At 33.4% G+C, this 133,395-nt stretch overlaps 12 protein-coding genes and 3 long non-coding RNA genes across 19 annotated transcripts; 7 read left to right on the top strand and 8 right to left on the bottom strand.

Moving 5' to 3' along the window:
* The first annotated feature begins 15,743 nt into the window (after positions 1-15,743).
* LOC125193356 (transcription factor MYB108-like) lies at positions 15,744-17,427 on the top strand. Its single transcript, XM_048091130.2, has 3 exons — positions 15,744-16,017; positions 16,285-16,414; positions 16,630-17,427. The coding sequence occupies exons 1-3, from the start codon at positions 15,852-15,854 to the stop codon at positions 17,234-17,236; spliced, it is 903 nt and encodes a 300-aa protein (XP_047947087.1). The 5' UTR covers positions 15,744-15,851; the 3' UTR covers positions 17,237-17,427.
* Positions 17,428-27,344: 9,917 nt separating this feature from the next.
* GA2OX4 (gibberellin 2-oxidase 4) lies at positions 27,345-31,299 on the bottom strand. The gene is made up of 3 exons (XM_048097004.2): positions 30,855-31,299; positions 28,601-28,958; positions 27,345-27,694 (listed from the first exon to the last, which is right to left on the bottom strand). The coding sequence occupies exons 1-3, from the start codon at positions 31,211-31,213 to the stop codon at positions 27,461-27,463; spliced, it is 951 nt and encodes a 316-aa protein (XP_047952961.1). The 5' UTR covers positions 31,214-31,299; the 3' UTR covers positions 27,345-27,460.
* An 8,420-nt stretch (positions 31,300-39,719) lies between these two features.
* On the bottom strand, positions 39,720-40,868 carry LOC125196713 (uncharacterized). The gene is made up of 2 exons (XR_007171932.2): positions 40,372-40,868; positions 39,720-40,171 (listed from the first exon to the last, which is right to left on the bottom strand). It is a non-coding gene; the product is annotated as an uncharacterized LOC125196713 (long non-coding RNA).
* Positions 40,869-51,762: 10,894 nt separating this feature from the next.
* On the top strand, positions 51,763-55,635 carry SFR2 (Glycosyl hydrolase superfamily protein). Its single transcript, XM_048089481.2, has 10 exons — positions 51,763-52,069; positions 52,594-52,951; positions 53,100-53,238; positions 53,424-53,590; positions 53,837-54,058; positions 54,130-54,298; positions 54,400-54,633; positions 54,705-54,854; positions 54,929-55,058; positions 55,195-55,635. The coding sequence occupies exons 1-10, from the start codon at positions 51,889-51,891 to the stop codon at positions 55,389-55,391; spliced, it is 1,947 nt and encodes a 648-aa protein (XP_047945438.1). The 5' UTR covers positions 51,763-51,888; the 3' UTR covers positions 55,392-55,635.
* A 693-nt stretch (positions 55,636-56,328) lies between these two features.
* Positions 56,329-60,795, bottom strand: LOC125195887 (Chaperone DnaJ-domain superfamily protein). The gene is made up of 10 exons (XM_048094162.2): positions 60,565-60,795; positions 58,933-59,839; positions 58,553-58,682; positions 58,009-58,454; positions 57,854-57,934; positions 57,656-57,754; positions 57,298-57,453; positions 57,088-57,174; positions 56,925-56,996; positions 56,329-56,841 (listed from the first exon to the last, which is right to left on the bottom strand). The coding sequence occupies exons 2-10, from the start codon at positions 59,746-59,748 to the stop codon at positions 56,533-56,535; spliced, it is 2,196 nt and encodes a 731-aa protein (XP_047950119.1). The 5' UTR covers positions 59,749-59,839; positions 60,565-60,795; the 3' UTR covers positions 56,329-56,532.
* Positions 60,796-62,063: 1,268 nt separating this feature from the next.
* Positions 62,064-64,274, bottom strand: LOC125192816 (beta-mannosyltransferase-like protein). The gene is made up of 3 exons (XM_048090473.2): positions 64,085-64,274; positions 63,620-63,859; positions 62,064-62,475 (listed from the first exon to the last, which is right to left on the bottom strand). The coding sequence occupies exons 2-3, from the start codon at positions 63,797-63,799 to the stop codon at positions 62,302-62,304; spliced, it is 354 nt and encodes a 117-aa protein (XP_047946430.1). The 5' UTR covers positions 63,800-63,859; positions 64,085-64,274; the 3' UTR covers positions 62,064-62,301.
* A 1,745-nt stretch (positions 64,275-66,019) lies between these two features.
* On the bottom strand, positions 66,020-69,148 carry LOC125197216 (agenet domain-containing protein). Of its 3 annotated transcripts, XM_048095930.2 has the most exons (6): positions 68,511-69,148; positions 67,443-67,925; positions 66,886-67,365; positions 66,338-66,817; positions 66,223-66,242; positions 66,020-66,134 (listed from the first exon to the last, which is right to left on the bottom strand). In XM_048095930.2, exons 1-5 carry the CDS (start codon positions 68,979-68,981, stop codon positions 66,234-66,236), a joined length of 1,923 nt encoding a protein of 640 aa, XP_047951887.1. In that variant the 5' UTR covers positions 68,982-69,148; the 3' UTR covers positions 66,020-66,134; positions 66,223-66,233. The 3 variants fall into 3 exon arrangements, with proteins under 3 accessions (XP_047951887.1, XP_088912162.1, XP_088912161.1); XM_089056036.1 differs by having other exon boundaries at positions 66,020-66,242; positions 68,511-69,147; XM_089056035.1 differs by lacking the exons at positions 66,020-66,134; positions 66,223-66,242 and having other exon boundaries at positions 66,266-66,817.
* A 3,298-nt stretch (positions 69,149-72,446) lies between these two features.
* LOC125196099 (dicarboxylate transporter 1, chloroplastic-like) lies at positions 72,447-75,862 on the top strand. Its single transcript, XM_048094472.2, has 3 exons — positions 72,447-73,676; positions 74,365-74,586; positions 75,216-75,862. The coding sequence occupies exons 1-3, from the start codon at positions 72,573-72,575 to the stop codon at positions 75,576-75,578; spliced, it is 1,689 nt and encodes a 562-aa protein (XP_047950429.1). The 5' UTR covers positions 72,447-72,572; the 3' UTR covers positions 75,579-75,862.
* Positions 75,863-76,384: 522 nt separating this feature from the next.
* Positions 76,385-81,781, top strand: RWA2 (O-acetyltransferase family protein). Its single transcript, XM_048092241.2, has 16 exons — positions 76,385-76,575; positions 77,117-77,214; positions 77,531-77,671; positions 77,753-77,809; positions 77,913-77,985; positions 78,989-79,147; positions 79,327-79,476; positions 79,555-79,810; positions 79,895-80,013; positions 80,143-80,229; positions 80,305-80,393; positions 80,497-80,559; positions 80,662-80,718; positions 80,954-81,050; positions 81,152-81,310; positions 81,474-81,781. Exons 1-16 carry the CDS (start codon positions 76,543-76,545, stop codon positions 81,477-81,479), a joined length of 1,644 nt encoding a protein of 547 aa, XP_047948198.1. The 5' UTR covers positions 76,385-76,542; the 3' UTR covers positions 81,480-81,781.
* A 220-nt stretch (positions 81,782-82,001) lies between these two features.
* Positions 82,002-84,012, bottom strand: LOC125194173 (Rab5-interacting family protein). 2 transcript variants are annotated; one of them, XM_048092242.2, is made up of 5 exons: positions 83,939-84,012; positions 83,239-83,389; positions 82,944-83,139; positions 82,562-82,581; positions 82,002-82,230 (listed from the first exon to the last, which is right to left on the bottom strand). In XM_048092242.2, exons 2-5 carry the CDS (start codon positions 83,352-83,354, stop codon positions 82,200-82,202), a joined length of 363 nt encoding a protein of 120 aa, XP_047948199.1. In that variant the 5' UTR covers positions 83,355-83,389; positions 83,939-84,012; the 3' UTR covers positions 82,002-82,199. The 2 variants fall into 2 exon arrangements, with proteins under 2 accessions (XP_047948199.1, XP_047948200.1); XM_048092243.2 differs by lacking the exon at positions 83,939-84,012 and adding an exon at positions 83,802-83,922.
* A 12,152-nt stretch (positions 84,013-96,164) lies between these two features.
* Positions 96,165-96,857, top strand: LOC125193920 (uncharacterized). Its single transcript, XR_007171662.1, has 2 exons — positions 96,165-96,247; positions 96,583-96,857. It is a non-coding gene; the product is annotated as an uncharacterized LOC125193920 (long non-coding RNA).
* Positions 96,858-107,636: 10,779 nt separating this feature from the next.
* LOC125193141 (uncharacterized) lies at positions 107,637-109,860 on the bottom strand. Its single transcript, XM_048090884.2, has 4 exons — positions 109,440-109,860; positions 108,400-108,901; positions 108,179-108,290; positions 107,637-108,088 (listed from the first exon to the last, which is right to left on the bottom strand). The coding sequence occupies exons 2-4, from the start codon at positions 108,854-108,856 to the stop codon at positions 108,022-108,024; spliced, it is 636 nt and encodes a 211-aa protein (XP_047946841.1). The 5' UTR covers positions 108,857-108,901; positions 109,440-109,860; the 3' UTR covers positions 107,637-108,021.
* Positions 109,861-116,202: 6,342 nt separating this feature from the next.
* On the top strand, positions 116,203-125,058 carry LOC125194094 (flowering time control protein FCA-like). 2 transcript variants are annotated; one of them, XM_048092119.2, is made up of 19 exons: positions 116,203-117,016; positions 117,517-117,584; positions 117,743-117,821; positions 121,293-121,375; positions 121,455-121,506; positions 121,663-121,730; positions 121,917-121,983; positions 122,224-122,303; positions 122,405-122,469; positions 122,562-122,615; positions 122,712-122,865; positions 122,967-123,047; positions 123,126-123,626; positions 123,718-123,918; positions 123,996-124,166; positions 124,251-124,289; positions 124,386-124,436; positions 124,512-124,548; positions 124,645-125,058. In XM_048092119.2, the coding sequence occupies exons 1-19, from the start codon at positions 116,302-116,304 to the stop codon at positions 124,650-124,652; spliced, it is 2,574 nt and encodes an 857-aa protein (XP_047948076.1). In that variant the 5' UTR covers positions 116,203-116,301; the 3' UTR covers positions 124,653-125,058. The 2 variants fall into 2 exon arrangements, with proteins under 2 accessions (XP_047948076.1, XP_088912561.1); XM_089056435.1 differs by lacking the exon at positions 124,251-124,289.
* A 3,300-nt stretch (positions 125,059-128,358) lies between these two features.
* WRKY48 (WRKY DNA-binding protein 48) lies at positions 128,359-130,147 on the bottom strand. Its single transcript, XM_048091023.2, has 3 exons — positions 129,780-130,147; positions 129,272-129,415; positions 128,359-129,054 (listed from the first exon to the last, which is right to left on the bottom strand). Exons 1-3 carry the CDS (start codon positions 130,145-130,147, stop codon positions 128,604-128,606), a joined length of 963 nt encoding a protein of 320 aa, XP_047946980.1. The 3' UTR covers positions 128,359-128,603.
* Positions 129,436-129,940, top strand: LOC148927133 (uncharacterized). Its single transcript, XR_016137795.1, has 2 exons — positions 129,436-129,690; positions 129,832-129,940. It is a non-coding gene; the product is annotated as an uncharacterized LOC148927133 (long non-coding RNA).
* Positions 130,148-133,395: the final 3,248 nt, after the last annotated feature.

Raw genomic sequence — 133,395 nt, 5'->3', positions numbered from 1 at the left:
TCGAAATTCGCATATCGATCTCAATGGCGCATTTAGTATAAAAAAAGGTTATTACTCTCTCTGTATTCAAAAAATAAAAATATTTAAAACGACACAGGTTTTAATGCACAATTACTAAAGTAAGTGAGAAGAATTAGTCAAGTAAGAAAGATGAAAAGAAAAGTGAGTAAAGTAAGAGAGGAAGAGAAAAAATAGTGAAATTAGAGTTAGTGGATTGTGGGATCCATGTCCTGAAATAGAAAAATTCTAAGATTTCTATGTTGTAAATTTCTTATTCGATTGTAATTCAATCCAATTAGCCTGCAATCTGAGTAGGACTTATCCAACACTCTAATTTAAAATAATTAAATTAATAAACGACTATGTATCACAGATATTTAAATTTACTCTATCAAACATGTTACGAAAGTATCACAATAAAATTATTTGCCACACATTATCACATCCTATGAGTTGTAGAGTGATATACACTCTCATCTCTTTTTGAAAAATCAAAACAAGAAAAAAAAAGGTTGTCAATTGGAGAAATCTTTTAGTTATTTTATTTTTAATCTTTTAGTGTGGATGAACAAAATTCAAAACTAAATAAATACATATTGTTGATAACAAAGCAAAGGATGGAAAGCAACCATGATACAAAGTGGAGTTAAGCCCACCGTTGAATGTCAAATTGTAATTAGGTTTTCTTGCAAAAGAAAATTGTAGTATTTCTATAACATGCTGCGCCATAAATAAATTTTCAATATTCATAGAAAAATACATGCATATACATAATATGATGTCAAAATATATGACTATATTATTAGCTTTCCACAACAAACTCCTAGGTTTCGTTGTGTGTTGTTGACCATAACCAAAATTGGCAAAATGGAAAGCCAATGAGATTTGGTTTGACATTGCAACTGACCCTTTGAATTTTGTTATAATAATGGGGTTGTAGAGGAATTGAGAGTGACCATCTTAGCATGCATTATGCCTCAACTTGCACATAACTTTTTGAATATAAATATTTCATTCAAACTAAATCTAATTCCACGTTCTTCTTATTTAGTACTCCATTTATCAAATGAAAATTTATTTTCATAAATTTATTGGTTTTTATTTAGACGTACTTAGATAAATATTGTACAAAACTATTCGTTGTGTACGAGTTATGAGTGCGTATAATATATGTATGACATCCTAATTATGCTATTTGACCTAAACTACACGATTTTTTTATAAATCAAAAGCCTTATAATAACATACGAATAATGTGATACATACCACCTCCAGTTGATCATATATCTAATACAAACCATAATGTAGCAAATCTATCGATTAATCTGATTTTAATATATCCTAGCGACAAACTATGATAATTATATGTTATTTAATAGTAAAATATATTAAAGTTTAATATATCACACTTTATCTAATACTAATGTTTTCCAAACAAGTCCTCCATTCTACACAATCTTGTGGTCAATCTGGAATATCAGGAATAAAATGACTTTTCACGATCGTGAGAACTTAGTGACAGCTTCAATCATGAATTAGAAAGTGGCGCACGAAATTTCCCCTCTCAACATAACCATTAATGGAGATGATTGGAGGGAAATAAGAGAGTCGAAAAGAAGTTGACGTCGGATCTCACGATATGACCAGATTCTTGGTTGCTCCAATCCCCTTTTTCTAACTCAACTGTTTTTCTTTTTTTTTGTTTGTAGTGTCTTGATGTTAACTATCAATTTAAGGTGTTGCATAGGAGCTTTAATGTTTGATAATTATTTGGGACTTGTTCTCTCTTGGTTTTATTCACCGTTGCGAATTTTTACTACTCTTTTTAAAAGAAAGAGAGTCATTTGTACATAATTTGTAAAGAATAAAACAAGTAAATAAAATTTGAGAATCCAAAAGAAAATGTATGTATTTATAAAATTTGAATAGTCATTGAATCGTCCACTCTACTGGTTTATAAAAATGTGAGGATTCAAAAGAAAATGTATGTATTTATGAAATTTGAATAGTCATCAAACCGTCCACTCTACTATTCAAATCACCTCAAGAAAACAACTAATTATGCAAGCTGATTATAATACTAAAGCACTAATTGATACTTTGGTTATAGCCCATTTGAGAAAACTATTCATTATTAAGTTGAATTATCTCTTGTCAAAGAAGGAAATGCTTAAGGAATTTTATTTCAGTCTCCATACACGTTTGGTCAATTACATGGTGTCGTTGACCTGCATGCTTAATTGATTCATAATTAAACACAAACTTATTAAAATGTAATTAATAGTGATAAAGAACATTTATGTTACAAACTTTCGAATTAGTTAAACCTTAATGGTCGGGCAACTTGGCTTAAGCTGCCAATATAATAAAATTAAAGTAAAATTAGACCCGCAATGTTAAATGATTAAGAAAGTAAACTAATCCAAACATTCTAGAACTGTAACACTACATCTTAAGTAGTTTAATATTAGTGACATAGATATTAATTAAAAATAGTACAACACTAATTAGTTTTATATTATCCAAAATGCAACTGTGAATCAGCTTACATTTTTGTGTACCAACTTTTTGCCTACAGTTTGTCTCACTTGTGAAGAACGCCGATTTTTGGTTGTTGAGTTCATACATAGGATTTTTTTGCTTTTTGGCAACTTTTCCACCATTTATTTTCTTGACAATTATTTCTAATCCAATTATAGGAACTTTTTGAACATAAGTGGGACAAGCTTTAACAAACAACAGGCACATAAAATTCATACACGATTGCTTTTTCTTTTTTGTAAATCGTCATCTTAATTTGATAAATCGCATTCATGTACAAGTTCAACATTTTGCAATTTTTATGCCAATGCATTTCTATATGTTGTTTAAGTTTTAAATTTCTCAAAAAACACAATATTGCTATATTACCTACCGATTTAAATGTGCAAAAATTTATAGCCATTTTCTTTGAGGTGCCAAAAGTTTGACTTGTATATATTGGCGCTCTCATCAACTCCTTCATGTGTGTAAAATCTTCTTAGGTAGCATATTATACGTGTATTTAATTTTATATTGATGATGTGATCATTGTATTTTTATTTGTTGTTGGAGTATCATATTTACATGGACGTGTTAGTTAGTATGGATGTCAATCGGGTTAGTTCAGCGGTTGTAGGTTAATCGGGTTGTGATTTTTTCTGGGTTATAAAAGTTTAACCATAACCCTATAAATTTGACGGGTATTCGAGCCAGCCCACAAATTACGGGCTGCATTGACATCCCTAGTTGTTACTGACGATATATTGGTAGATATTGGTGATCTTTAGTTATTCAATTTGTACTAATACTTTCTGTTTGGTTATTCGAGATTTTTTGGATAATTAAAAAGTACTTTCTCAGTCCCATTTTAGTAGTCCTGTTGACTTTTTTCACACGTTTTATAAAAATGATAATAAATAGTTAAAATGGAGAAATGGTAAAGTAAGATAACTCAATACAAACCATCTTAGGATGCGAGCAAAGAGTGCAAGTAGTTTAGACATCAATTTCTAGTCTAATTACAAAAGTGTGAAAACAAACATTTCTCTCTTTCTCCTTGTTGGGTTGTAGCTCTTGGGATATTGTTTTATTACGAATATCTCAAATGGACCACGCTAGGACATATACTCATTCTGTTCTCTAAAAATAGACTAATTTGTTTGGCCGATCCTTAAAATCAGATGAGTCTCATTCTTCACTAGCAAACTTTTTCTTTCTATATTTCTTACTTTACCAAATACTCCATCATTCCCACTAAAAATGAGATGTTTCCTATATTCTGCCTATTTAATTGACTAATTTGATCAAATTGAGTTAAAATTGAGTTGATGGTAAAAATTTGATGATACCATCATTTTGAATTAAAATAGATCCAATTTGTGAACTATTTAAAACGAAAAAATATCATACTATAGTACTATAGATATTGCGAAATAAACTTAATTAACTCTGGATTAATTATCCAAATAGCGGAGCAATTTCATTCGTAGATTAGCAAAAGGGAAAGCTCTTTTTAAACTCCAACTAAATAAATTGTGAGTATTACTAGTTTAATTAATTTTTGCCTTTTGAAAAACTGTAACTTTGGATAAAATTAAACAGCCAACTATGAAACGTGTCGGTGCCCGGTTAGTCTCTCATCGTTATAAAATAATCCATATATGGAGCCCACATGGAATGTGCAATTTGATCAAGTTACAGTAATTTTGATAATTTTATCATGATTTTATTTGTGGCTAATTATAATTTCTATATTAATGCGAAGTACACTATGCCAATTTGACGAGCCACCTCAACTTTTCAAAGCTAAAAACACGTGGATTACGCATAATAATATAATTTGAACATATATACCAAAATAGTTTAGAATTTTAAATGATAATCTTTTTTATAGTAGTACTAGTAGTAATATTTATACATACATGTGTGACAAATATTTTTTTGTAACCCGTAATGTACTTCTGAGTTCTGTGCTCTATATTACATTTTATAAGTAAATCAATCGAATAAAATCTTAATTTGGAGTATAATAAAGACATGTTTGCATGATTTGATAAGTCATTTATAATTATTTATATTTAAAGCTTTGCAAATCTTAATGAGACGTCGTTTCAAAGCGTGGACTTGGAAAAACATCAATCAAAACATGTAGCACTGAATCTGGATAGTTTGCATCTAATCTGAATGTTGAATTCTAGTCCATCAACATCAAAAAATCTGTTTGTCTTATCATCAAATATTGCCAAGCTGTATGATCTGAATTAGGTAAATCTTAAATGAAAAATGTATGTGTCACGTGTTTATTGATTTAGGTCTAGTAAATTTGATGCTGTAACGAGTGAAATCTTGACATTGGCATATTCTATTTGCCTTTGAAGATCCAAATTTTCATTAGGACAATCTTGGACTAGATTTATTGGTTGAGGTTACCTCTAGTTCTACCTTGACTAGCTTTGGTCTATAAGATTTGCTATATATAGTCTACGTGTGCATGTGCAATTTATTAAGACGAGTAATGGATTCTTTAGAAAAGAATCCATTATCGCGCTAACTAGAATAAAGAGAGTATTATTTTAAACGTCGTTGATTCTTTATATATTTTTATAATCATCGATTGGTGAGATTTTCACGGAATAAAATTTGATACGTAAAGAGAAATGGTCGATGTTAAATTGAGAATTTTATAGAATATGATTTGCTATGTGAAAAAAAAAACAATTTAATTTGGAAGAAAATGGAAATAATTGAGTAGGAAGCCTTTGTTATTTTATTGGTCATATATTTTCTATTGGGAGAGAAGAGCGAAAAGAAAAATACTCCCTCCGGAAGAATGTAAGACCTATTTACCATATATGGTAAAAATGAAATGTGACTCTTATTGTGGGACGGAGGGAATATCTCCTTAGCCCAAACTCACGAGTCGGCAATGACCTTCTTTAGATGACGAGTTTTGGCCCTATTAATTTTGTTTTCTAGATCTATCACTGCAATAAAGTAATTCGTCAGATATTTGAAATAGTGTAGTCAAACTAAATCTCAAACCCGACCCTATTCGATCTGACTCGACGATGTCCACGCGTAACTCAAATCCAAACAACACGTCAGCAAGGACATCATCGTGCTTGATGTAAAATGTAAGTATCCGATCAAATAGTGTGGTTGCTGTTGGCAACCCTTACTCATCATTGTTACATGTTTGACTATGATTATGAAATAAAACATCTACATTTACCACATCCTTTTCATTATCACTAGCAAAAAAATGACACGATTTCATAATTAAATGTGATTATGTGAATATAAATATTAGTTGGCTTTTGGTCCCCTCTGTAGACTCTCTGTTTGCATTCCAAATGTCACAAAATTGGGGGTTTGGACAATGTAAATCAACTTAATAGTCCAGATTTAGTGGATTGTCAGATAGATTTTCTTATCACCTACTCGGATATCTTCCTTGCTGACTTAGAGTTTTACAGAAACTAAACCAAATTCGAATGATTTATGTATGTGTGTGTGTATAATTATGCGTTCCAGAAAAAAAATAAAAACAGAGCAGGTAAAATGCATAAAAATAACACCTACAATAATATAATCATGATTCATGACTTCTCAATTACATGAGATGAGACAAATCTAAACATAAAATATTACTCCATTAAATGGATCGTATTATATACCAAACAGGTTATAAACGTTAAACGCCAAACACATCATTATAAAATAACGTGGAGTTCATTACAACTTTATTTGTAGTTCATTATAGGGAATTCCGAGATTTTAAAACAATGGCATCATCATGCATAATTTTAAAATCTGAAATTCATTATAAGTTTTTTATTAGTTCATTATAATGAACTACATGTTATCATATAATGATGTTGTTCGGCGTTTAAGGTTTAAGAATGGTTTTGTATTGATCACAGTCCTTACTCCACAGGTATATTGCCAATTGGGTCGTGATAAGTTGAGAACTATAAGGAACTTATCAATTTGTTGATTCATTAATATCAGTTGTCATTAAAACATATTAATTCCTGAATCAATATCAGTTTGCTGATTCTCGAATATCAGTCGGATTTTGTACTGAGAACTGATATAAATTAATCAGCAATTAAACTAATAAATTATCATGTTCTTAATTGAATTTAGTTATCAATTGATAACGACTCTATCATGAATAGATATAAGTATAATCATCGTACAATGCACATATTATTTGGTATTGTATAGAAAACACCTAGTGAATCAAGAACAAGTGCAGATGATGCAAGATTAACGATGGATTGAGGAATAAAATAAAATAAAGTTAAAACTAAAACTATGGTCAATGTCCTTTGAGTAATTGGGACCCAAATTGCTCTGTTTGTCAATAATTCATTGATGTGATATATATATTATATATACGAACTTCTTAGATGAGGACGTCTAGTTACATATGTTGATTCACATACAGTATATTAGTATAATAAACTAAATATGAATTAAGCACCTAAATATAAGGTCGATAGTAAAACTTTTGTCTTAATTAAAATCTCGTGTTTGAAAAGCCTTTTGAAGCATGCATGATTGCATTTTTAAAGACATGTTAAATAATATAAGAAAATATTTGAAACTCGATTGTAGTGAGGACAAATTGTGTATGAAAACACCAATAATTTATAAATAAAAAAGATAAAAAGGGGAAAATTTAATAAGAAAACTAATTAAGACAGCTACATGGCTACGCGCATAGTTGAAAAATGTAGAAGATTTTACAATGCAAAAGAAAGAAAAAACAGCCAATTAATATTGTTAATTAGATGAGACAATAATAATGTCGCCTTGGCCTTTTTTTTGATGGCTGTTCTTTTTTCATATTTAGCTGCGCCAACAATGCTTATAATTAAGGTAACTTCACACATTTAAAAATTTGGATGTAAACTAGTTCATACGTAAAATATTAATTTTCACTAAAAGCAGAGCTACTTCTAATTTACTTTATTATGATGAGATAGAGAAAGTCCATTCGTGCAACCACTTGAGCTCTTTTCTTTGTCATAATTTGGGGTGGGGTTGGGATAGGGGTGGGTGGAGTGGAGTGAACTCGTAGATGGGTGGAGTGAACTCGGATAGAATTGAAATCGAATCGAGTGTCTATGCTTTCGTTTCCCATTTTTGCATAATTATCTTCTCTTAGTTAATTATATTTGAGTTCAGTTAGATATTAAGATTTGTATTAAATTGTTTACGGAGTGTGCAATTGTCTCATGCTCCATCCCGGATTAGTTGTCACATTTGGAGATGACATAAGATTTTATAAGAAATTTGTATTATTTAGTATAGTTTCTTCGTCTGGTGTATGATCAATTGCTAACTTTTTAAGTTGCTAACTCCATTAATTCAACAACGCGGTATATTAAAAATGTCAACATGATGACATTAGAATGTCAATACATAATTTTGTTGACATTTCAATATACTGTGTTGACATTTTAATGTCATCAGGTTGACTTTTTTTTTAATACACTGTGTTGATGAGTTGACAGAGTTAATGTATTTCTTTTGAATGTGAGATTTAAGTACAATTGATTTATAAAATATGAAGTAGAAGAGAATAATTGAGGTGGAGAGGGAGAAAAAGATAGTAAAAGAATAAAAAAAATTTTAAAAAAATAGAAGTTGAGCAAATGGGTGGAGATGGAGGAAATGAAATGGTATGTTTAAAAGAACCGAATTAATGATAGAGAAAAATGTAACTGAAGTAATAATAATTAAGAAAGAGAAAGATATAGTTGAATGTGTTAATGATAGTTTATTTTAAAAAAAATATAAAAAATTTTGTGGAACAAGAACAAGGGAAGCGTGACATTAGTCCGTAACATATTAAATAAATTCTCTTTTTTAGGTAGACTAGTTTTCTTGAATGTATTTTTTTTGTTTGATTTAATATATTAAAATGACACGAAGTTAATTTATTGAACGACGCCTGCACTTTATTGCATTAAATGTAGAAATTATATAATTCTCATAATTCTAACAATATTTTCATTTGAACCACACCATGTATTCTTTGTGCGTATGTGATGGCTTTTGAATTTATTTTGTTGTCATAAGTTGAGATTTTTGACCATTTTATACTAATTAGTTCGCTATTTTTAAAAATACAGAGTTTGGTAAATATTCACAAGACGAAATTATTATACTACATGACATCAATTTGCCTATGTAATATGATAGGAAGTCAATAGTTTAGCCAATGTAGAAATTATAATAGAATTTAATTCATATGACTGAAACATAAAAGGTTCATGTATTCTTAGAATTTCATGTATGATTACGATGGATGTATACTCCATTCAGCCAATAGTCTTTTGTATTTTATGGTCGTGTACACACAATAAAAAATGGGCAAATTAAATTTGGCTATTAAAAAAGTTCTAAACCGTTAACCTTCCAACAAAATTGTCTTGGGATATGTGTTGAAATGTCTTGGATTAGGGTATTAATTGGATGCACGAACTATCTTTAAACTAATTTAAGTATAATTCAGTTAAAAAATAACGATAGTTAGTGCAGAAACCTATAATTACTGGTTATTAGACCATCACCCGTCATGGGTTACGTTAGTGTGCTAACTAATTTACAATAATAACTAATAACTTTCAATTCTGTGTATTAAAATTATCAACACAAAGACATAATTATATCAATGCAACATAATTTTATAATCAACACAAAGACGTAAGTTTATCAACACAAGAATATTGATAAATTGATGTCTTTGTGTTGATATTTTTAACACACCAAATTGATATTAGTTATTTGTTATTACTATAAATTAGTTAGTATTTGATCACACACCTCTCCAATCATACTCTAAAAAATGAGTTTTGGTGTAGAAATCTTCTCCAATCATACAACAAACTCAAACTCATTTTTGGTGTTTTTAGTGAAACAACATCAAATATGGTGTTGTTGCAAAAATTTTGTTAGACAAAAACTCAAAAATGGTGTAGGTTTTGAATTTGGAGTAAAACTACTTTTGTTATGACGCATATTCTAAAATGGGTTTGAGTTTGGCGTAAATGGTTGGAGATGGTCTTAGAGCATTGGCATTATTTTTTATTTTGTGGTTTAATTTGGATTCTAATGCTATTTTCTATTTAGATTTATGTGGCAAGACTTTTAACCACTTGTCACAAAACATACCCTATGCAAGTTCGAGCTTTTTTCTCTAAATCAAAACTAATTAACTTTATAACCAATAATTCAATTGAAATGTTTTATTTAGAAATTTCAATTGTAATTACCTTAAAAACAATTATCCAAATACGCATGCTTTTGAGGTCAAAAAGATTATAAAAGAAAATTAAAGTATATAGTTTAACACAATGTGACAGTCTGCATTTGGGTCAAAGACGCCTCTTGACAAGACAGTTTCACAAGCATAACTTTCACATAATTAAACCAATTAGAATCGTATCAACTATGGTATAATGAGTTTTAAATACTACTACTAGTATAATAAAGTGATTAATCTAGTCTTTAATCTAGATTAAAGGGAAAGAAATTAACACTTTACATGGAATAGAATTTTACTCAATATTTTGAATATGTTTATATATGGTAGTAATTGGTAACACTAGTGAAGTACTCCTTCCTTTCGTTCGCTTTCGTTCGTTGTTAATTGTCACAAGTTGATCCTTCTCTTTTAATAAATATAAAAAAAATTGAATGAGAAAGTAAAATATGGATCTTACTATCACTTTTATATATCACTTTAACAATAAAATGTATTAAGTGAAATGAATTAGGGGAATCTGAATTCATTATAAAAAATATAGTAAAGAAATAAGTGTGACAAATATTGGACGATAGACTGAAAAAAAAACTAGTAATAAGTAAGGACTAACGAGAAAATTTATTGAGAAAGAATTTCATTTAATTTCGGATATGTTCGACTGTCATATACTTCCAAAATATTTAAATACAAAAATTTTGAGGATAAGATGGAATTAGTATAGCTAACAGTCTACAGTAAAAGTCAAAAGCCCAAAATCAGGCTAATCTTTTGACCCTATTAAGAGATTCACTGCATGGTCTCATTTTTCATATTATATGCATAATTTATTTATTTATATAAAATACGAAGATTAAATAAAATGTGAGTGTTTACTATATGAGGAAAATTAGAGAATCTATAGTGTCTTATAATCTCGCTGTTTCTTTATTTTTCTAGTGCTATTACTGTATATTTGTGTAGTCGTCACTCGTTAGTAAATATAAATTTTGGTGAAAATAGTTCAATAGTTCAGCTATTAGACACTATTTCATTGTTCATATAAAATAGTCACATTTATGAAAAGTACGAGTTTTATTAAAAAATTTATAAAATAAGAGGAAAAAGAAAAAGAAAAATTAATAAAATATATAAAAAAAAGTTTCAACATTTCAAAATGATATTATTTTTTATCAGAATATAAAACAAAATAAAGTAAATAACTTAATTTTCAAGAATGCCATGAATTAGAAAACGACAAAATGAGAAAGAAATCTAGTGTTGTGATGGTGATTACAATATTATGATTGATTAAAATTTGCAAGAATCTGTTGAAATTAAGACAGCGAATCAAAACCCACAGAGATTAGACTAACTGACAAAATCAAGTCTGCTTGAAGTCTTAATCATATTTATTTTAATGGCTATACTGTTCAAGATATATTACTAATCTTTGGAAAAACCTATTCCTACTTTATGTTACTTACAATTAAATAGTTAATTATGCTGTTAGCTAATCGTTATTGTAGTTTTTGTCAATAATTAGCTTGTGTGTGGACGTCTGCAACTCTGAATTAGGGATAATTATGAGGTAATTAAAAATTAATGACTAAATATGTGAGTATTATAATTACTTTATTTGAGATTTACTATTAGTTCTTTAAAGTTTTTTGCTTTTGAAAAAATTGGAACTTATCATTAATTTAATTATATATTTTCTCTCAAATAAAATAGAGTCTCAACTCTCATGAGTCATGTAGAGAAAAATGTAAAAAAAGAAACAAACAAAATTTAAGCTACTTTTGTCCGAATTTGTGCAAGAATCAATCATATAAGCATTTCCGAGTAAAGAAATATTAAAATAAATTGACTAATTTATGATCCAACTTTGCAACAAAGTCAATATAATTAAAAGTATATTAGAAAATGATTGATGAAATGTGACAAAAATAAATTATTACTATAACTAGACTTATAGGTGACCAGATATGATTAAAAAAAAGGGCTAATTAAAAAAGAATTGGTGAATGTTTTCGGAGAGAGTTTGAGTCTTGTAAGTAAAGAATTTGTGTTGATGGGCCACGTGGACATTCATATAAACATATATTTATCATATTATATAATGTAAAAATATAAATATTCTTGATTTACTTTTCACCCTTTCCTTCTGGCAACTCCCCTTTAAGGAGAAGTCATAATTATTTGGAATCCCTCTAGAAAAAAAAAAACAACTGTGTATTTGTTGTTTATTTCTTCCTCCCCATTTCGGCCACAGTTATATACATATCCTTTCACACTCTCCTTTAATTTTGTTTTATGGTAATTTTAACATTTCGGATCAATATACAAAAATTAATTACACTATAAATTATTTTCATATGTTTTTAGTGAATAAAATTGTTCAAAAGTTAGAAATTGGTGAGCATAATTTATCTAAACAGTAGACAGTAATAAAATCAACACTAACGGATTGAGCTTTGAAAAATAGGTCGGATTGAATTTATGAGCACAACTACTTGAAATTTTTTAATTTCAACTTGTAGAGAAGTATCTAATGCATTGTGCCTCGACATAAAAAAGTGTAAAATTGATATGCCAAAATCAAATGAATCTAATTGAACGATTAGAGCTTTTAATCTGCAATAGTTGTGGAAGATACTAGCAAAAGAATATATGAATCCCAGTAGAATCACTTTAGAGCTAATAATCAATGCAGAGAATATAATTGACAACAATTTATAAAGTAGTATAGTTAACTATTCTTACGATGTGCCACACATTTTCCTAGACGATGCCTTTTTCTTTTACATGGTTTTGGATATTTATACAATTAATTATGCTTAGGCATCAATAATTAAGCTTACGTCGGTGAGCACGAATAACCATTTTCAGTCATTCGATTTTGAATTGAATGCATAAATGTAGAATCTATGTTCGAAATCTAATTAAGAGGGCAAAAGTTTCATTTTTGTCATGTGTAATTAATTTAATTGCGAATATAATAGTTTGTAATAAACATTTTGAAAAAGCACATCATCGGAAAGTCTAATCTTGATTGATATTTTTTCGTGTCTAGTGAAACACTATCATAGGAAATCATATGTGTGATTATATTATATGTGGCACAAAAAGAAAAGATGTCGCCTACTAGGTATAGGAGATACACACGTAGCTTTTTATATAATTAATACTACTAGCTTTTTGAAAGACAATTTTTACTACCTTTAATTTCTTTTTGTCGAGACAATAATAAAATAAATTTTGCACGCGCATGATCGACATAACCCTTAGTATTATTTTTTCACTCTTCTCGTGATTTAATGTCACCCTTACCTTGATTTAACATGAATTTTAAGATATACTATTGTATTATTTTAAATTTTGTAAAATTTGTATTTTTATATATTAATTTTATAATAAAATGTATATCTAGTGTAGCCATTTAGCTGGAGGGAAATCTTTTGCATGGGTGAAACTAAAATGAAGAATTATATGATTACTAATGGCAAGAATACATGCAAAAGAGTTCATTATTTATATATAACTTTATAGCCTACAAATTCAAGATACCAGTTGCAATAAGGAAGTTTAATGTCATGACATACAAATTTCCATAGCAAACTCATTACTGAAATTTTGTTTTTGAAATCAACAGATACTTTTAAATTAAGTCAAAATGTTATTTATTTACGCATTAATTAACTGTGATATTGCGAAATTCATGCAAAATGCCGTTTCATATAAATAATACTAGTATATAGAATGTCAACTAGTTGAATTTCCTTCTTTAAACTAGAAGGATCGATCAAGTTGATTTTTGTGAAAATCATCGAGGATTTTCAACAAATATTATAATTTACGTTAAAATAAAATTGAACGTCCGGCTGAGATGTTCTTCTCTTCGGAAAGCCAAAAATTAATTTAGAAAAGGTGCATCTATTTTTGTGTAAATAATAATTAAGGCGTTCTTGGATAAATATTTTAAAATTTAACTACGCAGGAACTAGAGTATCTTCTTACTTAGATATATATAGCAAATTATTAAATATATATTTTAAAACTCATATCAAATTAAATGTTCATACTTTAATTTTAGAAAAAAAAATAGATTGAAATTTTTTATATTATTTAAAATGCTCGAACCTTAAGAAAGATGAGTTGCTGAATGAAGAGAAACATAAACAACCAAGACCAAGCCAAAAATGAGAACATTTAAAATCAAGATAAACATGAATTTCTTATGCATTATGATACTAATAAACAAATTTTATATTATCCGTGTAGTCTAGCATTGAGACTTTCATATTATACAGTATGTATAATTAACACATTTAATACTTTCACCAAGGATTAAATGTAAAGTACAAAAGAGCATTTGACAATTGAACTTGCCTGGGGGGTGTGACACGATTTAAAAGAAATAGATATATATGAATAATTCCGTCTATGTTATATAGGCTCGAGATCCTAGTTTAAGAGTCCAGCTAGAATTAAAGTTCAATTAATCAGGGATAAATGTGCCTTCTATACATATTAATTCGTGAACACAGAGTAATAAATTCAATAAGCGAAAACTCGTGCAATCTTTTTGTAAATTTGATTTAATTCCCAAAATTTAACAGTACCAAAGACTTACACTCCATAACTATCAAACATTTAATAGGATTAATAGCTTTTATTGTGAATTTATAAGCTAGCTAAAAATTCATCAAATTTAATGAATAAATATAAATCACGTAAGTAATTTTTAGAAAATGTGTAAACAATTACTTTTTTTCTTATAGAAATACATGCTGAAAACACTACTTTCTTACCTAGTATGTTATATTATCACAACCTTATTAAACCTTTGCAACACAATAATTAATTAAACGGGGTTGGTTGAAGTATATAAATATATATATATATATATATATATATATATATATATATATATATATATAGCTGTGTGTTAACATTAAAATGCCGACGATTAATTTATTACGATATTTATTATTACTAATTCCTAATAAACTATACACCTCATTAATTAGGTCGATCTACTAAATATATGATGTATATATTATATATTAAATATATAAAATACTCTCTCCCATCCCATAAAAATAGAGACTTTTTTCATTTTAGTTGGTCCTATAAAAATAGCTCATTTTTATTTTTTTGATAATTTTTTCAACAGTGAATATTAATTACTCAAACTAATGAACAGAACATATAGTAAATGTTAATTAATTAACAATATTAGGCCGGTATAGTATTAAGCCCAAATAATTACATTTACAATATTTAATTTGTGATAGGAAATATCACTAATTAAATGTCGTTATTATTTCACCAAGGCCTCCACAATAATATTTTCTAATGCCCATGATTAAATCAACTTGTCAAATATATATTTTCTTTTTGTACTTTAAAGGTCAAGTTTACCTTTAAATGAGTATATAAATCACCACACTATTCCTTGTCCAAATGGAACCATCAAAAACCCAAATCCAAGACTCGAAAACAGTACTTTCACACATCAACAATTAACGATAATTGCATTATTTATAATCAATAACCATTCTACATGCCATAGCTCCTAAATAATTAAATCTAGCTATCGCACCAACACATTCTCCGTTGTGGAAATATACAAGACAAGTGACGCAGTCAAATTTCAATGCAACTTGATCCGAAAATACACACATATAAATATAAAAATAAATAAAATAACACACTAATTAAAAAAATAGCCATTTTCCACACAAGAGAAATAAGCCTAAGTCAAACAGTCAACTTTCAAAGCCCTCACTCGCTTAACTAAATACCAATTTTTTATTACTTCCGATGAGAAAGAGAGATTAAACTAATTAGCCAACAATTAGCAATTTAATTAACCATCCCTCTCTCTCTCTCACATGCCACCATTTTCAAACCCTCTTCTATTCCATCTATATAAAGCCCCTCCCTCTTTATCCTCATCCACATCAACACAACCCCACTTCAACTCCTCTCTCTCTCTTCTCTCTCTTTCAATATCCATCACCAGCTTTTCTTGATCAATTTCTAGAGAGAGAAAATAGCTAGCAACATGGATCAAGAAGGCACAAAATCATCATCAAGAAATTACAACCAAAGTGAAGAAGATTTGTTGGAGCTAAGAAGAGGGCCTTGGACAGTTGATGAAGATTTCACTCTCATCAACTACATAGCCCATCATGGCGAAGGCCGTTGGAATTCCCTAGCTCGCTCTGCAGGTAAATATATAAGTATTTATTTCTTTTTTTAAAAAAATCATTTAAATTGATTTGAATTTTGAGATATGCATATGTATAAAGATCTATGTCCGTACAAGCAAAGAATTCGAGTCTAAAATCCACTAAAAAAAGCATACAAAAGGTCCAAGAATTTACGTGTGAAACTTTACCAATTATAGCTTGTTTCCTATTTTTTCCCTTCTCTTCTTTAATTATATATCTAAAATTATAATTAACTAATTAAGTAATTTATTGATTTATTTTAAGGTTTGAAGAGAACCGGAAAGAGCTGCAGATTACGGTGGCTGAACTACCTACGCCCCGACGTCCGCCGCGGCAACATCACTCTCGAGGAGCAGCTCCTCATTCTCGAACTCCATTCTCGCTGGGGCAATAGGTACTTTTCATTCCATTTTCCCGTAAAATATACACATGATCAGTGACAGACCCAGAAAAAAAAAATCAATCACTGATCATGTTATATTCTCTAAATTTTATTCGAGAATATGAAAAATATATTCTCGAATAAAACTTAGAAAATATAACAAAATCCAAGAAAATACTTTAGAAAAAATTGTGAAACTAAATTTATTCAAAAATTTGAATTTCTAGGTGGTCGAAAATTGCACAACATCTGCCGGGGAGGACAGACAACGAGATCAAGAACTACTGGCGCACACGTGTGCAAAAGCATGCGAAGCAGCTGAAATGTGACGTGAACAGCAAGCAATTCAAGGACACCATGCGCTACCTTTGGATGCCGAGATTGGTCGAGCGCATCCAAGCCTCGGCCTCGGCCACGGCCCCCTCCGCCCCAGCCCCTTCTTACACCGCGAATCCCGACGCGGGCCCAGCCCAAATCGCGCCCACTTACCCAGCCATTGGCTGGGCCGGGGCCGGGTTCACTCGGGAGAACTCGAGCACGGCCGCCTCCTCGGACTCGTTTGGGACGCCGGCCTCGGACTTAACCGATTGCTACAATAATTATCCGGCGAGCCACGGCGGCAATCAGGACGGCTATGATCCGGCGAATTGCAATAATAATAATAATCAATTTAGCTATGGAGATCAATGTTTAACTAGCCCGAGTGGATACTTCAATCAAGGGCTGGATTTTGCCGGAGAGTGGCCGGCGATGAACGGCGGAGATGCGACGGAGAGTTTGTGGAGTGCGGATGATTTGTGGTTCTTGCAGCAGCAGTTCAATGGGAATGCTTGAGATTGATTATATATGGAAATACATATGTGTATGTAGTTAATTAATTAATCAACATTTTATCACAAAGGATACATAAACCCTAGAAATTAAAATAGGTTCATGTCTTCATAGTATTTGTGGAGTAGTTTTTATGCTTGTAATTCTTTTTTATTTTGTTTGTGGGGGATAACTGAAAGGAATTTGTAACTTCACTACAAGTGTCTAATTATTTATTTTCTTTTGTTTAATGATTTAGCTTTCATATCTTTCTTTCTATTTTTGTTTTCCAATATTTTCAATGCATTCTATTTCTGAATATGACTTTCTAGAAGGAAGTTGTATGAATACGCTTAACTTTGGAGTTCTGACGAGTATGACAAAACCAATCCAACATAAACTAAAATGATTATATATAGCTTTCCTATTTTCTTTTTTTAATGAATAAATGATAATTTTCATACATCACAGGTCTGAAATGGGAATACGCTTAACTTCAGAGTTCTGACGATGGGACACATAAGCAATCCAAGTGGAGCTAAAATGATATGTTGAGGGAAGGATGGATAAGAAAAAGGGGGGAAAGAAGAAGGTGAAGGGGTAAGGAGTTTGGAGATGAACATGTAGCATAAGATTTGGGATTAATTGAATAAAATAAAAAGATAGTTGTAGGTGTGCATAATTGATTCCACTATCTTTACAAACATAAATGTCTTTGTTGCTTGTTATTTTAATCAATTTATTCAGTTTGTGGAATTTTGGGAACATAGCCATTGGGGCCTGAACCAGATGAGAAGCCCCCCATGCTTTTTAAGTTGTCTAGATTAAGGAAAAAAGCAATTCAGTAATGATTTAAGGCTATAGAATATTCTGCAATTTTATATGCCAAATATCCCAATATTGTTATAAAATAAGACATCCAATTACTATGATCTTATCATGTCATTGAAAAATGCCACGTGAGTGGCTTACAAGTATACACATTTAAGCATTATAATAATCAAACCACATTATTAGTACGGACAAAGGTTCATTTTGGATGTTACAAATTTGCTTAATACTAGTGTCAATATGTGTTTTATCACATAGGATTGTGATACAACAAATATGTGATTAACTATGAGTTCTATTAGAAAGATTTGTTATGGTAGATCTTTTCAATTTTTAGAAACATAACCCCACACAAAGTAAACTCTATTCCCATATAGTCTTTTTTTTGGGGGGGGGGGGGGGCTTACTTTTATTCTATAGTGTCACACATGTCAACTTCGCACAAATTCAGAGCATTAAGGGATAAATAATAGGAAAAATATGCTAAATATAGATTTAACTAAAATAGTAAGTATAAATCTATATCATTATCAATCGAATCTGAAAATCTCTAAAAAAAGTGATTCAGCAACCCCTCTTTATTCTTGATTTTTCGTATCAAGTGATTCCAATAAAAAGGTTTTTTAATTAAACAAACTTTTGTTAAATTAATACTCTTATATTTCAAATGGATTTCTGAAAGGAGAATGGTTTCCTTGATTAGACGACTTTTTCCTATTTAATGTACAATAAATTTTGGATCTACAATTAAAGTGGAATATATTTGATAACTCGAATTCAACTGAGTTGTACTCACTTAATGATGCTAAATTAACTTAATTCAAAGCTTTCATTAATTGCATTAGTAGCTGATCAAGTAGCATTTTAAAAAAATGTCTAGTGGTTATAATATGTTTGTCTAGTAGCTATATATGACTTTCAATTAACTTATTAGCAATTAAAATTGTCGGTAACTTTTACTCTACACCGCGAGGTATTTATATGTAAGGCAACATAATTCTTAAGTGTATATATGTTTAGTTAATTGTCTCGTGTTTCAACCATTTATAAAAAATTATAATAATATATTCCAAATAAAACTCTCATTTCCAATTTTACGTGCATTTTAATTATATTTATTTATGTATAAAATAAATAAAAATAGTGTGTATTTATGTGCCTAGAGAGAGAGAGAAAGCGTTGGCGGCGGGAATGTTCATAGGCAGCGTGCCTTTTAGAGAGAGAGAGAAGCCACCGGAAGTGGTCCCAATGGAGGAGGTGTTAATGAGCTTCCACGTGTCCACCTCAACTTTCTAAATTTTAATTCATTCGAATTGAAAATAAGTAGATTGAAATATTATTTAATTGCCAAAATTGGGCTTCCTAGACGGAAGCACTATGTAGCCGCAACCCTTGAAATAAAAAGCCACCAAACTAGATGCCCATTTCCTTTTCCTAGCCACGTGTGGAATAGCCATCCTAATTATTTAAATTATCATCACAATTAAAAGATTATTTGATCTCAAAATTTAATTAGATTTTATGTGTACCTCATATTGATCGACAACTTCAAACATTTCGAATTGTATATTTTTTTAATAACTCCTACTCTTTGGTTTAAAGCTATATGTATGTAGTGTACCTTTTCTTTATCCATCACACGATACTATGTAGCATTCCCTAAAGTTACTTTTATTCATTTTCATTGTTAATAGATTGAAGACCATTAATTTTTTTATGCATATAATTAAAAGATATTACTAAATTTGAACGAAACTCGAATTTTTCATGTTAATTAGGTTTGACCACACAGAGTTGATATTTGGATGACTAATGAGTGCTCGAGAGTTTTTAGAATTCAATTTTTTTTATAATTGTGTAATAATAAAAAAGTTGCGTAAGAAGTCTTTAAGATCAAGATTCGTTGTGCATATCAAACAACATGATTCAAGATCATATTTATGATTCAAGATCATATTTAAGATTCATTTCATTTTTTCTTGGCTTTCCATAAAATTTGAATTCTTTTCATTACATATATGGACAAATTAGAACTTCTAAGACAAGAACAAAGACTACTCATATATAAAAAACTAAACACATATGATAGATTTGTATGCGTATATGACAAATGCATCAAATTTTAATGTACCTAGCGATGAATGTATGATCAAGTGGAGTCCACCACCACTGTTGTGGATCTTTGAATTTTCTTTTCAATATTTTGTTGATATTTCAACGACTTATAAACAAGCCATAAGACTTTGGAATAGTGCCACGTGAAGACTCGTGATTGGGCTGAAGTAGTTAACGGGCCCATTAGAATTCGTCTTGGGCCCACATAAAGATGGCTACATAGATGCAACTGAAAAGTGTTTGGTTACCATCAATCAAATCAACACACACACACACACAAACACATTTGATATCATTTCATACATAGTAACCAATCAAATCCTCAAATATGTGAACATACATAATCAACTTATGTGATGGAACTCATTTTCGAGTCACACTACCTAAGTAATTTGTCCCTATCAATTTAAAGAGGAAAAACAATTTATGGTGCTACTTGAAGATTTGTGATATGGTATATATATTATGTCATGACACATGTTATTGCCAAAGACGGCAATTTGAATCGACTTCAAATACACAGAGAATGAACTGTTTAAGGTTGCACTTATTGGACAAATATTGTGATCAAAGTTACCTAATTGCATCTTATGTCATGGCATATTCTATGATGGGGAGAAGATATACCTAATATCTAGCATAAGTTGTCGAATGTAGATACGATATAGTAAATCTTTATTTGACGTAGCTTTTTGATAGAATTGATCTTATCAATGAGAATTCAATGTGTTTTTTTTTCTTAATTGTTCTTGAGATTTAATCAATGCTGATCGCATGAAAAAATAATTGATCCCTTAGAAATCAATTTTGGCGAGCAATAAAATAGATTCAAAATTTGAGTAATTTTATATTTGTCACGTGAGTGGTCTTTGCTCTCCACTATGAAGAGTGAAGTATTTAAATATACTGTCTTTGAGTTCCTTTCTAGCTTCTGTTATTCTATATAAGTTGAATTATCACTATGTGGAAGTACGCTTTTGCTTGGAAAACAAAAATACTATAGTACTATCAAGTTTTCATTTAATAGAGTTTCATAAAAGGTAGACATGAAATTATATCTTTTCGAAAAATAAAAATAAAAAAAGAGATTTTAATTTTCTATAAATTTGACGTTGGATATGATAAAGAATTCATGCGTCACATGTCTACACAATTAGTAGTATATGGAAATATTCATACATTTCTTAATTTAACGGATAAGAAATCATCTAAAATACTACTCCCTCCATTTCCTAAAAATAGAAACTTTGGAAATGACATGAGTTTTAATTCAAAATTGGTAAAGTAAGAGAAACGAAAGAGAAAATTAGGTAAAATAAAATAGAAAAAGAGAAAAAGTAATAGAATTAGTGTTAGTGGGTTGTGGGGTTTATTTCCTAAAATGTATAATTAACATTTTAAGGAAACAGACTAAACGGGAAAAAAAATCTATTTTTAGAAAACGGACTGAGTTCCTTTCATTTGAGTAATATGGCATCTGGACCTTGTAATCATCGGGAGCTAAAAAAAAATCACATCTAACTGTTGTGGTTTGTATATAATCTAAATTGTAATTGAACACTACTATAAATCATAAAAATAAATTGCCGAATAAGATTAGCCAATTTTTAGTCAATTTTGAAGGATTTAAAAATAATCAATTAAAATTTTATAATTTTCTCAATTATCTCATGAAAAAAATCCAACAACTTACTTGTCTTTGTTTTTTAAAATATAGATGTGAATTGTAAACAGAAATTAAAAATGAAGGAGAGTTGAAAATTAAAAATGGAGACATTATTTCATCATAGAGTGAGTGCCACATAATAAAGACAAAAACTAAACTCTTAATCGTATTTATAAAAGGCGGTACTCGTGATTTGATTTTGAAACGTATAATAATGAAATGATAATTCAAGCATTATTTTCGATCATTTATCGATCAATTGATATATGTAAACCAGAATAATATGAATCTCGCGCGTTGCCAAATAAAACTTAGTAAACAAGAGTTTATATTCTGATATTTGCATGTGGTAATTACATTGAATTTTGTTTGGTTAAGTTGAATAACTTATTAAACTTTTATTCTTTTAAATCAATTACTTTGCGATCAATAAAATCTACACATTTGAGACTATATAAGTAAGTAGTTATCATACCAAATCAATCTTAAACATACGATACAACAAAAAAAATTATTTAAGGATATTTTTAATGCAATTAAGGTCACTAATTTATGTTTCTAAATATAACACTAATTGCTTCAAAAGACGTTTTTATTGTTGATGTCTGAACTAAAATTAGAGGACGTAAATGGAAGCGTCCTAAAAAAGAAAAAAGATTAAGTTAATTTGTCTTTCATTTATGAACATTTTTTTCGTCCTAAATTATTGTTAGTTTTTAAAAATTTTCCAACACAAGTAATTGTGTCTCAATTTTTTCGGCCCTAAAAAAACAAGTTTTTTCTTAGTGATAGATCAAAGTCAACATACAATTTAACCGACTAATATTTGCAAACCTAATCACATGCTTAGATACTTAGTAACCAATCAAAATCTCATTTAGAAATAATTAAGTTTTATGTCAAATTAATGCAAGTGATGTGCTCCCTTAATAATGACATCATTTCCCACATTACTCATTTTGCTTTACGTGATGGCATTGTAGTGAAAATGAGATTTCAAGTTATGCAATCATGGTATTGGAGCACTATTAGCCACAAATTCTTAGTTGATATCATTCATTCCAAAACTTTGGATGTCACCTATAATTGTAGAGAATTTTTTGCCTATGGGGAACTAATTCGAGATACTTATTTATGATATTCCATCAAATGTACTTGGGTAAGAAATATTGATCATGACTTAACATAGGAGACTCGGACAAGGATTCTTTTTATCAAAATGAATTTCAATCACATATTCATATATAAACATCATGAATCTAGAGCAATTTTATTTGAAATAGATACAGAATTAAGATTATCATTTTTAGGACTTAACTTAGACGTAATTGTAGACATAATATAAAATGCAATGATAATAACAAAAAAACTTGAAATACATATTAATTTGAAGTTTTAGAGAATTAATTAAACAAAAAAAGGAGAGTCAAAACAATTTTCATGTCTTTGCCTTTTTTTCCCCATCAATTACATATAAAAAGTGGATGTTTAGCAAAGTGATCGATTTAAGAAATAATAAAAATGATTGATACTATAAATGTGACCTATGTTTTTAAACCTGCATTTTATTTTTTGGCATTGCATGTGAAATATAAATTGTTTTGAAAGTGCATGCAAGGTTTATTAGAATTGACATTACGTATTTAAACAAAATAAAAATTCACAATATATTGTCGGCACTCTGCAGAGGCCAATATACTAAAAAAATAAAAAGAACATAACCTAATTATAATGTCGGCATAGGCAATCTAGTATACAGTGTAGTGATAAAATGCAAACTTATATATTGTACAAACTCAAAACTCCTCAACACAGCTTCAACACAGTTTCAATACTATATCAATATAGTTTAAAATTTCAAGATTTTAATGTTAACACAGTATCAACACAACATCAATCATTGACTACCGTTGAAATTTTGTTGACATTTTTTCGTTGATACTTTTTTGTGATCTGTTGACATTTTCAATGGTCTAGATCATAGTTTTGAGTTTGTACAATATTTAGAGTTTTCATTTGATTATATTCCTAGACAATCTAAGTATATATAGTATATATAGATTAAAAGTCTGTTTGGTGCATTTACAGATTAAATTAAATATTTTAATCACACAGTTAACCAACTAATAAAACATTGCACCAAAATTAAGGATTAGGTTAATCAAGTGGGCTTAAAATTTAGACATGTGACCGCGTGAAGCCAATAAGGTTGCACACTCGAACACTGTAAGAAATTCTTTTCCGACGCCACAACCAAGCCTTGTAATGATCACATAATATTAATGATTAGGTTAATCAATTGGACTTGAAATTTAAACATGTTACCGCGTGAAGCTACTATAAGAAATTCTTTTCCGACGCCATAGTAATTGAGCACATAATATTTTGAAAATTAATGCACGTTCTTAACGATATAGTTGGACACACTAGATGTCCTTGTTGGGTACAAACTCATCCCACATCGGATGAGTGAGGGAAGTTGGAAGGTGTATATAATTCTTGTCGAACCTTAATTAGTTTGAGGTCCTTTGAAAGTGACCCGAAAATAAATTTGTGCGGATTTCATTCAAAGCGAACAGTATCAACATTAAACTAATGTTGCAGTCGACAATCCTAACCACACAATTTTACTTTTTCAATCGAAACATATTAAATTTTTTATTTATAGTGGATCATAGTTAATTTTAGAATTAAGGCCACAACTTACTATTTATATTTGTTTTTTTAACGGTGTTCCGCCTTTGAGTTTTGTTCTGGTTTTGACTATTTTGTAGTAGTATTTTTTTTGTTTGCAAATTGATTGTTGTGTACAATTAATTATATGTTGGCATTAATCGTTAATAATGGCCAAGAGTAGTGGGGTAAGATTATGGAATTAAGCCTTTTGACTCTTCACTCTTGTAACTGTCTCCTTAATTAATGATTTCTTAATGCTAAGACCTTTTATGTGATTTCTTCAAGCCTACACTTCAAAAAACTTAATATATCTCTTGTTTGGTAAATAAAATATGAGGCATATTTATCATTTATGTTAAAATATGAAAGTGAATTCTTAATGGATGATAGATCAAAATAGCAAAAGTGGACACTTATTGAAAGACGGACGGAGTATTATTTTATTTAAGAAACTTTATGTCAGTATTATTCTTTAATCTCAACGTATATAATAATCCATCATCCATGCTATGCTCATAAGATTCGATTCATGAAAATATAAAATAAAGATCGAAATAATTATTTCCTGTTGTTGACTCTCTAAATTGACACTAGTAACCAAATCCAACACAAGGACAAGTAGCACCATTGTAATACTTGAGCGCTTTAATATGTTAGGAAAATAGTTTGAAAGTTGAAACCCATGTTTTGTAGCCTACTCTAATCTCTAGTCTTCAAAATATATATTGTGGATTTCATCTTGTATCAATTATGCATAAAGTTATTCTACATTAGAAATTAAAGGATATTTTTTCAAGAATCCACAGGACCCACTAAATATATGTTTGCATTTCCTCTGGAAATTCAAGTGAAAGATTAGCTGGTGATGATTATTATCATTTGTGGACTATCGAATTGCAAGAACATAGAAGTCTTCCAACTCTGATACAATTCTAAATTCCGATTTATGCAAACTAATACAACAAAGAAATAGTAATAATTAAATAATAAACATGATTTCGACATTAAGAAATATAATAATAAAATTTATTAGTAGGAAAATTTAGATGATTATATTAACACTTTAACAGCCATATCTCAGGAAATTAATAAGATTTTGTTAAATAGAACAAGTGGTCAATGATAAGAGAACAAGTACTTAATTACTGTAAATGACAATTGGGATTAGTGGAATATTGTCTCAGTAGTGGTATCACTGCTTACGTGATCTATTAACTGAATTAGACTATATTAGAGCATTAAATTTCTGCATCTATATTATTTTATTTCAATTTTCTAGTATAATTTTTTTAACCTCTGTTTGAGGACAACTGGACAAGAAAAATATCTTAGCTGCCAGGAGAATCTTCTTCACCCTGGAAATTCTCTTCTTTTCCACTTAATTAGCTGGTTTCGGTTATTTTATATACTGTAGTTAGTACTGTTTATTATGTGAAAATTTTGAAGAAATATTCGTCGTGGAGTATTTAAACAGCCTCGTTTGAACTATGAATATAGGACAATAAATCACATACTTTAAAATTTCCACATTAATCACTTTTTTTTTCGAATTACGCGCTGATCATATGGCAATGGTTTAAAATACGTGAACAAAACGTCCTTTCAAACTTAATTAGATATTGGTGTTTGGACGAACACTCCGTATTTTAAATCGGCTGGCACATCAGCACGTAAATCGTCAGGAAAAAAAAAAGAATGGAATAATTGTGAAAATCTCAAATTTCATGATTTATTTTTCAGATTTTGAAAAGTATAATGTAAGAATTTGATCATCATATAATTTATTTGGCAATTGCCCCCGAATAAAATATAAAAAAAATTGTGTAAATACAATCGACCCTTAAGCAAATTGCATGTGTTGTGATACTACTAAACTAAGATAACATCCCTTCAATAAATATAGGTAGGTAGGTAGGTAGGTGTATACGTAGTGCCTGTTCGGTTTATTGTATAAAATAATAGTGGATGCAATATAGGACAAGAGGAGGACGGGCTTTATCTAGGATTATTTTAATATTAGATTTTAGATTACTGTTCGGTTGATTTGATAAATTTAAGACAATTGAATAAGATTTGCATATAGTGGAAAAGGATTACTGCCTATACAAAATATAAAAGCATAATTATAGCACAAGCATTAGTATTTATTTAATTATTTAATTTTCACCACCTCCTCCATCACCATTCCCCAAACTTAAATATTTAATTTAATTTAATTAACATGACTACCCATTTTCCCAAATTTTGCAGAGCCCTTCTTTTCATACTAGGAAATAGTGCACATCGGCTGCCGATAACAATTCATACCCGACCACAGAATAAATCGATCAAAATAATTTGTTGTATAGTTGGCGGTGCACAGCGGGGTGAAGCAGAGGTGGGAGAGAAGAGAGATGCGACAATTTTAGTCGCAGGGGTTAGGCCCAGATGGATAGTCACGAGATTAGAGTAAAAAACAGTCGGTCAATGCGGGCCGTGATAAAAGAGACGCGGGCCGGCGGGCCGAGTGATAGGCTCTGTCATGGTAACCGAACGCTGGATAATCCAGTGACTGAGATTGAGTCCGGTGGAGTAGCGGCAACCGAACGGGCACGTATATGATTATAGAAGCCCAGTAATTTTTCCTCAATGATATCCAACAACCATGAGATGGGCTCATTTATGGATATGGGCTTTGATAAGCGTATCAGCCCAATATCTTCTTTGGGCCATAATTGATTCTTGTAACTTTATTCAACAATGGGCTAGACCAATACATATATGGCTTTATACTTGTCAATTACGATTCAATTTTCCCTAAGAGAGTGCTTCATATTTTTCAGTTTTAGAATATAGAATGAGACATGCTATTTATCTTCTATAATTTTATAAGAACCAAATAAGATTAAAATTCATGGCAGCAAGAACATAAAAGTACCAAAAAGCCCATCAGATAAAACCCTAATGAAGCAAGTCTTGTTTTACAAGGCGAAGAGATTGAGGCGAGTGTCGCCAAGCCTCTGCATATAAGCAGCTTGCTTGTATTCCCCCCAGCTGAAGCTTCTATACATCGGCGCCGTCGCCGCCACCCCCGGCAGGCAGCTCACGGTGGCATGCAGCGGCGGAGCGGCGAAGTATGCTATTGACATTCTCGATTCGCACGGCTGCACCGTCACTCTGTGCTTCACACTCACAAATCTCCCATTCGTCATTACCTAATTCAATACATTACAAAAAAAAAGATTAATTTGAATATAGTACTCCCTCTCCCTCTATCTCATAACAGATGACATATTTTCCTTTTAAATTTGTCCCATAAAAAATGTCACATTTTCTTTTTTTGGAAAAACTCATCTCTCACATCAGTATAAATATAGTACTATTTTTTTTCCTAAAATCCCGTGCCATTATCCAATTGTTATACGGAGGAGTGAGTAGTAAAGTTGAAAACTAAGTAAGTGACTGAACCCTAACTGTAAACCCTAGTACAGCAACCCCACTGATGAATTCAGCACTGAAAACTCTGAGTAAAAAAAGGCTTTCTACACCCCCATCACATGTACGGTGCTCAACATTCACTTCATCTTTTGCAATTTGCAATTAACTATTCATTCATATATTCCAACAGTGTAATCTATCATGCACAATTTTGTAGGTCGCCTAATATGTGCTGTCACAGTATTCATAAATGGAAAGAGCCCAGTTTTTTTATAGACCTACCAAAATAACAAAAATTAACAAACTCAAATCAAAATTCACTATTTTATTCCTTTTAGAGTTAATTTATTTTTGTAACTTATGGAGTAGTATTTTTTATTTAGCCGATTCTCGGCCGGGCATTACATTAGTTATAATCCCATTTAAAATTATTAGACGTTTGAAATTGAAATCACAATTTTTTTTTTATAGAAAGACATTTGAAATGTAGAAGATAAAAATTGAAAAAATGTTACTATAAATAGATAGATACTAATTGTGATAGACGGTTCAAAATAAAAAAATAAGCCTATTTTTCATGAAGTATAATTTTTATGAAAGAAAAGATCGTGTTTAATAACTAATGATAGCAAAGAGGAATAATTAATTTAAAATATAAAATGATAGTGTGCGCGATGAGTCACCTGCAACAGGTCACCCACATTGATGCAGAAGGACGACTCGGGGCGGGGGTTGACCGGAATCCACACCCCGTCCTCAATTGAAATTTGGAGGCCCTTGACTCCATTGGATCGGAGAAGGGTGATGATCTGAGGATCGGTATGCTCCCCAAATCCGATCCTTGGCGAGTCGGTGCTAACATCAACGGGCGGGTAATGATTGACCCTGAGTACCGAGTCACTCTCACTATCGTTGATTAGCCTACTCAGCATTGATGACGTGGTAGGGTTCGGGGTGGAACCGAGCAACCCTTCCATCAACAGATCCAATAGTTCACATGCCAGCTTCCTCACTGCTTCCACGTAGGCATTTATTGCTGAGCTGATGGTCAATGACCAAAATTTTGTGGTTTAAAATTAGTGATGACTAGGAAAAAATGATCATTCAGTTAAAGCATAGTCGTAGATATATAAAAATTTATGACATATATGATCATGTGCCATTAATTAGGGTTGGCCTAGAAACCATATGTACTTGTACATTAGTACATATATATAGTGCCACTTTGACTTTTTTTCACATGTATTAAGAAAATTCTTAAATTCGTACGTTAAATTAATATTTTTTTTTTCCTAATATAGTTGTCTCTCTGCTGACTCTGGGAATGTGAAGTAGATTCGTGAAGATTGGCATTTAAAAGAGAGGTTACTTGTTATGGTAAAAACGGTCAGATTTGTAGAATACAAATATAAATAAAATTATGATTTGCATTTCCCGACATATGGGAAGTTTCTCTAATTAATATAAAAATCTTTATGATTTGACTAGACGTTGTGTTTTGTCAATTTTACTCTACTTTGCTCGTGTTATAACAGTAGCTATTAGCACTGTATCATCATATCAATCCATTTATTGATCCTTACTCATTTTTCATTTTTTTATACTCATGGCTATAATTTGCTAATGCAATAGTATTTGTTTTATCATGCTTGAAATCTTTGTTATTTGGTCAAAGATATATATCAAAGCACAAGTAACTATTTGAATTATTGAATTAAATGGACGAGTAAAGAATAAAAAGGTGAAAGTGATCTTAATTGAATTATATGGATGTGAGATGTCAGGTGCTATTCTAATATTCTATAATCATATCAACAAACAACCGATATATTTAAATTAATAAGAATTTCCACTTTAAGACAATTATATCATTTTTAATTGATACGGGAGATTTAGCGTGACCACTAAATGCACATCACAATATGCCACTAATAGCAATTAGTATTTAAATAATGCCTACTTTTCAGTTTTGTTAGATAATCAATTAATTGTCATAATGACAAGCATAATTCAAAAGAAATCAATATTACTGGTTCTGATATCTAAATCCACGTGAAAAGGGCCCTCGTTGAAAAGAATTCTTCCTATGATTAATCCTCTTCCTTAAACAAACCAAAAATAATGTGTACTTGCTCAATTTCTTTTAATTCTAAAATATATTTAATCATACAAGTCAAAAAAATGTAGTTACTCATAATTTTAAATTTGTTTAAACATCATTTCATAATCTATAGTTTAATAATAATATCATAAAATTGAAATACATGTACCATGCATGTATTATGATAAAATATAAATAGTAGTTGACCTTTTTTAGACAGCAACTAGATAAGGTTGTCTACATAAAAAGGTCTGACGATGGCTGATCGTACAGTTTTCTTCCAAAAATCAGGATTGAATGATAGTACTAGATTCTTGAATTATTTCCAATTATTAAAACAATATTATTAGCGCACAAAATTGTGCAATTTTGCTACTCCTTAACACTCAAACATAGAAATACTAGACTATGACATATCAACAGTTAATAAGTGACAGAAACAAAAAGATGCACTTTTCACGATCAATCTTAACCCTAGAAACATGCATGGTTCCATATCTTCGTCCCCAAATTTTTTCCGATTGTCTCGTATTTTATTTCATCAAATTTATCACGATCATTCTAACTGAAAACATTTTCCGATCCATAAATTTTACACCAATCACGTGATATATACTAAAAACACTACTAAGTATTTATCATAATTCATAGATAATTCTCTAAAAATATTGGATCCTTAAATTAGTGTTTTAGTTTATGAATTTCATTCTATCGCCATAAGTCTAGCTAACATGACTTGGCATAAATTTTCTAATCAAGCACGTTGTGTCAATAACAAACATACAAACAAATAAAATAAAATAAAATAAAATCGAAAGACGAGATTAGAAAAGTACCTAAATTTATTGGATTCATCGCTTTGAATCAAGAAGGGGGAGGAGTTGGGTTGAAAAATGAGATATTCAACTTCTCCCACATCGCCCTTCACCCCTATGTTTTTGAATCCATAGGTTGGCCCGGCCCGCATCTTTTCCGGGCCGGGCATCGCGAAGAAGCCCGCGGCTTCTTCCTCCACTTGGGAAATTATCTCCTGCGGCACGCCATGGTTGATCACTTTGAAGAAACCATATTCCTCACAAGCTCTCACCATCTCTTTCATGGCTTCGGATTTGTTTAAGAGGTTTATGATTGGAAGATCAATGTCGTCTCTTATTTTTTCGATTTTCATGGTTGGATTTTGAGATATTACAACCATGTGTGTGTGTGTGTTTTGTTTGAGGAAATATGAATGAGAGTGGTGAATATTGAAGAGAGTTGGGAATTTCTCTATAATAAATAGAGGGAAAGGGAGGAGAGAGAGAGAGGTATAAATGTCAAAGGACTAAAGGAGATCTTGCATTTATAGTATAGTAGTTTTATTTTTATTTATTTTTTTATTTGGAGGTTGTTGACTTGTTGTCATTAAATAGATGTATGTAATATATCATATACTATACTAGTTTATAGAATATGTGACGATGAAGATATGACATAGTATCATGTTATGAGTGAGAATTTGGGTGATATAAAATGTATTTGAAATTTGAAAATGGTGTTTTAATGTACATAAAATAGGTTAGGTGGTGTGGGTGGGGGTTGGGGGTGGCGTGTGTAACGCTTTAGGATTAAAAGGGAGCTACAAAAAATTTATGCCATGAAGAAAGTTGACTTTTTTGGCTAAGTGCTTTTTATTAGAGGGTGTATAACATTTAATGTCATTTTCCTTACTAGAAGAGAAAGAAAAAAAGCATTAAATATGGATAAATATTTTTCAAAATAATACTAATAATTTGACATTTGGTGCATTTAAAGTTCAAAATATGGAATGGACAACTTTTCACACGATTGATCGATCCCTTCTCGCCTTTTCCAATATTTTAATTAGTTCCATCTTAATTTTGTAACACTACAATTAAAAAATCAGATAAGGACACTTTTTAATTAATCCTACTATTAAAAACGCTAATTTGTGCGTCTAATTATACCACAAATGCTCTATAAAATGTCATTATTGTTAGTGTCTCAATTAAAATTAGGAGACACAAATAAAGTAAAAAGTAAAATATTTAAGATAATTGCCCTCACATAAAGACATTTTCTTTTGTGTCCTAGCCTCATAATTTTTGTGTCCCTAAAATATAAGTTTTTTGTAGTGTAAAGTTACATAGTCGAAAATCGAATATATACGTAAAATAAATGAGTCTCTATAAAATTGAAAGGATGTACTACAAACTAAGTAAATGAAATGAATGACTATTTAAATGAATTAATTTTTTTTGTTTTATAAAATACTCCTAACAATGAGCATGAAAATTACCTCACGTTATCGCCATAAAATTTAGTCAAAAAGTGCAAAAAAGTCATGGTCTATCTATAGTAAAAGGGGAGCAAACTATATTTTTTTAGAGAGTGGTCGCAAACAATGGACTCCAATAATATATAGACATTTATGCAGGTCACACTTTATAAATCTTGAATTAGATCTTGTAAACCACTAGCAATTAATGTAATGAAGTTATATTTCCTAATCAATGTGTGAATATGGGAAAGAGTCATTTACTTTGAATTTTCAGACCTAGTTTTCTAGACTTCTACACTTCGATATCACCATATGATATTTCAATTATATTTACATAGCCTAAGATCATTATTTACATAATTAAGTGGAAATTTTGAACCGGCAAAATATCGCCTTGCACAAATATATAAATGACAGATCAGTCTAGAATATCCATTAGGGCATTTAATGTAGAAAAATTAAAAAATCTTGCACTTGCGTGCCATATAAGCAAGTAGCAACTACTTAATTTTGAAAATTCTCCAATTTTTTTCTACCATAGAAAAATCTCCAAACTTCATCTTGTCATAAAGAATGATAGAGAAAAATGATGAAATTATTATTGACTGAAAGCAAATAAATAGGATAAATAGAAAAAAAAATAAGGGGAGACAACTAGAAAAAAATTTACTAGTAGTACAATATATTACCAAAAATTGAAACAGACCCATATATGTGAATGGACAGAAAAAGGCTATTAGTTACTACCTCCGTCCCCCAAAATTTGCTACACTTTGACCCGACACGGGTTTTAAGAAATGTAATGGAAAGTGAGTTGAAAAAGTTGGTGGGATGTGGGTCCTACTTTTAAAGTATTAGTTTTATAATAAAATGTGAGTAGGAATGAGTTAGTGGAATATGGGGTCCACTACAAAAAATAGTAAAAGTGAAGTGTATCAAATTTTCAAAGACGGACCGAAATGATAATATGTATCAAATTTTCAGGGACAGAGGTAGTATAAAGGATGGAAGTAGTATATAATTAAAAATTAATTTAATTATCTTTAAAAAATACTACAATTAAATGATTGATAGTATAAAATTAAAATTACTACAACACGTAATAGTATTATTTTAATATAAGAAACGAAGACAGAAAATAAAATAAAGAAAATAAAACAAAAAACAAGGAAGTGTGAAAAACCTAGTAAAATAGAATAAATTGAAAATGATAAAAAAGGAAAATCAAGAAATATGAAAGAAAAATGGAAAATTAAATTAAATAATACAGCGTTGTGCGTAGCCGGCGTTCTCTAGCCATGTGGTGGGTGCTGTCACTGCATGCGCTCACGGTGTCTGCACCAAGTCGCGCGTCCACCACATCGCGAGCTGCATCCTTCGATCGGTGAGGCCCACTGACTACGAGAAACCTGGGTGCCAAATTTGCTATACATTCTAAAATTCCAACTTTAACGTTAGAGAAACTAGAATGTGACGGTTAATTGACTCATTTTATTTATTTAAATGTGCATACTAGTAGCCCTTTTTTCCAATATTCTTATCCTCTTGTTGCATTATTTACACGATTCCTTCTATAATTTTACTCACGCAATGCAATTTTGTAATCAATAATTGAATGTTTTGTAGTTCGTGTTCACATCAATATTCGATATTACTATTTGAGTAAGCTGTCATGATTGGCGTGGTTGAAAACTTGAATTATATGCATGTTCCCATTTTATATTTTTACTGGAAAATCACATCCATTTTATGTGATTCATGTATTGTCACTGAAATTATTAAATAGCAGAAAAACATCTATTTAGTAGTACTTCGTTCTTATAATATTATCACTAGCTAGGTTCTCTGAATATTTCTTTGTTCTACTTAGACGAAATTCGATTTACACCAACTTAATAAATAATACTACTATTATAACAGTATATGAAGTAAATTGGTGTTCATTTTTTAATATACACAACATTGTTAAAAGTGAAATAGCTAGCTAGGTATTAATGATAATAAGTGGCTAAAACTCAATTTTTTATTTATTTAACTTATTGATGACCATATGTACACAGACTAGAATGTTATCCTAGTAGAAATATCAAAATTTGTACAGGTAATAACAAATGATAAGTGTTAAGTCCTATACTTTTTAGAATAATGTGAAATTAATTTACTATATATGTACACATCCTCGACAATGTCTTGAAAATCATAACTTCTACTACCTCCGTCCCCCAAAATTTGTCCCACTTTGATTCGGCACGGATTCTAAGAAATGTAACGAAAAGTGAGTTGAAAAAGTTAGTGGATTGTGGGTCCTACTTTTATACGGAGTATTAGTTTTATAATAAAATGTGAGTAGAAATGAGTTAGTGAAATATGAGATCCACTGCAAAAAAATGGTAAGAGTGAAATGGGACAAAATTTGGAGGACGGACGGAAATGAAAAAAATGGGACAAATTTTCAGAGACGGAGGTAGTATATTATTTCAGTTACAGCTATAACAACTTTCCAATGTGGCCATAATATTTCAACCTTGTTTCAGTCACAATAAAATATGAATATGTAAATAAAATTTAATACGGAGTACTAAAAATATAAATAAAAATCTTCAATACCGGTCACAAATAAATGTAAAGCAAAAATCATTTAATCGGAAAAAAATAAATTGGGATGCAGCTACCATCGTTTTCTATTGTGGCGCCGGATGGGGCTGGTTTCCGACCAGCCGCGAAAAGAGCGCGATTGTGGATGGTCTAACAACCAAATCATATAGAGTATTTCCTCAAATTATTTTAGAAAAAGTGGTCAAGATCGATTCAAATAATTAGTCACATCCAAACATTTCATAGTACAACATATATATGGTGGAAAACAAAGGCCAGAGAGAGAGAAGAAGGGCCCAAAGGCAAATGCGCAAATGGCGTAATAATTGTAGACCATTGCGCTGTCATCATATGAATATTCATAAATCATAATCCATTAATTATTTTATTTTTCTATGTTTGACCTAATTCTTTCAACTGTCAATATCTCTCTAATCTATTCCACCCCTCCACCATTATAATATAATACAATTTTCACCACCACAAAATTTTATTTATAAATTATATTCCTGTAATTAACTACATGTCGCTATTTCATGCAAGTTTTATTGTGATATTTGGACTCCGAGTTGTCAAACATAGATGGTAGGACACTAAATTATACTCCCAATTGATAAAATGTATATTTATGTTCTCTATATATAAGAATGTGGTTATGGCCTTCTAGAAAAAGACATTGCGAGAAAAGGAGCTACTCTCTCTCAACATCACACACACATACATACATATTTATATATATGTAGATATAGTTATTAAGAAAGCTATATACATATATCTAGATATAGATATTATGATAGCTAGCTATATAAATGTAGAATATTGTTGTGGACGCGAGGATGTGACGGAAAAGGATTATATCTATCTTTTAATTTAGAAAATGACACTCACTTAATTATAGCAATTTTTTGTTCTTCAATTTCACATCCTTTGTTTATTTTTCTCTCGTGAACCAATAGGGCATTGAGCACCACTCATTTTTCATTGTTTTTAATTTGCCAAAATTTAAACATAATTAATTGGAGCGAATTATATGATAATAAATTTATTAAGGCTAATTCTTTTTAAAAAAAACCTATGCATATATCTTCTTAATCCCAACTTTCATACTCATTGAAAGTTGCTCCATAAATTATAGAGTTTTTTTTTTTTTTATCACTTTCCTTCTTCGAAGTTCTAGCTTGGTCTCTTATGATGTATATGTATAACCATAGTATAGAGCAATAAAGTCATAGTTACATAATTGTGAAAATTAATCTACATGTTATATAAGCAAAAAACTAATTGTCAAGGATTCCCTTTCATTTTAGAGATTTCATTTTCATTGGACCAAAAAGTATTACTTCAAATTCAGGCAAATAGAAAAGAATATATATGATCATAAAAGACGACAATGACGTGTACACTGATTTTTCGACAAACAAATATATGGAGTAGTACTTTTTTTTAAAAAAAAATTTGATGGAGTTCTCTTATATAGTTGTAGTATATTTTATTTAGTTAGATCTAGTCTATATGCGTAACGAATTTTAACTTGGCCCTCAAATTTTCATTTATGTAATGGGCTCTTCTCTGAACTTCATGCTAATTATGTAGGTAGTTATATAAGTTTCATCAACTACCTATTTAGATATACTTTTATTTTGACCTTATCAATTATCATAACAAGATTCAAAAATTAAATTGAACATAAGATTCGATTCGATCGAGCCAATTTCATCAAGAGTTGGATATTATAACCAGAACTCATCAATACAAACGCAGAACAAGATTTGAAAATTATAAGTAATTGTTCCCTTTTTATTATTTTACTAACATTTACCTATATAGTATATTGATACTATAGCTCATATTCACATGTATATATAAACTATAAAGTGTGTGAGAGTTGAATTATAATTTTCATAAAAATAACGATCCAGCTAGTGTATTGAATGTTTGAACTCTTGTGCACAATGGAATATCTCTATGTGTCTTTTCAGTCGACCAAAGACATGTCTTCTCTTTTGGCTCGATGCCCCCTTCAAAGATCTTAACAAGCAAGTTTAGACCTCTATGTTCTACATGATATTATGGTTCAGATTATTACTTTGTAATTTTCCTTTCTTTTCTTTTGGGTTGTATAATACCAGGTAATCTTTTTATCTTCTCAGTTTAACAACAAGACATGTGTAATAAGATTGTATTCTATCCCAATTGAGAGTTGAAGAAGAAATAACTTTTTTGGTGTCAAAATTTCGATGAAAGGTTGATGCTCCGAATTTTTCTTTTCTCGTGTAAACATATATATGATAAAGAATTTTAACAACATCAGGATTTGGGCGAGGTGACGAGGTCAATACTTGTGCAAAAGTCACTGTGGGTGCCACAAGGTTCTTTTCTTGTGGTTTTTTTGGTTTTTGGATTGTGAGCTTATTGTTGGGCTTATGGATTGTCAGTTTGTCGCTAATTTTACTTGTTTATTGTTGATACTTTGAGCTCTTCTTTTGCGTGATTCTTTCATATAAAAAACTGTCTGAACTTATAAAGTGGAGTACTAATACTTAGCTAACACAAATTTAACTGCATTGAAGGAAACTATGGCGAATTCCTTGCAATTACTTTGTGACTGTAAAGCTATTATAATATCAATGTTTTGGGGTGAGTAACTTTTTTTATTATAAAATGATTTTTGTATCTATATAGTAATCTTAGTAAGACTCATTATATGCACAAATATATACTAGTAATAATAACAATACTTTGAAACAAAACAAAAGCGCTTGAAGATGGATGGACAAAAAAAATCAGATAGCAAGCCCATTTATATCGGGCCGAAATCGAACTTGTGGGCTTATGAGTGAGGTTTTGCAAAAAATAACTCTTATAAACAAGAATGAACCTAACTATATAGGCCCACTAATTTTAATACCCCATTTCATAGTTGTTATTTTTCAAGAATATTTTTAGAAGATAGTACTATAAATTACAAGAATTTTTTTTCAACCTTAATAATTGATTCTTTTTGCTGAGTCGTATATTCTTGTGCATTGCCATGTCTCATCTTATGTATGATTTGGGCCATAAATATTGAGGCACTAGTGAGTTTTTCGGATATTAGCTTGTTCGAACTCATTTTATGAAAGCTCGTTAAGCGAATGTTATTGCGAATAAAATATATTTATTCAAAAATATAAAGATAAATATAAATTTAGAAAGTTTGTTGAGAGACTATAGATCTACAGTGAAAAAGATTGATGCTTGACTCGATTATATAGAACAATATAGGTATATGTTTTTGTTACATCCACATATGATGTAAAAACATAGGCATGGTGATTTATTTATTTATTTTTGTTATGTAGCAAGGCATTATTGAGAGTGTCCTTGACAAAATTATGTAGCTTTTTTGGAAAAGAGTCTTGTAAGGAATGATTTGGTGTGAAAAGTCCATGTTACTATGTTACTAAAAGATGGAATAATAGCCTGCCACAAATGGGCCCATTTACTTACAATATTGTAACCCTCATCACTCTAAATCATTGCAATTAAACACTTTATTCTGTTATTTAGTACTTATTCAAAAACACCCACTCACCAAACTTATAATAAGGCCAATTTGGTCACTTAACTAACTTGATGTTAGATTGAGAAACGTATTAAACTGGTAAATATTCACCTCAAATATATTAATTGACTAGTGAATTAATGTAACATGATTTTTCAAATGGGAAGAACTTTAATTAACAAATAACAATATATGTGTATATGGATTAGTGGACATTGTAGAAGATTGCTAGCTCAAAATCTAGTTCTAGTGTCCATTATTACTTTGACTAATTTGTCCAAATTTTCATAGAGTAATTTATGGAGAAAATCTTGTTCCAAGATACTCCCACATAGCCATAGATTTAGGGATATGAATTAAGGTGGTTGAACATGGAAAAAAGTTGTCTACTCTCATAGCCCAACTTGGAAACACCATAATTTTGTAGTTGGAATTTCTTGACAAAATCTTTTTTACATAATTAATGTCGCTAAATCCGAAATTGCAAATTATTGGTAAATCCAAGGCTGAAATTGTAACTTCCCCAACTAAAGTATTAGAAATAGTATTGGGCCAATCTCAATAAATACAAAAGCCATCATCACAAGAAGATCCAAATATCAAAGCTAAGCTGTATTTGCAGAATATGCTCAGAAAATGTTGAAACTGATATAAAAAGGGGCCCTATTTTCAGACGTTTCTTTTCACTCTTCAGAAAAAATATGAAGGAAAAAACTCAAACCTTTTTTATTACTATTACATAAAGAAACAATAACAATTATAACACTACTGCAATTTTTTTGACCCTGTTTTTCTGGAATTCGCTCCAAAAAGCTTTGTCTTTTGCACTTTTTTTATTAATTCCAGAAGTATTATACTTGCAGTTTTAGCATTTATATTTTTTATAGTAAGGGAAAAAACAAGTGCATGTGCAGCTCACTTTTTTCAATTCTTGATTACTTAATTTGTACACCATATACAGAGATAGAATGTAACAGAGAAATCGAATATAATTTCCCTAGCAAATATTAAGTAAATAGTGCATGCAAAAAATTAAACTGAAAAAGATTTCTTAGTGAGAATCCAATCATAATCATTTAATTAGTGACTTTACATGAAAACAGTCACGAGAGACAAATTAATTGAACCAGATTTCTTAGTGAGAGAATAATTCTACTTTTTGTGACCAACAACATAAATATAAAACAACCAAATTTTGAGGGCCTTAATTCCACAGCATGTCTATATTTGGATATTCTGCCCCTTCGTAACATAATTCAATTTCATGGTCCTACCACGAGAATATACACTGTTCAATCAATATATATTTTTTATTCGATAAACACATATATGTATCGAATTACATTAATTACAAGCAAAATCGAGTTAATTTTATTCTAAATTTATTAACTCTAGTAATGTGTGGACAGCTCAGGAGGGATAGACAAGGAAGGAGAAGATGAGTCGGGCCGGGAAGGGGGAAGAAGGCGGATACGTCCGTCATCAGACGAGTCTGACATAGCATCCGAAAAGAAACGGGGATTAGTAAGACCTGGCAACGGCCGGGGTCTTACAAGGTCAAGAAAAGGTCTTACAAGGTCAAGAAGACACAGAAAGGAAGAAAAATAAAAGGCAACAAGTCAAAAAAAATTTGACGAATAAAAAAAAAAGCTCAGGTAGGATAGCGCCTAGTCAGGACAAATTCGCGAGGTGTGGCCGCAGACTTTCATCTTCTTGATCTTGATCTTGATCAAAGCCTACACACATAGTGTGAATTGAATTAATATGTTATAATATAAGTAAGTGATAATAGTGAAATCAAGAAAATTGTGTAGATGTGAATTTTAGTAGTACAAGAAAAGGGTCATGCAAAAAACAAAAAAAAAAAGAAATTTAGTGACATTTTGTATGTGTGTGTGTGCGTGTGTGCGTGTGTGTCTGAGTGTTATTGCATTACCTGGTAGTAGTTGAGGAAGCTCCAGGCTTGCTTTCTGCTCTGCAGTCTTTTCCCTCTCTCCCATGGAAAAAAAAGTGAAGAGAGAGAGAGAGAGAGGCAATGATGGGAGGAATGTGAATGAAAAGGTGGAGGGGAAGAGAGTGGGGTTTTTATGGGCAGCCAGAGGGCTGACCGGTGACCCAGAAAGAAGGGGGAAAGGGATGAGGTGGACACGTGGCGGATGGATATGCTGCCCGGGGGCTGCCCGCCCGACCGCAGTGAAAAAAAGAGAAGAGAAGAGAAGAGTTGGAAACCTCGTCCAAAATGACTTCCTAGTAAAACTCATAATTCTGTGAGCTTGTTTCTTCAAAAGGTCCAACTGATTTAGTAAGAAAAAGAGAAGAAAAGAAATGGAAATAATTCAAGAGTTTTACTACTGCCTCGGTCGCGGTAAAAAATGGTCAACTAAGAAAGTGAGTATATTTGCAGTTTTTATGCTAGTAGTTACTCCCTTCGAAAATAGTCCACAAAATCCATGCCGTTCATAAATAGAGCTATTTTTTTGTGGAGGGAGGGAGTATTGTATTCAAAATCGAGGGTAATTTAGGAGAATTGACGAGAGTTGAATCAAATTTAAAATCTGTAAGAAAAATTATGAAGTTTATATTTGTTAGAAATTAGGCTACGGTGAAAAATTTTGTGTTAGATTATATCTAATATCACAGTCGAAAAAGCATATACCGACGTTTCCACCAATGAGTTAAATGATTAGTCTATTTATAAAGAAAACAATATCGATTGGTTGAAAACATCAACAATATACATAGATGATTAGATTTTTTTGTCCTGTGATATTGCAAAGAAATCGAATCATTATGGTTTTTCTGATTAGTTCCTAAGTTGTGGGACGAACCATACATTTAGTTTGTTTGCAATTTGGCCTAAAATTGAAGTTAGTTTTAGAATTGTTGCACGATGGGTATAGAAGTTATATAAATTTGAAACTTTGGTGAATTTTGAAACTCGTGTATATGACATATACGAGTTATATCGATTTGTAATCGATAACACGACAAATTCTTAAACTCGGTGTTATACGCTATTTCAATTTGATTTTTCAATAGAGGATGAGATTAAATTCAATGCCTTGTTGGATTGGGATATTTCACAGCTTGGATTATTTAATTTGGGGAAAAGAAACAAAAACAAGAATATAAAGAGACTATAACTTCAAGGTCTAGGTAAGAGTAAAATGGCCTAATTGTGGACAATGTTGGAGTTAATTAATGATTCACTTGTTTCTAGTGTTTATAAAATTTAGGGTTTGTGAGGGAATTAAGGGTTTGGGAAATGGCAACCCATGGCCAACCATTTTTTAATATCACACTTTCCTAAGACAGTCAAACTTTACAATTATGAAAATGAATTCGATAATTTCAATTGTAAAATAATGTTGTTAGTATACATAGATCATTTTATGGGATAAGTTTCATGTAATTTCAACTGTAAAATAATGTCGTTATTATACATAGATTATTTTATTGATTGTGTGGTTTTTTTTTTTTAATGCACCGTTGATAAAGTAAGCATAAAATAGAAATAAAGTAGAAAAAAAAAGTATTTAAAGTATTGTTGGTGGAGAATGGATCTCATCTCATTAGAGAGAAAATAGTTTCTAAATAGAGAAAATACATATTTTTGTGAGACGGACTAAAGAGAAACGAGTGTATATTCTTGTGGGACAGAAGGAGTAATATATTTCCATTGAAAAAATGTTTGAGTTCAAATTCCAAATAAAAAGTGTTAAAAGATTTCAAATCTAAACTATAATGAGAAATAGACATAGTACATTAATGTAATGGTTGTTAGGTATCTTAGATCTTAAGTTATTACAATCTAATTCATAATATTATTGAGTCAAAATGCAGTTATGAAGGATGCATGTGAATTTGTGTGGTTGCCATTTCATTCTGCCCTCTCTGACCCAATTTTATATGTGTGTCCCTCTCTATCTCAATATCTCTCTATCATAAAAGTATATGTTGTCATAACATTAAATTAATGTCAACTAGGGTGGAGATCTTTGAGTACGTTACTACAGTGTTAGAATAAAATTTGAAATTATTGCAGCCAATTTTTTTTTTTGAAGTTTTGGTATATAACAATTGTGCTATTACAGTGGACCAGTGTAATATGTATATCTAAATTTAAACAATGAAATGAGAGTTTTTCCTTTGTAGTAATGAACAAGATTTTGCAAGTAAAAAGTTAACATTTGATTATTTCAAATACCTCAAATTAAAGAAATTATAAATTCTTCCAAACACATTTCCTTGATTTACCAGCACATTGAAAAATCAAATGTTAACTTTTTCCTTTATAATTATGCGATCATAATCGCTTAATATCAATTTTTAATCGGGGTTAGAGTCACCAAAGAGATAGATAAGATATCATATATTATTGATTTTTTTCAATAAATAAAATAAAATAGAACTATAATTATTCTAGATCAATAGATTAGAAAATAGATATAGTAGATCATTTTTCTGGATATCAAGATATAAAAATATTACTACTATCAATTTGGGAGTAAAATGGAAAATACGCAAAATACGACTTGAAATTAATAACTACGTCCTCTCTAAAAAAATATTTTAAATTATAAATTTCACATAACTTTCTATTTAAATTATTTTCAACAAAAAAGTGTATCTTTTATAAGTAATGTAATGAGATCCTAATCATATATGTTTATATTAAAAGAAAATGGAAAATATTGTACTATTATGTTCATATATTTTTGTAAAGTACTACTAGTATATTTTAACTGATATTGATGATAATGTTTTACATTGCACACGAATATGTTTTGCATTATAACTTGATATATCAAATTATATAGTTATTGTATAAATACAATAAAATTGTTTCTAAAATATGTTATATTTTAATTAATATTTATTGAACAATAGGGGCATTTGAACAATGATTCTCATAAAATATTGAAAATCTGACAGTATTATACTCCTTTCATCCCATAAAAATATGTCAATTGATATGGCACGGGAATTAAGATAAAATTGATAAAGTAAGAGAGACGAACAAAAGAGTTTAAAGTAGTGTTAGTGAATAATGAGACCCACATTATTAGTAGTGTTTGATGGTGATATAAATTGTAAATAAGTTAATGTATAAAGGTAATAAATTGGAATAGTTTTCCAAAAATGGAATACACATATTTTTATGGGACGAGAAAAAACAAATAAAATTAACTTTGAGAGGGGCGCAGGTCCCCTCCCGCTTGTGTCAAATTATGTTGTTAGTGTAAAACTACAATAAAACCTTGCATGTTAATTAATCGGTATTGATATTAGAGAGAGCCAATGTTTTGCGTTGTAAACTGATATGCTCAACTGCACTGAATAATAGTATTATTTTTTAGGTGTAATAATTAAAGATGCTAATATTTAGCCAATAATATCCTTTTTTTAATAAAATTAAAGAAAAAACTGTTTATAATTAAATTGACTATTACATCTAATATATAATTTTATTTTTTACTATTTTTTTAAAGTTACAAATTGATCTTCGACTAAATTTGATGGTGTTTGAAGCAATTTATTATTTATCCAATTGCAAATGAATACACGCGGTAGATGTCATACTTCACAAATTCACGAATTATTTATGCCATATTAAACTTGATGTGCTTATTATGCATTCGTTATTTATTGTGTCATTTTTCATCATGTTAATTTATCATTTTTTTTCCTAGATTCTTCCTCTTTCCCATATATATATGCGTGTAGTTGTCGTATTTATAACGAATTAAATTCTTGCCGTCTCCACCCTCCACTCATTTATTTCATCTCATTTTTTTAATTGAATTTATTTTATCATATTGATGCTACAATTGCTATCCAAATTAGGTTGGAGCATCAAGGCTACAAATGGAATGTGAATGCTAATGATAATTTGTCACGAACCTTCTTGCTTTTAATGCGAAAGCAACCTTTCATAAGGATTTTTTGTCCCTAACACATGTCTATTTATTTATAATATATGATCAAGTAAGTCAAGTAATATTTGTTCCACACATATAATTTAAATTTCGATTCTTAGGATTCGGCAAGACCACAATTTGCACCATTATTTGTAGTAATTTTTTATATGTCAAAACGATACCACCCATGCCAGCCTTCAACAAAATTAATATAATTGGATTCAATCATTTCATTGTTGACTTGATAGAGTTCTAACTAGCCCCTTTTTTTAGATATTAAGTTTTAAAAAAGTACACTAATTTATCTGAGACCAAATATTTTTTCCATGAGGAATGATACAATAGTTGTTTATAGAAAAGGAAAACATTTCTTAATTATACCTATTGTTGGGTTGTTAATTAAATAACATGTACTATTAGTTTGATTTTATATATATAAAAAAAAAAAAAAATCAAATGGACCTCATCTTTAGCCCATTTTTGGTGTCCCACGCTCATTTTCATATTTTTTTTGTTTTTTATTTATTCAATCTCTTGTTATTAATATGAGGTTCATTAATTTCATCAGGGCTTATATCCATTTTTTTAATTCAATTTGTTATTTTTAATTAATAATTGATTATTAGGATTGATTATTCAGAAATATAATCTTTTAAAACCTTAATTTTGTATAGTAGTAATTAGCAAATGTTAAAATTAATCTTTTTACTGACTAGAAAAAAAGTAGTAGTATGTGGCAGTATAAAACTTGTGGGACAGAAGACCTAACCTCAAAATATCAAGCTCCAATTGTCTCCATGGATAATAAGAGTTTTATATAATCTCATTTTGCGTCTCTCTCAGCATTCATAAATAAAATAACTATAGGAAATTTAAAATTTAAATTTCAAGTACACAAAACAAAACTTAACAATGCTCATGAGTGAGAGAGATAGAGAGAGACAAGTGAGCAATACCTTCACCTTGAAATATTTATCTAGTAGGAAAGTGTGACTTTCAATCCAATGACCAAACAACATCAAAAACCTAAAAGCAAGTATATTTCATGAGTGTGAGACCTCAATTTAGTAATTGCGAAAGCATAACATTTTCCTATCATGCTTCACCCTCTCAATGATCAATTCATTTTTTTGGCATGGATTGTGACATTTTACTCATTTATGCATATTGAGAGGGCAAGAGCATCAAATTTTTGATTTCAATGTCTATGCTATAAGGACAATTGATCATAACAAACAAGATTGTGTGTATCATGACTTGTCTTTTTGTTCTTTTTGTTAGGTTTCAACATGATGATAGAAATTTCATTTCAAGACAAAACTTTGCCCCAAATAAATACTCCATAATTTCTTGTGACTAAGTAATGAGCTCAATTGGTAATTTCAACAAACAGCTTCCCAAGCTTTGAATTAGCCTATTAATGGTGTGTGTGTGGTCCTCTCTACATATTTAAGGTGGATATATAATTATTGTATATAAAATACGGTTCACTTATGTAGTTCACTAAATAATGGCAACTAGTGGCTCTGAAATAAAAAAATAAAAAAAAATCAATAGCAAGTGATATTTATACTATGTAAACATATTGCTTGCATTACAGCATAATACTCTTGTGGTTTTGTATTTGTTATAAAAATGAAAATTTGAGTGTTAAAATTAAACAAATTGAAAGGTTGTACCATAATTGTAGCATTTGAAGCAAATTACAAATTCAAACTAAGCCTTATCTATTTACAAATTGCTATTCTTAGAATGTTCTCATAACTTTATTTGAGAGAGATTACTCCCCCAATAAAAGTATCAACACAATGTTTGTGTCGACAAAATTATCAACACATCACCATGGTTCCATATTATACCACAAGGTTTACTATATAAGAATAAGTTTTGATTATTCAAAGTTAAAATTAGCACAAATTCGAATTTAAACATTTATGTAACTAAATTATCATTTTTGATTGCGCATAAGTGAACCCAACCATATCAATTATTGTGACACCCCTAACCCCTCAACATTTATATTTGTAATAATAGAATTGTGACACTCCCAACTGCGCTGCCCGCAGAGGCAACCCAGTTAGCAACAGAGGGGCAGATCTTGCTGCAATAATAATAGAAGTGTTTATGATTTGGCTATTGGCATATTTTGACAATATTCTACTAATCGATCATTTCGTATACAAATAACTGGATATATACATTATAACATGATACGAAATGTTTTACTCCCTTCATCCTATTTTAAGAGGTTCACATTTCTTTTTAAATTTCTTTTCATATTTAGAATAAAAACAATTTTCACACCCTTCTCCGTATTTCAAGATATTCACATTTCTTACTCCATATTAAAATACTTAACTAAGTTTTTCGTTATACTTTTATATCATCAACATTCCACTTAAAATCTTGCATCATTCAAAAAATGAATCATCTTAAACGGGATAAATAAAAGAGCATTTATTATATGACTACTTACTTTTATTCGTGTTTATTTATTATAAATATATACACGTAGAGAAACTCACATCGCCACCAATTATTAGCTCTTGATCCGCAAGTGTCGCTGGCCCCCTAAAACAACTTACAATTTTGTGTACAAAAAGCATATGCATTTAAAATGTTGCTAGTAGTATTAAATGTTTGAATCAAAAACAACACGAAAACCCAATAAATTAGTTGCCCAAAAAATTGAAATATTCTGTAATAGTAAATGCAAAAGAAAAGTGAAGGTTGGATTATCCTGAACTGTCAAAAAAGTTGGGAAGGGGGGCTGACATGAAATTTGTGAAAAATTGAATGGTTCCAAAAATGGTGATTGAGATATATTGATGAGAGAATTTAAAACATGAAATTTTGAAAGGAGAAGAGAGGGCCAGATGAGTCAGAAAAAATAATAAATGCCCAATTGATGGAATTTTGGATGAAAAGAATTTATTCTGAAAATGATGGATCAGTGCAGTTGACACTTATTGGATGAACAGTATCTTTCAACCACAGAATTTTCTGAGCCCAAGTAATCATTATAACTTATAACTCACTCTCTACTCTCTTCTTCATTTCACAGGACCACTCTACTACTATATAATTAATGAATTCTTGCTTACACATTTTACTAGGTTTTTGGTTTGACTATCATTTTTTGGGCTAATTGTTCAAATTTTTACCAACAATGCTTCAGTTTTATATTCAGTCAAGATTATTTATTACTCTATTGCATAGCAATGTAGATGTATGTTCAATTTTGCTATATAATTCAACAGTTTGTTTGTTTCTTTGAGATTTCTAGTGAGAGTAGTAAAAATCTTTGAAATTAGATCACTGTTGCTTAACTTTGTACAAATTTCTCAGTAGTAACACTTTTTGACAGCCTTTGGAATATATTTTCATGTCTTTCACAAAAGCACAGAGTCATACTACTATTTCAAATATTCTATGCATTGCTTTGATGAAAATGTCATACTACTAAGGAAAGTAATGTTCCAATCCATGCCTAATCAAGCCAGTTTTGATTTTATAGTACAGAGTGATAGTATAATGTTTAATTTATGAAATTAAATGATAAATGATTAGTTAATTATCTTATTAATTAATGAGTCTTCATAATCAAGTAAGTAGTACTATATGAGAGGCTTTGTTGTTAAATGTAGTAATTATATGCATAAGTGATGAGTTGTATAGACAAAGAAGGCTCACACATGCTCGTTGCCTCACCCAGGCCGAGGTCGTATCCGTGAGTTAGTGTCGTGCGTCTTGGGCCTAGATTTGGATCTTGATAATTTATCTTTGAGCTCTCAATTATACATGTCTGGCTCAATATATGTTTTGCGCGATCATACAAGGCCATCCAGGTACATCTCGAGTGACATTGACCTGAACACATGTCCAAGTGAGTCTTGCTTTCAGAAGTTAGTCGATATTGTTAGTAATCCCACGTAGTTACACCAATCTTGATGAAGCGACATGAATGAGCTGATTATTTAAACTAGTAACTCCTGCGACATTTAAATCTGCAAGAATATTCAACATTGATTCTAACAAGCTCCTCTTGCAGTGGGCTTACCTTATATATGCGGAGCATTAATCTTTGCATTAACACACCTTTTGCATCTAAAAGAGCTCTGCATCCACATTATTGTCGAAGATCTGTCATTGCATCTTCTATTTTGTCGGGACTCGTACTAAGTGCGATATTGCTATATATATACAAGACAAAATACTTTTATTTTTTAGTCGACTCGTCTAAACCGAGAGCCCTATTGGAACGTATCTCGACTCTATTGTTTAATTGAGTTTTATAATTATGTATTTTTTGAATTTCAAGAATTTTTTTTTTTTATCCCTTACTATTATGTTTTTGAGTTTTATTACTCCGAGTAAGTTTATGTATTCAGATTCCTACAAGTAATTTAGACATGTAGCTGATAATGAGGTCTTCAAACGCTTTGATCTTACATTTAATATTTTGGGGAGTTGTGAGTAATGGTTTGTTGACAAAAAAGAAGCATCACAACAGTAGAATGACTGTGTAAATCAGTTTTATTTAAAATGAAATAATTAAATAAATATTAAAAGATGGAGAGGAAAAAGAAAATTGACTTGGGCTATGCATAGTCACTAAAAATAATCGATGGCCTCATTTAAATAGAATATTTAGCCTGCCCAAATTGACCCATTACCTAGTTGGGCTTTAATTCAGCCAATATTTCAATCATTAGCCTAAGTAGAAGACGTACAACAGTTGGGACCTAACAATCTCATCAATAGCCTAATTATTGAGCTATTTCTGCATGTCAAGAGATAATTTATATAGAAAGTAAATATAAACAAATTTTTATTAAATAGAGATCAAATATGATATACTCCCTCCATCCCATTAAATATGTAATATTTGAGAATCGGCACAGGTTCTTATGTAGTGTTGTTTGGTAAGTTAAAGAAGAGAGAGTAAAATAAGAGAGATGAAAAAGTAGAGATAGAGATGTTTCCATTTTAGGAAACGTTTCATTTTTAAGGGGACAAACTAAAAAGGAAAACGTTTCATTTCTATGGGACGGAGGGAGTAGTTTTACCATAAATCTCTTCAATTCTTCACGTATAAATTCATCTCAATTTTATATTTTCAATTGTTATTATGTTTTTGTGTTTGCAGTTTGCCATTTCTTGTGTTTTTATAAATTTTGTGATAAGAAACTAATTACCTTCATTACTAATAATTGAGTATGGAATTGAGAGGGAAAAAAAATTAATAACATATAAAAAAAATTAGTTGTTGGATGATTTATTTGGTCTAATGTTAATTGTTAAACATAATCTTAAAACCTCAATTCTCAAACAAGTATTTATGTTTATAATCCCTTTTCCAAATTTTACTAGTAGTACTTTTTAGTCTTAAATTTTTTAATTATGGGTTCTTCAAATTCGGCAGGAAAAATAATGTTAATGTTGATACAGTTTCAATATCATTTGATTTATTTCTCATTTAAGTTGGTAAATTTATTTTTTGTTAGTATTTTACAATGAAATCAAGATAGATTCAAAGGCCATCCACAATGGGGCGAACGATGCGACGGACGATGCATCGTCCGCCCCTTAGTCCGCCATTGCAACACCTCGCCCTAAGCCCACTCCTTAGTCTGCGGACTATGCACACATTTTTGCATAGTCCGGCCTATAGGCCGCCCCATTGCAGGGGTGGCGGACTATAGGCCAGACTATGCACACATTTTTCATTTTTTTTTTGTATTTTCTTCTATATATATCACCAATTTTTTTTACTTCATTTCACACCTTTCACTCTACTCTCTTCCCCATCTCAATTTCTCTCTAAATTCAATAATGAATTGTGACGATTTCCATATTTGCAAGCATAAAATATAAAAAATAAATAATGACAATAGGATATGCCTTTAATTTGTGGTGTTTTTACATTTTTATTCTTGCTAATTGATATATTTGCAAACATAAAAAATAGGATTAATGAATTTTTGTAGTGTTTAAATATTCAAATAATAAATAAAATGCTTAGGGTGAGGCTTAGAGCGGGCTATAATCCGCCCCATTGCAGGTGGAAGGGGTGGAGGATAAAATGCTGATGTGACGATGTATAGGGCGGGGCTTAGGGGTCGTATAGTCTGCCCCATTGTGGATGCCCTGAAAACACAAAATTTCAGTGAACTAAGCTATGGAAAATCTCGATGATGTGGCAAACTATGAGAAGTCCTAATGATATGACAGGATATGTTTTTTGCTAGTCCTAGTGCTAGTCTATTGGCTAGTCCGAGCTATTGCATATAGACGGTGGCGTATCCACTAAGGAGCAAGGGGGTACAACTGTACCCCCAAAATGAAATATTAGCATTATATATTGAATAAATAACATGTTAGTTCTTTAGTCCAGTGGTAGAATCTTCCTCTGCCAAATTAGTAGCCCAGGTTCGTTCCCCATTCTGCTCGATTTTCAGTCCCTTTTTCTTGTTATTTAGTTTCTTCATTTTTTATGTACTTTTCTCTTTCAATTTTAAGTCTTTTTATGTATTTTAGCAATCTACTATAAGATTATGCATTTATTTTATTTCTTTTCAAATTAGTTAACTCTCTTGAAAGTAGTATTTTAATTATTTTTAGTGAATTTCATTATCTCTTCTAATGCGTCTTATTTTGTACATATATTTCTATTTTAAATTTATTTTATACATTTTACGCATTTATATTTAAAACAATTTCTTATCTTATAAAGCATTATGCATTTAGTTATTTTCTAATGAATTTTAATATTAACTTTTTGTTTTAATTTATTCTATTGTATTTTATTTTTTTATTTTCTATTTTTTTGTAAATAATTGAAACATTGCTCAAATAGCCAAATGATGATTTATTGGTAAAATAACCCACAAAAAAGATAAATTATTAAAAAGATAACACAATTTATATTATAGATAAAACAATTTATCTATATTTTAGCCAAATGATGATTTTTATATTATAGATAAAACAATTTATCTATAATATAAAAATCTAAGAACCTTTATTTTGAATAATGCATGTCATTTAAGTAGTAGTAACACTAATTTAAAAACAATTCACATCTATATACAAAGTATAATCTTAATTGAAAAGAAAAATAAAAATTTTGATTGAGAAAACAAATTAAAAAGAAGAAAAAGCATCGGATATTGAAGATTTAAATCGCTACAATTATTTATCGTACCCCAAACTGAAATTTCTGGATACGCCACTGCAGATAGATGCTCTGAATCAATAACAAAAGTCAAACAAAATCTATTTCTATGCTAAAACGCTTAGAAAGACTCTTAAAAACCATTAGTTTCCCTTTTCTTTTGCCATAAGTAAGAATCTAATTTGAATTTATAAACTTAAAAACGTAATAGTTTCACGAGTTATACCACAAGCATTGTTTCTTGTACCTTTGTCATATTCTAGAGTTCCACATCATCTGCGTGCCACGTGGCCGCTCTGGGCACCTCAAAATGTTGCCCAGCTAATCCGACCACGCACGACAACCATTCGATGAAATGACGCTGACGACATTCTTCTTCACGGCGACGAAACTCGCCGGAGTTTTGGTCTCCGTCACCGTCGCCGCCAACGCACTCTCCTTCTCGCGCTTTAAAAGGAAGAATTTAACGCCGTTCAAGTCGCCAATCGATGAGTCTGCCGATATTCTTGCTGAATTTAACATAAATCCTACTTCAGGTATGTATGTGGTTGTCTTCATCTTCTACGTTTTCGATTTTTTTCCCCTTTAAAAATAAATAAGTTCATTTATGCTTTAGTAAAAATGAGTGATGTTAACTTATATTATGGGGACAACGAGATAATGCAAGGATAAATGATCTTTATTAGGTGAATTGGTGATTTCTTGAGGGTTTTGTTAACATAGTAGTAAAAATTAAACTAATTTCATTTTAAACTTGGTTGATTGAGTGAGCTTATTTGTAATATATAGTAGTATTTGGAATTTGTAGGGATTGGAGTTGTGAAATTCATGTATTTGATGTGTGTGTGTGTGTGAGAGAGAGAGAGAGATAGAGAGAGAGAGAATTTGGCAAGAAAATCAAGTGTATTTACTTGTGTAAAATCATGAAAAGGGGCCAGAGTTTATGTAAAAATGTGTTTGTGTTGGTACTAATTAGAGAGGGAAATGCAATTGATCATTCTTGTAGTGTGAATTGATCAGCATTCATTTCATTTGAGAAAAAGCTGTTCTCTTTCTGCAGAAGGGGAAAAGGGGTTCTTTTTCGGATTAGCTACGGCACCTGCACATGTTGAGGACAGGCTCAACGATGCTTGGCTTCAGTTTGCAGAAGAAACTCCATGTGATCAACCAGAGTCGAAAAAGGGCAGTGAACCAGCTGATGCGATCATGGGATCGTCTGCGGGAGACGGTGGTGCTCAGCAGGCAACCCTTTCCAGAGAGGCAAGTAAGAGCATGAAGCGAAAAAAGCAACTCAGGATAGCAATGGAAGCAAAAATCCGAGGATTCGAGAAGTATGAAGAAGAAGAAGAAATTCAAGAACCTGCCTCGAGTGAAGAATGTCATCATACTGTTGCAGCTTGGCATAATGTTCCACACCCGTAAGAGCGATATACATTTCACCCAACGTTTAGGTGTATTATAAGAGTTCAATCCTTCTCCAATGATGTTTCATATGGATGAGAATCTTCTACATTTTATAATGATCGAGATTTTGTAAATTAATGTGTAATCTTAACAACATTTCAGGGAGGAGAGGTTGAGATTTTGGTCCGATCCTGATACGGAGCTAAAACTGGCTAAAGATACGGGAGTTCAAGTTTTCCGAATGGGAATAGATTGGACGAGGATCATGCCTGAGGAGCCGGTGAATGGCACTACATCGACTGTAAGTGTGCTTTCTTGAATTAGTGGATTACGAATGGTAACATTTAGGATAGCGTAAGGCGATAAAATGGATGTGTGATACTTTCATACATATTGCAAAATGTGTGTAAATATAGTGACTTGGTAAATTAAGATTTGATTACATTGTGGTACATATCAATGATTGATCCATCAATTTTTTGTTAGACCAACTTTGCAGCATTAGAGCGATATAAATGGATCATCAACAGAGTTCATTCATATGGGATGAAAGTCATGTTGACATTGTTCCATCATTCCTTGCCTCCGTGGGCAGCGGAGTACGGAGGGTGGAAGCTCGAGAAAACTGTGGATTATTTTTTAGAATTTACAAGGTGCTTCTGGTTGCATCTTCGTCCTTTTTGTTTAATTCTTCAACACATCTTTAAACCTAAGCAAACAAATATTGACGTTGCCTGTCAGAACCTTAGTTTAAGCATAATATTTTAGGCTTCTATTGCATAAATCTTCATTCTTGATTGAGATTCTTGTATTTCGATGAGTTTATTTGCTCGATAGAGTTAAGATCGTGCATTTACATCTTGTGTTAAGGACTCATCCGTGTCTCTTCTATTTTACAGGATTGTTGTTGATTCTTTGTCGGATCTGGTTGACTACTGGGTGACATTTAACGAACCACATGTGTTTTGTATGCTTACATACTGTGCTGGCTCTTGGCCTGGTGGTAATCCCGACATGCTCGAGGCTGCCACTTCTGCGCTGCCTACTGGCGTTTTCAACGTAGCCATGAATTGGATTGCAGTAGCGCACTCGAAGGCCTATGATTATATCCACGAGAAAAGGTTTAGATCTCAATGATCTTCTTAACTCTATTCATGGATTGGTTATTGATTATATTTGTTCTCTGCATCAGTGTTAGCTCGACTGCTATTGTTGGAGTAGCGCACCATGTCTCGTTTATGCGGCCTTATGGGCTATTTGACATTGCTGCTGTTTCGGTTGCCAATTCATTAACCATGTTTCCGTTTATGGATAGCATTTCCGACAAAATGGATTACATTGGGATAAACTACTATGGGCAGGTAGATATGATCAAAATACGGTTTAATATTGCTGTCATAATCCTAATTCTTTTGATAATAGGGTTAATTATTGTTTACGGCTTGATCTTTGGTTTGAGCAGGAAGTTGTTGCCAGTGCTGGACTAAAACTGGTGGAAACGGACGAATATAGTGAATCAGGACGCGGTGTGTACCCCGATGGGCTATTTCGCGTGCTACTGCATTTCCACGAGAGATACAAACATCTAGGCTTACCGTTCATCATATCAGAAAACGGTGTTTCCGATGGCACTGATCTGATCAGACGCCCGTACATGCTCGAGCATCTCTTGGCAACTTATGCCGCAATGCTAATGGTTCGTCCCGCAAATTCTTGATTCGTAGGTTGAAAAGCTTAACATGTGGGTAACGTGTGACATTCGTTTAGGGTGTGCCGGTTCTTGGCTACTTGTTCTGGACCATATCCGACAACTGGGAATGGGCTGACGGGTATGGCCCCAAGTTCGGATTGGTTGCTGTGGACCGGAAGAACAATCTTGCGCGGATTCCACGCCCGTCTTATCATCTGTTTTCGAAGGTAAGAAGCATTATTCGTTCGCTTGTAATTGTTAGGAAAGGAGTCGAGACTTTGCTTCATTTCTTCATTCGCAGGTTGTGAAGTCAGGCGTGGTAACACGACTGGATAGAGCACGAGCGTGGAACGAACTTCAAATGGCCGCTAGAGAGGGGAAAACGAGGCCGTTTTACCGGGCGGTCAACAAACATGGCCTCATGTATGCTGGTAATACTATACCTCTCTCTATAGGTGGCTCAAGCCCTAGACCTATTGGTTGGAGGGGAATTATCTTACCAACTGAGTTGTTTTTCATCGTTACTCTTTCTATAATCTCGAGTGCTTACTGTTCTCCTCTATGTAGGAGGTCTTGACAAACCAATATTCCGGCCGTTCATCAAAAGGGACTGGCGGTTCGGGCACTATGAGGTTGAAGGCTTACAGGATCCTCTAAGCCGTTTCTCACGCTACATGCTCCGGCCTTTCCCCCTTGTGAAGAAAGCAAGACGTCGTGCAGAGCTCGATGATTTGGTTGTCGAGCCACTCACCGTAGAGGCATAAGCCCAGCAGATAGGTCGATCTCATGATTGAAAGATAATCTCGTTGCTTGGCAATGGAGATCAATGTGGAAGCTTTAATGGAGCTCAAGTTATTGAAATATGATTGATGAACGCAGCTCAAGTCATATTGTGAGCCAATAAATTGAGTATTTATGTAAATATTTGACTGTGAAAATATAGTTTATATACAGTTAGGCATTAGTACCTGAATTATACTACTGATTTAGTGAATGTTTATAATTTAACATCAGACTTAATTTAGTCAAAAATTAAATAATTACTCACTTGAAAATTTAAATAAAGGTTTTCGTTATGATTTTCTTAGGAATATCTTAGCCTATGAAATTAAATTGTAGTATTTCATAGTAGTACATTATAATTTTGGCTAGAGAAATTATACCTTAATTGCTTAGGAGATATTCCAGGCACAAGAAAATAATATTTTCTATTATGTATACTTGATTATAAAATCACAATTCAACATCCATATTCTTTTAGTTTTAGTTAAATAAATTATAGAATGGTTTTATGAAGATTTTATCATCACAATCATTAACCCTTATTTTCTCCTTGGGAGGCATATAGTTGGTCCAAAATATAAGTCATGAATTTGAATATTGCTAAATATTTCAGATAACGTTACATAAATAACACTAATAAAAGATATCTGAACTGGTACTAAGGAAAAAAAGATTAACATCTGGTAAGTAATTTTTATCAAGACTTTTTTTTTTTTTTTTATCAAATTACTCATATAGTATGTAACAATTTTATCATTAAACTAAAAAAAAGGCAAATTTCTATTTTTAAATGAATTTACATCCAAAGATATTGGACTCTCGAAGTAAATGTAGATCAACCGTTTCATAATGGAGTATAGCAAAATTTTCTTAACATAAAACTACAAATTTTTTAGAAAAATTCTCAAGGCACAAGCAAAATTTTAAGCCACTGCCTATGGCTATAAAAGTTCATTTCAATGCCCATTTCTTTTTTCAAGAAATTTTGATGGGCATTCATGGAGAAATATGCTGTACAATCGATTGCACCGTATACACTCATCTCTCTCCAGTATATAATTAACACTACTTAACACAAGGAAAAAAAACAAGAAAAAGATAAGATAAACACCCATTGTTTGCTCACCATGCCTTCTTCCCCTTTTTCTTTTTCTTGCTGCTGCTATTGGTGCCGCCGCTGCCACTCTTGGAATTTGACCCGGAAGGGCTCTCCGATGTGGTGCCACCGAAATTCTCAAACATCCCACTCTGCATTGCGTTCTGCAACCACTCGAAGAATTCCTCCTCTGACATCGTCTCTTCCATGTTGGGCGCTGGCATCCCGCCCCGTTGCCCGGGGGCTGTCCCTTTTGCTGCTTGGGCGTTCTTGGAGACCACGCTGGTGTTCACATGGAAGCTCGGTTTGTGGGTGTTAACGGGACACCTCATTCCCTGCCAAAATTGATAGAAAGAGGTGTAAATCTCAGAGGCTTCAAATGGATCACCATTTTAGCAAGGGAAAACCGAGGCTCTACCTGACAAATGTACCATTCTGTTGCATCATATACCTTGCCACCAGCACAAACATACGCAGACGGGGTTTCGACCTAAACAAATTATTCAGGAAGGTCATCAGTACCAGTATTTGAACAAGGCCACGGTGGCTCGTTATCTTCCCATGGTTTTTAGTGCACTAACCTGCTGCAGCAAGCCAAAGAAGAAGGGTTGTGAGGATTGCTCGACCCACCCATCCCCATCTTTTGCCAGATGAAAATCTTTGCATTCCTTCAATATATCAGAAATAGCATCCAACTCAATATGAGCTCAATTCTTGGTAAATTCAAATAATAAGACAGATTTAGCTAAAAGCGGAATCCATTAGGTTTGGGTAGAGGGGAGGAGAGTTACCTGACACCATCTGGCTTTAACTTTAGGTTTGTTGGTAAAAACCCAATGATGGAAATGGCCACACTTTCTGCAAGCAATTTGTCGAGACTCTCTGAGTGGGTCATCTCCATTTTCTGGGCGACCAAACCTGGACTTAAACGAGCCATGACCTTGGTTCTGAGAAAAGGATAAATCAAGATTAAGCCAGGGATCAAATGAAGTGTCCCGGTTTGTGAAAATGAAAATCGCAAATGCATCCAGCACAGAAACAGAGCTGAGCTTATTATAAAGTAAAGCAGGGTAGGCCTTAAACTAAGCAGAGGCAGACTATTTTAACTTAGAAAGTTTAGTAGAAAAAAAAAGAGACATAGGTTTGAACCTGAGGAGACGTATTCTGGAATTTACGGAAATAATTCAATAGCTCTTCCCTTCTCAACTCATCATCATAGTCTTTTCTCTTGAAAGAGTCTAGTAAAACCTGTGGATCCCGTCTCAAGTTCCATCAATTGCGATTTAAACTTTCAAACATGTATAACGTTTAAATGAAAGAGAGAGAGAGAGGGAGGGGTGGAGGGACCTCATAAGCATTCTGAAGTTTCTTGAAAGCTTCGGCAGCTTTCTCGTCGCCCATATTTTTATCAGGGTGGACAAGCATTGCCTGAAAAAGAACAACAGTTATCGACTGGATAAGCGCTCTTTTAACCACCAATATAAAGTTATGAAGACATTGACCTTCTTCCTGTACTCCCTCTTAATAACTGATGCATCAATATTTTCAAATCGAGACAAGCCCAAGGCAGCATAATGATCTGCACAATTCAACAACCGGACAACTTCATCTTCGGACGTCATTTCAGAATCAGACCCACTAGTTGAAGGCATTCCCGGGGTACAATCAGCCCGGTGACCACCAGAACCGTTCTCAGTTGGTACAGATTCATTAGGATGAAAAGGCGTTTGGCCTTGAAATCCAGTTGTTTGTTCTGGATTGCTATGTGGCGTTCCTTGCTCAGTAATGATATTCCTCAGGAAAAACAGCAGAGCGTCACTTGATATAAATGATAAGTTCAACCCCAAAACTAAACCTAACCACCCAACGTAATTCCAGGCACAATACATGGAATACACACTAGTGATGAAGAGAGCAAGACGATCATGAGCTGTCATGAATGCCAGTCCTGAAATTCGGCAAGTCTCAGTATTAGTTTTACTCAAAATGAAAATTCGACACAAAGATAGCAACGCTCTTAATTTTTTTGTGTATTAAGAGACTCACCTCCAAGAAATATAATGAGCCCTGTAGTCCAAAAGCTGCCGTAAAACCATAGAAAGATTATTCCAATGAGGCCAGACATTACTATTGCAAGTGTGAAGCCAAGAAATAGTCCGACTGCAGCAGTTACTACCTACATTACCCGGGATGTGCAGAGAAAAAAATATATAAATAAAGCATAACACAATCACACAAAAATACAGCTTGGATATTATACTCTTGACACCAAATTGTCCTGCTAATGGTAAGTAGTATAAAATGAAACGAAGCTACATAGAAAGGATCTCACAAACACCGAGTGAAGATGGAACACATGCCATCAATAACATCACAAGGTATTATGATATGAACGAAACCCTTTACCGAAGATGTAAATGACATACCATGGTAAGTAGAAACTTGCCAATGCCAGCCATGGCAACCACTGAAAGAACACTACACCATAGTATCAAGAAAAACGACGTTGTTCCCATGCGCAGAAAAGAATCCATGCCCCTCACAGTGCAGTCCAACCAAACCATAAAGAGAAGAAGCATTATACTCCCTATATGCCTAATCCATCTGAATACAATAGGTTTTGCATGCTGAATCTTCGTCCTGACGTGATCACGGCCATTTAATATGTCGGACTTTAGAGTGGCAAAGGTAGGCTTGTACCTCTCTACCCAATTGGCAGATGACCGTGCCACTGAAAGTGCTGCAGTCCTTATGAATTTAAAAACTGCCGTTTCAGGGTACTCCACATTTCCCAGCCCTTCTTCTCTACCAAGGCCACTCACCGAATCATCAAAACCATTAACATTATTGAAATCATTATGGGGCATGTCACTTCCATCTCCTACATTTGAAGCTTCAGCTGTAAAAGTACCATTCTTTTCCACTTCAATATTAACATTAGACGATACTGCAGGTCCGGTAACAGTCTCATCTGAACTTTTTTTATCTTTACATTGAGACTTCCTAGATTTTTTCTTAGAATTCTTCCCATCTTGAGCACGATCCACATCATTAGTGTTCTTTGTGAAATGCTCGGAATGGGTACCATTAGGAAGTTCCTTGCCCAACTTCATCTCTTCTTTGTTTGTGCTCCCTCCATCCTTAGTGGCTAAAGGTGAAGTGGCAGGATCCAAAACTTCAGCTTTACGGTTTCTTGGACGCTGATCCAAACCATTCTTTTGTTGTTTTTCCTTTCTAGCCATCACCAATGTAATGGTTATAGGCTATAGCTTTTGTGTGATATGACACTCGAGTCAAATTAAGCTCATTGCAAAATGGAATTCGGATGAAAATCTGTGACAAGATAAATATGGAAAATTAAATTATAGCAGTACTAGCATTGATAGGTAAATATAATGGAAACAAAAGAAGCTGGAAAGGTAGGTAAACTGTTAATTTAAGGAAATATTAATTGTCCACAAAAAAATGGGGTCATAAATGGTCAACCAAAGGTGCACAACCGGATTCTTTCGAAAAAAGGTTGAGGCAGGAATTACAACAACATCAACATCACCTGATTCTTTTGATGAAGCCTCACATCTCAATTGACACGAAAAAGTGCTATCAACGGATTCAATTGTCCTAAACGAGAATCAATTGTCGCCTAATTATCTAAACTAACATCAAGAACAAGGTTCTAGTTACTTAAAACTGCAAGTGATAGACTTAAAAAACATAACAATAATAGCTAATGTGAGATATCTGGAAAATCAATCACAGCCATACATTAACCATCTTTAACTGAAAATATATCCCCAGCAATTTCAGAAAACCAATGTGTCAATAATGCTCAAAAAAATCACATACAGTAAATTTCACAAACAAATGAAACCTTTATCAAATTCACACATCTCAAAAGCCCCAATTTTATTCCTGGCATTTTCCCTAACCCTATATTCAAATTCCCCACCCCCGAAATCCCCAATCCTAAATTGTCAAAATTACAATTGAATAACGCCTAAATACCGAATTGAAAAGCTTAAAATCAACAGAAATATAAAAATTCAACAGAAACTTACCAGCAGAAGAGAGGTTCCGAAAACAAAAGCTGCAAAACAAGAGGGGAAAGCCTAATTGAAAAACGAAACAAAAACGCAGCGAGAGAAATGAAGAGGCGCAACGCAGTGTGTATATCTATTTCTCTCCTCTCTCTGTGATTCTCTTCTTCTCGCTCTAGGTGGAGCCCAGAGAAAACAAGAGCAGTCAGCAAATCAAAGAGCCAAACTCAGTTTGTTTCAAAGTAGTGAAACCAAACCCACTGTACATTTTCTTTATTGTCTTTATTTATGTTTTGCCCCACTCAACTTCCTCTAACTACGATCTCACCCCATTTTAAATTTACAAATTCACCTTTTTATCTTATACTAAAATTATTTAGTACTTACTACTAATATTTTCGACCTATGAAAAAATGTTTTACTAACTAAATTGAGATTAACACAAAAAAATGGATAAAAACTTGGGTGCCCGAACTTATGAACCCATTTGTTTGCCCGAACCCAACCCAAATTCGATCAAAATCGAACCTGAAACCATTTCATGACCTATTTTATAAAAGTAACATTTATTATAAATAAAAGTAAAATTTGTGATTAATATAAGTAATTCTTGTATAAGTTACCCATACATATCTTTTTATCTTTATATGAATAAAAGTTATTCTTATTATAAATAAAAGTAACTAGTTATATGATTTGAATAAAAAGTGGCACTTCTTGTGATTAAAAGTAAATTCTTGATAAAAAAAATACTATAAATTAAAGAAAAATTATAAGAAACATACTATAAAAGAAAAAAAATGTTAAAGTTGAATTGGACCTAGCTTGGATTGGATGAGAGACGTGGATTTAAGTCAGTGTGACTCGAACCACTAGCTCTTTAGCATGAGATTTCATGTCAATTCCGGTAAAACATTTCAATTGAAAGATCTCCCTTTTGATAAGAACAAAATTTGGGATGTCTAATATTTTGTCGCGTGGTGATTCTATAACTTTTACTATTGTTGAATGTTTCCTACTTAAGTTTGTTTCATCATTATATTCTTGAACTAAAAAGAACTCCACTAGTTATTTTTTTTAATAATGTTTAGGGAACTTTAATTTTTATCTAAGGACCGTTCGCAACAAAAACTTAGTGTAGGGACTCAAATTAGTACTAATCGAAAGATAAATCCTAGAAACTCTAGTCAACTAAAGTTATAGATCATCTAAAAAATTGAAAAAAAAAATCAAGAAAGCGTAGCATTTACCACTACTACTAATAGTGCATCCATATTTTTAATGAACCTGGATTTTAGGGTGCCACATTTTCAAAGCTCGATACTATCGAGATGTACGTGATGTTATAGGAGTAGTTAATACCCGAAGCCAAAAGTCTCGTATTCGAATTTACCTACATATGATCTTTTAGAATTATTTCATCATGCACTCTTGAATAAAAAGATACAATCTTTGAGATTCTTGATGAGATGATACCAAATTTTGATTTCTTTAGCAACCAGGAAAGAAAGAGCCCAAGATTGATCAACTGATATTTACACAGAATAATCAGAGAATTTTCACAAAGCAATCAATCATAATCTAAACTAGAAAGTCTAAGAGCCCAAGTCCCCATTTTTGTTCCCTTCATTGCCAAGAGAAATTCGATACTGCTCGCCGTTGGGATGGCTAAATGAACGCGCATCGTCAAAGATGCACAAACAAGAGCGTGGAGAACAGTTAAAGAAAAATATGCTTGCACTATGCGGAAGGAGAGGCTCATTTCTTCGCCTTTGCAAACCGGAGGCAGCGATATTTCTCACCACTGACGGTTATTTCAAGAGCCCCGTCTTGGTTGTCCTGATTTGATGCAGTCCCCATCAGCACGCTCTTCTCTTTCTCGAGGTTTTCCCTCTCCATCTTTAACCGGGCTTCTTGCCTAGCAATTTCTGCCTGAATACGAGCAAATGTCAAAATACGAGTGTAGGGGAGAGCTGTTAGGAAGCAACACCACACAAAAATCAGGAAAACAATAAAAAGACACGAGAATTGTTTAGTCAGCTTCTTGCGATATGTAACTACGTTAGTGGGCGATGCAAAGGCAGTTCCTTACGATATGTAACTATGCGAACGCAGGGTTTTTCACTATATTTCCATATACAGAGGGAAAACATCTATTAATATTACAAGCAAGGCCCTAACCCAAACCCATTAGGATTCCATCTACGCCAGAAATGTAGGCCATAAAAATCGGGATATAATATTCAGTATCTTCAGGCTCCACAGTCCAACAGAAATAAGACAAAAAATGCTGATATAGGTGCTAAGAGGAGTGTGTGTGTGTGTGTGTGTGTTGTTTCAACCAAGTTCTTTACATCGTCCTTTGATAACACGTGAAAGTTTATCTATGTTCAGGAGATTGTATATTCATGTAATCATGTTTTAGACGAATAAAAGGCATGGTTACAGATTTCAAAAGACATAAAACACTACAGTCTACAACAATAGGCTTTAATCACCCAGTGGAACTTTGATAGAAAAGAGAGAATGGAAAACTAGCCATGTCTACGACATCCAAGGAAGAAGCATCACTTTCACTTTCTACAGCCGCATATTGGATTACTAAGCTGCTCGAGTGCTATGCTAGAGAGGCAGATTAACATCCAAAAGGCCACTATCAAATCAGCCGTTTCCATTAAAAATTATCTCGTGTGCTTTTCTACATCGCCAACTAGTATATCATAAGCCTAACGAGGCACGGAAAGAAACTCCCATCCAAATCACAACTCAAGTTCTCTATTCACAAAGGAAACCCATTTACATATTTGATCTAAAGCTGCAAGATGTCATCAATTAGGACTAATTCCTCATATTTTCTACACAGCGCAGGAATGAATCAGTATACAACCATAAAACCACTCCCTAAACTCTAACTCTAGGATAAGCATATCTCCTACACATTCAAGAACTGCTACACAGTAGTTAGGAAACATCTCATTGCCATTTCAAGAAAAACAACAAATAGCCAACAATGCCATTTCAAGAAAACAGCAACTAGCCATCCTTATTTCACAAACAAGACGGTTGAATCAGGTACCTCACGGCGTGAGAGTTCCGCCTTCCAAGCAGCTTCTCGCTCGGCAACCTCACGCTCACGTTCCTCGATGTAACTCTGCATCTCCCTCTCCTTCATGATCCTATCTTGTATATCTGCATCTAGAGCCTCCTTCAACTCTTGCACAAACTTGTCTACAACTGTTTTTATCCTCAACGACATCAGAAATTAGGGCGTTTACACCACACTTCTTCACTCTATCTTCCAATAAACTACAAACTCCTGCAACATAAAACATCTCCTTCATTTACCATAAAGAATTCATCTGTACATGCTAGAACATTAATTATATAAGGGCTAAAGTCAAGAAATTAAAATTAAAATTTTCCCTTCTCAATTTCGTGAAGAAAAAGAAGACCCATATCATGAAAAACGTAAACAAGCAATCCCTAATCAGATCAGAAACAGCAACAATTTCATAGAGCCAATAATGAACTAAAAATCCACCTTTGAAGAAAATAGGAAAATCGAGTATCGAATTCGATTGCCGTAGCTGGTAGAAAAACGAGGCCGCGAGCTGTGCGTGTGCGTGTGAGCGGCAGAGGGAGAGAGAGGGAAAAGGAGAAACTCAATTTGAGAGGCAAGAGGGCCACAAAAATATGCTCTTGTTCTTTACTTGAACCAGGTTATTTCCAATTTCTTTTTCTTGATTTCTCCTCTTTTTGTTTTTGTGTGAATGCTGGCAAGTTGTTTTTAAATTGATTGTTTTTTTTGGCATCTTGTTTTGTTAAAGCATATATCAAATATTTAAATGAAACAATATAGATTGAATATAATGTTAAAAATACGAGACATGTATTTAATTCCGTATAGGATTTAAATTTGTGTGACTTATAAAATGAAAATGTGTGTTTTTATGTCGAATTCTTTGATGACAAAAACTTGTATTTGCAGTACATATAGCATATCTTTAGTAAAATTTGATAAATTTGAATAAGTTTGATTTTTATCATGAGATGAGATGACAATGCAAAACCAAGAACCAAAACACAACATATATTTGTGCCTAGAAATCAAGAAAGAAACATTAACAACATAAAAATAAAAAAAAGAACAAAAAAAAACGCATGCCCAGAAAGTAGAAAGTCAATAGTGAAAATTTACGGAAAATCTTACTCTTCTATATTAATAAAATCATTTTTTTATTTTGGTAAGTTCCAATATAAAATCATTTTTTTATTTTAGCAAAAAATTAATCTTGCATCTTCCTTTATCCTCTCTTACTTTATTCATCATCCCCTTAACACACTATTCTTAATCTTTGTGCTGAAAGAAATGTCTCAACTAAAATGCGACCCCATGCTTCCGAAGATTGTCTCAATCGCGCTCCCATGCCCAGGTGGGCTTCGTCATGTTGTACGCCTCAACAATTCTCTCCTGGAACATGCGCACCTTCTGACCAGAACCGACAACCGGGTCTTTGATGTAGCAACCGCCTTCGACTCCTCGATGGAATATTTCTTCATGCACGCCAAAGTCTCTTTCCCTTGCCTTTGCCTTTGCATTTTTGGCCTTTAGTTGGGAACATATGCAATCTCGGTCTCTTCATGGGATGTCTCGAACGATCCAATAGGCTCCATATCCGAAATCTCATAGTCATTTACATTCTACATTGATTCCAGATCCATGAGTACACGGGGTATCAAACGCCGGGAATCGTCATTTGCATCGATGGTTCCTAAGTCACTGGAACTTGTGCTGGCAGAACCTGCATCAACGTGACTTGTGGAAGAAAATCTCTATTCCAAGTATTCACATCATTTGGGTCCCGACCCATTGCGTATGCATAGGCCAAGAACGTTGCTTGAGAACATGGCTCCATTTTTTCGACTACTTTTAAGATTTGGAAGTAGGAAATCAGAGTGAGAGGTGTGAAAAATGAATTGAAAATATGTATATTTATAGAGAAATAAAATTAATTAAAAATATAAAAAATATTAAATCGTACGACTGAGGTTGAATTTGGGAGAATCGTACAACAGTCAGCAATTCAGCCGCGCAAGGGGAGGACAGCCGGTGGCTGTCGGAATTTGGGAGGATAATGCAGCCCCTCGAGCGACAGCCGTGAACGGGGCTGCATTGTGAACGCCCTTAAAGGTCTAGCATATAATTTTAATGATCAAACAAAAATAAAAATACACAAAAACTCCCAGGTTGAATTCCAGCTTCACTAAGTAAATGCCATCTTACCATATAAGCTCAACACTCACTATTCATCTCTGATGTTATATTCTTGACTTCGTTCAAGCAAACTACACGACCTAATCAAGCTTGTATACCTATAGAAAATAATGTACTACTATAGCAGTGATGATTTCATGCAAATGATTAATCAACACAAATTTACGACATCGAATTATAGCTCAGAAATGAGAATGCAAATTAATTAAATCCTTACTCCTTAGTATTTCAATTTGTGACACATTTCTCATAGATTGCGAATAACTGAATAAGTTAAACCCGTAGCTAGGACCACATTAACACGAGGCAATGTCACCTGAGACAAATTAGTCAGCTTCGATTAGTTTCAACGCACCACGAATCAAGTTGTTAGATTCACCATGGGACAAGTTAGCTATCTTCACCTTGAGTGCGACTAAGAGCCCTGGGATGGGGAAAAAAATGCTTTTAGGTGATCAAGTTTGGAAATATTAGAATGAAAATCATATTATAAAAAAGGTAGTGGAAAAGCATATATACCCTTATAGCCAAAACCCACTGCCCTTGTATCCAATCTTGATGAGGTCTCAACTCAAAATGCTGAAACTCCATCATCTCATTTGTCGCGTTGAAATAGACAGTGTAATTTCTGCTCGGAGAGGCTTTCTGGACTCGACCAACACGCCACCCATTGTTATGCCAAGCATCAACTCTGTCAAATGGCTTATAGGAATCTCTTCTTTGGATGACCGAAGGGGAAGGCCTTATGCACGGGCCGAAAGCTTTTTGGTGCAGTTGTGTTCCGTATTCGTTAATTAAGGTTTGGTATTGAACTAGATAGTTTCTTATGCCTAGTGATTTCAGAATAATAGCAGGGTACCAAATGCCCTCGTTTTTGTCGCCATGATCACCTTTTATCTCTGCCTTCATCCCATTCACAATGAATGGTTCTACTCCCATTCTGTCGTGCTCTCCAAATTTTATAACTTGTCTGTTGTTGACTCGCAACTCCGCTTTTTTCTGCATTCAAAGGATCGTACATAAGAAGATGGAAATGGAAATACAGAACAAGTATTTCAAAATCATACCATCATTGCAGCAGTCCATTTGCCACCAATCCAATCTTGATGAGACCTTAAATCAGAGTGATTAAAAAAGATTTCCTCGTTCGTTGTCCAGAAATACACACCATATCTTCGATCATCAAGAACTTTAGAGACGAGGCCAACCCACCACCCATCATTATACCACGCGTCAACTTCTTCCAGCAACATGTAACAGTCAATCCTCATGATTTCAGGGGCGCAAGGCCTGATATATGAAGCAAGCGCCTCTTCTCGAAGCAGTGCAGATTCATCGTCTGTTTTCAACGTCTGGTACTCAACCAAAAATTCACCGGAGGCTAACGAGCAAACTATCTCAGCAGTGAACCAAGAGCCGTGATAGCCTTCTTCATCACTTCTCACCTCCACCATCATCCCCTCCCTGAAGATTGGCTCTGCAGTTTGCCTATTTTTAATCTTCAACTTCTTGTTGTTGGGCTTAACGTTCAATTCAGTCTTCTCTACCTGCAACACTAATGATGATGAAGAAGAAAAACAAAACATTATCATCACCAGACTGCAAGAGAGCAAGATGTACTCACCTTAAGATCTGAAAACCATTTACCATCGATCCATTCTTGATGAGGCCTCAGTTTACGATGCTCCAATATCAGATCTTCATTTGTGCACAAGTGAACCATGTACGAACCGCCATTCAGGACTTCAACAATGTAACCCTCCCACCAGCCACTCTTAGACCAAGCATCAACACGTTCCAGAGACTCAAAAGGCTTAACACGCCTTATAACAGGTGGGGTGCACCTGATGCAAGAAGCATGCACTTCTTCTCTCAAATATTCAGTCTGGTCACCAGTTCTTAAAGTTCTATACTCCACCAAATACTTCTCGTCTTCCAATGGTTTAACAATAACAGCAATGAACCAAGAACCTTCGAAGCCTTTCTCATACCTCTTGACCTCCACTAGCATCCCCTCACTGAATCTCATTTGCTGTGGTTTCTTCTTGCACTTTATCTTGAGCTTCAAACCATTTGATTTTGCCTGTGATTCAGATGACGACTTGCTCTGCATACATACAACTTACAAAAATAAGCACTAACAGATTGCAATCAGCATCACAAGAAAAGTACATTTTGCTGTTAAACATCAGCAGCAGCTGTGATTGTGAACACTTTGATGAACCCAATTTTTAGATGATGAATAAATCTCCACCAGCTACGAATGATTAACCTAATCACAACTAATGTAATGCTTACAGTCTTACAGATTACTTCTTCTGCTCCTACATAATAAAAACGAAATAATGCAGCAAAGGAACGCGAAAATGGGGAAACCTGACACAAGAATTCACATGTTTATTGATCAACTCAAACAAAATTTTCCCTATTAGATCACTAGCAACTTTTACAAACTTTGATGAGCCTCATTCTTATATAACCACGCGATAGTTTAACATCTAATGATAACCTTTATTAAAGCTTACATCAATCCCTAGCAACCACAAATTCCTCTTTTTGCTTAAATTCAAACAATATGAAAAATTAAAATTGAAAATGAACAAGCGAATTGCTAACATGTGCTATGCAAAATCAAGCAGTAATCAGCCAGTTATATCCAATAGACACACAGACTATAAAAATTACACAATACCTTCACTTGCATAACTTGCTGAAGCAGCAATGGCGGATTCCACATGCCATCACTCCAGTCCCTAACCGTTCTCACCTCCCACTGCTCCACCGCAGAAGCGGAACCCCCTCGATCCGCGCCCTCAAACACCACCGAGTAGCGCGAATTCTCCAAAATCTCCGCGATTTCCCCTCTCCTCCACCCCTTCCTCTCTCCGCAAAACGCCTCCACACTTTCCCCAACCTTAAAGTACCTGTGGATCTCCACCGGCTGCGCCGGCCTGACCTCGGCGGCGGCGACGTACTCGCGCCGCAGCGGCGACGTGGGATCGTCGCTGTCCGCGCTCGTCTCGAGCTTGACGTAGGCTCTGTCGCCGCAGAAGCGGATGAAGGTGGCCGGATGCCATGTGACGGCGTCGTTAGGGCGCCGGACTTCGATTCTGTCACCTTTGACGACGAATTGCGAGGGTTTTTTGGGAGGTAGGTGCTGCATAGTGATAGTGCATGTGAGAGAGAGATGGAAACCTAGAGAGAGAAGGTTGATGAGTGATTGGTGCGAAATGGCAATGGCGGGAGGAAAATGACCTTTCTAGGCTTGCACTTCAAGTTTCAAATCTGCAATTTTGGTTTTTCGGCAAATAGAGGTTGGGACGATGAAGTAATTAATCTGAGAATTAAATGACAAATTAGGTTTTGTAGAGAAATTTGTATTATAATTTCTTTTTTGATTTGATTATTTTGGATTTTTAGGTGTCATTTCCTATATCGAGTAATAATAGATTATAGAGATATGTTCTTCATCTAGTTCCACAGACTTTGCCTTATGATCCTTAAAATAGCCTTAATGATTAATTGAAATGGGTGATTATAGAATTTGATTTATAGTTCCAATATTGCTTGACATGCAAGCTTGATAATTCTTTAATGCTCATAAGAAGAGTACTATAGTACTATTGCCCATGATTGGTAATGCTATGATTCTGTACATACCCATGTTTTTAATTCCATATTTAAATACTAAAAGAATCATTGGCTTTCAAGACTAACTTGATGTGATCACATTTTGAGGGGAAAAGTTTACTTCATTATAAATACTATTACTACTGTATAGTGTATAGTTCGTTCTTCAAAGTCCAAATTTTGTGAAATAAAAAGAGAATGGAGTGAAAAAAAAGGAAAATGGAGTTCAGGCATTGAACGATCCAGGGCGCCGGGGCAGAGACCCGGTGGTGGAGGATGGTCGCTGCAGGGGGTTTACCGAGATGGTGCATAGATGAGATCATTGAAAGATCTTCAGGCCGCTGGAGTAAGGAACGAACAAAAAGCATTGCTGCTCCAGCACGAACAAAACATCGCTGCTCCAGATTAGTAATGTGAAGATTGACAATATCAAGGACACGAACTTTACTCGGGATGTGCTCATGTTCTCTTGCAGGCTGCAGCTCAAGTAAGCCATGTCAAGATGTGTAGATTGGGAACGTTGTTATCCGGTTTTCCGAAGATCCTGCTCTCGGAGGAGCCACCACCAAGTGCCAGAACGTCAAGTACGTTGCAATCGGCAAACAGAATCCACCTCTGTGCCAAGACCAGCCCCCTAAACCTCTACCCAAGTAAATTCGGCATTTTCCCTATTCTATTGAATTTGTTTATGTCGATATTTTTATATAGCTAGATTTTAATTTTCACAATTGTGTGTTTTTAATTAATTCGTTACATTATTAGTATGTAATTTACATTATTAGTATGTAATGGAGCGATGAGAGAGCATGTGAGTATATTATTAATCTTCTCGCGCATTGATTATAACATTTCTTAACAATTGGAGTGGAGTGGAGTGTACATTTTTATTTCTTCATTCTTTCCCATCTGTATATATCTATCTGTATCAAACTAGTTCGAGTGTTTTATTTGTTTCGTGCTTACGTGTACCGTGCGAGTTCTTTTAGCAAGGTTCATCTAATTTATCACCTCTTTTCACATATAGTACAAATGATGTCATATCGCATTCTCTTGAATACAGGATGTGATACTGTACAACATGTATTAAAAATTTGACAAATAACGCCGAGTTTGTTTGTTGATTAAGAAACTTAAATAAACAATAAATGGGTCAAATTGAAAAAATAAGGCCAGGTGTGAGTGACTAAATAAAAATATCCTAGAATAGAGAGTATGACGATGTACAAATAACAATATCAAAATTACATGCAATGTGTCCTCGGTGTGACGTCGCATGACTAAATATCCTGGTTCTAATCTTTTCAAAAATGAAATCCTAATTATGCTTGGCAATAAGGTCTAAGCCATGAATTCTATACAAGGTATTTTAAGAATATATGGAGTATAAAAATATTTTAAGAATTTTAAAAGAGCATGCATAAAGGTATTCTAAAAAAATTCATAAAATAATAATCAAAATAGAATAAATGTTTTTGAGACAGGGCATTGCCTCTTGTGGAGCTGTCCCTGCTTGGCAACAATTACGTGGTGATGTAGTTTAACAACCATCTCCTCTTGATCACAACATACCATGTAATTGCTTCCAATATAGCAGCGCAAGCACCAAGATTACTAACACCCAAATATATGCATTTTCCCATTTTTTTGCAGGCTCGAGATTCGAGAATGTCTAATCCTTTGAAAACATTATTGATGATGCTAAAGAGCAAGGATGATCACCGTGTATCCCACACTTTGGTGGTATACATTCCAGTAAAATCGGTATTTGTGCTCAGCACTAGCGGACACACATAGGCATGAGGGAGGGCTTAAGCCCTTTCCAATATTTTTTTTGACTTTTCTAGTTGTCTAATATTATAATTTTGTTAGTAATTTGTGTGAATTAACGTACAAAAGCCCCTACCAAAATAAAAAGTATAAGGAAATTATTATCTCATACAAAATTTGAATATGTAGCCCATATCCTGACAAATTTCTGTGTCTGCCATTTGTGGTCAGGCTTCGGCTTCACAAGAAACACCAAAACCCACACAAAATATTGTAACTTGTAAGTATATCTTTTATGAAAATGACTAAATTTAGTACTCTTCTCTATTTTGTACTCCTAAAATTTTGAACTGTGAATATAAAGTCGCTGAAGTGTTCCAAGGACAAAGAGAGTGATGCCTATGTCTCTGTGAACAGTCTTCTCGACTCCGGGGGAGTCATTTCCGAGTTTGATTGTGGACATCTGGCAGCTGACGTGGATGTAGAACCACACCGGATTGGCTGATCTCAACACCTTCAAATATCTAGCAGCCATTGCTCCCATTGGCATCAAAACATCCCAACTCACATGATTCAACACCCAATAAACCTGCAAAACACATAATCATTCATTTACGCTGTGGTGGCGAAATCAACGTTTCCTACAGACCTAACGTTGTCTCGGCTGAGGGGAGACGGGAAGACTGTTGCAGTTTCCGTAGCGTCTGCTGTTGGAGAATGCGAAGGTGGAGCAGTTTTGAGCGTTGGATGCAGTGGCCAAGATGAAGAGGAAGACAGCGAAGAAGTTTTTGGGGACAACTGCCCATTATGAATTATGATGATGATGCTCAACTCCCCTTCTCTGTTTCTAGTAGTATATATTAAGACTGAGTGATGGTAATTATTTAGAAAGTGGAGATGCAAGGAATCTGAATGTGAGAAAAGTAGGGGGAAGGCCTTGGATTGTCTTCAGTTTTGACTGCTTCCACTGTTTGAATTCTGATTACTGATGAGAAGGAGAAATTTAAATACTACTAGTACTACTCGATTTCTCTTTAAGGCATTCACCACCCCTCTCTAGAAGCCCAATTCCAAAATAAAAAAAGTCAGGTGTATTAAAGTATCTATATGTTGTAATAAAAATTTGATAATTATTTTAAATAGGTATCTAATGTTTTGTTTTTTTTGGTAAAGAGTATCTATTGTTTTTAAAAGCGTTTAAAAGTAAAGTTCTGGAATAGGGCGGAGTTGGCAAAATGTAGTTGACGGAGATTCCAATGCTTCTAAAACCTGAAATCCCCCATCCTTCTCTCCCTCTTTCTCACTCGCAGTCGCAGTTGGAGGGACTCACTCACTCTCTCACCTCCCTCCCTCAACAATGGCGTCTCTACCCCTCTCCTCCTCCTTCAACCTCCGCCTCCGCCCCCGCCCCCTCTCCCTCTCCTCCCCCTCTTCCAAATCCCTCCGCCTCAATCCAACAATTCCATCTTCCATCAAATCCCGCATTTCCCCCAATTCTCTAGGTCAAAATCGAATCCAATCAGTCCACCATAGATCACCCCTCTCACTCTCTCTCCCCGCCCCAAAACGCCCGCTTCTAGCAGCCGCATCTGCTTCCGCCGCCCCTCCCGCCCCGCTCGCGCCCCAGCCATGGCAGGGGGCTTCCATCAAGCCGCTCGCCGCCTCCATCGCGACAGGCGTGATTCTGTGGTTCCTCCCGGCCCCCAACGGCGTCTCCCGCATCGCGTGGCAGCTGCTCTCCATTTTCCTCGCCACAATCGTCGGAATCATCACCCAGCCCCTGCCGCTGGGCGCCGTCGCACTCATGGGACTCGGCGCGTGCGTTCTCACTAAGACGCTGACCTTCGCCGCCGCGTTCTCGGCTTTCGGCGATCCGATCCCGTGGCTTATCGCGCTCGCGTTCTTCTTCGCGCGAGGGTTTATCAAAACTGGATTGGGGAACAGAATTGCGTACCAGTTTGTTTCCCTATTTGGAAGCTCGTCGCTAGGGTTAGGGTACAGCTTGGTATTCAGTGAAGCGCTTTTGGCGCCGGCGATTCCATCTGTCTCCGCCAGAGCGGGCGGCATTTTCTTGCCGTTGGTGAAATCGCTCTGTGTCGCGTGTGGTAGCAATGTAGGCGATGGAACGGAGAGGAAATTGGGGTCTTGGTTGATGCTCACATGCTTTCAGACATCTGTGATTTCGTCGTCTATGTTTCTGACAGCGATGGCTGCGAATCCGTTGGCTGCTAACCTTACTGCAACCACGATAAATATGCAGATTGGATGGATGGATTGGGCCAAGGCTGCAATCGTGCCGGGGTTGGTGTCGTTGATCGTTGTTCCGTTTCTGCTGTATTTAATCTATCCGCCCACGGTGAAGAGCAGCCCCGATGCTCCTAAACTTGCAAGGGAGAATCTGGCGAAGATGGGGCCGATGTCCAAGAACGAGATCATCATGGCTGGAACTCTGCTTCTCACGGTATAGACTTACAAAATTTGAGTTTTTTTGCTTCATTTAGCTCTGCAGATCATCGTGATTGTTCGATATGCTTCTATTTTCAGATGTGATTTTTATAATCAATACTAGGAGTTCTACGATCCTACCCTTTTAGCGGGATATGCATCGAACAAAATTAGATCAAGTGATGTAAATTATCTAGGGTCGTAGGATATCCCAAAGTTTGAATCCATTTTATTAAACAAGAAATTAGCCTATATTGTTTTTATCAATCTAGGTTGATCCTCAAAGTTAAACAGCCCCTCATAGAGTAATGATTGGGATTATTGGATGGCTTGTCGTACTAGTATATGTTTTAATTGCTTCCACATCGAGAGATTTTCAGTGGTATTCATTTGCACTGTTGATCTCTCACTATGCGTTAGATGTTGAGACAATGTTTTGATGCTGGAAAGTAGTAGTAGTAGTTATTCTTTGCAACTTGGGTGAAACACACAGGGTCGAACACTTGTACAACTTATATTTGGCTAAGGAGGGATTTTTTTGGGTAAACCAATGTTTAGCTGATTTGGTAACCAATTTGTTGGGATTAATTAATCCCTGCATTGTTGCCGTAGGTCTCATAATCATGAATTTAAATAATTTGTTGCTTATTCATTGTTCCTATGCAAAGTAATTTGTGCTGATAGTTGAAAATTTTAAATATCAGGTGGGACTCTGGATTTTTGGTAGTGTCCTGAATGTGGATGCAGTAACTGCTGCAATTCTTGGGTTATCTGTCCTCCTGATAACTGGGGTTGTCACATGGAAGGAATGCCTAGCTGAATCAGTTGCATGGGATACACTGACATGGTTTGCTGCGCTTATTGCAATGGCTGGGTACCTAAACAAATACGGTCTTATCTCCTGGTTCAGCCAAACTGTTGTCAAGGTTCGTTTACCTCTATATTCCAAGCCTACTGACAGGAAATGAGTACATATAAAATTTGTTTGATTTGGTCATGTACAATCCGTGTTCATAATTTTGGCCCCACTCCCCAGCCCCGTGCATCATACTAATTCATTGTTGGCCATCAATATGGAAGACTTATTCTCATCTGGTAGTATGCTCTCAATTTGGCAGTGTAGATGCAACTTATTTTGTTCATCAATCGCAGTTATGTTGGTTAACAGTAAAATAGTCCGGGAAGAAAAGAGTTTTCTAGATTCGTTCACTGGCTAGTTGGAATTACTTTACCATCATTTTCTTCTCTTATCTATTTGAGATGTCTCCTTTATGACAATAATACTGGTTCTTCACTCTCTAATGGAATGGCATTGGTATAACATAAGCCTTACAAAATTGTCCAAACAAGGATTTTGGTCTATTCATTGTTCAATACTTCAGAAGCTTTAACGCCTTAGAACAAGATATCATTGGTTATCACATCTGTATCTGCTTATTATAATTCAAAATCTCAGCTCTATTTGTGTGTGTATTTGGTCTTTTGTTCCTCTTCATTTCCATTACTTACTTAAATAGCTGAAGCACTGAATAATTCTATTTTCTTGTCTATGCAGTTTGTTGGTGGATTGGGTCTTTCCTGGCAGCTATCTTTTGGCATTCTTGTCCTACTATACTTCTATTCCCATTATTTCTTTGCGAGCGGGGCTGCTCATATTGGTGCCATGTTTACAGCATTCTTGTCAGTAGCCAGTGCACTGGGTACTCCACCCTATCTCGGTGCTGTCGTGCTCTCCTTTCTTTCCAATCTTATGGGAGGCATTACTCACTATGGGATAGGATCAGCACCTGTGTTTTATGGTGCTGGTTACGTCCCACTCGCCAAATGGTGGGGCTACGGCTTCTTTATCTCGATCGTCAATCTTGTGATTTGGCTCGGAGTTGGAGGGATATGGTGGAAGGCCATCGGCTTGTGGTAGAAGCATGGACGAGTTCCTATCTGTTTTTGTGCATCATATTCACATAAATAACTCTTTGAGTTTTGAGATTTCGATACTCTTTTTAACGGAATGAGGATTTTACAAGTTTTGGTGGGGGAGAAGGCATAATTAGCCTTACAATTGTGTATTATCATTATCTTTTTCATAAGAGCTCAAGGGTTTGAGACAGCATTTGTTGATTAGTTAGGTTTAGAATCATGAGCAAGAAAGCAAGTTATGTACTATTATTGATGGTGAAATTGAACCGATTTTAGCTTTTCTTACTTATGAACCCATGGAAATAAATTTCACCACTCTTCCACATGTGGACAAGGAGATGCAAAAATTTCACAATTCAACAAAAATAAAATAGGTGAAAAAAAGTAATGTAATATAAGTTCTATTTTTATTTAGTTTTATTTAGAATAAAATGTGAGGAAAATAAAATAATAATAATGCGGGGTTTATCATTTATAATAAAAATGAATTGAGATTTTTGACGGTGGACAAATCAAAATAAAAAAAATGAGACTCCTTCCTAACCGTGATGTTCCAAATAAAAATTGCGATATTATCTGATTAAGTAGTAGTATAATAAAATGGTGATCTTTATTTCAAAGAAATCGTTCTCGGCCCAAATCAAGTCCTCTAACCCAATAAAATATTCGGATCAGTTTGACCCGGCCCAAAATCAACTCGGGTTGGCCGACCATAACCGCTCAAACAATGATTCTTCTCCTCCACCTAATTAAATAGGCTAGGCATATTATAACTACTTTTGAATAAATTACTGTGCTTATATTATTCTTAAGTTTTACCATAGTAACCCATTTTTCACTCTAAAATCAGATCTAATCTTTTTCACCTGCAATTTCTGTCGGTTCTCATTTCCCGCGTCTATACATACACCAATTCTTCACCGCGTTGAGGTTTTTTGTAATGCTGCTGGATTCCAACTGAAAAAATGGTGATGTACGGACCACTGGCGCCTGGTCAGGTGAGTTGATCGGTTGATTTTGTTTATAAGTAAGCAAATGCGATGGATCTAAGCAGATTGCAGCTTATTTTAGATGCGATTGTTGTTTGAAGTTAGTTGCTGGAGTAGATTAGCACTGTTTGAGTAGCATTTTAGGAGTAATTGATGTGTTTTTGCTCATTTTTTGATGAAGATGTGTGGCGAGCTGGAAAATTGAGTGCGATTGTGAACTTGTTTTTGTTTGATTGTGTGTTTTGTTTCTGGTATTTTGTAGCTCGATCTTCGATGATTGGATGAGTTAGCGATTGTTGTTTGAAGTTAGTTTTGGAGTAGAGTAGTAGTGTTTGAGCAGCATTTTAGGAGTAATTGATGTGTTTTTGCTCATTTTTTGATGAAGATGTGTGGCAGCGAGCTGGAAAATTGTGTGCGAATGCGAACTTATTTTTTCGGTTGATTTATGTGTTGTGTTTTGGTTATTTATGTAGCTCGATCTTCGGTGATTGGATGAGTTAGTTTCTGTGTTTGGATGTGATGTGAGCTTGATGATATTGTGAATATGCAGGTATCGTTTTTCCTTGGAATTGTACCAATATTTGCTGCTTGGTTGTACTCAGAATATTTGGATTACAGAAAGAATTCATTGTCTGCATCTGCGAAGCTGTAAGTTTAAGGACTTTGTCGAGTTGCACATCTTTTTTGTGGTGTTTAAAGTTTTCGATAGAATGGAGTACTGGAACATTATGTGAAAATAGTATTATGGATGTTTCTAAGAATTTTGGTAGTTACGTTACTGAATTATGGATCAGCAATGAAATACTGTGTGAATACAGAAGGAAAATGCTGTGACTGATTCCTGCATGATCTCAAAGCATAGGGGAATTCGAAATCACTGTTCCTTTCTTTATAATGATGATTTAAAATGTTCTACAACTCCCCTATATGTTGTCTCTGATACTGAATTCACTCTAAATTCCAGTGGAAGGGATTCTGATGTCAGTTTGGTTGAGTTGGCTGGGGCAGTTAAAGACGATGATAGAGCTGTTCTTCTGGAAGGAGGAGGCCTTCAGTCGGTCTCTCATGGAGTGCGGAATTCGTCTGTAACATCTCAATTGATAAGGTTTGTGAGATATGATCTGAACTTACTCTGATGGTATGCCATGGTATGCCACCTTATGCAATTGACTTCATTATATTTCAGGTTTCTTACGTTGGATGAGTCATTCTTGCTGGAGAATCGGTTGACTTTAAGAGCCATGTATGTGTATAGTTTTAAGTTCTTAGCTTTATAATCCAGATTTGGAATGAGTTGGATTTAGTTTCTTTTGTTTATTCCTATGCTTTGGGATTATCTTATGCAGGTCAGAGTTTGGTGCCCTTTTAATCTACTATTACATATGTGACCGAACGGATCTCCTTGGAGAATCAAAAAAGGTGTGATTGGATTTCTCCTTACCGCGCAATTGGTGTATGCATTTCTTATACAATTTTAGTGTGAGAAGTGAGAACCAATCGGTTTGTTAGTAGTACTCTAGCCATCAAAACTTCTTTTGCCACCTTTGCTCCACGAAGAGGATTAACAAAGCAAAATGGGAACTTGAAGTAAAAAAGAGTGAGCTTGAATGATAGAGATAGGAGATCTAAAGTGGCTGGGTGCAGAATATTATTAATTATTGTATTGTTCTTTAGTAGCATTAATTATTGTAAGGAATCTAGTTGTTTTATTTGTTAGAAACAGCTTTTATCTATTAGAGTTAGAGTTGGATTAGGAGTCTTCTGTATAGGAGTCAGTGGCCATTAGTTATTATATGTAGCTCTTCAGTGGAAGAGTAACATGTCTTGGGTGTTGGTTTAGGGACAGTTTTACCATAGGCCTAAATTGAGAATTTCTCTGCTCTTTTTATTCAGTTTATATTCAATTTATTTTCTGTCCATTTTTTTTCTGTTTCGATTATTTTCTGTTCCTTTTTCTAGCACCCACTGCCTTCTCTATCATTGATATATAGCCAAAAACCCAACATCTATGTGTTTTTCTGGCAGTTCTGCATAGGATTAATAAATTTGTATGTAATGGATTACTGAGCCAACCTAGTTTAGGTCTTACAAAGGACATGCAATCATATTCAAAATACTCCTCACGAGAATCACAAACGTGACAAATATGACATCTTGCTGATGCAGGGAAGTAATAATCCTCTTCTTTTTGCCATTCTTCCATTTCACAGGGCACTGCTACGATTAATCACAAATATAGCAATTCAACATAATAAGAGAGGGCTTAACTTTCTTCTTTAGTTATGTTAAGCGATTCCAATCAAATCTGAGCTACTACCGCATATGTTTTAATTTATATTCTGCAGTACACTAACTCATTGAGAATGGTTGATCAATGGCTTTGCTGTAAGCTTATCTGACTAAATTTCATTTCTGATGGCAGAGTTATAACCGGGATCTTTTCTTGTTCCTGTACTTCCTTCTCATCATTGTCTCGGCAGTTACTTCATTCAAGATACATAATGACAAGTCAGCATTCTCTGGAAAGTCAATGATGTATCTGAATAGACATCAAACTGAGGAGTGGAAAGGTTGGATGCAGGTAACTAACTGTTTAAAGAAATTATTTATGTTTCAACTTTCAATAAATAAAATAACATTTTAGTCTTTTTCGTCACCTTTAATTTTTGGTTTCTTTTATGACATTCTGCACTTACCTATGCTTTGAAATATACCTGAGCTGGAATGAATTGTCTTAGCTATCTTTCCCTCTGCTTACAGGTTTTATTTCTTATGTATCACTACTTCGCTGCCACAGAAATCTACAATGCCATAAGAATCTTCATAGCTGCATATGTATGGATGACTGGATTTGGGAATTTCTCATATTATTACATCCGCAAGGATTTTAGCCTTGCAAGGTTTGCTCAGGTTGGATTCTTTTCTGATGCGTAATATCCCATGGCGTCATTCTAATCCCATTTCTAAAGGATTAATTTCGATATGCAGATGATGTGGCGGCTAAATTTCTTGGTATTTTTTTGCTGCATTGCGCTTAATAACAGCTATGTCTTATACTACATATGCCCCATGCACACTCTTTTCACATTGATGGTGTATGGAGCACTTGGAATATACAACAAGTATAATGAACGTGGAACTGTCATGGCTCTAAAAATATTAGCTTGCTTTTTAGTAGTCATCTTTATATGGGAAGTACCTGGGGTATTCGATCTGTTCTGGAGTCCCTTCACTTTTCTGCTAGGTAAAATTCTAACCTTTCACTCTCTGTGTCTCAAGTGTATGAATGTGTATCTCAATCTCAATACAAGAATGTGTCCTCTTTCAGGATACAGAGACCCAGCCTCGAAAGTCGAACATCCGGCTTTGCATGAATGGCATTTCCGTTCAGGCCTTGATCGCTACATTTGGATAATTGGAATGATATATGCATATTACCACCCAACAGTAAGTTCTGTGCTTGTTTATCTTCATATGCATTTCAGATAAATTTGCTTGTTTTTTCCGTCTCTCTGAAACTGCGTACACGTTGATCTCCTGTACTTCAAACTGTAAACCTTCTGGATGGATTTGCAGGTCGAGAGATGGTTGGAAAGATTGGAGGAAGCTGAAACAAAGCGCAGGATATTTATCAAGTCAATGATTGTGACAATATCCTTGACGGTATCCCTCAATCTCTCAGCTCGTTCTTAAGACTTGTGAAGTTCACATCTGAAATAATTGTTTTTCTATTTACAGATTGGATATCTTTGGTTTGAGTTCGTATACAAGCTTCCAAAGATTACATACAACAAGTACCATCCTTATACGTCATGGATTCCTATCACGTATGTGCATTTTCAGTCTCTTCATTGTCTAGACTAAATATGTAGCAAATACTATGGAAACCTATTATTAATCTGGATTTATCTGCATATTCTCTGCTCCCAGTGTTTACATATGCTTGCGGAATGTTACTCAGAGTTTCCGCTCCTACTCATTGACACTTTTTGCGTAAGAATCCATATCTTTGTTTGAGTAAAGGACATTAATATTTTTATCATTTTTTGTTCGTTGAGATGATTCAAACAGATATTTATTTGCCTTGATGAACAGATGGCTCGGCAAGATCACTTTGGAGACCTACATCTCGCAGTTTCACATATGGCTTAGGTACATAATTCAGTTTCTAAAATCATCACTCATTCACTCGTGGTATCATCTTTATCCTGTGATGTGCATATGTGACTATTGTTCTTGGATGAAATTCAAGACAAGAAAGTCTGTATATACAATAATGGGGGTGGGGTTCTGAACAAAGTAAATGTTCTCTCTGATTGAATGACATTTCGCTGTACATACTTGAGTCTCGGGAAGATGAATCTGAACTTCATCCAACTCAATATAGGTCCAGTGTGCCAGATGGTCAGCCGAAGCTGCTACTTTCATTGATTCCAGATTATCCGATGTTAAACTTCATGCTCACCACTGCAATTTATGTAGCGGTAAAGTCCCTTAGTCTCCCTTGTTTTATTTTCTTATTTCACCCAATCAAATAGACACAATCCCGATTTACCTTATTATCCCAAAATCCCAAAACTTGCAGGTATCCTACCGTCTTTTTGAGCTTACAAACACTCTGAAAACAACATTCATTCCATCCAAGGACGACAAGCGCCTTGGACACAACTTGGCTGCAGCTTTAGTGATTGGAGGCATCCTTTACATCTTGGCTTTTGTATTAACAAAAGTTCCTCAAATGCTAGTAAGTTTGTTGTCTTACATTGTACCTGCATTAAGCACCTAATGGTTCACAGTTATCTGTATAAAATCTTCCAAGTCACGAACATAACATATTCAATCACAATCTGGAATACTTGAAAATCTCGATCATTGTTAATGTGTTGTTTCCTACTCAAAAATTGCAGGTGTGAAATTAGGGATTACAGCAAACGAGAGAATCGATTGCTTGCGAAAAAGCAGATTATTGATGCGCTTGGAACGAACATCAAATTGAGTAATTGCTCAATATACAATTTTAGTGTATGGTATATGGGAGAGGTCTGGTAAAATTGTGTATAGAAAGGGCAGGGCTCTTTAGCTATGAAAATCTACTACAAACTTGACCATTGTTGTTAATCATGTTCTGTTGCGAATCATGTTCGTGATTTCCACTCTGCTACTGTATTTGATGCCATTTTATTCACCATGAAATCCCATTTTTAAGAATTCATTAGGTAAAGTGTTACTACTTTTTGAATTGTTTCTATGCCATTTTATTCAGCATGAAATCCCATTTTTAAGAATTCATTAGCTATGAATGTCTTTTTGAATTGTTTCTTACCTAATAATCCCTCTCCGTACCATAAAACTAACACATTTTGAGAAGCACAATTAGTAAAATAGTAAAAATTGAAAGAAAAAAAGGTGATAGAGTCAGTGGAGACCACGCATAATTGGGAGAAAAAAAAAAGTCAATAACTGAGTTCTATAAACCAAAATCTTGCACTTGTTATCCAAATAGTAAAATACAAACAAAAATAAGTTAACGCTCTCATACATTTATACTACTGCAGCTTAAATCGAAACTTAAGTGTCACAAATGGGTATACAATGCAAGGTTGCCTCCATGAAACCGCCTCGTAGCAGAGTCCTCAGAATATATGAACCATATCGTAGGCAAATCTTTCCCAATGTCAAGGAACACAGGCAATGATTGGAATAGAAGACACTCTGATTCATACTATGTAACTGTGTGTGTCTGTGTGCGTGAGATAGTATTGTGTGTGCATGAGATAGTATTGTCTGTGTGCGTGAGATAGTATTGTGTGTGCATGAGATAGTATTGTGTGTGTGCATGAGAGAGTATTGTGTGTGCGCGTGTCTTATCCAAATGCCAAGAGATCAAAACTAGTTTAGCAATTGATGCTAGATATAACATATAATGAGATGAAGCAAGAATAAGATTTTTTTCCAAGACTAAAATGTTAGTATAAAGGAAAAAGAGTAAGGATACGTCCAGAATAGCACGAACGACTGCAAGAAGTGAAGAAACACCATGGTTAAACGTATTATCATGAAAATATGAAAAGCAATTGATGCATACAGTCAAGAATCAACAATTCAATTCACAAGATGCAAGGTGTATTCTTTTGTGACCTATAGGCTATAATATCATAGACCATGGTTTGCTTATAAACAACAAATAAGTGATCCTCAATATTATGTGAAGGAATTTATCGTTATCTCTAGATCAACTAGAGAAAGTCTAAACCGGCACAAAACTACTATACTCATAAAAGAACATATCACAAGAACACCACAGTTTATGCTTAAACAAGCAACACATTCACCTCAAGAAATACATAAATGAGACAAAGATGATGTTAAAGAGTTACCAAAAGTCCGCCTAGAATGCCATCGAAGACAATCTGGTTCCAGCTATCGAAAAAAGAATGAACAGCAAAGCCAGTCTTTGCAGCCAGCCCTACAGTAGTAATTGCCATGATGACAAAATAGAAAATAAATCCCGTCAATCCCGTGTACCCCAAAATTCCAGCAATCACGCCACCTATGATAGACATAAATGTGCGGCTGCAGCAAAAGCAAAGAAGAACGGTTTAGAACGGAGCATTCTTTTGCACAAAACACAGAATTGCAGAATGGCAACACAAATAAGTATAATGAGCAAACCTATAATTGATTATTCTTGTGTTGTTTTGCATATTTTCGACATTAAAAGTTGGTATCTCATCCAATGCATCACTTGATTTCTTCTTCTGCCCATTCGAATCATCATGGACTGCCATTGCCCTCTCTTCCCTCCTTCCAAATTCTCAAAGCCCTTCAAATATTAACAAATCATATCAATTTTGAGCAACCAATGCAACAACAACAGCTCACAATAAATTTAACAAAAAATCAAATAAAATAGAAATCCCAATGATATCAACAATCATTCCCCAAACCCTTCCGAGACTACTAATCACAACTCACAATAAATTCAACAAAAAATTGAGCAACCAATGTAAATACAATAGCTCACAATAAACTGAGACGAAGATATTTCATTTTTAAATCAATCTTAGCACATAATCCACTCTCTATTTTGGCGTGAGGTTTGGGGATTGGAGTAGATTTGTTAGAGTTACTATCACAGCTCACGATATATTCAAAGAAGCTCATTATACGATATACAAAGCTGAAATACCTAAGATTTAAGATTTAGAATCAAAACACACCAATTCGCAACGAACCTAGAATCAAAATCACCCTAATTCGAAGCAGAGACCAATTAAAGCAAGTAATTTACAAAAGAAACCGATGAATTGGAAGAGATCTGAGATTGAACAGGAACATATAGTAAAATTATTAGCAGCGAGTGCGAAATTACCTCGAAATTTATGTGGAGAATGAGATCGATCAATGCTTGGTAAAAAAATCGTAAATTGTTAAATATACTTATAAATTGGATTGACCCGCTTTTATTTTGGGCCCTATAAATCTAGAATGAATCGAACATTCTTATTTGGGCTTTGCTATTCTCCCATTTAATGAGCCTAAGAAGCATGGCTAAATATTTTGTATATTCCCTTCGTCCCATTAGCCATATGTTTTTTTTTACTGTCTCATTACTATTAACTTTATTTTTAATCAAAAAAAATATTCATTAAAAAAGAACGTGTATAGGTATTTTTTATTTAATTAAATATACTAATTTGTGTTTCTAAATACATGCTTCAAAATATATATCTTAGATCGGAAATGGAAGTATTCCACAAAAGGAAATATGTATTCACAACTTAAGAATGCTATTTTAAGCAAAAAAATTGGCCAATTCCAAATGGTGTATTGGTCCCTAAGAGCATCCATAATGGATGTCCTAGTGGGCGCCCTAGTGGTTGCCACATCAGCATTTCTTAGTCTGCCCCTTCTTTTTGCAATGGTTTCACCCTAATCTCCGTCCTATCCATTTCCATTTTTCATTTCAATTTTAATATCATTTTTCTATGTTTACACAATATAAATAGCAAAATTAGATATTAAAATTAAAGAACTAGCAAAACATACATTACTTAATTAAAAAAAATTAAAACAAAAATACTTAAAAGAGGTACAATTTCAACGACCCCTACGTGCCCAAACTTCTTCAACCATGTCATTCATTAGTTGAAGATGGGCTTATCAATTGCGCATGTCATCCTATGCTTATAATCGCTCACTGACTCCAAAGGCTAAACCTCGAATGACCGGCAGGGTTGCCTGACCTGCGCTCGATTCGGCTTCATCGTCGGACCAATCGTCAGGTCTTGGACCTTCATTGTGAATAATCATGTTGGCGATATGTTGGCGATATGATGCACGTGTACATGACATTGGCGATATGATGCATGTACCAGGAACGAGCTGAGCCTTTCACTATAGTCCAACGCGTTTGAAGCACATCGAATCCTCGCTTCACGTCCTTCCGTGCAAACTCTTGCCGCTGTGCAAAAAAGGTTCTCTTTGGATTCGTTGGGCAGGAGATCGTCTTCAAGAAAACTGGGCATCTCGGGTATATGACATCGGCTAAGTAGTACCTTATATGATGCTAGCGTCCGTTGGTAGTAAACTCGATAACCAGACCGTTGTCATTGCATTGCTCGGTGAAGAGACTCGACGTGTTCAGCATGTTGATGTCGTTGTTTGACCACGCCACGCCATAGTGAGCATTCCAGATCCAAAGACGGTGGTCAACGATGGCTTCAAGGATCATCGTCGGGTGGGTACCCTTATACCCACTGGTGAACTGGCCTCTCCACGTTGCCGGAGAATTCTTTCACTCCCAGTGCATACAATCAATGCCCCCAAACATTCCAGGAAAGCCGTTCACCCTATCGTGAATCTGGATCAGGAACTAGCAATCTTCGACATTCGGCTTGCGCAAATATGTGGCGTTGAAGGAGTCAACCACGCCCTCACAAAATTTTGCCACACTCTCGACCAGTTGTATCGCCGACGTGAAGATACTCGTCGAACATATCCGCCGTGGTGCCGTAGGCCAACTGACGAAGCGCAACCGTGCACTTCGTAAGCGGGGATATACCGATTTTGTGGACCGCATCTTGCCGCTGCTAGAAGTACTCGTCGCGCCCTTCCATCATCTGAACAATGCTGAGAAACATTTCTCGCAGCACCCTAAACCGTCGGCGAAAAACCGTCAGTCCCCACCGTGGTTCATCGGCGAAGTAGTCTTCAAATAGACGTTGATAGGGGTGAGCATTCGGGTTTCGGTTCGGTTTTTTGCCCAAACCGAGCTAAAATCAAAAAACTGAATTTAGTTCAAAAACCAAACTAAACCGAACCCGAAAAACTGGAAAACCAAACTAAACCGAAAAAACCAAAATTATATGAAAAAACTAAAAAATCGAAAATCCGAAAAAAAATATATATATATATATAGGGATGTATTCATATCCTTTTTCCATCTTTTGTTCTATTTCCTTCTCAATCTCGTCCATCCATTTTCATGATCCTATGGCCGAAAATAAAGTCTTATGAATTAATTTTAATCATAAAAAATTTCGTAAAGGGCAATTTTGGGAGCTCAGATTTGTAGTGGTTAATTTAATTCCTAAATTCTCTCCTTCTAGTTTGGTAAATACATAATCTGATTTATTTTCCTTAATTAAGTTTTTTCTCTCTTCCTATTTTACGGTAAATGTATTGGGAAGACATTCTTCTGCAATTCTTCGAGACAATCATGAAGCTCTTTTTTTAGAAGTTATTAGTAATCCTTCATTAATTTCGAGACAATCATGAAGTTCTAGTCCAATTAACTTGTATATGATTCTAAATTTTTGCACCAATTCTTTATAGAGTTCCTGTATTGATTGTTCATTGATATATATTATTTTATGTATTAACAATTTTTCTATAGATTACACGCTACAATCTTTCTTCTCTCCCTCATCATTTTTTCTTCTCTCCCTCGTCGTTTTTTCTCCATTGAAGATATTCTCAAGAAATTGTTGTCGACTTTTTTCAATTGCAGACGTCAGTTTTTTTTTTAATTGATAAATTTTGGTAGAAAGTTATTGTATTAGCCGTGTAATTAACATCTATGGTTTTGTGTATTTGTTTGTGATTAGTTCGTTCTTGCATTTAGTTTTATTTTGCATCATTTGTCGTTTTATTTTCATGAAAATATCAATTGCTTACAGATTTTCGTGTTTTCTTTTCGTAAGTTACAACTTATAAATTTTCGACAAGTAATGTACTATATTAAGTGTATAATGTAGATTCTATTAATGTACATTACAATGGGTTTAATGTGTGACAGAAGTTAAATCAATTCCCCGAAGAGTTTAGCAATCCATGGGGCTAGGGTATAGCATTGACTTACTAAAAAAACCTTGACTACGGGAAGAAAGTTAGAGTCATTCCCATAGGGTTTAGCAATCCATAGGGCTAGGGCATATTACTAACCCATACATCAAAATTCATTTTTGAATTATGTACGTGTTTCAGGGAATAATGTTTAGGCTGAGTAGAACTAAATAATTTACGTCAAGTGGCCTTTAATGTACACTAGTGTTAACACCTGTGCATAGCACAGGACAAAAGATTTTTATATAATGAAGATATAATATCTTAAAATAAAGAATATAGAGTAAATAAGTATAAAAATATATTTACAGATAAAAACTAATTGAAATAAGTATTTGTAATATTATAAACAACAACAAAAAATTATTCGTACAATTGTACTTCTCTCAACCCACTCTCAATGAAACATTTCACATTTAAGCAGATAATTGTATACTTTTTTAATATTTGATATGAGTGCAGTACAAAATAAAAGAAATAACAAAAGAGGAGATGTGTGGATGAAATAGGATAAGATATACAAATAAAGAAAAATGTAATACTACTATTTACAAAAGAAAAAAAAAAGCAAACTATTTGAAAAAAAAATAGCTCACCAATTTCGATTAACAAAATCAACTCTATTATAACTATGTGTACTTCTAATAATTTAAATATAAATATATTTATAAATTATATATCTTGAATATAAATATATATACGTATTTATAAGTAATTTCAACAAATTTAACTAAACTAATATATTATATAGAAAATTGTATATTACTATACACAACAACAATTAATGTTATGCAATATTGTTCTTTGTTTGATAATGATATTAATTTAGTTTCACTTTACATCATTATTTATTGGTGTTTCATATTTACTTGGTTTAGCCACATTTGAATTCAATATGAACATATTTCAAACCCCTCTCTCTCGTAACTCTCAGGTATCGGGCTTGTCGGTGTTCGAGTCAAGCCGCCACTGCCGTCGGCTCTCCTTTCCTTCTCTTTATTTTGTTACCGCCGTTGTCGGTCCTCCTGCACCGCCGCCGGCGAAGTAACCCATCCTGCACAGCAGCGTCGCCACCGCTTCATCTTCATTTTCGGCATCTCTCTCGTCGCCTCACCCGCCAGTTGTCACCGGAGCCGTCGTCGGATTCCACACCTATTGTGCTGCGCAAAATCAGAAAATCAGTCCACAAAAAATCATATAATTAGTCCTCGTCATCCATCTGTGGAGGCTTGGAGCTGTCGGCGATTGCAATCAAAAAATCAGATAATTAGTCCACTAAAATGCAAATTTAATTAATGGTGTAGGTATATATAAATGTTTAATCTTATTTGAGAAGTCAATATTGCTCAATAGGAGCTGCCTTTTTTCTATCAAGTGATTGGCATTTTTCAAAATGACCTTTTAGTAAACAAAATAGCTTCACATTTTTCCTCCAAAAAGGGCAAAAATATCTTTTCAATAAACTCTTTAGATCAGTAAGATAAGATAAGAATTGATTTGTTAATTTTGCTAGTATAGATATAACGGAATTGTATTTCCTATATGTAACGGAAGATTATTCAATTCTTGATAATTAACAAAAATAAAACAGCATTTAAACAAAATAACCCCATCAATTCAATAAATCATAAATCAATTCAATTAATCACGGAGCAATACTATGCAGGATTATGTTATAAATTATTTTTGGAAATTTTAAAAAGTTCAAATAGCTTTCACTTATTGTCTTTGATTATTTTTAGTGACGTTGAAAACTAAAAATATAGTACCCTTCCGTCTCATAATAGAATTAAGAAAATAATTTCATTATATACAATACACTTCACAAAAAGGAAAATGTATTATAAAGATGATTAATAATTTTACCATACAAATAATTATATATATTTATATTCATTGCAATAATTTAATTATACCACAATAAATTTGATTTACAAACCAATAAATATTTCTTACAATGACTCAACTATTTTGGCACGACCCAAGAAATAAAAATTGTTAGTTAGTATAGTTTGCTAACATGAATTTATTTGAAAATTTATTATAATCAAAATAAAAAGTAATAATAATAACATTTAAAATTTAGGGTTTGGTATTCTAGTTTTTATTTTTAATTTTAATATATTAGTTTTTATTTACTTATAATCAACTTACTTGAAGTTTTATAAAAAGCAGTAGTAATTTATTAGAATAATTTCTTAAATATCAACTTTCTTTAAATCTCATTCTAAAAATTTATTACTACTCCATAACTTTGTAGAGTTAATAATAAATCTTAATTATTTTTTAATATTATAATATACTAATATCCATATATATATATACTATCATTGATGATTTAAAATATAGTATAAGATCATTGATGATTTAAAATTTGACAAATGTATTAATTTATGACGATATACTAATATTTATGGTACTAAAGAAGTCGTAATCGTATTTTCATTAATTAAATATCTTTTTTCCATACCTGTTTTTTCTATTTATTGATGACATGAGTATTTCTCAATATATATACGTATGTGTCATGTGACTAAAGTCGTAACCTAAATACCAAATATTATTAGTACTATACATAAATTACTCCATTTTTAATTAACCCTAATCTTCAAATCTACAGAGGTGCCGCCGTCATTTCCCTCTCTCCCTGCTCTGTTTCTCTCGCCTACGCCGCCGCTCCCTCCGCCCTACTTTCTGCTCGCCAAGCCTCTCCACCGCTGTGCATCCCTAGTTCTACCGCCTGCTTCAGCTATCCCACCAACCTCGGGCAGCCGCCGCCGCCGCCCACACCGGCAGTTCTCTCGCTCAGCCGCCTCCCGCCTCCCACTGCTTCTCTTTACCTCCTTCGTCTCCTTTTCTTCTTCTAGCCATTATCTCAGATCTCTATCGGTATCACGCCCCTAAAATGCAGATTTTGTTTACACTAAAATGCATATTTAATTAATGTCGTGGGTATATATAAATGTGTAATCTTATTTGAGAAGCCACTGCATTGCTCAATAGGAGCTGCTTTTTTTCTATCCAATGGTTGCCATTTTTTAAAATGACCAAAAGGATAAATAAAATAGCTTCATATTTTCCCTCCAAAAAGGGCATAAATGTCTTTTCAATAAACTGACACTTTAGATTAGTAAGATTGTAATACTAAATGATGTGCCTGTGTAAGTATTCACTGTTTGGCGAGTATTCAACCCATATACCCTTTGGGTTTAGCGATCCATAGGTCTAGGTTGTAGTATCCACTCACAACCGGAACCATCACAAAGGACAGCGAGTTTGAATCATTCCCCTTGGGTTTAGTAACTCATGGGACTAGGTTATAGCACCACCACATGAATTAAATTTTATTTTTTAATGCGTTTAAGATTTGGTACAGTAAGCAATATACCAATAGTATCTAATAATGTGATTGGATCAATGAATAATGTACAGATTAAAGAGAATAATGTTGATATGAACTTGAATTCATGCCCTTTGGGTTTAGCAATCCATGGAGTTTGAATCATTCCCCTTGGGTTTAGCAACCCATGAGGGGCTATAGCACCACCACATGAATGAATTTTCATTTTTTAATGCGTTTAAGATTTGGTACAGTAAATAATGTACCAATAGTATCTAATAATGTACACGGATCAGTGAATAATGTACATATTGAAGAGAATGATGTTGAAAGGAAATTGAATTCAAACTATCCCAAGTGCTTTACATCGTCATAAGTCTAGACAAAATACCCTACAAATATATTTCAAATCAGTTGGACACCTCCTGAAGTACATGTTGTCTTTCTTGTTTCGACTAGGTGCTGCAAAATCCTCTCTCACCGAGACCACCACAGAGCAGTCGCTGCCACCGCAGCGCACAAGGAATGCGGTTGATCCATGGGCACGAGCATTTCTGAACAAGCCTACTTGGTTCATCTTCCTCCACCACCTCCTGGTTGGGTGAATTGAGATCGCCATTGCTGCCAAGTTCCTCCAACGCCTCCTGGTTTAGCAAAAGTAAATTATATGTATAAGTGATGTAACAGATCAATAATGTACAAAAATATATGTATAATACATGTGTAATAGCAACAACAGTAATGGTTAATATAACATGTCAGTAATGTATGATGAATAACACATAATGCAAGACTACATAACAATAATGTACCAAAAGATATTTAAAATTTTTCCCATGCAACTCAGTAATGTACCAAGAAGTTCATATAATGAGTAGTAACTGACTAATAATGTACCAAACTTTATATATAATAATGCCTTTATTACAACGAACACAATATTTCATACTTGTAAATTGTCATAATGTATGAAAAGTGGTAATGTAATGTACAAAACGATATAAATGTTAGGTTTGGTATACTGAAAAGCATGTTTCGAGCAAGTTTCGCTCGAATAGAATCTTGCTTATATACGTAAAACTCTATAATCCACTTTTAACCCGATTCAATATTATTCGAGCAGTTTTGCACGAATAGAATCAGTATATTATTACATTGTGTTTGCTTGTGCATTTATAAGATGTTTTATAAACACTTAAATGTATAAGAAGCAAACAAAGTCTAAGTCTTTTGCTTAGTAGACTGGTTGTGGGCGTCGTCCACTTTAAGGTAACACAGTCGGTTCTATGCAATGCTTTGCAAAAGAAAAAGAAGAATTTCACAACCCAGATAGGCTTAGACTACCTATCGTGAAAGGTTGCAATGTCAGTCCGATTATTTCTAAGCCTTACTGAAATAAGATGACGTTGGTGTGGTATAGCACTGAATGGATCTAACAGCAAGACGTGTCTTTATGCTATCTACTGAAAGACTAGGTCTTGATAAAATACTATTTCTTAATCTACATACGTTAGCATTGAGCATACGGTATTGATTATGCACTACTTTGACTTATCAAATGGTGCGGGTTTTTCGCAACCCAATAATCCTGATATATTGGGTAGTGGTGATTAATATCTAGCGGTGCTAGGATTGCTATTATGTTGAATCGTGCGCGAGGTGAGTCTCGTTTGATAATGTCCTCAAGAGGAGCTCGAACAAGGTTTTATTATTCAGAAAACTGGCCAGTTGGAGTTTTATTACTCTATGAATAATAAATAAGTGTTTTTTGCTAAGTCCACTCTTGGAATTAATAAGATGTTAATTAATTAAGTCCATAGCAGACATTAATTAATTAATGGACATTTATATCTTAAGCGCGGGAAATAAATAATATAAATAATGGAAACCCGGATTACTTGTAATTTTGGATTTGGATGGGGAGTGCAATATTACTTCTATAGTGGCTGCTCGTAATATTCCAATATAAGCTTGTATTAAATTGTGGGTTCAATTTAATTAGTAAAAAGCTAATTGGGCGAGCCCATATCCAAAACCTTCCATAGATCCCTGTCTGGGCCCAAAAGGAACTTAATATAAATAGGAGAATAAAGGAGACAGAATAATCACAATTTCATTATTTGTAATTTTCGAAAATTTCAGCTTCCCCAGCTGTAGGAATTTTCGAATTCCACTCCTTTTCCCAAAAGGATTTCTTTTGTCTTCTTTATTCGAGTCCTAGTATTTTGATAAGATCAGCCCACACTGATATTGGAATACAGTTTGGGAACCAGTCAGAAGATCTGTGGTCTAGTATTGAAGATCATCCCGTGGAGAAGGCGCGAGCAATCGTCGATTCTTTGGAGAATCAAATCGGTAACTCTAAACCGTAGTATTCATGTTTAGGATTTATATTATCTAAGCATGAATTATTTGCGTTCTAGCATGCAATTATCTGTTTAACATGTGAATTGATTAATCCCATAATCGGTCAAATAGATCCGTGTCTGATTTATTTGTTTTGTACAAGTCTTCCGCTGTGCAAGGGGCTCCAAACCCCAGTAATAAATAATGTAGCTTGCAACAGAATAGGATGTATAATGTATCAAATTAAACTAATGTAATGTACAAAACGGTATAAATAAATGAACAACACGTAAACACAAAAAAGAACAAATATGAAACAGACCACTGCCTATTACAATTTAACAACCAATGTCTAAACACCATTGTACAATAATGTATATAAAAAAACAAAAAATGCACAATTTCAGTGAAACCAAACGTTTTTGACTGAAACAAACTCATGATGTACAACACAGAGTGCAATAATGAACAATTTACATCCAAATAATGCAAAACTCTAGCTGAACCAATGATATCAGATTTGAACAAATTCAAGAAGAATGCAAAAGATTTATCACATGTAGTTTGTGTTGGTTGGATTTTGAAGGGTCTGCCTCTTTTCGTCATTGATGTACTGTCAGACACACCACTGAAATCGGTTAAATTTCTTCATCCAAATCATAAAAAACACAGATATAACTCAATAATCAACCCAAATCGTCAATAATGGACAGAATCAACAACACATTGAACACAATATCAGAGATTTTCAGCAACATCTACGACGTCAGTATGGTTTCACCCGGAATAATCGAACATATACCAAATGTAACTCAGAAATCAACTACACACTTCAATAAGAGCAGAACCCTAATCCGAATGATTACCATTTCATTGTTTAAAGAAAAATCCACCAAAAAAATTGTGTATTAAACTTAATCGACGCTGAAAACTGTGAATCGATTACTATGCGGTCTCGTAAATGACGACAATCGACGTTTAGGAGTAATTATTACCCAAAAACGGAACTTTGGAAACCCACCTTGTTGCAAATAAAAACTCAATCGGCGCGGGCACAACTGAAATTCGGAACATTAAGCCTGTGAATCGTCGACCGACGGTGAATTCCGCGGCGAGAATCGACTGTGGAGTTGGTTTCCCTTCGATTGGAGAGGCGGCTAGGGTTTAGGCGGTTTTGAAATGGTGGAGAATAGTTTTGATCGTGGGTTGATGGGATGGAGTGAGAGAGTGAATTAGAAGATGGAAGGTTATGAAAATCTAGCTTAATTATAGGAATTTCCGTTTTGGAATGCGTACAAGCCATTATATTTTTACTCTTATACCCTCATAATGCACAGATTAAGACAAATAATGCAACACGGGATCAGATTTCTCCTTTTAATCTAGTTCGTCCATTCTATCAATCTAATGGATGATATTAAGAAGGAAATAGTATCTAAAGGGGTAAAAGTAGCTTGATGCTCCCCTATATATATATATATATATATATATATATATATAGGGATGTATTCAGGTCAGAACGCTAAGTATAAGTAAAACTCAAAACACTTGCAGTCCATTGGATCTTATGATCTAACGGTTAGATTAATGTCACGTGTCATCTAATGATGTAGAATTTTAGACTAATAATGCAGCTCGGATAATAATGTAGCATTTTAGTTTAATAATGTACAGTTTTAGTCTTACAATGTACATTTCTAGTCTAATAATGTACCTCGGCTAATAATGTAGATTTTTAGTATGATAATGTAACTAATCACAACCATCCAATCTAATGATCCAAGGGCTGTGATTAGTGCTGTGTTTTACACTAAGATGCTGTAAGGACCCTAACACACCCCTATATATATATCTATATATAGATATATATATCTATATATAGATATATATATCTATCTATATATATATATTATATAATATAATATATTAAGTTAATATAATATATATATATATATATATAATATTATATTTAAAATATAATTCGGTTATATGGTTTATCGGTTTTTTTTTCACCCGAACCAAACCGAACCGAAAGACCGAAATTTTTATATTTTCAAAATCGAACCGAACTGAAAAATCGAAAAAACCGAACCGAATTTTAAAATTTCGGTTTGGATCGGTTCGGATATTCAGTTTCGGTTTTTTTTACTCACCCCTAGACGTTGATGAGCTAGGCCATGCTCTCGGTGGACGGATGTCCGGCGGCGGATGGGCCTCGAGACCTGCTCTTGGTCTGTATTGCACGAATACCTTCGAGAATCTGGTCCCCTGAAGCAAACATTACGCGTTCCATAGCTCGATTTAGATCTTTTCCGGGAAACATTTTGGAAAAGTGAGTGAAAGAGAGATGTTTTGATTGAGAGATGTTGTGTGAGAATTGTGTGAAATGAGTGGAAATTTGGTGTATTTATATAGAGAATAAAAAATAAATAAAAATGGAAAAACGTGTCGCTTGTCCTCGTCCTCGATCGTCCGTGCCCTTGCAATGGGCGGACGAGGGATCGCGCGACGCGTCGGGTGCCCGACCGAGACGACCGAACTTTCGGTCTTCTCGCTCGTCCGCCCGATCGGTCTTCCGCCTGCAATGGGCGGACGATCGCGGGCGAGCCCGAATTTGGTCGATCGGGCGGACGATCCCACAACCATTATGGATGCTCTAAAATCACAAAGTTTGACCAAATTTTTTTATTTTTCATGAACTTTAAAGTTGGTCAAAAAAACAATGAACTTGGGCTTGTAGTTAATTTCCCACGAAAACTTTTTTTCCCTGCTAATTGGATATTCACTAGAAAGAATAAGTTCATGATTTTTTCAACCAAATTTGAAGTCATAAGAAATACTCCACTCGTTCCAACTAAGTTGAATCAAAACTTTTGAGTACGGAGATTAAAAAGTTATATTGAAAAGTAGAAGAGATGAAAATAAAGTACAAAAGATAAAGAGAGTGTAAAGTAGATGACGAAATAAAATAATTTAGAGAGATTGGATGTTTTATTTTTTATCGAAAAAGAAAATGACTCAACTTAGTTGGAATATTTCAAAAAAGAATACAACCAACTTAATTGGGATGTAGGGAATATCAAATTAGGTCAAAATTTGTGATTTTAGAGACCTATGTTAACTTCACTAAATTTCATTTTCAGAATATTTGATATGACACTAAATCTTATTTAAGAGCAATTTAAAAAGAATAACTATTCTGGAAATCAAGAAATAAGATCACAAATCACAATTATGGGTTTACTATATCTTATTTAAGAGCAATTTAAATATTTTGGGAATAAAGAAAGACAAAATTACAATTATAAGTGTATTTCCAATACATTCAAGATCACAATTATGGGTGTATTTCCAATTCATGCATGGTCATATAATAATATTTTAAGAACAATTTAAAAGAAAAACTATTCTGAGAATCAAGAATTAATATCAATCACAAAGATCACAACAATATCTTAAAGAGCAATTCAAAAGTATAATTACTCATTTTGGGAATCAAGAAATAAGATCACAATTATGAGAGTATAAATAGGACATGCAATGGGAAAGAGGATACTCAAAACACACTGCACTTAATCAAAAGAACAAGAAAAATGGCAACGTTCAACAAATCATTTGGCCTCATCCTCTTGCTCGTTTTAGCCTCAGGTAAACTACTTTGCTAGTACATCAATATAGTAGGGCAATTGGCCACTAATATCACAAAATTTGAACGAATTCCAAATTTCGTATGAACTTAAAACTTGATTAAAAATCATGAACCCTTTCATGGTTTGATATTTGCAACACTCGATGATTCCGGCTATATTGATGCCTATTTGCCTTGCTGGATAACACAGGTGGCCCAAAACGACGTTCATTATTTTTAAGACCAAGTTTAAAGATCATTGAAAACTTTGAAATTCAACCAGTTTGTTATATTAGCGACCAATTACGGCTAATTTACATGGTACTAATAATTAAATTTGTATAAAATGATGCAGTTGCTGAATTTGGAATGGCAACAAAAAGATGCACTCTTGGAAATGGTGAATGTGGTGAACGAATATGTTGTGAAGGAGGAATTTGCGGTGACAGTTGCTGTGATGCTAAGTGCAAGACCAAATATGTCTTAGGCAATACTCAGGGTTATTGCAATAGGATTGCTTCACAAAATTTATGTTTCTGCGAATTTGATTGTTAATCACTTTATTGTTGCTCATCTTTCATTTCAAATAAAAAATTCAATGGATGAAATAAATTACTTTTGTTTGTGATATGGAGTAATATAACTGAATGGCTGTGGTTTAATATTTCTGAAATTCTTTATTATTAAGTGAGAATAGTAAATTCTTTTCAGTATACAAACTTTATTTCTTAGGCAATCCGACTTCGAAAATAAAACCGAAATATTATCATGAAACCGAAATAATTATAAAAATATTTAATTAATAGTGATTTATTAACAATAATGATATTTATATAATACTATACTTTTAATATTATGCAATTTCATTTTACTTATTGACAATAATTGTATAATATCATTATTTAATCAAATTATCATTTTAATTAAACTAAATTATTATATACTCCATCCGTCTTATTTTACTAGGCTTGTTTTACCATTTTTGGATGTCCCATTAAGAGCGTCCACAATAAGGCGGACTAACCAATAGCCTAGCACTAGCTAGGACTAACTAAAAACACCTTCTGCCACGTCACTAGGACTAACCACAACATGTCATATTACTAGGACTAATCACAACACAATAATAGGCTAGCACTAGGACTAGCCGACGCTCTAGCTAATAAAACAAATGGAAAAATACGATTAATTCATTTTAATTATTGGTGTTTATCAAATATTAAAAAAATGAAGTGAAATGAGTTGTAAATATTAAGTATAAATAAAATAAGTAAAAAAATGGGTAATGTGCGGACTAAATGTAGGACTAACAGTTAGGGCGTGGATGAGCTCTCGTCCTACTTCGGTTAGTCCTACCTTTGGTCCGCTATTGTGGACGGATATCCCCACGCCCTAACTGCTAGTCCTACCTTTAGTCCGTTATTGTGAAGTCTTAATTGGAATATTCGATATATAAATGAGACCTCACATTCCACTTACCTTTTTTCATTCACATTTTTATTATAAAACTAATACTCGTGTATAAAAGTAGGACTCATATTTCATTATCTATTGTGCAAGATGATGCCATCGGCTAAGTAGTACCCCATATGATGCGGGCGTTCGTTGGCTGTAAACTCGATAACCGGACCGTTGCCATTGCATTGCTCGGTGAAGAGACTCGACGTGTTCAGCACGTTGATGTCGTTGTTTGACCACGCCACGCCAAAGTGAGCAAGCCAGATCCAAAGACGGTGGTCAACGATGGCTTCAAGGATCATCGTCGGGTGGGTACCCTTATACCCACTAGTGAATTGGCCTCTCCACGCTACCGAAGAATTCTTTCACTCCCAGTGCAAACAATCAATGCTCCCTAACATTCCAGGACAATCGTGCACCCTATCGTGCATCTGGACCAGGAAATGGCAATCTTCGGCATTCGGCTTGCGCAAATTTGTAGCGCCGAAGGCGTCAACTACGCCCTTACAAAATTTTTCCAGACACTCCCAGACAGTTGTATCCCCGACGTGAAGATACTCGTCGAATATGTCCGCCGTAGTGCCGTAGGCCAACTGACGATCGTGCACTTCGTAGACAGGGATAGACCGATTTTGCGGGTCGCATCTTGTCGCTGCTGGAAGTACTCATCACGCGCCTCCATCGTCTCAACAATGTTGAGAAACAGTTCTCGCAACATCCTAAACCGTTGGCAAAAAACTATCGGTCCCCACCATGGTTCATCGGCAAAGTAGTCTTCGAACAGACGTTGATGAGCTAGGCCATGCTCTCAATGGACGGATGTCCGGCGGCGGATGGGCCTCGGGACCTGCTCTTCAGCCTGCACTTGCTCCTGTATTGCACGAACACCTCCGAGATCTGGTCTACGGGAAACATGTTGAAAAAGTAAGTGAAAAAGAGATGTTTGATTGAGAGATGTTGTGTGAGAATTGTGTGAAATGAGTACGAAATTTAGGTATATATAGAGAGAGAAAATAAAAATAAAAAATAAATAAAAAAACGTGCCGCTGGTCCTCGTCCGTGCCCCTGCAATGGACGGATGAGGGATCGGGCGACGCGTCGGGCGCCAGATTGAGACGAACGAATTCGTCCGCCCGATCAGTCTTTCGCCTACAACGGGCGGACGATCCCACAACGATTGTGGATGCTCTAAAACTCACAAAGTTTGACCAATATTTTGTATTTTTTTATGAACTTTAAAGCTATTTACAAAAATAATGAACTTGGGCTTGTAGTTAATTTCCCACGAAAACTTTTTTTTCCCTGCTAATTGGAAATTCACTGGAAAGAATAAGTTCATGATTCTTTAAACTAAATTTGAAGTCATAAGAAATACTCCCCCGTTCCAATTAAGTTGAGTCAAAACTTCCGAGTACGAAAATTAAGAAGATATGTTGAAAAGTAGGAGAGATGAAAATAAAATACAAAAGATAAAGTGAATGTAAAATAGGTGATGAAATAAAATAATTAAGAGAGATGTGATGTATTATTTTTTTATCGAAAAGGAAAATGACTCAATTTAATTGGAACAATTCAAAAAAGAATATAACTAACTTAGTTGGGATGTAGGGAATATCAAATTAGGTCAAAATTTGTGATTTTAGAAACCTATATTAACTTCACTAAATTTTATTTTCAGAATATTTGATATGACACTAAATATTACTCCTCGGCAAGTAATTAAATTAAATGAATTAATATGAGAACTTGGATCTGGAATCTTATAGTAAAATAAAATATGGAGTACAAAATATTTGATTACGTTTGACTTAACATGAAAATTAGTCAAACATGAAAATTAAAAATGAAATGAATACCGTTTCAAATAAGAATTTTTTGTGTGTGAGAAATAATAAATGATTAATTCTAAATAAGGTATTGGTCCCAAAATCACAGACATGGCCTTATTTGATGGAGTATTTCGCATGAAACAAAATTTGATCGAAAATCATAATAACCCTATTTCTTATAGCGAATTTCTCATTAATTTAAAAAAATAGATTTCGTGGGATATTCACTATAAATATTACTAAATTCATGAGTTTTGCAACTAACTTTAAAGTTTATGAAAATTTTAGCCAAAATTTATAATTTTAAAACTAATATAAGTTTTTTCAAAAAAATTCCACGCAAGTGGCAGTGACTTTGTTTTTTTGTTTTTATAAAATGAGTTCGTTGTAAATATTGTAATATGAACATTTTAATATGAACAATATATAACCTGACATAAAATGACATAAAATGACCTAAAATGACATCTGTATTTTTTAAATCTGGATTTTATAATATGACTTAAAACAAACTAAACATGACCTAAAACAAACTAACAATGTCTTACAATGATCTAAAACAAGCTAACAATGACGAGTTCAGCGGTTCGGCAATAAAATTAGTTCGACGTTGATTATAACCCATTATAAGTGTATTTCCAATGCATTCAAGATCACAATTATGGGTATATTTCCAATTCATTTATGGTTATATAGTAATATTTTAAGAGCAATTTAAAAGAAAAACTATTCTGGGAATCAAGAATTAAGATCAATCATCACAAAGATCACAACAATATCTTAAAGAGCAATTCAAAAGTACTATAATTACTCATTTTGGGAATCAAGAAATAAGATCACAATTATGAGTGTATAAATAAGACATGCAATGGGAAAGAGGATACTCAAAACACACTGCACCTAATCAAAAGAACAAGAAAAATGGCAACGTTCAACAAATCATTTGGCCTCATCCTCTTGCTCGTTTTAGCCTCAGGTAAACTACTTTGCTAGTACTATAAATTACATCAGTTTAGTAGGGCAATTGACCACTAATATCACAAAATTTGGACGAATTCCAATTTTCGTATGAACTTCAATTAAACTTGATTAAAAGTCATGAACCCTATAATAGTTTGATATTTGCAAAACAAGACAGTTAATTATTTTAAGACCAAGTTTAAAGATCATTGAAAACTTTGAAATTCAACCAGTTTGTTATATTAGCGACCAATTACGGCTAATTTACATGGTACTAATAATTAAATTTGTATAAAATGATGCAGTTGCTGAATTTGGAATGGCAACAAAAAGATGCACTCTTGGAAATGGTGCATGTGGTGGTGAACGAATTTGCGGTGACAGTTGCTGTGATGCTAAGTGCAAGACCAAACATGGCTTAAGCAATACTCAGGGTTATTGCAATAGGATTGATTCACAAAATTTATGTTTCTGCGAATTTGATTGTATAATATCATAATTTAATTAATAGTGATTTATTAACAATAAATGATATTTATAAAAATATTTAATTAATTGTGATATTAATATAATACTATACTTTAAATATTATGCAATTTTATTTTACTTATTACAATAATTGTATAATATCATTATTTAATCAAATTATCATTTTAATTAAACTAAATTATTATATTCTCCCTCCGTCTCATTTTACCAGCCTTGGTTTATAATTTCCGTCCTCCAAAAATAAAAACTCAAAAGATTTCATAAATTTTAATACAAATTTAATAAAATAGGAGAAATGTTTTACTCCAAAAAAAAGTGATCAAAGTATTATTATCGAAAATGACATATCTCACAAAAGAAAAAATTTGACAAATATAAAAGCATGACTAATTTTATAGAACGGAGTAAAATGGCGAAAGAAGAATATTGTATATGGGGAGGAAGGATTATTTTTGGTCGGAATGTGGTAAGGTATGAGGTATCAAATACTCAAGTTTATTAGAACAACTTAACATGTGATATAATAGTAAAGAAAATGTAAACAAATACAACAAATAATTATTTGAAATCGCACAAGAAGTTTAATTTTATCAGTTACCATTTATTAGTGGTCATATAATAATATCTTCGGAGCAATTTAAAAGAACAACTATTTTGAAAATCAAGAAAAAGATCACAACTATGGGTGTATTTCCAATTCATCTATGGTGTTATGGTAATATCGTAAGAGCAATTTAAAAGAATAACTATTTTGGAGATCAAGAAATAAGATCACAAATCACAATTATGACTATATCTTAATTAAGAGCAATTTAAAAAATTTGGGAATCAAGAAAGATCACAATTATAAGTGTATTTCAAATTTATTCAATATCACAATTATGGGTGTATTTCCAATTTAGTTGTGGTCATATAGTAATATTTTAAGAGCCGATTTTAAAGAACGCCTATTCTGGGAATCAAGAATTAAGATCAATCACAATTATGGGTTTACTAAGAGCAATTTAAAAATTTGGGAATCAGAAAGATCACAATTAGTATATATAAGTGTATATTTCCAATTTATTCATGGTCATACAGCAATATCTTAAAGAATAATTACTCATTTTGGGAATCAAGAAATAAGGTGTATAAATTGGACATGCAATGGAAAAAAGGATACTCAAAACACACTAGTCACTACAGCTAATCAAAAGAAGAAGAAAAATGGCAACGATCAACAAATTATTTGGTCTTATCCTCTTGCTCGCTTTAGCCTCAGGTAAACTGTTTTGCTATAAATTACATTACATTATTCTAGGGCAATTAGTCACTAATATCACAAAATTTGGACGAATTTCAATTTTTGTATAAACTTAAAACTTGATTCAAAGGGCTGATAATTCGGTCATCGGTTAGTCGGTTAACCTATGATCGAACCGAACACCTCGGTTTTTGGTTAACCGAGAACCGCCCCATTCGCCCAATTTCAGTTATCGGTCATATTCGATCGGTTAACCGAATAGTCAATTAAAGAACCGAATTATGCAAGACTGTAAATAGTCAATTAAATCAGCCAACACATTCCTCTCAGTATGCAAGTTAGATGGCATAGGGGATATTGCGTAACATAAATTAATGATAGTAAAACATTAAATGAAATCACATAGCACATCCGGTTCGGTTAACTGGAACCGAACCGACACTATTCGGTTAGGAACCAAACCGAACCGAGTCCAATTCGGTTTCGGTTCCGGTGCTTCTACGTCAGTTACATTTGGTCTCGATTAACCGAGTTTTCGGTTCGGTTAGAATCGAACCGACCGAATTAGTTGATTGTAAAAATCATGGTTTGAGATTTGCAACACTAGATGCCTACGTGGCTTGCTGGATAACATGGTTCATTATTTTTACCATCAAATTTAAAACTCATGGAAAAATTTGAAATTGAAATTTAATGTATTAAATATATTTGTAATAAAATGATGCAGCAGTTGAATTTGGAATGGCAAAAAGATGCATTCTTGGAATTGGTAGTGAATGTGGTGAACGTGTATGTTGTGAGGGAGGAATTTGTGGTGACAGTTGCTGTGACTCTAAGTGCAAGATCGAACATGGCTCAGCCACCACTAAGGGTTATTGCAATAGGATTGTTTCACATAATTTATGTTTCTGTGAAATTGATTGTTGATCACTTAACTTAAATGTAACTCGTCTTTCATTTCAAATATAAATTCAATCAATAAATTACATTATTTTTGTTTGTGATACAGTATAACTGAATTTGATTGTGGTTTATTATTTCCGAAATTCTTTATTATAATATTAAATATTACAATGGTTATAAGGAAATAATTATTTTTTCAAATTAAAAACTTAATTTCTTACCAACTTCGAAAATAAAACCGAAGTACTATTAATTAAAACATGAAACACGACATGATTTGAATACCCGAAAAAAGGTATTTCAAATATAATTATAAAAATATTTAGAATTAACTATTAATGATATTTATATAATACGATATGTATAATATTATGCAATTTCACTGACGTAATTGACAATAATTGTATAATATTTTTACTTAATCAAAATATCATTTTAATTAAACTAAATTATTATAGAATATATAAATTAATTTCTCATCAGTTATATACTCCTATTATTTTTCTTCGTTGTTTTAAGGAGTGCTAATTATATATAAAGTATAATTAATTACTTTAGGAGAGATAAATTAAATAAATGAAAAAGAACAAAAATAAAGGAAAAATAGAGAGAAAAAGAGTATACGGTACATTGCAATGAAGATTTCTACTTTATACACCTGCCTCATTTTTTTCTCCCGTATAATTCTTTTTGGTCTAATTTTTTTGTGAATGCAATTGTAGTTTTTTGTTATTAATTTGAGTTGGGTATATACGAGTAAATATATCTTATAAAAGAAATATACGTGTGCAATGGGAGTTTTTTGTCGGTCACATCTTGTGGCAAACGTATATACTATATATATAGGTGGTCAGTCAAATATAATTATTTGTATGGTTTAGAGTTTATCTAAACTATTTAGGTAGGTCCATGACGGCTAATGGATTAGGTGTGACTTCACGAGAAAAATGAAAATGGCGATTTAATTACTACTACTAGCTAGTTTAAGTGGTTTAGTATATGTATATATATACTTTCCCAATCTTCTAAAAATAGAAACTATAGAGATATCATAAACTTTAATACAAAATTCATAAAATAAGAGAGAAATTAAAAAAAAATGATCAAGTATTAATAGTCCAGAATGACATAGGACTAAGGAGCATTTCATAATAGAGAAAATTAGCCAAAATAAAAGTATGACTAATTTTATGGAATTGAGCAAAATGACAAGGATTTTTTTGTCCGAATGTGGTAAGTACGTACTCCATCAAATAGCTAATTACTAAGTAAAATAATTAGCTAAATACAACTTAGCATGTGATATATAGTAAAGAAAATGTAAATAAATACAAAAATTAATTATTTGAAATCGCACAAGAAGTTTAATTTTATTTGTAATAAAGAGTATGATTATGTGCAAATGATTTACACAAATTAATTATTTGAAATTGCACAAGAAGTTTAATTTTATTTGTAATAAAGAGTATGATTATATTCAAATCCACTCCTTATTGCTGAATTGTAGAACTAGACCAAATTAGAATTTTTAGATCTAGTTTTTCATAGATAAGATGCGCAAATGTATAAATTATTTTCGCCTTCATCTCGAGCCTATTTTACTTCAGCCTAGGGCAAATAAGTCATACTCATAACATATTAGGAGGGTTTAACTACATTCCAGAATATTACTTCATTCCAATATTGATTATTACTTCATTCCAGTACATACAGAAGATTTCTCCGTCGGGTACCGTTCTGTCTCTCTGCAATGTCTATCACTGCCGCCATAGTGCTAACAATAAATGGAATAATAGCCTAATTGAATGGTGTAATAAGCACATGAAATGATGTAATAAACTATTTGAATGAAGTGTGTGTTGAAGCATTTGAAATCCTGATGAAATGAAGTAAAAATTATGTCTAATGAATTAATAACGTTTCTGAATGATGTAATAAATCTACTGGAATAAATTATTTGTTTTAAAGTGAATAAGTTCAATGAATTCGAATGAAGCATGTGTTGAATCATTTAAAACCTACTGGAAGTAAGTAAAAACATACTATAGTTTCAAGGTATTAATTACCGGAATGAAGTAATAAACCTGCTAGAATGAAGTAAAATGAGTTTGTAATGAAAACCGAAATAATTTACACATCAGCAAAATCTCATAAAAAAACTAGATCTAATGACTCTAATTTAGTCTCTAGTTCGGTCTTTAAAGTTAGTTCAACATTGATCACAACTCGCAAGGATTATATATAATTATACGAGCTATGCTATCAAGAAGTGATAAAATCGCACAAGAATTTCAATTTTATTTGAAAAATCGTGAATTTCTAATATTTATATTACTCTATAATAATAATCACATATAAATCATCCTACTTCAAAAATGGAAATATTTTGTAATTTATTATTTCTAGTACTCCCTATATTAGGATACGCCACAAGTCCACAACAAGTAGTCAAGCATAAGGATTAATATTAGCTCTAAAAAATATTAAAATAATTTTCTTTTGCAATGAACCATAGAAATAAATAAAGGATGAAAACGACATTTATCAAATATTGATAGAAATGTAATCTCAGCCTTATCACAATAAATATTTCGATTTCAATACATCACTGTCATCACCACAACACCCCAAATATCCAATCTATACCATTCTTGGAATATTACTATTACAACAACCAAGCCAAATTGTCTCAAGAAAGTTCGAACAAAAAGCAATCACTACAACAAATTTTTATTTAAAAAACTTCTCTTTAGAAAAATCTCTCTTAGGTCTTCTGGTGGTGATGTGCGTAGGATTACGGTGGGTTTTTCAGTGGCCGGAGCTCGACTTCTTCAACGCAGTTGCAAGCTCCCGGTGGCTTGATGTGTCGGTCGACGACGTTTTATGGGCTGTGGTTTATGTGTTTGAGTCGTTAGGTTTGGCTACTATGCTTTGTTATTTCTTCTTATTTTGTGGTTGTACTTTGTGAATACTTATGTGTGAATTAATATATTTCTTAATAGTATAGTTATTGGATTTAATTTGGGTTTTTAGTTCAGAATTTAAGACGAAGTTATATTTTCGGTATATACTTTAATTTCCCAACAAAAAGCTCAAACAGAAAGATTGGGTGAGCAAAATTTATTTCCGGTGAGACTATATAATTCATATTTCATGTTTGAAATGGGAAAGAATAAAGTTTCTATAATTTGTTTTGATGATAAGGGTTTTGGTGAATCAGTGTTATGATCTATATTTTGTGCTTGAAATGTTGAAAGAATAATTTTTCTATAATTTGTTTTGATGAATCAGTGAAAATGGATGCTTGGCTGGTTCTTTCATTCTAAAGCTTGTTGGCTTGACTTTTCCTCTTTTTGTGTTAGGTTTTAATTTGTTATGATCTTTTGTTTAATTGGGTGTTGTTAATTGTTATTGCAAACTTGCAATGGTGTTTGTCTCTATAATATGATGATTAACAATAGGTACAAAAGGTATTAGTGTTGTCGGGCTCTATATGGGTAGTTACAGTAAGCCCATTAGAGATTAGTTTATTTTATAAAGCCCATTATATATTAATTTATTATAGGAGTATTATATTCTTGATTCGTGTCCTATTTGATTATGCGTCAAGAATCTACCTTATTCCTCAGCTCTTTTGGCATATACTCATCAAGTCAAGGGCTGTTTATAACTTTATGTAATGTTTAGTATAGGGAATCAACAATAATTTCAACTTTTTAATAAAAAATTAAATAATGATACAATATTTTTTACTAGTACAATACAGACATTTTGTTCTCACATAGTATTAGACATGTTTGAAAGATGTGATGATTTTCGGAAATGAATTGTATTTTTTGAAGTTCTGGCCAGTTTTACAACTTTTATTAAAGTTCATGCCATTTTTGTATTATCTAAAGTTAGAGCCATTTTTATCTTTGAATGCATGCCAATTTTGTTATATATTTTGTGATTTCATGCTATTTTTACAATGACTCGAAGATTTAGACCATGAATTACAGTTAATCACAAAATTACTTTGTTAAATATAGCTGGCTCCGTTGAGACGAGTAGAGAAATAATACTATATTTCCATATCAATAAACTTGTATGAGTGCATTACTAAATTTATTTGGATTAGAAACTAATTGGCTGCACATGAATTTAAAAGTGGTACGGTAGTTCGAAAAATATAAGAATATAGTAGTATTTTTTAAAATGTGTTCTTTTGTCTATGTCAAAATATCTCACTTTCTTTTATGAGTTAGTCTCATTTTACATGTCCTATTTTCATATAGGAAATAATAAAGTTTTTTAATTGTGTAAATACCGTGTCATTGCCTATCAATTTTATTTCTCTATCACAGAACACCTGTACCCATTTTATTTTAGGAATTAATAAAGTTTTTTTTAATTGTGTAACTAGTGTGTCATTGCCAATCAATTTTATTTCTCTTTCACAAAACACATTATAATATTTTTTAATATTCGTTTTAAAAAATATACTCTTGCAGTGAAACAATTGAGTAGTATTATCGGTGATGAATATAATGAACACAGAGTGGATTAACAAGATAAACACGATTTTAGAACAAAAGACGACTCTAGCATCATCAAGGCGACACCGAAAGGGAGGCAATTCGCCTTCCTCCGTGGTTCCAACGCCATCAAGACGATGCGAAAAGAGATGCAACTCGTCTATATCTACGATCACAACAACATCAAGACGGCACCAAGGCACCCGACTAACTCACATTCAAGTTCCACTATACAAACGCACTTCTCATCACTCAATTAGAGAGCTAATAGCGTAAAACACGCTTCAAAGCGAAAGGGTGAAGATGTCCTATATACTAAAAAAAACGGTTTAATAGAACTTAGCTATGCACGCTCGTGTCTCACACTCTCTCCAAGAGGCAAGAGCGTCTCGACCTTAATGTACAGATTTCTCCGCATCACCTCTTGCTATGTCTGGACCAAGAACCGGTTGCATAATAACACTGCAAGAAAATCGCGTAGGTATGCTTAGTTACCTCAAAAGTATGGAAAAAACTGAGTCATGCTTAGATAAATCGAGGAAAATGACATACTCGGGAGATCCATTGCTGGTTAAAGGTACACCTGCACTTGAACTCGACTGCAACGAGCCATGAGTAGCAACGGTTGAATTACTCGAATGAGCCACACCAGAAGAGTGGCAACCTATAAATAAACACAACATGGTTCACATTTGAGAACATTCACAACAAGTGCATAGACGAAGGCCTAAGAAATAATGAGCAATCACGCTCTTTTTAACGAGACAAACTACCTTGAAGAACGACGACAGCAAAAAAGATGAAGGTGAAAAGCAGAGCCATCAAGCTTCCACTGGATGATGCTGATGAAGACGACAACGCCTTTGCTGCTCTCATCTTCTTCAAGACCTTCATCCTCTCGATCTTGGCACGTTTAATCATGGCTAGCTCGGATAACTCTCTGATGAGCTTCTGGTCGGCTGCATCTAACGAAAGCCCTCTTGGAGGGCGCGGAGGCTTTGAGGACTTCTTCTTGCCCGATGACCTCCCCTTCTCCCGTTTACCATTCTTCCCCGTCTGCGGTGAAATCTCATCAACCGCTTTCGGATTCTCGTCCACACTCACAGAAATCGAAACCACATTCCCTAGATTCTCATCTGCAAGAGAAGAAGCTCCTCCTTCTGTACTCGTATCGATGAATCTATCTATATCAATCACAATTTCCCTCTCTTTTGCTGAGATAAAATCCATTTTTTAGCTTCTTTTTCCCTTTCTCCAAAGCTAGGCTTCCATGAACTGTGAAATTAGGTAGAAATTCATCAAGATTTTGAACTAACTAAACTAAGAAATGCAGTCTACTTTTATAAAGCCATAAACAAATTCTAGCTAGAGACAGCCACATAAACTAAGCTAAATAAAAAGAACAAAAATGATTAGTAAGACAAAAGCATTATTAGTCTACGATGAAATAAACAGTAGCTTACAACAATGAATTAAGGGCAAAGAATACGACATTTCATAAAAATTCCACAAATAATTGCTCAGAAAAGAACAAAATGGAACTAGATTTTTAATTATTGATGTGAAGAAGAGAAAAATTAGCAGTCAACCATGTCCATTAATCGGCAAATTCATCGAACTAATCGAAATGGGATTAACTATTAAGACAATCAGATTCAAGAATCAAGAAAAAAACAACATTTGAACTAAACAAAGATGGAAAGAAATTGGATTCAGTAATCAAGATTTGAAATGCAGCTAAATTACAGCAACACAAGAAAATCACTGAGAGAGAGAGAGAAAGAGCACTTGAGCTTTCAAGAACAAAGAGTACCTTTTTGCGAAAAAGCAAATTCAAGAAGTCCCTGATCCAAATAATACAAGATTGTCACATGTAACTTGAAATAATTGAAATCTCAAATCTTGGGGGCTTTCAAGATCCAATTTTTCTCACTCCCTTTCTCTGGAAATGCCAGCAAATATTTCAAGACTCGATTTTTAGCCTCCTCTCTCTCAGTTTCACTTCACCCCTTTTGAGCTGCTTGAATTTCCCAGCGACTTTGACCGCAGAAGTAGAAAATTCAAGACGGCTAAAGCCAGATTTTAATACTCTCTCGCAAAAACAAGCATGAATTATTGTTGTTGGTGAGTGTACAGATGAGTTGAGAGCACATTGTGTGTATACATATAAAAATGATAAACAAATATATACACGAATGATTCATCAAGGTCTGAAAGCGACATCCCATCTGAACAGAAAGTGGGATTCTGTGTCTTTCGTTAGAAGTTCAGTTTTTTAGAAACGAAACGACGTGATTTGGCACCGACACATTGTTATTAGCAAAGTCCACTAATCTTGGCGGTCTGAATCTCATCATTCTTCGTATTACTTTTTTTTTTATTTAATATGGAGTATTATTTTATTACGTTAATAATATGTGAATGTAATGTTATTGTCCATGTACACATAACACATCTGGTTTGTGAAAATATGCGTAGCACGTTATTTTAATTTTAGTTTTTGCGACATTTGGGTAACGTGTATTAATTTTTTCATATAGTATGAGTAGGATGTTTGATGGAATAGTTATCTACTACTAGTATATAATAGTAAGAGATTAAGAGATTTTACTTTATTTTTTTATGCGTCATATATAGATAATATTTTAATTTAATGTCAGTTTGGTTGGGGTTGTTTCTAAAATTATTTGGAGCTGTTTCCACGAATCACTGATCAGCTGCGTGAGATCGTAAAAGCAATATGATCCGATAAATAATAGAAAGTAAATAGAAATTAGGATTCGTATGAACAAGTGGCCCAAAACAAGCTAGAAGTGGTATTATTTATGTGATTTCTTTGTATGTCGCTTTCTTGTTTTGTCTTGCACTAGCTTTTTGTTAAAAATCCAAAATAAACCAATTTACTTGCTTTTTAGTTAGATACATAGTTTTAGCAAGCATCCCTTCTTCGTGAATACCTTTTGTACTACATTACAGTTCAAGAACCGTCGGTTGTGGTTCGGAACCGGCGGTTCATGATTCAGAAATTCCTTGAACCTGAATCAGCCCGACAAGGTATTCAGCGGTTCCAGTTCCGGTTCAAAAAAACCACTGGTTCAGGCGGCAGTTCAAAATTGCCAGTTTTGGGCCGAAACCTACGGTTCCGGTCCGGTTCGACGGTTCATTTTTTTTCTTTTTAGTTTTTATTTATCTACAAAAGGCGCATAAATAAAATTCAAACAATAAGGATGATAGTTGCAATTTATTGATATAAATTTCAATGAGACTACAAGTTACAATTATAAGTTATAACGATTGCAATTTACGAAAGACTTGAAGTCCTGAAGTATTAAATAATAAATTAAAACATACTTGTAAATTTTAACAAGACCCTACAAAAAAGACTTGAAGTTTTGAACAATGAATATATAAGTATATACTCTTGGTCGGCGAAGAAGATGTTTCTACATGACTAAATTGAGGACACCTTTAGCAATACAACCTTAAATGTTGAGTTTAGTCTAACAATCAATAACTATGGTAGAATTGTCAAAAGTTTCAAGGATTTAGTCTTATAGAGAAGTCTCATTCACTGACTAGAGTATATACAAATACAATTATTTAATTATATTTGCATATTTTTTAAGTTGAAACAAATGTAAAAAAAAGAAATAACGGAAAAAGGACTTGAGTTCAACTTAGATTTAAAATTTAAGTTAAGGTGCCTACGTATCCTCAATGCTCAATTGTATTGGGGAATCAAAGCTCACGTAGTTCTTTTACCTGACTTGCCTAGTTGGTGGTAGGGGCATGCCATATTCGATCAGATGAATTATCTTCATATGACGTATGAGAGTACGATATCCCCCACCATCATTAAATTTGTAGACTTTGTTGCAGTAGTTACAACATGCATTAAACTCCGATGTCATCTCTTGAGATAGCGTATCAGCGCTACTAGACACTATTGAGACATTCTTGTAATGTTTAACAAATATAGACATAGTTGATGATAACTTAGACTTTTTACTGCTTTGTGGTACGGGTGGAAGAAGGGGATGCATGTCCTCATCACAATAAGAAGACATATTGAAATTGAAGTATGAGAATGAGAGTAGAAAATACAGATTGAGAAGAGAAATCTTTGTCAACACATGAATGAGGTGAATAGAAATGACGGGGAAGGGGGTATTTATAGGAGAAAAATTGGAAAAAATCATATTTAAAAAAAAATTGAAAATTGAAATTTTGGTCGGTTTATCGCCGGAACCGCAGAACCTGCGGTTTAGTCCACGGTTTATGGCCAAAACCACCGGGTTCTGACAGAAAACCGACGATTCTCACCACTTTTATGCAACACTACACCTGAAAAAGTTTACACTCTAGCCTGAAACCTACTTTAAACTGTTGAACTGACGGTTCAAACCGACGGTTTTGATCCGGCCATTTCGGTTTCTCAAATTCTTGAATCTGAACCGAACCGTCTAACGGTTCGGAATGCTGCACCGGTTCCAATTTCGGGTTATGAAGTGACGATTAACCGTCTGTTCAATTTGGTTTTCTATTTGTATACATACAGAAATAGTATCGTTAGGAAATTAAATTTTATTTTATGAAAATTCATTTACATTCTAAAATCTACAACATTGGGCACGATCCGATTCCCTTTATGATTAATGACACTTGTACTTTTTCAATAATTTTAATTAAAATTTAATTAAAATATATAAATACAAATAGTTAGAATATAGTGATTAATGACACTTGTACCTTTTCAATAATTTTAATTAAAATTAATTAAAATATATAAATACAAATAGTTAGAATATAGTGATTAATGACACTTGTACCTTTTCAATAGTTTTAATTAAAATTAATTAAAATATATAAATACAAATAGTTAGAATATAGTGATTAATGACACTTGTCTTGTACCTTTTCAATAATTTTAATTTAATAAGAATATATAAATATACATAGTTAGAAATATATACCAGTAGAACAATAAAGATAAAAGTAAAAAGTACTCCCTAACAAAATGAATAACATATGTGAAGTGCTCAATTATATTGTAGTTCGATTGTGGAAATATAAATATAGGGTGTTAAAAATAGCTTTGATACCCAAGAATAGCTAGTGAAATTTTAGAATATAGATTTTAATTCGCCGATATTTTATATTTGGATTAAATTAGTAGATCATTCAGAATACATAATCGAGGTGCACGAAAATTTTAGAATAAAGATTTTTTGGCTTTTTACATTTTTTTTCTCTTCTTTTTCTTATTGTCTTTACAAAATATATGATTGGACCAAATTACCCATTTATGAAATCCAATTAAAATAAGCCATAAACGTATATTATTTCCCTCACAAAAATACACACCCTGCCAATGGAAAAAATAATTTAATAAATTTTTAAAAAGAAAAATATTGCATTACACGGCCACATTCTCCCTAAAAATACACGTTTTGCCCGTGAGAAAATTAATTTAATAAATTAAAAAATGAAAAATATTGCATTGCACCACCGCATTCTCTCCAAAAATACACACTTCAATTCTCACCGAAATATACGCGTATGTAGGCCTGCTTAATTGGTTCTCCGGTTCTCGGGTACCCGGAATCGGAATCGGAACCGACCGGGTAATTGAGAAACCGGGAACCAGTTCACCGGTTCCGGTTCCGGTACCGGTTCTAATGTTTCTAAAAAGTTTCGGTTCCAGTTCTACCCAGAACCGACCGGTTCTTACCCGGAACTGAATAATAAATCAATTTTAGATTTTCAATTTTAAATTCTAATAATATTATGAATATCAAATATAAATATACTACGTAACTTTCTCGAATAAATAATAATATTATAGGATCTTAATCTTACGGTAAGTTTAACTAAATTACTCTTATTTATTATCTTATTGGAATATTGGTTGTATACTAGTTAGTATTTTGTTGTGTTGATTTTATTTTTTAGGTATTAATTGAATTATTATTTTTAGGTATTGGATGATAAATATTATTATCTTGTTGATTTGTATTTTTGTGTGTTTATTTGAATTTGTAGGTATTAATTGCTATATTTCTAGATGTTGAATTATTTAAAAAAAAATAAATCAAAAACTATAAATCGGATCTGGTTCGTAACCGGAATCGACCGGTTCTTACCCGGTCGGTTCCGAACCGGAACCGACCGGATCCGGTTCCGGTTCCGATTCCGGGATTCATGAAAATTTGTAACCGGGTACCTGGTCAAACCGGACCGGATAGAACCGGAACCGGCCGGTTAAGCAGCCCTACGCGTATGACTTATTTTAAATAGATTTCACAAATGGATAGTTTGGCGCATTCATACATTTTTTGAAGGAAATATTATTAGAATGAAGAGGAAAAAAGAATAAAAACAAAAAATAAAATCCTTATTTGTAAAAGTTCACGTAACACTATCCTATATTCTGAAAGATAAACGAATTTAATCTTAAATTCTAAAATGTCAGATAATTAGGACTTATATTTTAAAATTCTCAAATAACCAAAAGAGGTCGGTTCACTCTTGGGTAGAAAATGAGCATTCATATTAATACACACTATATTAGAAATGAGTCACTCACCCCTTAGAAGGCCTCATAAGGGGGAGAGTTATCCACACTTATATAGATTAGATTTATATTATTAGATTGGATCACAACTAAGTCGATGTGGGACATAATTTTTAGAGAATTTAACACGCCCCCTCACGTGTGGGCCGGAAAGGACATCGGTCTTCCAATCGTGAGGTAGATAAGAGATAAAGAGAAAACCATCATCGACTTGGGCCCGCTCCGATACTATATTAGAGATGAGCCACTCACCTCTTAAAAGACCTCATAAGGGGGAGAGTTATCCATACTTATATAAATTAGATTGAATCATTCCAAGTCGATGTGAGACATAATTTTTAGAGAATTTAACACACTAATCGAATGTAAATAAACATCACTATATTATTTTTGTGTAAACATCAAGCGATATATTTTTGTAAAATGTTGAAATGCATATTTTTTCTTCTGACATGAGATATTAATGAAAATGGAATCCACGGTCGTTCCATTGGCCAAACACATATGAATATGCATTGAATTATGAGGGACATAAATTATTTAGATATGGCGACAACATTATTCTACAAAACGTATAACATATTTGTATTTAATGAAGGCTAAATCATGCCTTGTGGGTGAGGGGATTATTGGACCCATCACTTCAATTATGTGATGCTCATCAACATAGCACGTGAATTTCATATCTTTTTATTATTTCATCACATAAATAATTTTGGTTGTACTCACAATACATGCACACCAACAATTAATTAATATCTCGGCCCCAAGTTAATTGTGACATGTTTTTCACTTATTTGGATATATAAATTAAGAAAATTAGTGAGTTAAAGTGAAAAATAATAATAAAATATATTAGAGAAGAGATAATAATAAATTCAAAAGAGAATAAGTTAGTTAAACTTTTTTAAAATATGAAATGCATCATTTAATTTGGGAAACCATAATAATAAATACAAATATATTACATTGAGATGGACGGAGTAGATATTTATAATCGATTTAAACATGCCATATATCACTACTAGAAAAGATTTCTTAAATAAACAAGGAATATTATTATATTTTAGGTCAACTACTAAAAAGATTTATGAGTTCATATTTGATTTAATTCATTATCGTTAACTTGTTAGCATTTCATTTTCCTAACAAAAACTGTTGTTTACAAAAATGTGAGAATTCCATAAAAAAGGTACACTCCTATCCTAAAGAAATCTACGTAATAGATTGGGGCTATTATGTTAAAGCATTTCATCATCTATTATTAGGAGACATGCAGAAAACAAACCATATGGGTATTTAATTCCCTAAAGTAGGGTATAAATCCTAAATTCAAAATCTAGTTTGAACAAAAACGAAATTTAAAATTTAGTTCGGATCTTTGGTACGGTTCAGATATTTTAAAATATTTGGATCTTCGAATCAGATCGGATATTTTAAAATTCGACGTAATCCAAAACATATTTATCACATATAAAACTCCGTGTTGAACAATTCTAATTATATTTTTGGCACTATTATATTTTTGGATTTTGTTGGGATTAGATTTTCAAAATTTTGGATTTTTAGAATTGGATTTACAGATTATTATATATATTTTATGCAATTTTAGATATATCGGACCAGATCAGATTTCATCGGATTTCAAATTTACACATTCGGATATTCGGACAATTAAGATCAAATTGGATTATTTTTTCTTGAAATTTTGGATTTTTGGTTGGATCGAATCGAATTGGGCTAAAATTCGATCCGAAATCCGAATGCTCATACCTACCCTAAAGAATATTGTCATAAAAATACGTAAGACAAAGGGTTTTTACTGTTATAAATTCCATAATCTTGTAAAACCAGAATATTCAGAAAGTTAGAAATAGAAATAGAAATAGAAATAGATTAACTGAAATTGGGCTTTGGAGCTTGATTTGAATTTAAAAAGCCCAATAAAAAAAATTTATGTACTCCTGTGAAAACACTGGTTTAAAAACGGTGTCGTTTGGTATTCTGTTCATGATTTGGTCATTCTGTCACTCAATTTCTCTGCACAAATCTTCAGCTTTGAAAATAGAGGGTTAGGGTTTTATCCAATTTTGCAAGTTTGATGGAGAAATTCGATAGGAGTAGAGGTTCTGATAGGTATAGCAATAGCAGCGCTCCACCTCACCAGTATAATTCAGGCGATAGGCACTCCCGCGGCGGCGGAGCTCCGATACACCGTCGTCAACAGGATAATTATCGAGACGGCGGTGGAGGAGGGGGGCGCGACAATACTCATGGTTATACCGGCGGAAGGGAGAATATTAGGGCGTTTGACAGCCCGCCGCCCTACCGGTCTCCGCCTAGCGGCGGCAGCGGCGTGGGAAGCGTTGGAGGAGGGGGATTGAGACCAATTGGGGATGGAATTGGGGGAATGAGACCAATTGGGAATGGAATTGGGGGGTTTCGACCGCCGATTGGCAGCGGAGATGGGTTTGGGCCGATGGGTGGAATTGGGGGAAGAGGGTTTCGACCGATAGGTGGGGTTGATGCTGCTAAATTTCGACCAATGGGCGGCGGATTTGGAGGTGATGGCGGGAGGTTTCCGCAGATGGGTGGTGGCGGTGGAGATGTTGGAGGGTTTCCACCGATGAGTAGAGGTGGTGGTGATAGTGGAGGCTTTAGAAGGTCGGTTGGCAGTGATGGTGAAGCTGGAGGCTTTCGACCAATGGATGGAGGCGGTGGTGATGGTGCAGGCTTTGGGTTTGATAACTATGGGGGGCCTCCTACAGCTCTCTCGGGCCAAAAACGTGGTTACCCTGGTAGAGAAAGATCTCCAGGTATTTTGTGAGTTTGAGTGGTGTTACTTTATTGGACTATAGGTCAAAAGTTAGATTGCATCGTGATGTTTGCACTTGTTGTGCGGCCCAGTTTAGATGAAAGAATGGACAAAGGTCAATATGTAATATGTGAAAATATTTGGTAATGAGAGTCTAAAGAGTGGTAAATATTGAACTCTAAGGATTTGATGCTTGTCATAATTTTTAATTATTCTTGGTCAGTTTCTTGAATAGATTTCTGGAGATGTACTAGATTGGTGCTTGGAGATAATGATAGCTGGAATCTTTATTATTCTAGTATATCATAGTTTTCAAGTTTCTTTTTCAATATGTCATTTCCTTATGATGGTTGTTGTTTACTACCTTAATGGTCATAGTTTGAATATGGGATGATGTTGTGAACTGTGGATAAAAATTCTTTTTTTTTTTGTGTTGTTCGTCTTGGTCCACTGCCACATATAGTGCTAGTTGAATTAATAAAAATTTCTTTTGTTTTTTAGGCAGAGAAGGAGTTAAATTCGCCAAACTATTTGTTGGGTCTGTTCCGAGGACAGCCACAGAAGATGATGTAAGTTATTTGTATCGATGATTTCAATTCTTGAATATATGCATTGTTGATGATCATTTAAGGACATGCTCTTGAACTTCTCTCCTGAGCAATTTCAATTGTAAACGAGTTCTATTGTTGTTACTGAGGCGTATTTATTATTTGTTATGTTCTTCTAGATCCGACCTCTATTTGAAAATCATGGGCGTGTGATGGAAGTTGCTATGATCAAGGATAAGAGGACTGGCCAGCCACAAGGTATGTTTTTATGCTGTGTTTTACTACATTAAAATTATTTGCAAGTGTCTTTTCAGGTCCTTTGGAGGGCTGAAGGATGCCATTGTAGCCTTATGTTTCTCGTCAGTTGTTCATTTCGCCTTCTTCTTTTCTGTACATGCTCCATCATCCAAGAAGAAGACTAGTCTAAATATTACATAAGTTAACCATTGTATACTAATGAGGGTGAACAATTTTGGCCTTTGTAGACCTCTTTAGATGTGGCACAGTCTAGAACATGTTAACTTTGCTTTACACTAATTCTCTGACAAAAATTATGTTGTAACGTGGGAGACAATAATCTGTTGTTTATCTCATGAATGGGTTAAAATTATTTTTTTACATATCGTGGTAGTTTAATTTTGCTTGAATGCTGTTAAATGGTTTCACTTTATAAGCTTCTGTGCATGGTTTAAGTTAGTTCATTTTGCTTAGTGCATGGTGAATGTGGATAGATTGAGATGAAATGGAATTATGGACGTGATGAGATTTATTTTCTAGTCACAGCTCTTTACATTTTCCCTCTCCAGTAATGTTCATTAATCATTTTATGGATGTTTGGTGTATGCAACTTATTATTCAGTGGCTGTGGTGAAATTTCTCTCTCCCACTCTCTCTTCCTGTCTCTTCTATTTTTATTCGTTTAGTTCTGCAAAAGTACATGTTTGGTGTATGTCGAATTTGGAAAGATTGAGATGAATTGGAAGTGATAAGGTTCATTCTGTAATCACAGCTCTTTACATTTTCTCTCCAGTCTTGTGCATTAATCAGTTTTATGGATGTTTGTGTATGCAAGTTACTATTCAGTGGCTGTGGTGAAATCTCTCTCCCTCTCTCGTTTATTTTTTTTTGTCTAGTTCTGCAAATTACATGTGCTGTTAAATCAAGATATTTATGTCTGCTGGTGCTTAAGATTGGGGCCATTGTCAATATTTCACTATTCACGGCCGCTGGTCTGAACACATAACTGCTTCCGTGCTGATGGATTTGATTAAGTTGTAGCTGTTTCATTGTTGAGACCATATGATTATCCTTGTTATCTTCAGTATAATATTTTTGTTGCGGCTGTGTTTTGTTTGTGAGATTGATTAGCTTTGTGTTCATGTGGTGCCACATAAGTATCTCCTGGATTTTGTGTGTGTTGTATTATTTAGCTGATGGGGATTCATGCTATTAGTTTTGACTCTGATAGTCAGTAAAACTTCCAGCAAACCAACCATTTATGTTGTGTTCAGAAATTGACTTATTTGAACTGTTTGTATGGCCAAATCCATTCGCTCAACTGAACATGTTGGCTTTTTTAACTTTATACATTTCTTGATTGGATGTGGTTTTAGCCATAATGATGATGATGATTGTATGAATGGGCACTTTATATGTAAATATCATGTCATCTACTATCTTCAGTTTTCTCCTCTCATTGTGATGCGAAAAGTATATATGTATGCGCATGCAAGTATGGCCAATTTGGTTTCATGCCATAATAAATTACATGAAAGTGAGCTCCTTAAGCAGCTTGGTTTTATTTTCTACTCTGCTGTATCATATTTGCATTAATGATTGGATCTGGACAGTCTCATTTTATTTTTTGTCGACCATGATATTCGGTTGTGAATCTTTTCATTGTATGATCCGAGATCAACCAAAGTAGTACCGCGTACTGGATATTTTAGACCGACAACACTGTTTTATCCCCTTGATAGTAACGTTTCTTATCAGTAATATGGTGGATGTGTTGTGTTGATCTACATTTTATTTCAGCCTATTAGATAAATAGTATTGTGGTATAGGATTTTGCAAGAGTGTATCTGTTTTGTGTCTCTAACATTCTAATGTGATTGGAATAGTGGACCTTGCTGGGTTAACTATGATTAGTTCCGTTGATGCACTTTGTTGAATGAAGATCCTTTGGTTAGTTCCGTTGATGCACTTCCGTAGATGCATATATGTTGATGGGTATAGCTTATTTCAATTTTCATTAGTATAGATATTCATAGCAGAATATGAATGAGATACACTATTTATGTTACTGATCCAATTGTGTGCCCATTAGTTTATGGAGCAGCTGTTGTAGAATTTCACATGAATGTGATGAACCATAGCTATTTCCTATTGTTATATGTTGATGCAGACGGTTGTTCTAGTGGCATTACAATTTCCAAGGTCCCTTTTATTTGGCGCTCCACTTAACCTGAACACTGATTCATTCTTCTTCATCCATTAACGATTTGTTATTTGGTTCTTTTTACCCCCTCAGTAGTTCTTTTCAGTCTGGTGGGGAATGATTCATTTAGGAGTGTTACCTTACTACCTGTCACGATTCAGTTGGTTTTCTGATAGTGTGTATTAACTATTTGCAATAGCAATTTCGTTTAGATCCTTAGTTCTTTTCAGTCTGGTGGGGAATGATTCATTTAGGAGTGTTACCTTACTACCTGTCACGATTCAGTTGGTTTTCTGATAGTGTGTATTAACTATTTGCAATAGCAATTTCGTTTAGATCCTTAGTTCTTTTCAGTCTGGTGGGGAATGATTCATTTAGGAGTGTTACCTTACTACCTGTCACGATTCAGTTGGTTTTCTGATAGTGTGTAACTGTGTATTAACTATTTGCAATAGCAATTTCTTGTAGATCCTTAGTTTTGCCTACGATTATTGTGCTAGTTGTGGTTGTGTTATCACAATCATTTAAATCTTTATTTTATTATTTTGTTGTAACACTACTTGTTCTGTCTATGTCTAGCACCTCTGCTAACTTAATTTAGATTGTAATTGGTAGTTTATCTGATTACTTAAGAAAGATAATCTGTGTTTGTTACAGTTATCACAGTTGGGTGATACCATCTTATTTTAGTACAAAGCTTGTGCATTAATTATCCTTGCAAAGTGCTTATTTTCACATTCCGTATCTGATTGTGATTAATTTAAATTTGTTGTCACAAATTCTGTGTTCATCTCTTGAACAAATTGATGATGTATGATCTCTTGGTTTGTGGTTGACTAGCTGTGCATAAAATTATCTTGTTACGAGTGATGACTTAGATAACGTTTGGTATGTTGGTGATATTTTGATTTTGTCGATGGTTTTGGTAATTATCTGATTAAGTTGTGATGTAATATAACTTATGCTATCCATTTTGGCCCTTTTTACCTTGCTTTTTATTTAAGCTCTTCTTACCTTGCCTTTTTTCTTTAGTTATGAAAGAATAGCTGTTATTGTACCTTGTTCGGTGTTGTCTATGAGTTTTAGCTTTAGAATTATATGGGTTTGTATCCAGATATATTTAATGCTTCTTAATGTGATATAAATGGAGTATCTTTATATTTTTTTTTATCTTCAGTATTTACCTAAAATAATTTAATGTAAGCTTTAAAATTACTGTGCCCTGTTTTTTTCTCGGATAAAGAATGAATATCATTGTAAAATGTTGGTGCCAACTTTGGCTTGTGCAGGATGCTGTTTCATTAAATATGCTTCTCCTGACGAGGCTGACAGGGCAATTGCTGCATTGCATAACCAGTACACGTTACCTGGGGTATATCTTTCTGTCAGTTCCTCAGTTGCCTATAGCTTACACTTGTGCACATATATATATTTATTCCTGGGTTACACAGGGAATGACTCCTATCCAAGTCAGATATGCAGATGGAGAGCGAGAACGTATTGGTGTGTTTTGATAATCTTGTCTTTCTACAATATTTAATGCTCAAAATAGTCTGTTTGTGAATATATTTATTGCCTTAGACTCTTTTATTGATCTTCATGGGTGATTTAATACTTTTAGTTACTTGGTAAAATGTTGGTCTGTAAATTTGATCTCAGGTGCAACCGAATACAAGCTATTTGTTGGGTCATTGAACAAACAGGCTGTTGAGAAGGAAGTTGAAGAGGTATGTTTTTCTGCTCAAAGCTAGCTTTTTTCTACATATATTGTTGCATTTCATTGCATAAATTATTCTTGATATTTTTGCACCTTTTGTGGCTTGTTAGATTACATAATTTATCGTAATACCATTTGTTTGTTACTGTCATTGTTACTTGTTTGAAGTATCATAATGACTGGCATTACTCTTCAGATCTTTTTACCTTATGGTAGAGTTGAGGATGTCTATCTTATGCGTGATGAGATGAAGCAGAGCCGTGGTATGTTGTTCCCTTTCTTGAGGCCAAGGCTTCTCTTTCATCTTTTGCTAAATATGTGATGTGAATATCCTTGAAAATTCTTCTAATTCAGGACTGGGACTTCAATTTACTATATAAGCTAAAGAATATTTCTTTTGCCTTTTACGTCACTTAAAGGTGTTGTTGTATGGTTAGGCTACAGGAGTTAGAGGCAATTATGTTTCTTTTTTTTGATATTTTCTTTTCTCTGACATTGTGCAGGTTGTGGATTTGTCAAATACTCTCAGAGAGAGATGGCACAAGCGGCCATTGATGCTCTAAATGGAATATATATTATGAGGGTATGTTCCCTTAAAATTTCCTCAATGGTTGTTTAATTCCGGATATCCACATTCGTACTTGTGATCAATGATAAACGTACTGTTCGGTTTATGGATCACAGGGCTGTGAACAACCATTAACTGTCAGATTTGCTGATCCTAAAAGACCTAGACCTGGAGATTCGAGGTAGCTTTGCACACTGCTCATTTTCATCTCCTTGTTTAGGGAGTCATATAAATGCACCTAAATTCATCGCACATCTGTTTGTCCTTCTGTAGAGGTGTTCCTTCTTCTGGTGAACCTGGCCCTCGATTTTCTGCCCCTGGGATCAGGTTCTTTCTTGTGACTTACTGCTAACATAAAACTTCTAAATTTCAAAGGCTTCTAATTTTTTGAGAATTAATGGAACTCCATGTGATCATCTGTAGAACTCCGTCAGATCATCACGAGCCATTAGGTGGCCCCAATCCTAATTCGTGGCCAAGCACGCAGAATCTAGGACCGCCTTCTCATGCTGGTAACCAAGGTTATCCTAATCAGTATCAGCCTAGGCCTGGGAATATGGCCGCTTCTTCTACTCCAGTAAGAGCTTACTGACTAGTATTATTTTACGAGTGGTCATGGGGCTTTCATCCTATTCTTCTTCGCCTGTGATATTACTTATGTTTTCTATGGCAATCCAGTATCCTGTTGGAGCTATTCCTGGCAGTATGGACAGTTCATTTCCTGCACCTCCTGCCTTGTCTGCGCCTATATCTCAGTTTGTAAGTGGGAAAATTAAGCTCTATTGTTGAAAGCATCTTATTTTTGAGGGGCTAACCTCTGTTATTTATTCTTTTCAGAATAATAACCAGTCCGTACCACAAATTCCTTCTAATGGCTCAAAGCTATCTCCCTGGCAGCGACCTCTTCAGTCACCACAGCCTGTGCAGTTACCTCCATCAAACACGACATCGTTCTCCAATCATAGTTTACCGGGCTCACAGATGCAACCCAGTCTGATACAGACCCCATACAGTCAGGCCCCACCATCACAATCTCTGCCAGGAGAGAACAGTCAACCATCTATTCCCTCCCAGATACAAGTGCAGCATAGCGCTTCTTCTGCTCACAGACAAGCTCCTGGAGTGGGGAATCAGCCACAGTATCCTCAACAACTTCAACCTTTTAATCAGCCGCCTTCAGAGCTGGCTCAAATGCTGTCACAACAGAAACAAACTCTACAGGCTACTTTCCAGTCTTCTCAACAAGCTCTAAATCAGCTGCAACAGCAGCTGCAACAGAGACAACCGGCGATTCAAAACCTAGCAACTCATCAGGGTCAAGTAGCTGCTAAACAGCAGGTATTGCTTATATACATATCTCTAAATCGTTGTTACCTTCACAAATTTACTCCGTAAACATATTGTAAAGAATCTTTTTTCTTCCTTCCAGTCTCCTTGGCCTGGAGCGGTATCTCAGCCCATTGCAAACACAGCTAACACGCAACCAGCCAGAGATTCAGCAACGACAACAACTAACCCCTCACCTGCCATTACTGGTGGTACTCCGGCTGCTGCTACAAGCAATTGGTCCGAGCACACTTCCCCTGATGGATACAAGTACTACTACAACAGCTTGACTGGTGAAAGCAAGGTGGAATGTCTCATCGTGTATTATATGTTTGTGCCGTGTTCATATAAACATTTCTCATATCGAATATACTTTTGTAGTGGGAGAAACCTGCAGAGCTTGCGCTGAATGAGCCCCAGCAACAGAAGCCGTCTAACCCGCACCCTCAGCTGCATTCTCACCCATCAGGACCATCATTGCAACAAGCTCCTCAAATGCAAGCTCAGATCCATAACCAAGCCAAGCCGTTCCAGCAGGCTGCTCAATCATCGGTCAGTTTACATGTATATATAAATGTAGACGCATGGATTTCACAATTTAAATTCTTTTTTTTCTTTCTTTCATTCAATATTCAGTACCATGTCCCTGGATTTTCTGCAAAACAAGGCACTAAGGTAAGGAATGGAGGATCAGATGAGTGGAGTTCTTTTCCTTTGGCTATTTGAAAAACCTAATCCACTTTCCTGAAACCACTATCTTCACTATTTTAGGAAATTGGGTATGCACAAGCTCCAGCGAACGATCCTGCACGCTATCAACAGGTCAGATTTGACTAAACAGACACCCTTTTTTAAAAAAAAAAAGTTGAGGATTTAAATATTTTGCTTCTTGTCCAGGCGTCTCAGGAGTGGATGTGGAAGAATAAGCATTCAGGTTTCTACTCTTCTACACAATTTTTATACGTTGAGCCTTTTATTAAATCTTTTTAAAAATAATAATTATTGAAAGTTTTAATGTGTGTTTTTGCAGGAATGTGATCTGTATGAACAAAAATGATGGTTACCCGTTCAGGCGAAATATGAGGGGAACCGAGTTCCTAACTATAAGATAGTCGGGTGAGCGACATTACCAATATCCTCGTGGAGGAGCCGCAGCAGCACTCTTACTAGTCACAAACTCGTCCCTCTCGTATCGCTGTCTAAAGTAACCCAACTGTTATATCATGAATTCGATGATGTTGCAATAATGTATTTCTGCTTAGCTGTAACAGATTTCTATGCCGTGCTCGGCCTCGTGCTCAGGCTTGGGCTCGGCTGTCGTTGTGTTGTTATTATGGGTAGAGAGCAATTAACTTGCTAGTGTAGTGTATAAATCAATCTGCAGCCTTAGTTGGTGTGGAAAACTAGTTTTAAGTTATCAGTCTCATATACAAAATTTTTTTTAGGCTGTGTTCTCTATTGTATACTTTGGTCTAAATCATGATGGTCCACTCAAACTCAAACGCTTGTGTACACTATCTCATGAATAAGTACATCATCTAATTAAGGAAAGTTTTGTTTTGAATTATTAGGTTGGTAATTGTATTTTATTGGCTTGACAATTGGAGCTATTTGTACAAATGGTAAAGCTTTGATATTTCATGAAAGTTGCAAACTTGTTTGACCTTTTGAAAAACACAAAACAATGTCATGATGATTCATGAAAGGTGAGAAATGATTTGGAATTTCAATTTGTTGCTTGAATTATGTCGTGGAAGGCTCGATGTTTATGTTAAACTAGTATTAACCTACGCGCTATGTGCGACTTAAAATATTTTTTACTCTTATTTTGATAGTAGTATGAATAAAGTTGGCGACAAACGAACAATTTTAGCTTCCAAATGTTATAAATAGTCAGCTTCTGTTATTTCTTTATTTGAGAAAAAATAACTATCATCGCTAAGATAGAAAATATTCAAGCAAAATAAACAAAAAATAAAATATAATACCATTAAGAAAAAATTTAATTATGAACTAAAACACTTAAATAGAGAATGATCTTAAAATAAGATTTAAAAGTGTTATTTTCTTTTCACCTCTGTTACACGACCCTCTCTCCACAGACTCGCGTCTTCAGCTCTTTGCCTTTTATAGGAAAATATCTCCATCGCCTTCGACTTCATTAACCGTTGCAAAAGAGCTCCCGCCGTCAACTGCTGAAGTTGAATCCCTTGAGTAAGCAATTTTAAAATTTATTTAATGTTTGTACTGAAAAGATAATTCTACAATGAAAGAACATGTATTTATAGACAAAAACTAAATGCTACCAATAATTTCTAAAACCTTTGAAATTCCACTATACATTATAGTAACAAAAATGCATTTTCTAGGTAATGAATAATAATTAAAATGAATATTAACTTATGATTTAATCAATGGATACCTTTAGTCATAGATTTGAAAAGTCATTAATTTTAATATTTTCCTCCCTACACAATCGGCAGTTGTATCACACCATCATCGGTCGTTACATGTGGGGTTACATATATTATTAATGTATTAACATTAATTTGGCCATAGATTTCAAAAGTCACTAATTTTAATGTTTTCCCCACCCCATCGGCAGTTGCATATGCCTATATTATTTTATAAATGACATTTACTCTAGGGGAGTTATTATGTGATTCTATTAAAACGTACTAACATTTTATGACCATCACTCAAAATTCCTAAATTTTCAAGATGTTACTCAAAACTTATAAACATTCAAAATAATGGCCAAAACTCGCTTTTTATATACGTATAAATTGTTGAAGAGAAAGTATTGAAGATAATTATCAAAAATAGCGTTTATTTAGATACTTAAAGTCATATTTAAGGTATCTACTATGTAGACGCAAATAGGCTTACTTTATACACTAACTAAATGCATATCTGCAATGTCTGTGCTGTTATAATTGGATGATTCAAGTAGTGCACAAAATAAATGAATAAATATGGAAATTGGTATTTACAATTAATTAAAATTAAAGTAGTGTGTTATCTCTGTAAACCACATTCAAGGGATTCTACTTTTGACTAAAACAAAGCATAGGCTTTTTTTTAATCAATAATTTTTTCGATTCATTAGTTGACTGTCGATAAATGCATGGAGAAAATTAAGAAAATATATATACAGAACATCACTGGTTATAAAATGAAAAGGGTAAATATCAGTCATGCTATATTTATTGTTCATGGCATTTGTATACATAATTTTTTTAAATGATATTAATATATTTATTTTACATATAATACTCGGATTAATTTATTCCCCAAATGGAATCCCAGTTCGATTATCCATATGATAACATCTGATAATTAACATTCAATTCAATGAATTGTCGAAATACTACTATTACTTTAAAAAAAAGTATATACTCCGTATATATAAGTAACATTTTTTTATTAAGTCACACGGAGTACTTAATTATAAATTATTCATATAGGGCAAGGGGTGTGATCAATTATTAACTTTCTTAAGTTGCTAACTTGCTAACTCATCAACGCAGTATATTAAAAATGTCAATACGATGACATTAAAATGTCAACACATAATTTTGTTGAACTTCGATATAATGTGTTGATATTATGTGTTGACATTTTGATGTCACCGTGTTGATATTTTTAATACACTATATTGATGAGTTAACAGGGTTAGCAATTTAAATAGTTAGCAATATAACGCACCCTGATAGGGCAATTACCTATCTTTTTTTTAAAATTAAATACAAGCGCAAATTGAAAAATCCGCTAACCATGTGGAGTAGACTAAGGCAACATTATAATTTATAAGGTAAAATATATAGAAGCTAAATTTAATTCGTAATTAGCTCGGTCCCTATTAAAAATTTAGGTAATGGCACATCTATATTCAACACATGCTACACATAATTTTTTTGAGGGGATCATTACTTTTTTTAGCTACTTGCTAAGTTGAGGGGTCTTATTTATAGTACACTTATATTATTTGAGTAGCTCGATATCGACAAGTTAGTTTATATTATTTGATAGCAGTACGTTGTAAATTAAGAGATGAAAAACTTCCAAGAAATAAAGAGCTAGAAAATAATACAAATAACGAAAAGGATTAAAAAAAAGAAGCAACAAATCGCTAATATTAATTTAGAAATATATTTGCATATTCTAATTAATACGTGCCGACACAATATTAATAATATGCAATAGTAAGTAATTCATTATTATCTTTTTCCTATTTACTAATAAAATTAGTGCTCTCTGATTATGGTCAACTAGCTAACTGATAAAACTTTTATCAACATATAATTCATGAAGACAAAATCCATCATATGTCAGCTGATTTCATATATACTAAAAAAAAACACTCTCCATATGGTAAATCAATCTATATATGGTCGCCAAGTCAAATAAAAGATAAAACAATTTTCCACATTAATGAACTTCAATAAAATAGTACTACTCCATCAGTTAATGAATCTTTTTTTGCAATTTTTTGCACCTGCACTAAAATTTAAACTACACGCAATGAATTCACACGATTTTTCACATTCCAAAATTCCCACATCATTTATTTGAGAGTCTTCATTTCCAAGAATGTTATCAATTCCAACTCCCACGCTTATTCTCATAAGCAAACTAGTTAATCTCCACATGTAATTAATGCCATATATTTACAAATCTAAACCCTAAGTTCTATGTATAAATAGGACATGATTCCCCATTCACAAAGGGTGTTTCATATAACTTAAATTAAAAAACTATCCATATGTAGATGAAATTAAAGTATAAATACAATAACAAACAAAAGAACTAATCCCTCCTAGACAAAACTAGTGAAATAATTTTACATGATCAATAGAGCTAGTCTATAAAATGGGATTCACACATAAAAGCAAACCCCAAAATTCCAAAGCTAGTTAGCTAATAAATATGACAAAATGAAAATATGAAATATTCTACCAACTAAAAGAAAATAAAAAAACTTACTCTCTACTCCCCTTTTGGCTCCTTCAACATCTCAGATGGCAGCATGTCTTGAAGGAGACCATGATCTCTCAATCCACTACTTGTTGATGATGGCAAAAATGGAGGTGGAACCCTAGAATTAGTACTATTCCCAAAACTCAAAGGTGATGCTTGTGTCAAGTTTGTAAAATACGGTCGTCGCGGTTGCTGTTGCTGTTGTTGTTGTTGGTGCGGATAGTGATGAATTTGAGGCATGGCGAAAAGGGACGACGAAGCGCCACCCCTGTGGAAGGCGGGGGCGGGGGAGGGGGCTTCGACCGGGGAAATGCCGAAGCCGACAGCGCCACGTGGCGTGATGGGACAGGAGTGAGTGTGCGTGCCTTCGTAGGTTGTGACAACAATTGATGGATCTTCGGAAGATCTCTCCACTCTCTTCTTCACACCACATGCTGGACTAGTGCAACGATAGTAGCTCCTACACATAAAAACACATAATAGGTGATTTTTTAAATAATTTAATTTTGATCCGATTATGGTATGATTTAATTAATTAATTTAAAGACGACCTACTTTTCTTAACCACCATCCCTTTATATTCACGAGCAAGGGAAATTGACTTTATTGATTAGTGATTAATTAATTAATTATACTATAATTAGGGGGAAAGATGAAAGAAGAGTGTGAAAAAATACCTGGGAAAAGGGCTGTTTTTCACAGCTTTTTGGCCGTACTTTCTCCATCGATACCCATCGTCCAAATGATCGATCTCACTCTTTGTCATGAAAGCAAATCTTGGTTCTCTTTGCCTTTTCTGATTTTTCTTTTTTGGTTTCAATCTGAAAAAATAAATATAAAAACATAAAAAACAAAGACAAGAAACAAAAACATCATCACACATCAAATCATGAGATTTTTTCCCCAATAATCAGATCACGCACACACCACACAAACCCCATTAGTAAGCGCAACTCAATCAGTAAGACGCTTCCCTTCTAATCAGTAGGTCGAGAATTCGAGTTATTCAGTTCAGAATATTAGAAAATTGTGGGTTTTAATTCAAAAAATAAATCCATAATCGTGATAAAGATGACACTGAAGCACAACTTAATTGGTAAGACACTTTCTCCGTTAATTTCCATGAGTGTGAATGTGTGAATTCCAAGTCAAAGACATATAAAAAAAAGGGTTTTTAGTTCTTACACTTTCTTACTCTTGTCTTCATTATTTGCTTCTTCTTCCTCATCCTCATCAGCTCGATTGATCCTTTTCCGGTCATCGTTGGCAGCAGCCTCGGCGGAGGAGGAGGAGATGGAGGAGGCGTTGGGGGTGGCGGCCATCTCGGAGCTCTCCGGCGGCGGCGGCGGCGGCAGGAAAAAATCGTCGAATGCAGAAGAAGGGCAGGCGAAATCGTGACCGTCCATGAAGCTAAGATGATCATCGAATAAGGTGTTGGTGTTGCAGATTTGTTGATTGATGATCATCATGGTTTGATTATGATTATTGTAATTGGATATTGATGGTTTAGAATCCTCTGTTGGTGTCGGCTCTTTGCTCTTTTCCTCCTCCATATGTCTTCGTCAAGAGCATCATAGAGAGAGAGAGAGAGAGAGAGAGAGATGAAGTGTGAAAGAAGAGAGTTTTTGAGAAGTTTGCTTTTCTTTTTCACAATCTCTCTTTTTGTGGGGATACGTTTTTGGATTACAGCTTATTGTTTTTTTATATTATCTCATTTTTTTAATTAACGACTTAAAAAACATTTCTTCATATGTAACTTCCACATTATTACATGTCTATATATATATTTGGTTTAATTAAAATGAAAGCGTATATACTTCATATTATGAAAACAAAAGGTTTACTTTTATGTATTGATTGATATGAACCGTAATAAATGCATGATCGCCATTAATTAAGAAATTTGAAAAGTATTAATTGGAGATAAGATTAGAAAGAATGTCATAATCATATTCTTTGATTTGAAATATAGTAATATTTAATTTAAAAAAAGAAACTAAATATGATACTTATATAAAAACAAAGGAAGTATACATATAAAGGTAGTGTTTTTAATTTTTATAGTGGGATAAACACGCACCGTCGGTGAAAGAAGGGGATTGGCAAATTTTACTTATTTAATTGTGTGTGATTTGAAGTCATGAATAGTAGCAAAGAAATGAAAGCCAATTACACTTTGACTAATAATTTTATGTTTCAATTTCCCAATACACGCTAAACAACATGAGATCAAAAGAATCATTGATCCAAAAGTAAAAAATTGTGTATAGCTAGGCCGATAAAATTGGACATGATTAATTCTAATATTGCACTTCTTAAATTTGTAATCTATAATTTGTAGAAAAACATAGTCAATAAAGATGAGGTAAAGTTGACCGGGAAATGCCGGTAGACAGTTGGTACGGAAAGCAATAGATGGGGGTTGCAATAAATGCAATAGGCCCAACTTCAAACTATTTGTCGACCTTTCCATTTCACCATGATTGACCGGCAACCGGTTTAGTTTAGGTGGGAAATAGTCCGGTAAGAAGGTGCCGATTTCATATTAATAGATTCGAAATGGTATAATCTCTTGATATATTGGTGGATTGAGTAGTTTCAATTTAGAGATGTTCTGTTTGCAACACTATATATTTCATGATTAATATATACTACTATTAAGTACTATATTGAATTTATGAGAGTCAATCTGATCACTATTTAATCTTAGATGATTAATCATGTGAAAATTAATACTTCATCCGTCCACGAATAAGAGTCTCGTTTTTTCATTTTTATCCGTCCACGAATAAGAGTCTCGGTTCATAATTATCATAAATGGTGAAGAGACCCCACATTCCACTAACTCATTTTACTCACATATCATTTAAAACTAATATATACAAGTGAGACCTATATTCCATTCACTTTCTTTCACTCACTTTTCTTAACATTTCTTAAAACCCGCATCATTTAGAAATGAGACTCTTAATCGTGGACGGAGGGAGTAATAACCATCTCTCCGACTAAAATAATCTCACATCTTAATCTTGTCTAGATAGATAATCACATAACAATGAGTCATTGCAACCGAATAACACCTTAGTTTAGGGACATTGGCACGTACGTAGGAATAGTTTTGTCTCATGACTCTTGGTATATATGTGTCACAAAATTAATATTGATTTCAAATATTATCGAACTACTTTGATCTCGAATAATTGAACACCACCTAAATGTTATACCTCAGATTAATATCAAAGATAATTAAATGATGAAAAAGAATAATGATGTGTATATATGCGGTGTATTTAGTAGTGTTAGATTAGTAACTAATAGTTTCAATCATTCAAGCTTTTAATATTATAATTTTCAGCTTTAAAGCTCCGAGTTAATAACTAGGCAATAATTGTTAGCATTTGAAATGGTATTTGTTAGCTATTAAAAACTTATGATAATGAAAAATTTGGCGAAAAATGTAACACGTACACTTGTATTTTGAACATATCTCAAGCTATTCCTTGAATATCAAAGTATGAAAGTTTGATTTCATTGACCTTTTCGGTAACAAGATTATTCCCATTTTTATATGGTGTTTCCATTCCTTTCGAAGACTACGTCGACTTTTTCATATTTAATTTGTATTCAATTAGGTGGTGCACTCATTTAATGCCTATAAATGATACTTCATTAATAGAGTTGATGTAACTCATTGGTTCTTCTTTTTTTTAGCAAGAAGTTGATCGAGATTGTGACTCAAGAACTAATTATAAACACTTGCTAAATGGAGTAAGAGTTATTTATTAGCTATTTAATCATTTAGCTATATTATTAAAAGGTAAAAATTACAATTATACATATTTGTCAATATTCTTATCTTTGTCATTATGTTTCTAAAAAGGTATAGGAACTTTTTCTCGACATGGCTAAATACTTGAGCACAGGATATTGGCCCCTCACTACCTTTTAAAGATTTGTGTGTGGGATTTAATTAAATATTAGTTGCATGGTCTACAACATCAATTGATTAAGATAAATAACTGTGACAAAATTATGCACAATTAAGCTATTTTTGATGTAGGTTAGATTCTAGAAAACTATAAATTAGGGTTCCAAAATGTGGTTGTTGCAACAGTTAAATGATTTCATCTTGATTATTCCTTATAAAGATTAAAATATTAAATGATGGTAACTCGAGAGTTTGAGTTAAGATAACACATCTTTGTTTACAATAAATCTAAATTAATTCATTTTTTGCATTTGATTCGGAGAAGCTGCTTCACCTCGCTATGCGTTATCCATCATGTTTCTGAAGTTGCTTTTTATGAGCTTGAAATTCAACCAAAACATTTTATTTTAATGTATACAGAGGTGAAATGTTTTAACAAATATTGTATCAGATTGGAGGTTAGAAATTGGTTTGTACAAGAAATCATGAAAATTTTCCTTTGATCTATTTGTTAGTTAAGTTGTTACTAATCGTATCACTTACCGGTAGTCATTGCCTCAGTAAAAATGGGCTTTGTCAAAAATGACACTTCATAAAGAATTTTCTACGCAATTGTATGTGAGGCCAATTACTAAATGACGGCTTAAATCCTCATATTAAAAAGATGTGTTTGTTAATGGAGTATTACAAATAAAACTATTATACATCGAATTTAAAGGATGAAAAATAGAAGAGAAATACAATATTGTATTTATATTATGATTTTATTTATATAATAACATTTATATTTAGTTTTATTTTTAAATTCATCTCGACCCTTTCAATATCAAAATTCTAACTTAATTTGTGACCTTCGAAGTTAAAAGGGGGCAG

The sequence above is a fragment of the Salvia hispanica genome, chromosome 4 (genome assembly GCF_029641045.1).
Source record: "Salvia hispanica isolate PSC_SH4W2 chromosome 4, Shi_PSC_v1, whole genome shotgun sequence".
In the NCBI taxonomy this organism is placed as follows: domain Eukaryota; kingdom Viridiplantae; phylum Streptophyta; class Magnoliopsida; order Lamiales; family Lamiaceae; genus Salvia; species Salvia hispanica.
Note: the sequence above shows the minus strand (reverse complement) of the source record. Positions and strands in the feature narration are given on the sequence as shown.

Coding starts and splice junctions, on each gene's coding strand:
- LOC125197216 (XM_089056035.1), bottom strand. CDS start 68,981: ATGCAGCACCTACCTCCCAAAAAACCCTCGCAATTCGTCGTCAAAGGT. Junction 67,366..67,442: donor AATGGTTTTCAGATCTTAAG/GTGAGTACATCT, acceptor TTAGTGTTGCAG/GTAGAGAAGACTGAATTGAA. Junction 66,818..66,885: donor AATGGACTGCTGCAATGATG/GTATGATTTTGA, acceptor CTTTGAATGCAG/AAAAAAGCGGAGTTGCGAGT.
- GA2OX4 (XM_048097004.2), bottom strand. CDS start 31,213: ATGGTTGTAATATCTCAAAATCCAACCATGAAAATCGAAAAAATAAGA. Junction 28,959..30,854: donor GATGAATCCAATAAATTTAG/GTACTTTTCTAA, acceptor ATTGACCATCAG/CTCAGCAATAAATGCCTACG. Junction 27,695..28,600: donor ATGTGGGTGACCTGTTGCAG/GTGACTCATCGC, acceptor GTATTGAATTAG/GTAATGACGAATGGGAGATT.
- WRKY48 (XM_048091023.2), bottom strand. CDS start 130,147: ATGGAGGAGGAAAAGAGCAAAGAGCCGACACCAACAGAGGATTCTAAA. Junction 129,416..129,779: donor GAAGACAAGAGTAAGAAAGT/GTAAGAACTAAA, acceptor TTATTTTTTCAG/ATTGAAACCAAAAAAGAAAA. Junction 129,055..129,271: donor AAAAACAGCCCTTTTCCCAG/GTATTTTTTCAC, acceptor TTTTATGTGTAG/GAGCTACTATCGTTGCACTA.
- LOC125194094 (XM_048092119.2), top strand. CDS start 116,302: ATGGAGAAATTCGATAGGAGTAGAGGTTCTGATAGGTATAGCAATAGC. Junction 121,731..121,916: donor TTGAGAAGGAAGTTGAAGAG/GTATGTTTTTCT, acceptor ATTACTCTTCAG/ATCTTTTTACCTTATGGTAG. Junction 122,616..122,711: donor TTTTCTGCCCCTGGGATCAG/GTTCTTTCTTGT, acceptor GATCATCTGTAG/AACTCCGTCAGATCATCACG.
- LOC125193141 (XM_048090884.2), bottom strand. CDS start 108,856: ATGGATTTTATCTCAGCAAAAGAGAGGGAAATTGTGATTGATATAGAT. Junction 108,291..108,399: donor TGCTGTCGTCGTTCTTCAAG/GTAGTTTGTCTC, acceptor GTTTATTTATAG/GTTGCCACTCTTCTGGTGTG. Junction 108,089..108,178: donor ACCAGCAATGGATCTCCCGA/GTATGTCATTTT, acceptor ATTTTCTTGCAG/TGTTATTATGCAACCGGTTC.
- LOC125192816 (XM_048090473.2), bottom strand. CDS start 63,799: ATGTCGTTGAGGATAAAAACAGTTGTAGACAAGTTTGTGCAAGAGTTG. Junction 62,476..63,619: donor CGGAACTCTCACGCCGTGAG/GTACCTGATTCA, acceptor GCTCGTATTCAG/GCAGAAATTGCTAGGCAAGA.
- LOC125195887 (XM_048094162.2), bottom strand. CDS start 59,748: ATGGCTAGAAAGGAAAAACAACAAAAGAATGGTTTGGATCAGCGTCCA. Junction 57,755..57,853: donor AACTTCAGAATGCTTATGAG/GTCCCTCCACCC, acceptor CGGGATCCACAG/GTTTTACTAGACTCTTTCAA. Junction 56,842..56,924: donor CAGAATGGTACATTTGTCAG/GTAGAGCCTCGG, acceptor CAATTTTGGCAG/GGAATGAGGTGTCCCGTTAA.
- LOC125193356 (XM_048091130.2), top strand. CDS start 15,852: ATGGATCAAGAAGGCACAAAATCATCATCAAGAAATTACAACCAAAGT. Junction 16,018..16,284: donor TTCCCTAGCTCGCTCTGCAG/GTAAATATATAA, acceptor ATTTATTTTAAG/GTTTGAAGAGAACCGGAAAG. Junction 16,415..16,629: donor CATTCTCGCTGGGGCAATAG/GTACTTTTCATT, acceptor TTGAATTTCTAG/GTGGTCGAAAATTGCACAAC.
- RWA2 (XM_048092241.2), top strand. CDS start 76,543: ATGGTGATGTACGGACCACTGGCGCCTGGTCAG. Junction 79,811..79,894: donor TCCCTTCACTTTTCTGCTAG/GTAAAATTCTAA, acceptor GTCCTCTTTCAG/GATACAGAGACCCAGCCTCG. Junction 80,719..80,953: donor CAGTTTCACATATGGCTTAG/GTACATAATTCA, acceptor AACTCAATATAG/GTCCAGTGTGCCAGATGGTC.
- LOC125196099 (XM_048094472.2), top strand. CDS start 72,573: ATGGCGTCTCTACCCCTCTCCTCCTCCTTCAACCTCCGCCTCCGCCCC. Junction 73,677..74,364: donor CTGGAACTCTGCTTCTCACG/GTATAGACTTAC, acceptor TTTAAATATCAG/GTGGGACTCTGGATTTTTGG. Junction 74,587..75,215: donor TCAGCCAAACTGTTGTCAAG/GTTCGTTTACCT, acceptor TTGTCTATGCAG/TTTGTTGGTGGATTGGGTCT.
- LOC125194173 (XM_048092242.2), bottom strand. CDS start 83,354: ATGGCAGTCCATGATGATTCGAATGGGCAGAAGAAGAAATCAAGTGAT. Junction 83,140..83,238: donor ACAAGAATAATCAATTATAG/GTTTGCTCATTA, acceptor CTTTTGCTGCAG/CCGCACATTTATGTCTATCA. Junction 82,231..82,561: donor TCGTTCGTGCTATTCTGGAC/GTATCCTTACTC, acceptor ACATTGGGAAAG/ATTTGCCTACGATATGGTTC.
- SFR2 (XM_048089481.2), top strand. CDS start 51,889: ATGACGCTGACGACATTCTTCTTCACGGCGACGAAACTCGCCGGAGTT. Junction 52,952..53,099: donor TGGCATAATGTTCCACACCC/GTAAGAGCGATA, acceptor ACAACATTTCAG/GGAGGAGAGGTTGAGATTTT. Junction 54,855..54,928: donor CTTATCATCTGTTTTCGAAG/GTAAGAAGCATT, acceptor CTTCATTCGCAG/GTTGTGAAGTCAGGCGTGGT.